General features: G+C 41.5%; 1 long non-coding RNA gene across 2 annotated transcripts; it reads left to right on the top strand.

Moving 5' to 3' along the window:
• Positions 1–59,758: 59,758 nt before the first annotated feature.
• On the top strand, positions 59,759–125,490 carry LOC126470224 (uncharacterized). Of its 2 annotated transcripts, XR_007586154.1 has the most exons (4): positions 59,760–59,818; positions 59,964–60,110; positions 104,977–105,997; positions 125,157–125,490. It is a non-coding gene; the product is annotated as an uncharacterized LOC126470224 (long non-coding RNA). The 2 variants fall into 2 exon arrangements; XR_007586155.1 differs by lacking the exon at positions 59,964–60,110 and having other exon boundaries at positions 59,759–59,818.
• Positions 125,491–140,859: the final 15,369 nt, after the last annotated feature.

The following is a 140,859-nucleotide window of genomic DNA, read 5'->3' as shown; positions in this document are numbered from 1 at the left end:
TTACTTATTTTGAATGTGATGTACCGCTGGAGACGTTATAATTATAATAAACTAGTGCATATTATGAACTATGGCTTCCTTTGAATAAAATATGGAGTAGTAAAATTTACGATGGATTAGTAACAATGTAGCATTTTGCCCCCTTTAACGTTCTAGGGTTAAAGGTGTGTTTTCCAAGGTGCGGCTGTTGCTTACCACTGAGGCTCAAGTACACAGCGACGCCGCAGCCGCCGCGGTTTTCCAAAGCGCGCCAACAGGATGAAGAGAAGCAGGGCCGAACTGCATGTTACTCTGAACTACTTACATAATTTACTATACGAACTGGATGCCGTGGTGATGTTACTGTAACCACTCAACAGGAGGAAGAAGACGATAAATAGTATTTTTGCGGTACATGACGGTGAAGGTTGTTATAACATTTTGATCAACATTCACCTTCTCAATGACGACACAAAAGTCGGACTTTATTTTAGATTAAATGCAAGTCAGTTTCCGGTTCAAGAAGCAATCAGTGCAGCTGAAGAACTCTCAGTGATTCTAATTTCACAAATTTTCGGCTAAAATTATTTAAAACAAAATTTTTATCCTTGACACATTTGCACTGGTGCAACAACTTATAACCCTTTTACACATCATGGAACGTTAATGGATTCCTTATTTCTTATTATGAGCAAATGTTTTCGAATGGAATTTGAAACCCCTCTTGCGACATGTTGCCGTATTTCTCCTTTAAGATGAAGACAGTGGAACGTTTGGAAGTCACCTGTATATTTATACTCCTACAATTATTAAGGTAACAGTTTCTGCGTAGTACTGAATCACTGTGATGAAAGCCCTTATTTATTCCTATTCTGTCGACAGGTTTACAGCAAATGAGACAATTAATTTAATATAAGCAATATCGACTATTTCCTAAGATGTCCAGCTTTTTTTAAGTAAGTTACAAAAAGTAGTAAAAATCACACAACGCGTTCATTTTATAGAAAAAGGACATATATCATGCTTGTAATATCAAAAGTCTCAAATAATATCAGGCAGTTCTGACATACTCTTAAACTTCTCATTTTCGAGTTGTATAACCATCATTAAACTCCTGTTTTCCTCTTTTTTCACTCAAATGGTGAGGTGGGATGTTCTAATAGCCATACCAATGATCAGTGTAAATAATTTACATCACGTACCTTCGCAGTCGCCTGTAGGTAATTTATTTCGAATTCTGCGGATGCTTTCTTCCTTTCAGTCGGTGTTTTTTTTTCCCCTAGGAGTTGGTACATCTTGTCCTCAGCACTCAACTTCTTCCTCTTACTGTGGGCGTTGGTTGAGCTGTTCAGTATCCCCCTACGATACTACAGTCTGATCTCTCGTGACCTACAGAGAAGAGAAGCTCCCCTTAAAGTCATGCAGATTTTTACGAAATGATAACTTGGCGCAAATGGAAACGTCTTATTGAATGATAATTAATAGGGGTGACCCAATCAAGCATGAAAATATGAGTAGAAAGGATGAAGAGCGATTCCAGAAGATTAACGAACAGGTTAGGAATGTAAAAAAAAGCAATGAAGAGAGAGACAGAAATAATAACGAGCGGAGTGAAATGCATGATAAGAGGGATAGAAAGAATGACGAGAGGGGTAAAAAATTGATTAGTCGTTTCGTTGTCTGTATAAGAAAGTTGATGAACAATACCGCAAGACTGACGAACATGTTCACGAAGATTGACGATAGATTTGAGTGCTAGTAGACGAGAACAAGGGAATGGCCAAAAAATTAGATTAGCGGTCACAGAGTTAAGGAGAAACGTTGATGCCGGTGTCATCAGCACGCAACGGAGTGAATTAGCACAGCAAACGGAAGCCGATAGTGAAGCTCAAGAAAACGAGAACAAAGTAACAGATAGTCGCGTTACAGCTACAGAAAGCAGTAATAAAGTTCGGAACTTTGAGGTGTCGAAAGTAAACTTAAAGATCAAAGTTTTATCTACGACCGTGGAGCCTATTACAGTACGCAGTGACACTGTTTCATATCATACGGTTCCCGTCAATTTAAGAGAGAGTCAGGAACTTAAGAAATTGTTTGCATTTAAGGAGTGCAGGTGGGTATTAATCGCAACAACGAAGCGTTAGTGTCTCAGCTGCAGTGAGAGAAGGAAAGTAACGCGAGCGGAGATAGGAACGCGAGAGAAAGAATATCCGATACTAGCGAAGAAGAAAGGAGGAGACAGGATTTTACTGGCAGACTATGCCCCATTAGGGAGAAACTATTATGACCTACCGACAACGATCATCCGGTTACAGTGCATTCGACTAACATGAGAACTGCAGATACTTTTTGTCAGTACATACGTATTCACTCTCCGCAGACCCGACAAACGACCCGAAGAATTTGGGTGGATAATTTCCAGAACCTGTTACTCATATCGTGGTCACATTCATTAAAAATCAACTTCATGTGCAGACATCTTCCTGAAGAAGCTATGGAGCAGGTTAGACTAGCTGCGGCAGATTACAAGTGCTGTGACGAGATCATACGAACATTCTTGCCGGAATATTGGTCGAAGGCGATTCAGGAGAGAGTTAAATGGAGCCTACTCATGAGGGAGACGTGAAGCACTATATGATGTAGATTTAATTCACGGAGACAGTGTGGACGACACAAGTAATAGGATTGTTGAGTAAACTACTGGAGGTGAACACCCAAAGTCAAGGTTGAGCATAAGTATAATGATGATTTTTGTTGATGTATGCTGTTGATGTTATTTTACACCATGTGATATGTTCGATGCAGAAGAGAGTATTAGAGTATGTCAGTAGCGAAGGTGGACTGAGCCTATGATGATGATGATGATGATGATGATGATGAAGTGATTTAAAGATTCATTTAAGGAAGCGAATTAGGGAGATTATATGATGACGAATCGAAGGTGAAGGTAAATGATCACAGTGGCAAACTAATGTGATGTGGGTTAGTGACTAACCATGTTTGTTGGCAGAAAAGTATATGCGAGATGAGGGAACCTCAGCGGACAGCACTTAAGGAAAAAATGAATTGTGTAGTCAAAGTTTTATGCACGACAATCGGAGGTTTGTTAAATAATCAGTAAACCCACGGAAGAACAAAAGTATGCTCCAGGAGTGGAAAACATTAAGTAATGAGAAACACATCAAGTTAAATCGAGGGTAAAGTATGTTGTACGTTACGTGAAATAAGATATTACAAGGAGATTTTTGGTGAACTGATGTAGAACTGGGTTTTGTGCTAACGACACTGTGTTCCTGTGTGTCTTTGTGTCTTTATGTCATGTTCCACATGGAGGAGTAGACAGTAATAAGCAAATACGCTGGTAGATATGAGTGACGCATGCAGAAGAGAAATGTATTAAAATATTAACAGTAAGGCTAGAAAGGACTGATACTATTTTTCAGACTGGTAGCATGCACTGTTTTTTCGTAGAGAAGTACATAGAGTAGGGCCCACAATAGTTTTGTATCTATATAACCTGTTGCGTTGACCCAAACGTAAACTCCGGCAGTTGCGTTGCAAGAAGACATGGAAGTTTTACTGTCGTGGTGTTGACAATTAAGAGGGAATCTGCAATGAAACAATTATGTTTAATGTTCTTGTGATGGACCGAATTTTTGTTGCTGTTATGCTGTGTTCACACGGTGCCTGTCACTGGACAATTTATTTGTATTGCTGCCCATGAAACTAGCTTATCTAATGCATAAGACTGATTATTATTACAAGCGATCTTTGGGTAAACGTTTAGTAGGAATTACTATGTGAGAGAACACTGCCCAAAGACAATGTTAGGTCCTTCAGAGTTTCATGCAATCTACCTACCTGAACAATACAAAGAAACTAGTCGGTGGTTTACCAAGAACGTACTGAACAGTGTCAATATGGTTTCTGCTCCACAGTATCCATCGCCCCATACTACTTGTGAGACTCATTCTGACCCAGTGAACTGTGACAGATGTTCTCGCGCGAACTCAGGAAAGTGCGAAAGGTTGTCTCTGCAGTGCCAGTTAGAGGACTTTGAGTAGGGATTGGTAACATATTTTTATTGTTTTTTTCAGGTTTCATTAATACGAACTTTGATAAAGACTTTTCACCTCTGTGAAAATTATAAAATGTTTGCACACTAATCAAATTACAAAATTATACAATGTTTTCAGCACTTGGATTTTATATTTGTACGTAATGAACCGAAATCTGTTTGAGAACTTACAGCTGTATAATGCTGAACCCGATATTTCATTTTGTAAAATGTTATGTTTGCTTTATCTGTATTTCATGTTGTCACTGCTACATGTTATTGGTGACTTACATAATTTATATTGTGTGATTTTTAAGAGCAGTTGAGGCTCACATGATATTTTTCTCTTGTTATTGAATTTCTGTGTTTGTATTTGTGTTATTTTGTATTTTAAGGATGAGTATCAATGTGACTGAATAATTATTGACTTAGTAATGTGTGAGCATATTTCCCCATCAAGATCGAAAGTTTTGGACTGAATGTAGTTATATAATGAGGCCATCAGAGGAATGAATGAAAACTGCATTGATAATATTTGACCATCGAAACATTTAGGGCAACCAGTATGAGTGGAAAATTGTATGCTGGTTTTCCTCATTTTTATGTGGGTATCCGTATAAAGTTGGAAAAAGTATAGAATAGTGACAGTTGTATTATTAATATTATTATTACGTTCGCCTACCTCTTCATTACATGGTGGGTTCGATAAAATGCCTTACCGACCTTGCAGAAATGCCAGGTTCTTTTAGTGCTACCGTTGATGAGGGTATGTCTTTCCTCTTTCCTAGCACCACTGACTTTGGTCTGCCTAGCTCGCATTTTCTAAAGTTGTCTCCTAGATGTTGTCCAGATTGGTTTCTTCTCCATATAGGGACAAGTTTCTACGTGTAAACACCAAATTGTGTTGAATTGAAGTGGCGATGTGGGAAAAAATCCAGTGCTACGAAACAAAGTTATCAAAATATAGGATGCCACTTGATTTTTATTCCATAACGTTTAGCGGTAATGAAGAAACGGAAGCAAGAGCCTAATATGTTCGTTCATTAAATAAACTGCGTGGAAGATATGTTCGGAGCGCCGCATCAAGATACAATCTAATGATTCACAGTATTACAAGATGTTTAAAAATTCGCACGATCGTTCCGCAAGGCACTGTTTAACACGACAAATTATTGTCGCTAACACGTTACACTGTACCATCCAAAGTGCAAGTTGCATTTGTTTACACCTGATATAAGACTTCTAGTGAGTTGTTACACACAAACGTTTTCCAAGGCATTGTTAATTGCGAGGAATAATTATCGACACCATATTCCATTTGACCAGCTTAATGCATGTTGCAGCGCTCGTACCCAGTACAAAACTCGTAGTGAGTTACAGTAATCGTTTGGCGCCTACATAGTGTGTCCTGCTGATTGGTCCACCGTCTTTCACCAATAGCAACTGAGTTAAAACATTGTTCTCATATACGTTTGCACTTTAGTTAATGACCTATGAAATTATTATTAATCTTCTATCAGTGCAACTAATGTTGACGGTATGGCTGGAGGAGCATAGTAACGATCAAATAATAAATATTAACAACATTGTACCGCTTCACGCCACGCTCAGTATGTGATTCCCGACTCTCTGTACGGTAATCCAGCATGATAAAATCACCACTAGCAGCCTCAACCCCGAACTCAGGGACAATCTGCCGATCAACTCAGTGCACGGTAGTCTCTCCCCACCTTGGTGCTACTGAATATACTTGTCTGACTGATAACAAGTTACATGAGTAGCTAGTTCCATTACTTTAGGATGAGGTACATCAACAATTTTATTTTTCATAAACTTTCTTTATCTCATTATTTAGTGACACTTGATCCAAATCTTCGTTATGCGACATCCACATCGTGCTGTGCAGTGCTATAGGCGACCTTGTAGCACCAGCTGGTATATTATAAGTTTAGTGACCCAAGATACATTAAACACTTCTCAGAACCGCTGTTAGCCGCTAGGCTGAGTATAACAGTCCATTCTTAAACATAAGATAAACACAAGACACACAAGGTGTGAACCACATCACATTTATACAAACACAACACTAAAAAATGAACTTAACGTTTTTACTTTTGACTGTTTACTTTACTTATTGTAACCTTTTTCTGTATTAACTCCTGAAAGAATCAGTCTTCCAGCGTAGTAACAAAACAAGTAATGGTCTATTTACAAAAATGCTTGAGACCTATGGCATTCTCGACGCCTTTTGACACGTTTGTTACATGAGTAGCTAGTTCCATTACTTTAGGATGAGGTACATCAACAATTTTATTTTTCATAAACTTTCTTTATCTCATTATTTATATTTGAAGGTTGTGTCCTTACCTTGATCAACATAACATCTTCTTCCACAGGGGTTTTGGCCTTGTTCGCTTTGTTATACTTTTATTGTGTCTTTTCCGCTTTTTCTTCTAACCTGTTTGGTGATAACTGCCTGATCTCCTGCGATGACATTCGTATCTTTGGGGGAAATGTAATGTTTGATGGTCTTTCATCAACCATGGCTTCCTGTTCTCTCCTCATATCTTTTAAAACTTTCTTCACATATATTTCAAATGGAAACAGTTTTAACACCAGTATACTGACAGCTTTCCCTATGTTATCTCTAAAGTCAATTTTATCCATGCCAACTGGTAAATGACATAACAATCTACCACAACATTTTCCTTTCTGAGTTGGTATCTAATTTCAAACTTTTACTCTTGTAGCCGGCCGAAGTGGCCGAGCGGTTCTAGGTGTTACAGTCTGGAACCGCGCCACCGCTACGGTCGCAGGTTCGAATCCTGCCTCGGGCATGGATGTGTGTGATGTCCTTAGGTTAGTTAGGTTTAAGTAGTTCTAAGTTCTAGGGGACTGATGACCTGAGAAGTTAAGTCCCATAGTGCTCAGAGCCATTTGAACCATTTTTGGACCCTTGCATCGAAACAGCCCCCCTTGTGGTAATAATATGTCACAAAAATTTAATGTCTTTTTGTCCAAATTCCAATTTCTTTATTGTTAACTGATGCAATTATGAGAAAAGTACTCAACACTTGATCCAAATCTTCGTTATGCTCTTCCCATCTATTTTCCAGAATCTGCACATCATCCACAAGACACAATCACCTTCAATAGTAATTCCTCTCCCAGTGCACCATCTAACATTCTGATAAATGCTGATACAGAAGTGTTTCGCCCAAAGGCTACCGCATTAAAAATGTAACACGACCCATGTAAACAAAAGCTGTATATTCTCTACATTCTTTAGCCAATGGCATCTGCAGAAACTGTCAGATCAATGTCAATGGCATCTGCCAGAAACTGTCAGATCAATGCTAGTCATAATCTGAATATTACAACTTTTGAACCACCTCCTCTAATATTTCTGGTCTATACATTTGTGGTTTATTGCTTTCGCATCCAGGGTTATTCTTACGGCTCCATCTCTTTTAAGACTAATACTAATAGACTACAATACTGACTTTGTGATCTTTGAATGATGTTCCAACCCAGCTAATGTTTAGTTTCTTTGTCTGTCGCATCCCTTTTTGCTATGAGGATAATATATGGTCTCAGTTTAAATGGACTATGCTCTTTCATTTCTGATAAGAAGACATGATGGCTTCTTAGACCAGGTCCGTATGAAAATACTTTTACGCGTTTCCTCAATAACCACCTTAGTGACTCTCTTTCATCAAAACATTTTTTCCCCTTGTCTTACTTTATCAGTCAGCTCTTCCGCACTAAACATGGTACAAGTCGTTGCCTCACCATCTTCTCCATTTTTACCACCTACATCTTTTATTATTCAATTTCCAACTTCCTCAGAGCAATCATAAACTTTTTATCCTTTAGTACTTTAACATGAACCTCACTCTGTTGATCCCTGAGGATCACACATCTGGTAAATCTTCCTCTCTACCAACACTTATCTTAACAACTCCTGATGCAAAGTCTACCACAGCACCAGTTCCAGTTAACCAGTTCATCCCCAATTATCCACACAAGCCCGGAAAGAGTATGGCATTTGCATTAAACCTCCTATCTTTAATCTCAGTTAGTAACATCGCTTGTGTCTTTATTAATTTACTTTTAGCGCCAATCACTCCTATAATTCTCACCTTTTGTACTGACAGTTCTGGAATATCATTTCCCTCCTTGAACTTCAAATACAGCTCCTTATTTATTGCCCAAACGTCACTCACTAAATCTAGAAAAGCTAATACTTCTGTACCATATAATTGTACCTTTAATGTGGGTTGATAATTTTCATTGATCTCCTTCTGTTCTTCAAATGTTAAATATTCCTTAATGGCATCTCTCTCCTCATATCCCAAATAATTAACATTGACTGGCCTCTGTTCAAAATCAGTTTTCGAGTGTACCTTATCACAACTGCTAACTACTTTTTCTGCCTCAGTCTGTCCATTTCCCTCCAATAACCTGAATCTTCTGGTGTCCTCTTTTCTATGTCATCTCTCGCCTCTCTTTGATACTTTCCACTATTATTGTGGAAATTTCCACTGTTTCATCCACCTCTACGTCTGGCAGGTGGTCCCCTATAACTTTCCCTATGATCGCCTCTTTGTCTACTATCTTGATTATTCCGACTCCACCCATTAACTTTCCATCTTTCTCCATGCTGGTTTATGTCAGACAATGGATGAAGGTTTCCAGCAGAATGCAATATACTGTCAACACTATCTTTTGGAATTGCTAAAATTGTTCTTGCACACCTACAGGTAATTTGACCAGTGCAATAGAAATTAAATCTTTGTTCATCAGAGAATCATTTAAATATAAGTTTCTGTCCCAATAATTTTGAAAGAATTCCTTATAACTTTGACACCCACTGTCGACAGAATTTCTTCCCATAAAAACAACGCTGCATACACTATTTTGCACAGCGTTTCACCAATATTGTTTAAGAAAAGCAGTTATAAATTCATCATATGTTCTACAAGAAGAACCCAGTCTCATCCCCTATAACTATGCTTTGCCTTCCAACCTAATAATGACACATCCAATTTTCTTTCTGTCGTCCGATGCCTTAGGTAATGCATTCTCAAATTGCATTACAAATGCTACAGGATGGGTTAAACCCCTCGTTGAAAACAGACGGAACTTGCATATCTGCAAAAAACTGCATCAACGGCATCACAGCTTCCTATTCCAATCCGATTTTTTTCCTGCAAATATCAAGCCTCTAACCTTTTCTAACGCTATTTTCAACTTGAGCACTACATTGACTTAATGCCTGCTTATTAACGTCAATATTTTCAGTTACAGATTATTCAATTTTTTTATATTTTAAGTAACTTCACCTGCTCTATTACGACACTGAGATTTGACGTTCTTATTTCATGGGCGCTGCATCTATTTCTTTATTGATTTGGGTAATATCAGCATTAAAATGTGTTATGCTTTTGTGACAATACTGATCAGATTATCTTGATCATCATATTCCTTGATTTTATTTTCATTGAAGCAAATCCTTTCTGATAATTTCTCCTCTGTTTTTCTCCAACGAACTGTTCAGCTAATCAATACTGGTGTTTGCCTTTTGATTTTCTGTGGTAAACATTTCCTTCATGTCTTTCATGCTTTAGATTAGGCAATTCAACAATAATTTCCTTTTTTAATTCCTCAGAAGATTTGGTCAGCTGATCACCCGTATCATCAATTTTCTTTGATAGATCCTTTCTAATTTGTCCTAACTCTTTGTTAGTTTGGTCAATTTTCCTGTCCAAAATTTTAGTGAGCCATCAACTTTAGTAATTCTATTAGTCAATCTAGTACACTACTGGCCATTAAAATTGCTACACCAAGAAGAAATGCAGATGATAAACGGGTATCCATTGGACCAATATATTATACTAGAACTGACATGTGATTACATTTTCAATCAATTTGGGTGCATAGATCCTGAGAAATCAGTATACAGAACAACCACCTCTGGCCGTAATAACGGCCTTGATACTCCTGGGCATTGAGTCAAACAGAGCTGGGATGGCGTGTACAGGTACAGCTGCCCAAGCAGCTTCAACACGATACCACAGTTCATCAAGAGTAGTGACTGGCGTATTGTGACGAGCCAGGTGCTCGGCCACCATTGACAAGACGTTTTCAGTTGGTGAGAGATCTGGAGAATGTGCTGGCGAGGGCAGCAGTTGAACATTTTCTGTATCCAAAAAGGCCCGTACAGGACCTGCAACATGCGGTCGTGCAGTATCCTGCTGAAATGTAGGGTTTCGCAGGGATGGAATGAAGGGTAAAGCCACGGGTCGTAACACATCTGAAATGTAACGTCCACTGTTCAAAGTGTCGTCAATGCGAACAAGAGGTGACCGAGAGGTGTAACCAATGACACCCCATGCCATCACGCCGGGTGATACGCCAGTATGGCGATGACGAATACACGCTTCCAATGTGCGTTCAACGCGATGTCGCCAAACACGGATGCGACCATCATGATGCTGTAGACAGAACTTGGATTCATCCGAAAAAATGATGTTTTGCCATTCGTGGACCCAGGTTCGTCGTTGAGTACACCATATGATGCGACGTCAAGGGTAACCGCAGCCATGGTCTCCGAGCTGATAGTCCATGCTGCTGCAAACGTCGTCGAACTGTTCGTGCAGATGGTTGTTGTCTTGCAATCGTCCCTATCTGTTGACTCAGGGATCGAGACGTGGCTGCACGATCCGTTGCAGCCATGCGGATAAGATGCCTGTCATCTCGACTGCTAGTGATACGAGGCCGTTGGGATCCAGCACCGCGTTCCGTATTACCCTCCTGAACCCACCGATTCCATATTCTGCTAACAGTCATTGGATCTCGACCAACGCTAGCAGCACTGTCGCGATACGGTAAACCGCAATCGCGATAGGCTACAATACGACCTTTGTCAAAGTCGGAAACGTGATGGTACGCATTTCTCCTCCTTACACGAGGCATCACAACAACGTTTCACCAGGCAACGCCGGTCAACTGTTGTATGTGTATGAGAAATCGGTTGGAAACTTTCCTCATGTCAGCACGTTGTAGGTGTCGCCACCGGCGTCATCCTTGTGTGAATGCTCTGAAAAGCTAATCATTTGCATATCACAGCATCTTCTTCCTGTCGGTTAAATTTCGCGTCTGTAGCACGTCGACTTCGTGGTGTAGCAATTTTAATTGCCAGTAGTGTAATAGTCCTATGATCTGCTTTTAACATCTGTCTTAGTGTACACATAATATTCTGAAGACTACACTATTCTAGTGCTCCAACTCTAACGTCATCATCATTGCTTGATAATTCCGTTGCTTCAACCTAACTTGCACTATCATCAGTTTCTTGTTTCCCATTTACTCCAACATTGTCATGCTATGCTACATCATGAGATTTACTCAGTGGTAGTAAATTCTACATCTTCATCTACATGGATACTCTGCAAATCACATTTAAGTGCCTGGCAGAGGGTTGATCGAACCACCATCACAGTTATCTATTATTCCAATCTCGTATAGCGCTCGGAAACAATGGACACCTATATCATTCCGTACGAAATCTGATTTCTCTTATTTTATCGTTGTGATCATCTCTCCCTGTGCAGGTCGGTGTCAACAAAATATTGTCGCATTCGGAGGAGAAAGTTGGTGATTGGAATTTCATGAGAAGATTCCGTCGCAACGAAAAACGCCTTTCTTTTAATGATTTCCAGCCCAAATCCTGTATCATTTCTGTGACACTCTCTCCCATATTTCGCGATAACACAAAACGTGCTTCCTTTCGTTGAAATTTTCCGATGCACTCCGTCAGTCCTACCTGGTAAGGATCCCACTCCGCGCAGCAGTATTCTAAAAGAGGACGGACAAGCGTAGTGTAGGTAGTATCCTTAGTAGGTTTGTTACATTTTCTAAGTGTCCTGCCAACAATACGCAGCCTTTGGTTAGCCTTCCGCACAACACTTTCTATGTGTTCTTTACAATTTAAGTTGTTCGTAATTGTAATACCTAGGTATTTAGGTGAATTTGCGGCTTTTAGATTAGACTGAATTATCGTGTAACCGAAGTTTAATGAGTTCCTTTTAGCACTCATGTGGATGACCCCACACTTTTCGTTATTCAGGGTCAACTGCCACTTTTCGCACGATTCAGATATTTTTTCTAAATCGTTTTGCAGTTTGTTTTGATCTTCTGATGACTTTATTAGTCGATAAACGACAGCATCATCTGCAAACAACCGAAGACGGCTGCTCAGATTGTCTCCCAAATCGTTTATATAGATAAAGGACAGCAAAGGACGTATAACACTACTTTGGGGAACGCCAGAAATCACTTCTGTTTTACACGACGACTTTCCGTCAATTACTACGAACTGTGACCTCTCTGACAGGAAATCGCAAATCCAGTCACATAACTGAGACGATAGTCCATAACCAAGCAAGTTCAATACGAGACGCTTGTGTGGTACAGTGTCAAAAGCCTTCCGGGAATCCAGAAATGTGGAATCGATCTGAAATCCCTTGTCAACAGCACTCAACACTTCATGTGAATAAAGAGCTAGTTGTGTTTCACAGGCACGATGTTTTGTAAACCCATATTGACTGTGTGTCAATAGACAGTTTTCTTCGAGGTAATTCATAATGTTCGAACACAATATATGTTCCAAAATCCTGCTACATATCGACGTTCACGATATGGGCATGTAATTTAGTGGATTACTCCTACTACCTTTCTTGAATATTGGTGTGACCTGTGCAACTTTCCAGAATTTGGGTACGGATCTTTCGTCGAGCGAACGGTTGTATATGATTGTTAAGTATGGAGCCAATGGATCAGCTTACTCCGAAAGGGGGCCGGCCGGTGTGACCGTGCGGTTAGAGACGCTCCAGTCTGGAACCGCGTGACCGCTACGGTCGCAGGTTCGAATCCTGCCTCGGGCATGGATGTGTGTGATGTCCTTAGGTTAGTTAGGTTTAAGTAGTTCTAAGTTCTAGGGGACTGATGACCACAGATGTTAAGTCGCATAGTGCTCAGAGCCATTTGAACCATTTTATTACTCCGAAAGGAACCTAATTGGTATACAGTCTGGACCAGAAGACTTGCTTTTATTAAGTGATTTAAGTTGCTTCACTACTCCGAGGATATTTACTTCTACGTTACGCATGTTGGCAGCTGTTCTTGATTCGAATTCTGGAATATTTACTTCGTCTTCTTTTGTGAAGGAATTTCGGAAGACTGTGTTTAGTAACTCTGCTTTGGCAGCACTGTCTTCGATAGTATCTCCATTGCTAGCGCAGAGAAGGCATTGATTGTTTCCTGCCGCTAACATATTTCACATATGACCAGAATCTCTTTGGATTTTCTGCCAGGTTTCGAGACAACGTTTCATTGTGGAAACTGTTATAGGCATCTCGCATTGAAGTCCGCGCTAAATTTCGAGCTTCTGTAAAAGATCGCCAATCTTGGGGATTTTGCGTCTGTTTAAATATATATGTACATTCATTTTTATCTATTTATCTGTTACTCTGAATTCAATTAATTCTCATGAGCCTATGAAACTTAAGTCATGTCAAAAATGACCGATATGTAGTGCCTGTACCCTAACCATGTTGGAGTAATAGAAGAAAAAGTGAATATCTACTGAATAACGGCACCTTTCACCATGTGTTCGTGTTCGTTTAGTAAGAGCGACAATGTTAGAGGAAGAAAAAAAAAAAAAAAAAAAAAAAACCTCCAGCGGTAGACGCTACAAGTAAGGCGTTGTTTACCATGGAGAGATTTACTGTCAAAATTGTACGAACAGTCAGGGAACATATTACTTTCTTGCACACACAACTCGTAAAATGACCAAGACGAAGAAAGTAGATATATTACAGCTCAAATGATATGTTTACCGGCTGCCATTCTTCCCATGTACCATTTGCGAATGGAACAGGGATGAGGGAAATGATAGTGCTATCAGAGGTAACCTCTTTCACACGACGTAACGTCGCTTGCGAAATATAGATGAACATGTAAGCGACATTTCGTGAAGTAAATGTCCTCCTCACACCCATAGAGAGCGGTAGTGTTCTTATAACGTCGCAAGTAATCAAAAAGTTAGACACCTTTAGTGCAAGAGGCTTGCGACTTCTTCCGACCATTTCATTAGAAAGAGCGAGAGGACAGAAAATGGCGGCGCAAAAAGCACTCGCCACACTAAGCCCATAATGTGGCCGCGGCGGGCGCAGGCACGGCCGCTCGTCTCCTGCTCGATCAACGTCTGCTGGTAAATAATACGCTCGGCTGCATTTCCTCTTAAGGACGGGGCCACTGTGAAAATACTTCACTTCGCCATTCTTTCCTTCTGTTATTGTTTACCGTTGAAGTAAGCTGCTGAAAAAAAAATTAGTGCCATCTTCGTGGCTTCCATAGCTGGTCAGAAACCTATTACTCAGTAGACTTTCGAGTACAGGAAATCACTAAGTGCAGCCACATGTGTTTCCAGTCGTGAACAGGGCAATTCGAATTGTATATATTGATTAATTAGTGAACATACTTCTATGTGACGTTCAAGCTTAGACTGTACATGCATTGCCACTTTGCGCAAGAAATGTTGTCAGCAGGTGAAGTGCCCTCCGAACTGGTGAACACCACATTACATTCGCACATTCAACTGCAGTGTGAGAGACAAAATTTTGCATATCTACCTTGTTGTGACCACTTGCAGATGCAACACTAGGGTTACTTTCACACTGGGGACTTTGTTGCGGCGTTTCAGCTGCGCAATTCAGTCGCTGCAATGGGCAACTATCGCTCATTCGAACCGCGCGGTTGAATCGACTGGGGCGCGATTGAAACGCGCGGCAGAAACTCTGTGACAAGAGTCGTTCATGCACCTGTGCGAGCCAGTTACGAAATGGGTTTCGACGAGAAAGTGTTGCTCTTCGCTTTGTTATTGAAAAGAAAATACGCGCTAATGAGCAGGGGCACTACATTAGTAGTGTGTGGTGTAAGTTGAGAATTAGGTTCTGATGGGAGGCGTGCTAGCAGTCTGTGCAGGGGCGGTGCCTACTCTATATGGATGGAGTAGTGGTCAGCGCATCTGTCTAGTAAACAGGAGACGCGGGTTCTAATCCCTGTCCGGAACAAATTTTGAGCTTGCCCCATTGATATAAAGTAATACCCATTGTCAAATAATGTCTTTAATTCCTCTGTGTATTGAAAATATAGCCGTTAACGAAAGTACTGCATTCGCTATATGTTAACTGTTCGAGAAAAAAATGGCACAATTTATAAAAAAATTCAGAAAGAAGCTCTGCTAAGTTCTTTAACTACTTCAGAATGTCTGAGATTTCTTTTGATGAGGTATGGTAGAAATGGTAGAAATGGCTCTGAGCACTATGGGACTTAACGTCTGAGGTCATCAGTCCCCTAGAACTTAGAACTACTTAAACCTAACTAACCTAAAGACATCGCACACATCCATGCCCAAGGCAGGATTCGAACCTGCGACCGTAGCAGTCGCGCGGTTCCGGACTGAAGCGCCTAGAACCGCTTGGCCACCGCGGCCGGCGATGAGGTATGTGCTGTGGGCTAATCGAACAAAGGAAAGTAAGCCAGTGTGGAATAGTATATCACCAGAAGATAGTATATCACCAGAAGAAAGACTAATGGTTACGTTAAGGTAAATAAAATGCTTATTTTTAATATACATTTATTTTGAAGGTAGGCTTACGAGTAATTTGTTCAGACGTATAGTATTGAAATACAATAAAACATCTCTTTGCCGGCCGGTGTTGCCGAGCAGTTCTAGGCGCTTCAGTCTGGAACCGTGCAGCCGCTACGATCGCAGGTTCTTATCCTGCCTCGGTCATGGATGTGTGTGAATGCGCTTAGCTTAGTTAGGTTTAAGTAGTTCTAAGTTCTAGGTGACTGGTGACCTCAGTTGTTAAGTCCCGTAGTGCTCAGAGCCATTTGAACCATTTTGAACAACTCTCTAATATTTACGTTACCCAGAGGCAAATCAGATCAATAAGATGAGTGTGACATCGCAATTTGATGCACTAGGGCTTGGATTGTATGCAAGATCAGTTATGGATGGATTTGAATATTCAGGTATTGGTACTTGTGAAGTGAACTGAAAACTAATTTTCTAGTGAACCGCAAGATCTCCTGCAAACTCTCCTAAACTGACATTATTTCAGATTTGGAGTCCATTTTCAAATGCTGTGGCACAGATTTCGAATCATCTAATAATGAGGCTAGAAAATGCTTGTCAGGGTCATCTGCTTTAAGATTCGATGGATATATTTCATGATATTCGTTGCAAGTACCTGAAACAATTTCTCCTCCTTTGTCATCCTTTGTCTCTTATGAGAATTGAAGGCAGCTCCATCCTGAACATTAGAATCATTTGCCTCATCAGTATGAGCAACAGTTTCTTGCAACGCTGCTGCTTTAGTGACAGTTACATGTGATAAGAAATTTAGGACATCAAAATATATATATATTTTTCAATTGTGTAGGAGAATCGCTTTTTGAGGGTTTCCTCTTGTCAAGTTAAATTTGTCAAAGCCGAGACCTTTCTCTGACTCAGGCGAGCCCCTTCCATTCTGCTTTGTGGGAGATGAAGAACTGTCTCTTGAAGACAACTTGCAGTGTCGGAACAGCAGAAAAATTTTGGCAGAGAAAATAACTGTTTATAATTACAGGTTGTCGGAAACGGGTCATTACATAGAGTTTATTTTTGGCATCCTATCCAGGATATGGCGAATATCTGATAGCTGTTTAAATATGGAGAAGGACCTCCGTGTAATAATAACTGAAACATATTGCCTTCTGCACAACTTCGTTCGTAAAAGAAACTTTAGAAGTAATTGGTTTATTCTCGAAGTCAGGAACCAATTTTTTACAAATATCCTCCCAAGCATTACGTTTTCCGATCTTATTGCTTTAATATTTATTTCGTGAATCTCAAATCACAGGACGACGTTCTACTTCAATGATGAAAAGTTCCATGTCGAAAGTCACCTCTCCAGCAGAAAAGAGCGCGAACTTCTTCAAAATGACACAGAAAACGTAGTGATTCAACAGTCGCAAAGCGTTAACAAATGACAAATGCAGCACAACCACCACGTGTGAAAGGGTCAAACGCGACTGAAACGCTGTGACAAATGGGGGGAATCGGCGGCAATCAAATCGCCAGTGTGTAAGGCCTAATGGGAACTGCGTGTTAAATGAAGAACGCGACTGTGCAGCCACCTTGGCGTAGCCACCTTGGTTCCTCGAAGATAGTGGGTAAGGCTATAGCTGGAATGGAACTGGGATCATTGGTATCAAGTTATCTTCACTTACGAGCCTGGGTTTCTTCTGACTCCTGATTATCGTCATAGAAGAGTGTCAGGGCGTCCAGGTGCCAATACACGTCTCAGGAAGCGGTGTCATGGTTCATACGTGAGGTTGGGCAGTGACTTTTTGGGCCAATATCATGCACAGATGTTGGTAGCCGCTAACTGCTAATTTGAAGGCTGTATACCATCGGAACAAGATCCTTCAGCCCGCCGTAAACGTTGTGATGATGGGTTCATCTATAAAGACGAAAATGCACAATCACCCTACAGAAAAGTCGTGGACACCTTCCTCCATGACGCAGGAATCGACAGAGTCTGTCGATCAGCCAACATGAATCCAGTTGAGCCTGCTCGGCACCAACTGAAGCTTGCAGTGCATCGTTGCAGGAACACTCCTCACGTTCTGGATAAGGCAGCCTTCGGACAGTGGTAAAGGCTTGAACAGCAACGTCTAGACCACAGAATAACGCAATAAACTAAACGGAGGACAAAGCACGCACTGTGTACTCTAACAAAGGAAATAGCTCAGATCGAAAGGATAATTCAAAATAGAAATTTTTTCATAATTTGGAGATGTGTCCGTTCTACTACTCACGAAATTAATTTATCTGTAAAGCTCTGCATCTGTGTGCAATTTATGCTTGAAGGATAACGTATCTAAAGGCCACAGATGTACAAGTCGCTAAGAAACAATACTGTAACAGAAAATTTGACCAGCAGATACAGAAGCGTTATTAAAGAAGTTTTTTGTGACAAAATCCTAAACATTTGCTTCAAACAATGTATGTTAACACAAGGAATACTTGCAGAGTCATATTTCCCGAAACATTTGTCATCGAAGAGCAGATGTGGAGTTTCAGTAAAGCGACTGAAACAGCGAGGAATGGAGCAGCTCGTAGCAAAGACCTCGATAATATGATCGCTCTGGCTTTTGATACTGGACTACTGCAGTGTGGTTATACTGAAAATGATGTTCCTTTCTGTGATTCCCAAATGCAAACACACCATTTAAGCAAAAACTTTATTAAAACAGATTGGACACAGTTTTGGGATACTAGAATACTACCTGTTAACTCCCAAAGAATTCGCAAAAAATTAGGAGAACCTACATCTCTCTCCTTGAAAATGGTAGCCCTCACATAGTCGTAGGAATCGAATGTTGGCTGAAACCCAAAGAAGAAAGCAGAGCGATTCTCTAAAACATGTTCGAATGTACATCGCTAACACAGATTAGACTTTCTAGATAGTAGGTAGCATACATTCGGTAGCATGAAATGTTTTGTAACAGAAGTGGGTGACTAGCTTGTATCGAGGAGCAAAATTACGCATACACATACGTTAGCATATTGTCAAGTAACATTGAACGCATTATGAGAGGACTGCGTTAAGAGCTAGTCCGAAAGCTCACACGCAAGAGAAATATACAGCAAGCCAAACAATGTGAAGCGCCCAGAAGATATGGTCAGAAATCATTATAACTTTGTTCAAGTACACATTACTGATAGGCACTGCAAGTTGTAGGTTTTAAGATTTCCTGGTGGTGGTAGATCAAAATAATGCATCCTTATTTGGACATACACTGAAGCGCCAAAGAAACTGGTATAAGCATGCGTATTCAAATATAGAGATATGTAAATAGGCAGAATACGGCGCTGCGGTCGGCAAAGCCTATATAGGACAACAAGTATCTGGCGTAGTCGTTAGATCAGCTACGGCTGCTACAATGGTAGGTTATCAAGATTTAAGAGAGTTTGAACGTGGTGTTATAGTCTGTGCACGAACGTTGGGATACAGCATCTCCGAGGTAGCGATGAGGTGACGATTTTCCCGTGCGACCATTTCACGAGTGTAGCGTGAATATCAGGAACCCGGAAAAACTTCAAATTTCCGACACCGCTGCGGCCGGAAAAAGATTATGCAAGAACGGCACCAACGACGACTAAAGAGAATCGTTCAACGTGACAGAAGTACAACCCTTCCGCAAATTCGTGCAGATTTCAATGATGGGCCATCAACAAGTGTTAGCGTGCGAGCCATTCAACGAAACATGATCGATATGGGCTTTCTGAGCTGAAGGCCCGCTCGTGTAACCTTGATGAGTGCACGACACAAAGCTTTACGCCTAGCCTGGGCCCATCAACACCGTCATTGGACTGTTTATGACTGGAAACATGTTGCCTGGTCAGACGAGTCTCCATTCAAATTGTATTGAACGGATGGACGTGTGTGGAGACAACCTCATGAATCCATGGACTATGCATGTCAGCAGGGGACTGTTCAAGCTGGTGGAGGCTCTGTAATGGTGCGGGGTGCGACAATGCGACACCCCACACGTCCAGAATTGCTACAGAGTCGCTACAGGAACACGGTTCTGCGTTTAAACACTTCCACTGGCCACCAAACTCCCCAGCCATGAACGTTATTGAGCACATGTGGGATGCCTGGCAGCGTGCTGTTCAGAAGAGGTCTCCACCCCCTCGTGCTGTTACGGATTTATGGACAGCCCTTCAGGATTGATGATGTCAGTTCCCTCCAGCACTACTTCACACATTAGTCGAGTCCCCGCCACGTCGTGTTGCGGCACTTCTGCGTGCTTGCGGGTGCCCTACACGATATTAGGCAGTTGTCTTAGTTTCTTTTGTTCTTCAGTGTATAAAAATTGCCCTGTGTATCGGATATACTTAAATAACTACAAACAAAACAACGATAGACGATTGAAATTTCTCATGTTGAAAAATGAGAAGGAGCGATCTGTTTTACTTGGTAAAAAACTTTCTATATTATTTGTTTTTGAAAACCACTGTCGACAGGTTTTTATATCCCCTTGTACTCTTCAAAAACTATTGTACAAAACGTGTTCATTGCGAGTTGGAGAGCCTTTTGCCAAGTTGTCATATTAGTGGACAAATTGTAGCACATTATGCAAAGGTTTGTCAGAAATAAAAGGTTTAAAATAATAAAAGGTGCTTGTGCAGATGGACATGTCCGCTTATGTAGCGCTCACTGATGTTTGTTAAGTCTTAACAAATACAGTATATAGTAAAATGTATAATACACATCTGTTTACTTTAGCCTGACATGTTCCACTTATTGCTGAACCATCTTAGACTGCGTATATGGTATAACTCTCAAACGTGACATATCTCTACATATTTTGTTACATTTTATCCACTAATATGACGGCTCGGTATGAAATTCCAACTCCCAATGCACACGTTTTGTATAAATAGCTTTTGAAGGACAGATGGTGACAGCAAAGCCTGTAGAAAACTGTTGTCGAGAATAAATAAATATGTATGCGATCTTGGCTACAGAAATTTTTTTTAGCAAATGATAAAGGATTTCCATTACCTGTTAAATTAAACAAGGACCTCAGTTGACTCAGTTTATTACACGTACATGCAAAATAAATGGTTTAACTATCATTGACAACAATAAGCTAATGTTTTGGCAAACAGGGACTAGCGATTTAGAATGTGATCCCAATGAAAGCGTATCCGATGAAAACAAATATATTTCCGTAAATCGTACTGTGATTGCAGAAGGTTAGTGTATAAAGGTAGAAAGCGCTGCAGATGGGCATGCGTTTGCACCTCTGGCCAGAGTCGAAAGCACGTTGAAACTCTAACTGCAAGCAAGTCTTCGAAGTGAAGACTGAAATTACTGAACATCGTTCAAAATGACTCGACTTTCCCTACAGTTCGCCTCGCGCTCTCAGATGATTCTCATCATGCTCATAATCTGCAAGTGGTGGCTGAAGCGGGGGCAAAATCAGTCATTAGGACTGTGCCAACAATTTGCAAGTAAGTTCAGCTTCGCCGGATGCGCGACTCTTGTTGCCGAAGTGAAGTCTGCTCGAGGTGCTGCCTGGCTGAAGAGTAACTTCCTGCCGTCTTTCTACAAGGAAGACTCAGCTCTCTGCGTTTTTCTGGAGTCAGTTAATTTTGATTGGCTGAATGACAGTAGCTGCGAGTGCCGACCAGTGAGAAGTTGTCTTACAGGCTGCTGGTCTCCCTTCTGTAATCTCATTTCAGCGAATAATCGTTTACGGAAATCGTCATAGATGGCGCTCCAAACTGTGTCTTAGTCTCTTCCTCTCTCTGTCTACGTTCACGTGTTGGGCATTAAGGGGGACCTGTGTAAGCACAATTGTGTTTCTTACTCCCATTTCTAAAATGTTTAGGTTAGCCAATGGTAGCTGTGGTTTCATTTCGTTAAACATTGTGGTTTTTGTGGTGTCTCACAATCTTCAAAATCATCATAAACTTGCTGTTCCCATTCTAGTCTCCAAACGTTATCTTAATGTCCTGTATATTTTGAAGAATACTGATGGCCCTTAGAACTTTTGACAATAGGAGTTCATCCAAGACTCTACCACAACAGGACTCGTTCCCAGACGACACAGCTGGCTAGAAGCAGTCTCCACAGCACTCACACAGCCTAGAGATGCGATCTGCGTAGTGATTTTTACTGCATCCAGCGCCAAGTCGGCTTACTTCAAAGCATTGTCCAAATTACAGCCTGGCTGGTTCCTAGCACGTGTTAGACTATGCCTTCTGCGAATTCCGTTTCCCTACCGGACTGTGACCCATGGCGAATTTCCTCGTCTATAGGCAAATATGAGATGGGTTCATAAAGTTATTTTATTCAGAGCTATATGCACTTCAATATAGCAAATTGTAAACTACATAGTTAAGTACTGGCATTCACTAGTAGTGGTTGATATTTCGTTTATCGATGAGGATTAATTTATTCCGATTTGATTTGTCTTTTTATTTTAGGTTATGCATCGGTTACAGGATTGTTTGGAACACATGGTTGCGTAACAGTACGTAAATGGTTAGAGCTGCAGTTGTCTGTGACAGAGTTACAATCAGAGTGGATACTGTTGTTCGTGTTTAGTGTTCTAACCAGGCATGGTAGTGTACATAAGGGACATGAGCAGCAACAAATATTGAGTGATTGAAGAGCATGGAGATCCTGCATATGCTTGTGAGGCAGGGTTATCAGCTCCTGTCAAATTTAAAAGGAATTTCATTGTGGACATATATTCGGCCGGTTGTTCGAATCTTACAGTGTCCAGATTTCCGATGTATTCGGATGTGACAGTGGCCCAATACTGGTCTGCATGGGAAGGCGAGGACAGGCAGACTCGCCATCAAGGTTCCGATCGACCACACCTAACAGCCACAAGAAAGAGTGACCGTACGTTGCACCAACTGCATCGTAAAATCTTCACATGTTTGCTTGCCATCCGAGAACTAGAAATCGTCTTCCTACAAAATTCTGTGACACACCGCACCATTGGTCGGAGGCTAGCAGCCGCCCTTCTTGGGAATTACTGCCTCATGCGTACGCTGCCATTAACACCACAACATAAAGCATACATTTGGAGTGGTGTTGTGAGTGGGAAGCATGGACTGCTGGCGAATCATGTTTAGCGATGAATCGCTTTTCGGCACTACCCTAGATGATCATCTTTGGCGAGTGTGGCCGCGAACTGGGAACGGATCCTATTCTTCCAATGTTTTGGAGAGGCATAGTGGTATTAGTCCTGGCTTCATGGTATAGGTCGGCCGTAGGTATGACTTCAGATGACGCATAGTAGTGACTGAGGCGACTCTGACAGCACGACGGTACGTCACGGTCATCCTGAATCCTCCTGTGTTATCACTCATGCAATACTATCGTGGTACCATTTTTCAGCAGGACAATGGTTGTTCACGCATGGTACGTTTCAGTATGAGCTGACTGCGTGATACTGAGGTACTTCCATATTCAATAAGACTCCCAGATGTGTCCTGGATAGAACATGCGTGCGACCAGCTCCGATGTCAACTCGGTCCCAGTGCATGTACCGAGAATATCAAAGACCAGTTACAGCAGTTGTGCGCCGGCTTGCCTCAGGAGAGGATACAAAAGCCTTATGACACCTATACCAACAGAATCAATGGATGCTTCCATGCCAGAGGGGATTCAACGTCACACTGATAAGTGGGTTTGTATTGCCAAAATCTTTGTAAATTTGACTCGATTTTGTGATCACTGAAATAACATCACATATCTTCTCAATCCGTGAAGTTTCATTTCCATTCCTCCCCCTCTTCTGAGTGCTTCACTTGCTTTATCAAGCAGTGTATATTAGTTCCTTTTCTTGCTGACAAGCTCTATGTTATGGAGAATGTCACCAAAGGCACGTACATTAGTAGCTATGATGCTGTTTCAGCAACGCTGGCTACCAGTGGTAATAAGTTCAACGGTCATGCAGGAGAATCGTACAAATGAGCCGTCGTTTGACCATTGTACAGGGTCCCATACGGACGACATAGCAATAAGCATCCCTAGCGTAGAGAAATAACTGAAATAGTTGAAAACAATTAAGACGCCAGTTCCGGATGGAATTGAAATTTGGCTTTACAAAGAGTACTCTACGGCACTGTCCCCTTACTGGGCTTACATTTGTCGCGCATCTTCCTCCCAGCGCAAAGTCCCAAGCTACTGGAAATAAGTGCAAGTAACTCCTGTATATAAGAAAGGAAAAAGACGGACTCGCAAATTCGCAAACTAATATCCTTAACGCCGGTCTGTGCAGAATTACTGAACATATTCTCAGTTCGAATATAATGAATTTGCTAGAGACTGAAAAGCTTCTGTCCACGAATCGGTACCGTTCTAGACAGCATTGCTCCTGCGCAATTCAGCTTGCTCATTTCACATATGATACACTTCGAACTATGGATGAAGGGCAAGAGGCAGATTCCACATTCCCAGATTTCCGAAAAGCGGTTGACATGGCGCCCCAGCGCAGACTGTTAACGAATCTAGGCGCATATGGAATAGGTTCCCAGATTTGTGAGTGGTTCGAAGACTTTTTAAGTAATAGAAACCATTAAGTTGTTCTCGACGGCGAGTGTTCGTCAGAGACAAAGGAATCATCAGGAGTGCCACAATATGCATAAATGATGTGACAGTGGTCGGGGTAGCAATCTGCTGCTGTTTGCTGCAGATACCGTGGTGTGCGGGAAGGAGTTGTCGTTGAGTGGAAGGATACAAGATGACTCAAACAAAATTTCTGATTGGAGTGATCAATGGCAGCAAGCTCTAAATGTAGAAAAATGTAAGTTAATGCAGATGGGAAGGAAAAACAGACCCATAACATTCGGATACAGGATTAATGGTGTCCTACTTGACACGGCTACGTCATTTAAACATCTGGGCGAAACGTTGCAAAGTGATATGAAATGGGACGAGCGTGTGATGGTTGTGGTAGGGAAGGCGAATGGTCGACTTTGCTTTATTAGGAGAATTTGAGGAAAGTATGGTTGTTCACCTGTAATGGAGACCGCATATAGTACGCTAGTGAGACCTATTCTTGAGTCGGATTGAAGCAAGATATTGAAATAGTTCAGAGGCAGGCAGCTAGATTTGTTACCGGTAGGTTCGAACAACACGCAAGTATTGCGGAAATGTTTTGGAATCTCAAATGGGAATACCTGGAGGGAAGAGGATGTTCTTTCTGTGGAAGAATATCGATACAATTTAGAGAGGTGATATTTTAGGCTGCCTGCAGAACGATTTTACTGCCGCCAGCATTCATTGCGCGTAAGGACCACGAAGAAGAGATACGAGACACTAGGACTCATGAGGAGGCATATGGACATTACTGATTCATTCCAAATCTAGTTCTATTTGCGAGTGGAACAGGGAAGTAAATGACTAATAGTGGTACAGGGTACCCGCCGCCGGTTACTCTATGGTGGCTTGGGGAATATGTATGTCGATGTACGAGTATGTACATAGATGTAGATCTAGAAAGCTATGAGAGAATTTTGGTACTGTAAAACTGATAGGACGTTACTAATATCCAACTTAAATGACCAAGTGCAAATCGGACTAGCGTAGAAGAGTTGTGGTTATAGATGAAACATGTCATAAAACTCGTTCTAGATAAATACATAGCAAATACGATAATTAAAGACAAGAAAGATCAGTCCTAGTTCTCACTAAAAAAAAGAAGAAAATGTTCAAATGTGTGTTAATTCCGAAGGGACCAAAGTACTGAGGTCATCGGTCCCTAGATTTACACACTACTTAAACCTACTTAAACTAACGTATACTAAGAACAACACACACACCTATGCCCGAGGGAGGACTCGAACCACTGGCGGGAGGGGCCGCGCAATCCGTGACATGGCGCCTCAAACCGTGAGGCCACTCCGCGAGGCAGTTCTCACTCGCCTGAACATAGGGAAACTGACAAGGAAAATCTAATAGATGTTGGAATATACGTGAGACTGGTTGCTTGTGAATCCTATATTTTCCATTGTGTGAGTCTGGCGAAACATTTAGAAGCAAACCCTAGGAGTTTTGATCCTATCTAAAGCAGTAGAACGGATAAAATCCTTCTATCCAGTCTCTCATACGTTAGAGAGCTGTTGAAACTTGAGGTAACAGACAGACTAAAATACTGAATTCGTCATTAAATTTGTATCCATGTACTTTTGTCGTTATATCATTTAATCACAGCGCTAACTCACAAATGGGTGATACTGAAATAATCAATCCCGGTAATGGAAACAATAAAGATCATTCAAAGAGGACAACATATCAGGCTTTGACGGTATTCTTATTACATTTTGGATTATATTTGCTGAGGAATTAATCCCCTTTTTTTTTTTTATAAAAGTTCGAGTTTCTGATACAGAGCGCAGCTCACTCCCATGTATAAAGAGACCAAGAAAACGGATAAACAGAATTACAAATCAATGCCACACTTGGTAGCCGTGCGGTTTAGGGCGCCCTGTTACGGTTCGCGCGGCTCCCCGTCAGAGGTTCGAGTCCTCCATCGGGCATTGGTGTGTGTGTTGTCCTTAGCGTAAGTGAGTTTAAGTTGGATTAAGTAGTGTGTAAGCCTAGGGATCGATGATTTTAGCAGTTTGGCCCAATATGAATTACTACAAATTTTCAAATTTCCAAATTTACAAATCAATATCACTAAAGCCCGTATTCTGTAGGATCGCAGTGGATTTCCTAAGTTCGAATATAATAACGTTTACAGAGGTAATTAGCTGAGGCTGAATCGCGTGAAACACGTCTGGTTTTCTCACACATAACATTTAGGAAATAATACTGCACGTGAATAGATAGATTCCGTCTTCCTAAATTTCCGATAGGCCTTTAACACATGCACTGCAGTGTCGACGGATAACCAATATGCGATCGCAAGGAGTATCTTCACAATCATGCGACTGTATCGAAGTACTATTTTCATACAAAATCCACTAAGTTGTACTGGACGGTGAACGTTCAACAAACATGAACCATCGTCGAGGTTGCCTCAAGGAAGTGTAATACAGATTCATTCCAAATTGTTTTGCTCCTCCTACATCTTCGTCGGCTGCGGCGACCACCTGTACCATTAGGTCACACCATCTTCTAATCACAAGCCATAAATTTTTGGACTTTTTGGATGCATGGCGCTTTACTGCATGGCGCTTTACAGATTCCATATACTTCATAAACGGCATTTGCTTCGGTGAAACTGGAAATAAGCAGCTGATTGAATACAGGGTAAACGATACAAGTCTAAAATGAGCCTTGAAGTACCATACAATTTTCACTACAGTTTATGAAGCTGAATGTAGTATGATATACCGGTACATATTCAGAAAATTAAAGAGATGGGTGTTTTATAAAATTCCGACGTATCATTTTATGCTGTCGTTTTACACAAACACGTCCCTCATTCTGCAACATTCGCATTATGTAGGTTATTTCTCATCACTTTTCATTAACCACCAGTTCCTTCACATCGCATGATTGTCTTTAGTATTTCAGTGTTATTCGTTATATGTGAAAACAGATATTAGGCTTAATAATGCCATTTTTATGGAAACGAGTCTTTGGAATTTTCTGTCGAAGGTGTCTTGGGGCCTTTATGTAGTTGATGAAAGACATTTTTATTCGTATTTATAACGACAAGGCTGCTTGGTTTTTATATTTTTTAATTTACCGGACCGGTATCGAGCACATGCTCATTATGAGCGATCTTACGTGTTACTTTTAACACTTCATAGAATTTTTTCGGATGTTCTGTTAATTTTATATACCCTCTAGCACACTCATATATTTATAAATGAGGTATATCGTTCTGTTAAATAATAGTGACTCGTTTTGGCTTCTTGAGAAAAAGAGTATTTGAAAGCACGATTTGCCTCATTTATAATAATATGAGTGTGAGCTTGAAAGCATATAAAACTAATACAACATATGAAAAAAATTCCGTGAAAGCTTAAAAGTAAAAAATAAGATCGCTGATGAAGAGCATATGCTCGATACAAGCCCAGCAAATTAAGAAATATAAAAACCAAGCAGCCTTGTGTTATATATACGAATAAAAATGTCTTCATCAAGGAGAAAGCAGCTACTCTGGGAACAATCACTACTTTCCTCTTACACTGTTAAGCTGCTATTTTGGTACTTCATAATTCACTTTTCTGTAACTGTAGAAGGAATTCTATCAGCCGTATATATATTGGAAAATTAAGAACAAGTTTAATATGAAAGTTAGTGTTAGTGGGAATTTTCATTCCCAAGTAAAAATATGATAAAGTGCATGGAAGGAGTAGTTATGGAGGAACTCTTTAACATTGTAGAAATGACATCATGTAACAAAATAAGCTGCTGTTCAATTTATTCTATACTGTGCTACCGTTGCAGTCAAAGACCATAATCCACCACAGATCTTTGTTAACAGCAACAGCTACGTATATACATAAAAGACGCAATTTAAAATATAATACATATAAATAATTGTTAGTCATAGAGAGAAGATACGTGAAGTGCCAACTGACACTGTCGCTGTTAACACAAATGTGTGCTGGATAATCGTCAGTTCGCAAAATAAAGAATAAATTAAACAGTGTCTTATGGTGTTGCATGATGTCATTTCTACAATTTATTTAAGTTGTGAAAAAAAAACTTCTTACGTTAATTTTGAAAATGTGTGGGTTTAAAATTTCCTTTCTGATATCTGGTAGCAGCTAGTTAAAGAATTTTGCACCAGAATGTGAAACTCCATTCTGAAACCGAGGTAGCGACAAACAGTCACCAGGAAATTTACTTCTAGAATTACGGTTGTGAATTTCACAGTTTATCCTAAATCCACTCTTATTACTAGCCACAAACACCAATACGGTGTACATCTATAGACGTGACGCAGGAAGCCTGGACACAGTCTATTCGTACGTAAAGCACACCAGCGGCGGGATACTGAACGATAGCAGTAATGGTATTGTTACCGGTGGCAGTGCCAGGAAAGTGGAGTTACTAAACAAGGTTTTACGAAATTCCTTCACCAAAGAAGACCAAGTAAATTTTCCAGAGTGTGAATCAAGAACAGCTGCCAATAAGAGTAACTTAGAAGTAGGTATCCTTAGTGGAGCGAAACAGCCTAAAACGCTTAACAAAGGCAAGTCCTCCGGTCCTGACTGCATACTAATTAGGTTCCTTTCACTCGACGAAAGGTGAAAAGATGCGGAGATCACATCAATACAATAAGGCTTCTGACACCGAAAGTCACAAGCTGTTTCTAACAGAATTACTTGCCTACGGAGTATAGTTCAGTTGTGAGATTGGATTCATGATTTCCTTTCAGAAAGGTCACAGTTCATAGTAACTGAAGGAAAACCATCGGGTAAAACAGAAGTGATATTGGACGTTCCCCTAGGAAGTGTTATAGGCCGTCTGCCGTTCATAATCTATATAAACGATTTAATAGACGATCTGAGCAGCCATCTTACATTGTTTGCAGATGCTGCTGCCATTTGTCCTCTCATAAAGTCATCAGTTATCAAAACCAATTGCAAAATGATCTAGACAAGGTGCCTATATGGTGCTAAAAATGACAATTGATTCTAAATAATGAAAAGTGTGAAGCCATCTACAGTAAAAAAAAAAAAAAATCCGCTAAATTTTGATTTCACTACAAATAGTTACAGATTTCAGTTACGAATAACTTAAACTGGAACGACCACATACATAATGTTGTGGGGTAAGATAACCAAAGACTGCATTTTATTGACAGAACACTCAGAACATGCAACAGATCTACTAAAGAAATTGCTTACATCACGCTTTTCCGTCGTCTTCTGGAGTAATGTTGTGTGGCGTCGGATCTGCATCAGACGGGATTGACGAAGGACATCGAAAAAGAGCAAAGAAGGGCAGCTAGTTTTGTGTTACAGCGAAATAGGGCAGAGAGTGTCACGGATATGATACACTAGTTGGCGTGGCAGTTATTAAAACAAACGACTTTTTCGTTGTGGCAGGATCTTTTCACTAAATTTCAATCACCAACTTTCTCCTCCGAATGCGAAAATATTTTGTTGCCGCTGAGCTGAACAGAAGCTGCACCAGAGCTCTCACGGAAAGTTTTAAGTGTTCGTTTTTTCCATGCGGTGTCCGAGAGTAGAACGGTAGAGAAGTAGTTTGAAGGTGATTCGATGGACCTTCTTCAAGGCACTTAATTGTAAATTACAGAGTAGTCGAGTGGATCTAGGTGTAGATGTAGGTGAGAGACAATCCCAAGGTCCCTGAAGAGATCTCTGCATGACGCTCTGTGTAGAACGTAAAGTACATTGTGTAGAATAAAGTCCCCTTTTGACCTTAGCTGCATTGTCACAGAAGATGATGCCGTAGGGCTGGGCTGTGTGAAAGTGTGATAGAAATTTTGTCTGCAGTTCAACACAACGATATTTCTGAGCACGAAACAGATAAAACTGAGCTTTTTGGTGAACTCATCTACGTACTGGCCTGACCTTCCATTTCATTCACTGAGTATTGTTTACTGTGTGCCCACTAATTTCTTCTTGTGATTTTTATTAGTTTGAAATAGCATAAACTGCTTTAAAAAATTAAGATTTGAGCTACTAGCTTGCAAGCTACTTCCATTGTTCTTCTGACTATGTCTAGTTGGGTTGGGTTGTTTGGGGGAGGAGACCAGACAGCGAGGTCATCGGTCTCATTGGATTAGGGAAGGACGGGGAAGGAAGTCGGCCGTGCCCTTTCAAAGGAACCATCGCGGCATTTGCCTGGAGCGATTTAGGGAAATCACGGAAAACCTAAATCAGGATAGCCGGACGAGGGATTGAACCGTCGTCCTCCCGAATGAGAGTCCAGTGTGCTAGCCACTGCGCCACCTCGCTCGCTGACTATGTCAAGTAATTAGTTACTTAATTGAATGTTACATAGATGTATGTACACATGATTAGCGTTAACATTAATGAACGTATTATTTTTTAGTCCTACTTACGAAACTGCAATTAAAACAAGTTTTTTTACAGGTTACCAGTTTTTAAATGGAAATCCGTCCGTAGAATAGAAGGAGTTGTCCAGGGGAAATAATTTTAAGTTATATTTAATACTTGTTTTGCTGCCTACTTTTACAGCAGAAAATTATTCCATAAGACATCACTGAGTGGAAACACTCAAAATATGTCAGGACGTTGAGTCGCTTGTTTCCAATACTACCAATTATGTGATGAGCGAAAGTAGCTCAACTTAGGTGTTTAAGAAGCTCAGTAAAATGCTTCTTACAGTTCGAGTTTTCATAGATATGTACACCCAAAAATTTGGAGAATTCTACCCTATTTACTGACTGGTCTTCATGTGCTACATCAATTGTTGGTACGACTCTATTTGTTGTTCAGAACCAAATACAGTGTGTTTTCTCAAAATTTAGGAAGAGTGCGTTTTCATAGAACCTTTAATAATTCTCTGAAAAACATTTTTAACATTCTCTTCTGTGGCTTTCTCTCTAATGGAATTTCTTACAGCACTGACACTAGTAAGGTCTGCAAAAAGTACCAGTTCTGCTTCTTGAATGCTAAGTGTAAGGTAGTGGATCTGTTTGGGCGCTTCAGTAGTATACTTGTGTTATCAGCAAACGTAACAGAGCTGGAAGAGTACTACAGCTGTTTAATATTCTGTGCTGTCAGTTTAAATAATCCTCCAGCAGTCCATTTAATTTTAAGAAGTTCCGATTTAGAAGTTACTTGTGTGTTCATTTATGCGTACTATGTCACACGGTGACAAAAAAATTTCCAACCGTTGATAGAACTTATAACTGCGCGTTTCAGAAAGACGATTATTTATGTAACTTATTTCATGTTCGTGAATTGAAGAATCTATTTCCGTCATCGCTATCGCCTTGAAAAATGCTCCGCACTCGTTCCGTGCATCTTAAGCTAACAGTTATCGGATACATAAAATAGATATTGCAGCAAGACGTGAAAGGAGCTGGTATGTGGGATTATTACTTACCAAGAAGAGAGAGTGAACAGATCTGTCGACATGACTCAGTTCCTCGTGATGTAGCCATGCAGATAAAGAACAGCGCCTGACCTGGTGAGCACCGTACGATGATAAACACTGTGTGTCACTCGGGCTTATTCACATTTAGTGAGCTGTCGAATATAACTACTTTCGTAGGCATGGCAAAGAAAATGAGGCTTTTTAAGTAAATTCATTACCTGATTTTTAACAGTTTCAATACGCAGATTGTTAGTTGTTTATTCGTTCACATATCATTTAAGGCAGGGATATTACGAGGGCGTGCTGAAAAGTAACGCCTTCTGAATGAGACAAACGTTATTAACGTTCTACATATTTATTCTTCGTGTCTACATATTTCCAGCCCTCTACTGCTAGAAGGCTCCGAATTGTAGCTTTAGCATGGCGGTGTGTAACGTAACTATGTCGGTGCGAAAGAAACAGCGTGCTGTTACCGAGTTTCGAATTCGAAGAGTTCGTCCACACGTGAAGCACCGGTTCGTTGAGCGTGAAATGCCAGGCCACACACCAGCGCTGCGAAATTTGTTACAATACGACGCCTTGGGTTCACTGTCATCGATCATCCTCCGTATAGCCCCGACTTGGCACCATCCGATTTTCTTCTGTTTCCATAACTTAACGTACACTTTCGAGGACTTCACATTGATAGTGATGAAGCGGAAAAAGCAAAGGTGAGGTTGTGGCTGCGTCAAAAAAAATCAAACATTCCATAGTGACGGTGTCAACAAACTGGTATCTCGTTTGGAGAAATGTGTTTGCCGCCACGGGAACTATGTTCAAATGGTTCATATGGCTCTAAGGACTATGGGACTTAACATCTGAGGTCATCAGACCCCTAGACCTAGAACTACTTACACCTAACTAACCTAAGGACATCACACACATCCATGCCCGAGGCAGGATTCGAACCTGCGACCGTAGCAGCAGCGCCTAGAATCGCTCGGTCACCACTATGTTGACAAACAGATATGTAGACATGAAGAATAAAGATGCAGAATGTTAATAATGTCTGTTTTATTTAAAAAGATCTGTGATTTTTCACATAGAAAATTCGGAGGCATTACTTTTCAGCACGCCCTCGTTGATACGCCATGTTATTAAAACAGCACATGATACGTTGAATGGCAGCGCACCTATGATGTGGTTAAGTGCACTATTATGCCCATAAATAAGCGAAAGAGATCACAAGGATAGTAGTAAACTTCTGGATCCTGTGACACAGTTTAAATACTCTAGAGTACATTACGAAGCGAAATTTGGAGCCCTTATCAAGTGGGCTTGATGGGTGTCATCGAAGGAATTGAGAGATAAATGCATTGCTTGAATCGTCAGAAATTATTATAGTTCATTCGAAAGCGTAACGGGGATGCTCAGGAAAGGAAGGCGATGTCGTTCTAAAGAAACATTATACAGAGAATTTAGAGAACGGGTATATGAAGTAGACTGTGTTACGCTTCACTACCTCCATCGTACGTCTCATGCAGGGATCACGGGAATAAGGTAATGGTGATTAATGCGCGTACGGAGGCATAAAGTCTGTCATATTTCCGTCGATCCCTTCGCGAATGTACAGGATTGGCTAAAACTGTCAGAACATCACTTCCTCCATGCACTATATTGCTAGTTGCAAAATATGTACATAATACACAGGGTGTATCTCCTAAGAGCCATCAAGCTCAGCTTCTCTGACGTTTCGACACATATTTGCAATTTCGTTTTTGCGAGGTATAGATGGAGTTGGTATATACATATACTGCTCGTCAGATGTTTCACGCGATGCACTGTGTCAACGAAAAGTGTCTGTTTCCCGTTGCAAACGAAATGACATTTAAAGATGAATTTTACGTAGTCAATCAATATAACGGCCCCAAATGAATATAGTGTGTCATTGGTTTTATCGACACATATGAACAGGATCAGTAACAATTACTAGCAATACAGCTGCGAGTGAGTAGCGCTGCTGCAGGGTGCAGGCAGTCAGTGCGGGCAAGCGTAGTGCTGTTGCTGCTGGAGTACGGGTTTTTCTTCGGGTTTTGCTGTTACTGTTAATACGTATCGATGAAACGAATATCATACGAGACTAATTTGGGAGCACACTATTGAAAGGGCGCGTAAATTCCCCTTTAAAAGTTTTTATTTATTTACTTAAATTTTTTCATTACAGGAAAAAACTGACTCTTTCCGTTGGTGTACTGTCTCTCATGAAATGTGTGATAAACAGTATTTGTTTGGGTCAACTCCAGCTACGCGTTGCAAAAAGAAAATTTCAGATATCTGATGAAACACCAGAGAAAATGCACCTGACGACTCTTAGGAGAGACACTGCTACATTTATTATTATTATTACTATTATTTACTATTATTGGGGAGAAGAGAAATTTGTAGCACAACTTGACTAAAGGAAGGGATCGGTTGGTAGGACATGTTCTGAGGCATCAAGGGAGCACCAATTTAGTATTAGAGGGCAGCGTGGAGGGTAAAAATCGTAGAGGGAGGCCAAGAGATGAATCCACTAAGCAGATTCAGAAGGATGTAGGTTGCAGTAGGTACTGGGAGATGAAGAAGCTTGCACAGGAAAGAGCAGCATGGAGAGCTGCATCAAACCAGTTTCTGGACTGAAGACCACAACAACAACACTATCATTATTGTTATTGTTAATAATATTATTATTATTGTCGGGACCCTGTAGGCTCACTCAAAGGTCGTCATACTAAAGATCGTGCGTTCACCCCCGGACCCGGGCGACAATTTGTTTTAACTGTTTACGAGTGAAACTGTTATATGGGAGAACGATTTCTTGGCATGTAAAAGAACTTTTAGGAGTTTGAAGCAATGTTCCCGTGGCAGTCTGTTTTCGCTTCGTTAGTTGAAAGTAGCAAATCTATACAGTACATTTATACAAATAGGCGTGGTGTGCTGTCGGACATGTGCGACAGAACAGACACCACTCGTGCTGAAGCAGCTAGTGCATTTGTACTTTCACAGAATAAACGTAAACATTCGGAGCAGTAGAATAAAGAAACAATTGCATCATACGTTCGGAAGTATTAATAGTCCCATACAACACTTTCACACATAATACAGTAAAGAAAATATTGTCATCACTGGGATACCAACCCAGGACCCTCGAGACGACGATCTAACGCTCTATCAACTTCCCCACGAAAGCTATCCGTATTTGGCACTCACAGTTACGCTTTTCCTGTGTTGCGTAATTCTGGTATTACTTTTAATTAACGTTTGCGACCGTTCTGCTGGACGACGGAGCATAGTGCGAACCAAATCGGGGTTTTGGTTGACACTATATTGACATACAACGTTTGGTACCGATCTCAGTGTCCGACATCTGGAGGTTTGGGTGTCAGTCCACTTTGTCGCTGGTTCCTTTGAGATTTCATTCTCCGACCTAACATTCCACCTGTATCTTATCTCTGTATAAGAGTATGTTTCTGTCTTCCATATCTGCTGGGCCGATTTGTGCCTTTTCTAGGTCAAGTTTTACTTGTGTGATCCATGATATTGTTGACTTGATACCTTGTGTGTATTTCAGATTTATGTTGGTGAGTCTTGGTGGTGGTAACCTGCTGATGTGCTGTAGAACTTTAACCTCCTTTTTATGACATCTGTTGCTTGGTTCGACATTTTCTCTGTGGTTGTCGTAGAGCATAATCTGAATCCTTATTCTTTCAGCTTTGGACCGAGAATTTTTCTCCTTTCTGTTGTTTCAGTATGATTTCCATGTGGCTTTTCACATGGAGTGTTAGAGTCTCACTAGCATACAGTATTTCATGTTTAATTTTTGTGTTGTAGTATCTGATATTTGTTTGAATGGACATGCATTTGTTGTATATATATATATATATATATATATATATATATATATATATATAGTGTTTTACAGTAAGCTTTCTTCATTTTTTGTATTCGAATTTCAGTGAGATCTTTTCTGCTTCTATAGATTCGAGGATTTCACCTAGACAGCCTGTTTGAAATAAGTAACACTGTTTCCCCTTTTGAGCAGAAAAATTCAGGCTACTGGAAAGAGATATGCAGGCCAACTTTTTCTGCATATTCCTTTAGCATTTATATTTGTTTGGTTGTTGTTGCTTCGTTATCCGAGAGTATGGGCACGTCGTCTGCGAAAGCTAGGTTTGAGATTTCTATCTTGTCCCGGGATCGTCCTGATATTGTTGGTTTCCTGTGTTCTTGAATTTGCAGTTCTTTTTCCCGTTCCCTCATTACTTTTTTCAGGACGAGGTTGAACAATATTGGGGTTAATCCGTCGCCTTAGTGTACTACAGTTTTGATCATGAAGAGATTTGAAATTTCACCCCTGCATTTAACTTTCGATGTTGTGCCAGACAATGTCTGTTTGATTAGTCGTAGAGTTTTTGGGTCGAGTCCCTATTCTTCTAAGACGCTGAACAAAGATTGTCGTTCGACAGAAATCTATGAAAGTGCTAATGATTGAAGTACTCCAGATAGCCTTGTGTTAGAACAGTTTTCAGATTGAAGGTCTGTTCTGTACATGAACGACCAGGGTGGAAGCCTGCATGGTATTTAATTCCAACTCTTCTTGTGTCCTCTGAAGTAAGCACGCTGAGAAAATTATGTAGGTGACTTGTAGTAGGGAGATTCCTCAGCAGTTGTTCACATTCGCCCTGTCCCCTTTCGTGTGCAGCAGGTGGAAAAGTGCACATTTCCAGTTGTCACGAAGTTTTTCTGTGTGCCATATGGTTCTGATTGTTTGTGTAAGTTCATGTAAAAACCTTGGGCCGAGGTTCTTTAGTAGTTCTGCAATGATGCAGTCTTCGCCGGATGTCCTGCTGTTTTTTTAAATTTAAGTTGATCTCTTCATATGTTGGTGGGACTTATTGTGGATGAGCGGAGGTGCAGTCCTGCGTTTGGAATCTTATTTCAGGTTCAGGGCAGCTACGGAGACCAGAGAAATAATGTACCAGTTCCTGACACTAGGCTTGATTAGTTAACGCGAGTTTTCCATCTTCTCACCTGAAGCACAAGTTTTGAGGTATGTACCCGCAGACCTACATTGCGAAAAAGTCACGTAGAATTTCCTGTTGCGTTCAATTGCTCCTTCATGTACTTTCTCTTGGTTTGCCTAATGAGTTTTGCAGCATGTTGTCTGGAGTCTTTAAAACGATATATGTTTTCTGGGGGGGTTTTTACTCTTGTATTACTGGAAAACTTGTTTGCGTCTTTCAAGCGCATTTTCAAATTCTGAGTCCAACCACGGGGTTTAGTGTTTTTTTTTCCCGTGATATCAGACCTTTTGCTTTATGTGTGACATTTCTATTGGGTTCTTCCCGTGTGTTTGCTTGTTGTCTTTCCTATTGCTGCATTACGTTGGATCTGTGAGCTTTTTCGTGTCAAACTCTTCTATGTGTGTTCTTTTCTGATGGATTTTCTTCCGTATAAATTTGATTTTGATTCGAGTTAGGTAGTGGCCTGAATCAACATTGGCACCTCCGCGAACTTGAATGTCATGGCTATCTTTCTGGACTGGGTAGAATGATGCTGCATGGTCTATTTGGAATTCTCCCGCCTGTTGTATAGGTGAACTCCATGTTTTCTACTTTCACGGGTATTTACTGAGGGATGTTGACATTATCTTCAGGTTGTTCTGCTGGCATAGTTTTTGTTTCTATATTTGTCCATGGGAATTTTTCCCACAGTTTTCTGGCGACGTTTTTCTGTGCCGATTTATGCGTTGGAATCATCTAGCAAAATTTTGATCTTGGCCATCACTATGTCTAATACTGCCCAGAATTTTTCTGTTAATTTGGGTCTTTCTTGTTATACGCATTCACGGGGGCGTGTACCTTGGTCATGGTATATTTCTTGTTTGCGCACTGTAGGAGCATTGTAAGCATTGTCGTGTGTTAGTTCCTGGAACATCCATTTGCATCTGCACCTCTGGGTGGACAGACGCCGACCGGGAAACCGCCCACTCTGGATACCATCGCGCCTGGATTTGCTTTGTTATTCTTTGACCCGTCCCGGGTATTTTACCATACCTGATGAGCGTTCTCCTATCCACCATCTGGGGAGGCGCCCGGTATGGTAATAGAATACTCGTAGACGAAAATGTGTCTAATTCTTGTTTGTTTAATGTTGAGAAGAATTTAGACTTCTGGAAAGATATTTGCTGGCCCACTTTTTCTACAGTTATACACTGAGCAACCAGAACATTAGGACCACCTACCTAATAGCCGGTATTCCCACCTTTGGCACGGGTAACAACTGCGACGCGCCATGGCATGGAAGCAGTGAAGCCTTAATAGGTCGCTGGAGGGGGTTGGCACCACATCTGCACACAAAAGTCACTTAATTACCGTAAATCCCAGGGAGTGGGGCGATGAACTCTGACATCACGTTCGATTACATCCTACATGTGTTCGATCGGCTTCAGATCTGGCGGGTTGGATGGCCAGCACATAAATTAGAACTCGCCACTGTGTTCCTCGAACAACTTCATCACACTTCTAGCCTTGTGACATGGCGTATTTATTGGTTGAAAAGTGCCACTGCCACTGGAAACATGATCGTCGTGAAGATGTGTACCAGAATATGATATTCCTGGTGGACGTCATGGTGCCTTGTACGAGTTCCACTGGACATATGGATGCCCAGGTGAATGCTGACCAGAGCGTGATGGAGACGCCTCCAGATTATGTCCGTCCCCCAGCACAGGCGTCATGGAACTGTTCCTCTGGAAGAGGATGGATTCGCGCCCTTCCATCGGCATGATGAAGAAGGTATCGAGATTCATTAGACCATTCAACACTCTGCCACTGCTCCAACGTCCAGTGTCGATGGCCACATGCCCATTTCAGTCATAGTTTCCGATGTCGTGGTGTTAACATTGGTACACGCATGGGTCATCGGCTACGGAGGCCCACCATTATGTGTGTTCGGTGGACTTTGTGTCCAGACGCACGTGTACACTGCCCAGCATTAAAATCTGATGTTAGTTCCGCCACAGTTCGCCGCTTGTCCTGTTTTACCAGTCTGTCCGGTCTATGACGTCAGACATGTGTAGTGAGGGGTGGCCGCCCAATCCCACGGCGCCTGGACGTGCTGTCACCTTGGTTTCGCCACGTGTTGAAGACACTCATCACAGCACACCTCGAACCTCCAACAAGACGAGCAATTTCCGAAATGCTCGTGCCGAGCCTCTTGGCCATCACAATCTGCCCTCAGTCAAACTCAGATAAATCGCGCACCTCCCCAATTCCACACGGACAACATGCTCACTGATACTACATGCACCGTGTGTTTGTCTGACTAGCAGTCATTTCCTCGCCAGGCGGCTCTGCTATCGCCGGGACGCGATTATATCGATAGTAGGTCGGTGGCCATAACGTTCTGGCTGATCATTGTAAGAATTGTAGACGGAATGACTTAATCTGTATTCAAAGTCAAACAGATATACAATGGGACACTTCGGTATTAATACTAGCAATAACGTTTATCTTCATTTGATAGAACCTCATCAAGTCCAGCTGACACATCCTCCAGCTAATTATTAGCTGCACCACCAAGCACACCGGATAGTCACTCCTGTCTACTCTACGTCAAAACCTGGAACTGCCCGTAAAAACCTAGTGTCCACTGCAGGGGAAAGTAACGGATAGTTCATGCACACTATGCTCCCTTGACATTGACTCTATCGCTTTTCTAGAGATTGCAGGTTTCTTTTACAAAGATCGAGGAAACCTCAGAAAATTATGAACGTGCTGGAACTTGCCTTTTTAAATTGAGGAAGGCCCACATCCACCGGCCCGCTTCTGCGAGTTCAACGCAATTCCCGAAAATTTTTGACACTGTGTCCGACCAGAGCTACAGCTCCAAAAAATAGTCCATCCCTGCAATATGCGACACGAAATTTTCTGCTGTATCAGCGTTACATTTTTTTAAGTTCAAAGGTAAACCACAGACTTAACTGTATAACCCACCCTAGAAATAATGAAAATCACTGGTTAAGTCGCGTTTGCAGTGCGTGTGATTACAGCTATAGGTGATTTAAAAAGGAAGCAATTAGTTCGTTTTAAATGCACTGATGAAAATAGGAAGTACTACACCACGAAGACTTTGATCGAACGCTACCAAACCCATACCGTAGTAGTTCCATGCCTGTGGCATACATTTACTAAAATTTCATTCTTATGCGAGCATTTTTTAGTAAAAAAGAATAAAACGTTGCTACAGATGAATGGTGTGAGTACGACGATGTTTTCTGGGTGTGTCTAACGACACTGGAACTTCTCAGGTGGCGATTGCAACACAGTATACCTAGAGGAAGTGTATGTGCAGCTTATCGGTATCTTTCGGACTTTGAGAAAGGCTGAATCGTTGGCATGAGGAACACAGGAGCACCGTGTCTACAGATCTCACAGACAGTTAGCTGTAGTACAATGACTGCAGAACTGCTGGTCACGAAATGGGCTCAGGACCACAATGTGGCAAGGAGAGTAGGCACTAGAGATCTGAAATGAGCTCCGTATACTCGCCAGCAAGTCATGCGACGCCATCTCCGAACTCGCCGTCTGCGTGTGCCCGGAGACTAGACTCGTTAGTCTCCGCCGCAGCCCACTCGTCACCTGAAGCTGTTGTCGCGTACAAGTGGACTCGACTCGCTCGGAAAGGAGAGCGAGTACACGAATTCGCAAATATAACTGCGGACTCACAGTATGCCGCTATATACTCAACCGTTTTGAAGGAAATTCCCGCCATTAAATTGTAAATTACCATTGATTTATTCCACACAATCATAAATTCGGCCTTATAGGCATTCTCAAGTGCAAGTTGAAATGTCACAAAGTGTCCGACCTGCCTTAATTGCAGAAGCAAGTTATATACCAATATAACGACTGATCGGTTAGCCGTGAGTATGGTTCTATTTGTACATATGTTTACATAGACAAAACTTTTTCGAAGAGTGCTGTAAATTTATTTTAAAGTTTAATATCTATTTAGAGACTGTCTCACAATTACGCTGACATATACACACTTTCGAGGCTTTACCCTGTGTGCAACGACGGTACCAGAATACATGACACAAAGTGCGAGCTCGAAATAATGATTAATTATTAACATAAATTATGGAAATGAATGATAAGCTACACAACTCGCTGTTAGCCCAAAAATGAAAGTTACCATGACCAAATGAAAACAGACGTAGCGCACTTTTTTGTCATGGGGATATAAGGGATATAACAGTGACGTTGCCCTGCGCCCAGATTTCGTTTAATGCAGCACATATGTTTTTTCATGATGGGGGTAGAATAAACAAGAATGCAATCATTTTGTTTTCGCTGGATGAAATATGTATGTTTTCCGTCGGAAGCGTGGACTATCGTGTGAAATTCGTTCCAGATATCACTCCTCCTCTATTAGAACACATTTGCAATTGTGTACTTTGCAATAATTAATTTTCGTCTTACACCCTCCACAGCCTCACAGAACAGTTTCGTTAAAGGTCATCTGATCCCGACAGTCGGTCATTTCGCATTGTCAGTTGTGCTTCAGCAGCAATATCGTGTACTCATCTTCCGTACTAACAGCAAGTCCTTACACCCCTGCATGCTTCATTAAGAGAGAACGAGTCGATGAGTATGAAGCAACCGCAGCGCCACAGTTCTCTGATGCGAGATGGTCGGGAAGTAAAGCGGGAACGAAGGAAGCTTGTCAGCACTGATGAAACAACGGCGCCTTGATTTGTGAGGTAAGCTACCCGAACATTAGACAGGTACTCGCCCCGTTTCTGTTCTCTAGTAGGCACGGGTGCTGCCTCAAGGACTGCACCATGAGAAGATTTTCGGATTGTTTGACTGGCTCTAACGAATAGACTGATGATAACAGCTGAAATCCGGATAGAAGCTAGAGGCAGAATGTCACCATGAACCGTCCGGCACAGATTACTGGAACATGGGTTCAGAACTCGACTTGTCATGCGTCGTTTACCGCTGACACCACAATACACAACAGAGACTTGCAAGACGTAGAACCGGATTCAAGTGGAGCACTGAGTGGCATTTTATGGTGTTCAGCGATGAATCTCGATTCTGTTTGTGGCGCCGGACGAATGCAAACATGTCTGTAGCTGACCTGGTGGAAACTCATAGGAAGAAAGGACTCTCAAGACCCAACGCTTTCCAATTTCTGAATTCATGGTGTGGGAAGCTATTGGAAATAACAACAGGATTGATTTGGTTGTTGATGAAGGAGGCTGAATGATCACCAGTGTGTGTGGCAAGAATGGTAATCCCTCTTGTCAGATGCTTCATAACAAGGGCAACAAATTCCATAGTTCACACCGCAAACCATTGTTGAGTATACAGCTCTTTGACTGGACTGCTCGGTTCCCTGATTTTTCACTCATGGACCATGTCTGGGACGCGATGGGAGGATGTATACTTTCATACAAGCCTCCAGCTCGCAGACTTCGTGAAATGACACAGCATGTGTTTCAGGCTTGGCCAGAAATTCCTCAAGATGGCATTAGGAAGTTGTTCGTCTCCAAGGCACAACGAATGGGACAGTGTTATGGTGCCTTTGGAGGTCACACCTCATACTAACGTTGATGAGGGAGATCAGTTGCGAATGGAATGGAAGTATGATCATTTAATACTCATTATGAGATGAACATTTCCGCAAAGTTTGGTAAGCGTCTCACTGGTGCTTCATGATGTAACACTTTCCATTTTCTGAATGTATTTCCATTCTATCACGAAATGAAGAATTTTCAGAATACTGACTTCTGGTATAAGACCATTGCAACACAAGCACTATATACCGGGGGATCAAAAAGTCAGTATAAATTTGAAAACTTAATAAACCACGGAATAATGTAGATAGAGAGGTAAAAATTGACACAAAGTATTGCCAGACTCGTGAAAGATCTCTTTGGTGATGATCGTGTGCTCAGCCGCTACTTTCGTCATGCTTGGCCTCCCAGGTCCCCAGACCTCAGTATGTGCGATTATTGGCTTTGGGGTTTCCTGAAGTCGCTAGTGTATCGTGATCGACCGACATCTCTAGGGATGCTGAAAGACAACATCCGACGCCAATGCCTCACCATAACTCCGGACATGCTGTACAGTGCTGTTCACAACATTATTCCTCGACTACAGCTATTGTTGAGGAATGATGGTGGTCATATTGAGCATTTCCTATAAAGACCATCATGTCTTACTTTGTTATGCTAATTATTGCTATTCTGATCAGATGAAGCGCCATCTGTCGGACATTTTTTGAACGTTTGTATTTTTTTTCGTTCTAATAAAACCCCATATCATTCCAAGCATGTGTGTCAGTTTGTACCTCTCTGCATTATTCCGTGATTTATTCAGTTTCCAAATTTATACTGACTTTTTGATCACCTGGTACTTAGTAACGTATTCAATGTTTTTTTAAGTTATGTATTTCATTGTTGGACCACTGCTTTGTTTGTGCCTTAATAATCACCTCATTCACTTTCGATAGAATGTGATTAATCATGTGGGTGTAATGCAGTTTATGCGGTGTGAATGCTTAAGATGTTAAGTACTGTATGCTTTTGACAATGTTTCGCGTTATATTTTTGGTAATGTCATTTTGCAATAGTTTTGGTTCCTTTGTTTTTTGAAATGCGTGATAGCAGCTGTCTATATTTTGCAGTTTTGGTTAATGCTGTGATGATGGTTATTAACAAAAACCAGTAGTGACAAAGGATAAATACACAGCTGCGTGTCATGCATTTCATAAAATGCTTAACAGCTGTTGTCAGTCGTCCTAAAAAATTAGTTTTGGTTCAATCTTCTGTTAGCCTACTGCTGAAGATGGACGTAAAGCCCGATACTAGTACAGCAAAACGATAAATAAATTCTCATTATACGAGCTTCACTTGATGTTATTATAAAAAAATCACTTATATACTACCTATAAAAGCTGCTGAACATCAGTAATTTTAAGCATCCTGTATTCCTTTCAGAATTAAATTTTCTTACAGAGTTGTCATTACCTGCCAAATGAACCTAGTAACATGCTCAGTAATGTAGCTTCCAGCAGTAAGATAAGCTCATGATCAACTACAGACTATGATTTCTGTGCCGGTCCTCACTCAAGCTGACCAGTTTTCAACGCTCAGAAAATGCCGCGCATGGACAAAAGAGCTCACAACTACGTGAGACATTACGAAGGGGATATGGGGCGTAATCGAAATATTATTCAGAATAACACATTGGCCCACCTACGCCCAGAACTGTTACCCACCCACTTCTCTAGGCGCCTGTCAGGGGGCAACGCGAGGCTTGTGCGTAAATAGGGTGCTTCTTTATATAAGAGGACTAAAGTAAGAGAGGTTTGAACATAAAAAATATATTCGACGGAGAAAACTTTTATTGACAGTTTTAGTTTACTACAAATCTATTACATTTTTCCACATTCTCTGTTCACTTCTGAGCACTCTTCGTAACGCAGCACTAACTTCTTCAACTCCTATCCTCAGACTTTCTCCGCCTGATAACTAAACAAGCTGACAGCGGAGATCTTAATTCCTCATCATTTTTAGACCATTGTGCAACAAGCTGTTGTTTCAAGTGCAAGATCAGGTAATTAGTCATTGGGTGTGAGGTCGGGACTGTACGGCGGGTGATCGAGTTCTTTCAATGGAAATGCTGAATTTTATCCATGGTGTGTGCACGTACATTATCGTGGTGAAGGACTATCCCGCCGATAGTTCCTAGCGCCTTCGAATTTGGAACGTTTCTGGCGAGCGGTTAGATGTAAACGTCAGCTGCAATTGATGATCCACACTTAATGAAACCAACAAAAAGAACGCGCTTTTCTGTCCCAGAAAACGGAACCCATGACTTTTCGGCTCAAATAACGAGATTTCTAGAAATTCTTGGTTCTGTCGAATATGAATGACGCCTCTTCATTGACTCTTCTTTTGATTCTGCTTTGGTGCAGGATAGCCACATCTCGCCACCAGTAACAATGTGGGAAAGAAAATTATCTCTGTTTTTTGACATCGGCACAAAGCTCTCACTAGCCTGACATTCTTCGCTCTTTGTGCAGGCCGGTTCGGAATCTTGGTATCAGCCTTGCACACAGTTTACGATATCCGAACTTTTCTGTGACTTTAATGTAAATGGTGCTACATCCAACATCAGGAAACTCATTAGCCAGAGCACAAATCCTCACTCGTTGCTCATAGCGTAGATTTTGTTTCACTTGTAGCATCGTTTCATCGCTCTGGATACTGGGCCTGTCACTCCGTCCGTCATAATGCACATTTGTTATCCGTTCTTCTCCTCCCTCAAACATGAGACTAGTTCGTCCGTTACGGCCTCTTCATCCATCCATCTGCTCTTGTGTCTATCAACGGTTCTTCTCCCTCTAAGGATGTACTGTAGCAGTTTTATTAGAGTATGTTCATCGGCCATTCTTTCTATATGTTATTTCGATTCTTTTTTGTATTCAGTAATTTTTTCATTTAAGTTGTTAGTTCCTACATACGAGAGCGTGCTGTAAAGTAAAGCCTCCGAGTTTTTATGCGAAAACTATTGGAACTTTTTAACTGAAACAAATGTTATTAATATTCTACACCTTTATTCTTCATGTCTACATATTTGGGTCTCTCTGCCGCTAGAGGGCTACGATTTGTAGCGTGTAACATGGCGGTGCGTAATGTAACTATGTCGGCGCCTGAGAAACAGCGTGCTGTAATCGAATATCGAATTCTAAGACTTCATCCACACATGGAGAACTCTCTCCTCCAGCATGACAATGCTAGATCACACACGACCGCAGCGATATCTGCAACAGTCCGACGCTTTGGGTTCACTGTCATCTATCATCCTCCACATAGTCCCGACTTGGCCTCTTCCGATTTTCATCTCTCTCCAGAACTTAAAGAAACCTTCGTGGTCCTCACTTTGTACTGAAGAAACGGGGCAAGCAGAGGTGTTACGGCTCCGCCAACAAAGTCAAACATTCAAAAACGACGGTGTCCGAAAGAACAGACACCATATCCATATAAGTATTTAGTTCTGGCAATACCGGCCATGACCTCCTTCTGTGCGGATGCACACATATTCCCCGAACTCTTACGCGAATTGGTAAGAATGTCTTCCACGACTAATGAGTGTGTTGGCTGGGACACTACGAATGTATTTATTTATTTATTTATTTACATGTCAAGTTCCGTAGGACCAAATTGAGGAGCAAATCTCCAAGGTCATGGAACGTGTCAGTACATGAACTTACAACATAAAAGTAATAACAGATAAATATAAATGTTCATGAACCTGACAGAGAATCAGTCCATAAGTTTAAGCAAACGTTATCAGCAATACAATGAGAATCAGCTTAATTTTTTAAGGAACTCCTCGACAGAATAGAAGGAGTGACCCATGAGGAAACTCTTCAGTTTCGATTTGAAAGCGCGTGGATTACTGCTAAGATTTTTGAATTCGAGTGGCAGCTTATTGAAAATGGATGCACCAGTATACTGCACACCTATTTGCACCAGACCTAAGGAAGTCCGATCCAAATGGAGGTTTGATTTCTGCCGAGTATTAACCGAGTGAAAGCTGCTTATTGTCGGAAATAAACTAATATTGGTAACAAGAAACGACAATAAGGAATATACATATTGAGAGGCCAATGTCAAAATACCCAGACTCGTGAACAGAGGTCGACAAGAGGTTCGTGAACTCACACCACTTATTGCCCGAACCGCCCGTTTCTGAGCCAAAAATATCCTTCTAGAATGGGAAGAGTTACCCCAAAACATAATACCATACTACATAAGTGAATGAAAATAAGCAAAGTAGACTAATATACGTGTCGAAGTATCACTCACTTTCGATACCGTTCGAATAGTGAAAATGGCAGTATTAAGTCTTTGAACAAGATCCTGAACGTGGGCTTTCCACGACAGCTTACTATCTATCTGAACACCTAGGAATTTGAACTGTTCAGTTTCACTAATCATATGCCCCTTCTGTGAGATTAAAACGTCAGGTTTTGTTGAATTGTGTGTTAGAAACTGTAAAAACTGAGTCTTACTGTGATTTAACGTTAGTTTATTTTCTACAAGCCATGAACTAAGGTCATGTACTGCACTACTTGAAACCGAATCAATGTTGCACACAACATCCTTTACTACCAAGCTAGTGTCATCAGCAAACAGAAATATTTTAGATTTACCAATAATACTAGAGGGCATATCATTTACATAAATAAGGAACAGGAGCGCCCCCACACTGATCCCTGTGGCACGCCCCACTTGACAGTACCCCACTCAGATCCCACATCACAGCCGTTATCAACATTGTGAATAATGACCTTTTGCTGCCTGTTGCTAAAGTAAGAGGTGAACCAATTGTGAGCTACTTCCCTTATTCCGTAATGGTCCAACTTCTGGAGCAATATTGTGAGATCAACACAGTCAAATGCCTTTGTTAAATAAAAAAATACGCCAAGCGTTCGAAACTTTTTGTTTAGCCCATCCAGTACTTCACAGAGAAAAGAGAATATAGCATTTTCAGTTGTCAAACGACTTCTAAAGCCGAACTGTACATTTGATAGCAAATCGTGTGATATAAAATGATCAATTAACCTAACATACACAGCCTTTTCGATAACTTTTGCAAACACTGATGGCATAGAAATAGGTCTAAAATTATCTACATTATCCCTTTCTCCCTTTTTATAAAGCGGCTTTACTACTGAGTACTTTGATCGCTCAGGAAACTGACCATTCCTAAAGGAAAAATTACAAATATGGCTAAATACAGGGCTAACATGTGCAGCACAGTGCTTTAATATTCTACTAGACACTCCATCATAACCATGAGAGTCCTTAGTCTTCACTGATTTAATTGTTGACTCAATCTCCCTCTTGTCTGTATCACAGAGGAATATTTCAGACGTCAATCTCGGAAAGGCATTTGCTAAGAAATTTATATGATTTCCTGTAGAAACTAAATTTTTATTTAATTCACCAGCAATGCTCAGAAAATGGTTGTTAAATACTGTACATATATCTGATTTATCAGTAACAGAAATATTATTACTGCGAACTGACTTTATATCATGAACCTTGTGCTGCTGACCAGACACTTCCTTCACAACTGACCATATGAGTTTCAAAAATGGCTCTGAGCACTATGGGACTTAACATCTATGATCATCAGTCCCCTAGAACTTAGAACTACTTAAACCTAACTAACCTAAGGACAGCACACAACACCCAGCCATCACGAGGCAGAGAAAATCCCTGACCCCGCCGGGAATCGAACCCGGTAACCCGGGCGTGGGAAGCGAGAACGCTACCGCACGACCACGAGATGCGGGCGACCATATGAGTTTAATTTTATCCTGTGAATTAGCTATTCTGTTTGCATACCACATACTTTTTGCCTTGCTAATAAAATTTTTAAGCACCTTACAATACTGTTTGTAATGGGATACTGTAGCTTGATTGTGACTACTTCTAACATTTTGATATAATTCCCGCTTTGTTCTACATGATATCCTTTTCCCACTAGTTAGCCAACCGGGCTGTCCATTACTGCTAGTACCCCGTTTAGTATGTTCTAATGGAAAGCAACTCTCAAAGAGCATGAGAAATGTGTTAAGGAAAGCATTGTATTTATCATCTATATTATCGGCACTATAAACACCTTGCCTCTCTTGTACCTTGACAAGTTTTGAAAAACTCTCTATGGCTGTTGGAGTAACTTTCCTACGTAGTTTGTAATTAAATACGACATTGGTTTGAGTACAAAAACCTTTTAGTGTTAAAATTTGTGCATCATGGTCTGAAAGGCCATTCACCCTTTTACTAACAGAATGCCCATCTAGTAATGAAGAATGAATAAAAATATTATCTATGACTGTGCTACTGTTCCCCTGCACCCTAGTTGGAAAAAACACAGTTTGCATCAGATCATATGAATTTATGAGATCAACATCCTTTTTCTTGCACAATCATGTACAAAATTAATATTGAAGTCACCACATATAACTACTTTCTGGTACTTCCTACAAAGTGAATCAAGAACCCTCTCTAGCTTAAGCAAAAATGCTCTGAAGTCGGAGTTAGGGGACCTATAAACAACAGCAATTCGAAGATTAGTTTGCCGGCCGCGGTGGTCTCGCGGTTCTAGGCGCTCAGTCCGGAACCGCGCGACTGCTACGGTCGCAGGTTCGAATCCTGCCTCGGGCATGGATGTGTGTGATGTCCTTAGGTTAGTTAGGTTTAAGTAGTTCTAAGTTCTAGGGGACTGATGACCACAGATGTTAAGTCCCATAGTGCTCAGAGCCATTTGAATTTTAGAAGATTAGTTTCACTAAATTCAACTAATGCTGCACAACTTTCAAATATCTGTTCAGTGCAGTGTCGTGATACGTCTATGGACTCAAATGAAATACTGTTTTTTTTTTTTTTTTTTTTTTACGTACAGAGCCGCCCCCCCCCCCCCCCCCCCTGCAAGGAACTCCTTGAGAAACAGTCAGCTAATCTGTAGCCTGGTAAAGGAAGCCTCTAAATTATCAAATTATTTAAGTGGTGCTCTGATATACCAATAATTTCAGAGTTAACATCTATTATCAGTTCACTAACTTTATCTCTAATACCTCTTATATTTTGATGAAATATGCCAATTCCTTCTCTACTTGGAAACATTACATCCTCTGGAGGTGAGCCCTTAGTTAGAGGCACTTCCTTTAAGCTGGTATACGTATCAGCTGACTTCAGTCTAAAAAAGGTGCAGCTCTAACACCAACTACTACAGGAATTTTTCCATGAGTGATACCACTACCACCACCACCACCCACTACACTGTCACCTATAAGCTTAGCCAGTCTCCCCTTCCCATACCTACTGAGGTGCAGGCCATGCCTAGTGAAACCCCATCTACTGATAGACCCAACTGGCACCACTGAGATGTGATCCATACCCTCCGCCATCAGTGCCCTCCACAGCCCAACATTAACGCGCCTAACAGCCACATTAAGGTGAGGCCGATCATGACGCTGAAACAGTTGCACGAAATGCACATTAGTGCCGCCAGTTTGAGTAGCTATCTTAACCAAGTCACCACGTACATCATATTCCCCGTCCTTATCGAGACTGTTCCCTGCTCCACCCACTATCACTACCTGATCCTCTTTCGTAAAATTCTTACATAACTCCCCTATGCTTTCAGTCACATGAGCCAACCCTGCACTAGGTTTCACAATGCTGGTGACCAGGTACTCACTCCTCAACACTTCCTGTGCAACTGCTGGCCCACACCTCTACCGTGGGAACTACCTAGCAGCAGAACCTTCTTTCTGCTAGACTTTGCAACTAACCTAGGCCTCCTAATTGCTGAGGACTGCTGCAAGTTACCTACATCTACGGCTACACGAGGCTCCTCTCCACTCAACTCTGACAGTTGGTCGTATCTATTGCATGTATGCAAAGTAAAACTGTCTGAATACCTCCTCTTCCTAGCTACCTTCTTGCCATCTGCCAGTTCCCATTCCCCACCATCCTTCACCCTCCTCAACCTATCTAGTTCCTCCTTTGCGCATTGTAACTGCACCTGAAGGGCACAGATCTTACGCTCCTGCTCCTCTATTAACATGTTTCTACTACAGATTCTACATTCCCAGGAGAGGATCTCCTTAAAATGACCACTGGCTTTCCCACTGCATTCCCCCCAATGAAAATACTTTGAACAAATCCCACACCGTAATCCAATACTCACAAACCTACGACAGAGCCCACACTTTTCACTCATGGTAAAATTTTACAGTTACTGAAAAAAACTACACGTCTACGTTACCAAGGTTCAGTTACACCAGTAGAACTATTTAAGAACTAAAAATAATGGTCTCGAAATTCTCTGCCTACTAAGAAAGCAACTACTTGTATCAATACTACTACAACACAGCCGATACCAATACCAGCAAAACTTCACAAAATTATTAGCTAAAACTAAAAAATTAAAACGACCACTGTAACACTAAGTGAAGTTAAAACACTAAATGAAAATTTTACTGAAATATTTCACTAGAAAGAATAATAAACGTCAGTTGAAAACTAAAGCACGAAATTTACTAAACGACTACAACACACTGAAAACTCTATAAAACACAGCGAGCGAACGATTACAAAAGTTTATTAAGTCGTTATTTCGCCACAAACGGCACGCAACACCGCTGAAATCTATTAAATTTAATAACTGTATTACAGAGCACAAATAAGTTTGTCAGTGCTTAGCTTATAACCGCTACAGCTGCAGTGCACGCCGCAAAATGTAAACACACTACTTAGACGAACGACGAAAGCAGACTCACAAATAATAGACCACTCGAGTCAATAACACAGGAAAAAAGACTGAGATTAATGAAAAGCCACTAATAAGTTACTTTTACGGCAAATATTAAAACAAATAAACTTTAAAATAAGTAAATGAGGTCTAAAATTTATAAAATATTAACGCGCTATTTCAACAGTAGTGCAGCACACGTGACGTGACACCCCTTAGTGTCTGGACATATAAGGTGAGAATGTGGGTCTCGCGGGACCCCTTACAGCGCACCCATACACTCCAGCAGATTTCCCTTGCCGCCCGCTCAGTTTTCCACTTAAACACCTACGCCACATACTCCCACAACTAGGCCTACTTTACCTTCACCTGCCTAGACACCCTCGTTTAAGCCCCTCTCTCCCCATCCAGCAACCTTCCCACCCCCAACCTCATGGCGTGTCAACAGTATCGTCTCCTCTACCTCAACATTCGCTCCCTCCCTGCAAGCAAATACCTCTCCGTGCATACCCTCTCCCAGCACCAGGTTGACTCCTTCGTCCTTAATGAAACCTTCCTCCAACCCCACCATGTTGTCCGCATCTCCCCTTATCTCCTTCACCGCACTGACAATCCCCTTCCCTTAGCCCGAGGCGGGGTCGCTATAGGCCACCTCAGGCATCTTCCTGTCCGGCCACAACCCCTCCTCAATGACCCAACCGAACACCTTCTCCTCAGCCTATTCTTTCCGTCCCTCACCGTCACCTGTGTCACTATCTATATCCGCCCTGCAGCTCCTCTCCCCTTTCACTTCATTTCCCATGTTGACCATACCTTCTCCACCTATGTGATCGCTGCTGACCTCAACATCCACAGCCGTGATCCTGCCACACTTCGGTGGTGGCATCAGTTCCTTGCCACCCTCCATAGTGACCTTGTTCCTCTCCCACAGCACACCTATCCTGAAAGTAACTCCACCCCCAATGTTATCCTTGCTTCCCCCAATCTCCTTGGTCGCATTGCCGTTGATGTCCTCGATCCCGTCGGTAGTGACCATCTCCCTGTCCTTCTCACCATCTCCTCTACCCGTCCCGCCGCTGCAGCCACCCGCCCAGCTGCCCCTCCAAAGTCTGTCCATGACTACCACCATGCCAATTGGGATGCCTACCGGGAATCCATTACCTTACAGGTCGAAAGCCACCCCTCACCTTTCACCACCCTGATGACATCACCCATGCCTCTTCCTTCCTTCAGAAGACCATCACTGACGCTGTGGAGGCTCATGTCCCTACCAAACTCATCCACCCTCACCGCCCTACGCTTCGTCCACAGGCCATCCTTCTTCTGCGTGAATCCCACAGGCTCTACCGCTCCTTCCTCCGCTCTCGCTACCGGGATACTCTCACCCACCACCAGCAATTACAGCGACATATCCGGAACCTCCTTACAGCGAAGAAACGCTGGGACTGGCGCCAGGCATGCACACACAACTCCACCCTCCCTGTCAACTCCTCCAAGTACTGGTCAGCCTTCCACCGAATTGCTGGTAGCCATCCCACCCCGCATTACCCCATCCTCCATGACGATCGACCCTTTCCTGACAACCTCAGTAAGGCTAACCATTTGGCTTCCCATCTATCCGAGGTCTTCTCCATTCCTGATGATCCCCATTTTGATTGCTCCCTCTTCCCTCCATCCTTGCCCACACTGACACCTCTGTCCCCCCACTCGCCCCTAGTTTCTAGTACTTGGATTAGTTACCCCCCTCAGACATCAACACTCCCATCACCACGCAAGACATCACACTCGTCCTCCGCTCCAAACGCAACACCGCCCCCGGTCATGATGGCGTCACCTACCGTCACCTCAAGGAATCCCCTCCATCCTTCCTGTCTGTCCTTGCTACCCTGTACAATGTCCTCCTCTCCACTGGATTTTACCCTGACCTGTGGAAGACTTCCCATGTCCTGCTGTTCCATAAACCTAACAAACCCTCCTCTGCTACCTCTTCCTATCGTCCAATCTGCCTCACCTCCATGTTCAGTAAGGTCTTTGAGGCCATCCTCTCTCGCCGTATTCACCGCCACCTTAACCAGCACTGCCTCCTTCCTCTTACCCAATGTGGCTTCCGGCCTTCCTTCTCTGCTGACGACCAGCTCCTTAACCTTACCAATCTTCTTTCCCTCCAACTTAACTCCCGTCGCTCCGCTATCTTTGTTTCCCTTGATCTCCAGAACACCTATGACTGTGTTTGGCATCCCGGGCTCCTCTTCAAACTCCAGACCTATGCTCTCCCCATCAACTTCATCCGTCTCGTTGCTTCCTTCCTCTCCCATCGTCCCTCCTATGTGACTATCCACAATTCCAACTCCCGTACTTTCTACCCCTCTGCTGGAGTGCCCCAAGGTTCTGTCCTTTCCCCTCTCCTCTATCTCCTGTACACGGCTGCTATGCCCAAACCTACCCCTCCTGTTCATCTTCTCCAGTTCGCTGATGACACTGCCTTCCTAGCCCTTTATCCTACCCTTCAACGGTCCCAACATACCCTCCAAACCCACCTTGACCAATTCACCGCTTGGTGCAACCAGTGGTTCCTCTGTGTTAATCCCTCCAAGACCCAGGTGATCATCATAGGCCGCACCACCTGCTCCTTCCGCCTCCATGATTTCTCCCTCACCATTTATGGCCATCCTATCCACCTCACTCCTAACCTCAAATACCTTGGCCTCACACTCGACCGCCACCTCACCTGGACTCCCCATCTCCTTACCATCCAAAACAAAGCTCACAACCGCCTCCGCCTCCTGAAACTCAAACGTGGGGTTTGAATCCTTCCACCATCCTTCACACCTACAAATCCATGATCTGCCCCATCCTTTGTTATGCCAGCATCGCTTGGATTTCCGCCCCTCCCCGGTTCTATAAAGCACTCCAAATCCTCGAACGCCATGCACTCCACCTCGCCTAACCGCATCCGCCTTCCGTCCCCCACGCGCATCCTCTACGACCTCATCCCCTTCCCCCACCTTCCCCTTTTCCTTGAACACATCCACATACTATATATTGTCTGCCGCCTTGATCCCCCTCACCCCCTGGTGTCTCCCTTCCTCTCCATCCCCAACCAGTTGCCATGCCTTTACCGTTGTGTCCCTCCCTCTCTCCATCTCCACACCCTCCATCTCCTTTCCCAACACAACTTCCACTGTCTACCCCTCCCGGACGATGAGCTTCGCCCTGACATCTACCCTTCCTACCAACTCTAACCCCATCTTCCTGCCTCCTCCTCAGGGCTCCCTCTCCTTCCCCTCCCTCCTTCTGAGCGGCTTTCCCCTCCTACTCCCCCTCCATCTCTTGTGCCTCCTTTCAGTGTCTCTGCGCTCCCTCCTGCCCTGTCTTCCCATTTCCTCTCCCACCCCACGTGGCTCCTGCCTCTTCGTGAACCCGCGGTTGCCCCTCCTCTCGTCATCCCGCTGCTTCCCCAGCTGCCCCATGCTCTCCCCTCCTTTTCCATCCGCTCTGACCTTTCCCTCGGCAGGTCCCACCTGGTAGTTTTATTCTTCTTCATGTGTGCTCCAAGTGGGTTTTAAGTGTGTTGTTTCGGAGTGTTTTTAATACTGTGGCCAACTTCTAACCTGTGCATGCGCATTCAGTGTCTCCTCAGTGTTTTAAGAATCGCCAACTGAGTTTTTTAACTGTCCCCCATGAACGTCTACATGTCAATGTATTTTTACCTCCATTTTCTCCCCATACTCTGTTTTATGTTCCCCTTTTTCATCCCCTTATGGATGTATCATTTTATTCTTGTTTTAGTTGTCATGTCACTTGGCTGAAGAGTGGCGGATTGTGCCGCTGACAGCCCTCCCCTGCCCATATGAGGCAGGGAAATGAAATCACAATAAAGAAAAAAAAAAGTCTCGCGGGAGGCATGCGCGAGATAGTCCCTGCAGTCGCGCTATGCTCTGTGCCCTTGGTGGCTCAGATGGATAGAGCGTCTGCCATGTAAGCAGGAGATCCCGGCCGGGGCACATGTTTTCACCTGTCCCCGTTGATGTATATCAACGCCCGTTAGCAGCCGAAGGTATTAATATAATTCTAATTTCGTTCTAGACGGTTGCAGATCATCAATGGTGTCTGTTCTTTCGGACATGTCCGAAATAACAGACACCATATCCGTATAAGTGTATAACTCCTGTCTCGTTGTGAGAAATGAGTTCGTCGCCAGGGTGACTATGTCGAGAAATAAATATGCAGACATGAAGAATAGAGATATAGAATGTTAATAACGTTTGTATTATTTAAAAAGCTTTGTGATTTTTCACATAGAAAATTCGGAGGCATTACTTTTCATCACGTCCTCGCACTTCCGGATGGTCTCAATTTTTTATTCTCTCTGTTCTTGCTACTACCTGGAGTGCTCTCAAAGATCTAGTCTATGTGTTCTAGAGTTCATAGTCTAATTTTCAATCCCCCTTAGTCCACAGGAAACTGACATAAATAAAATAAAATTGAATTGTGTCATTTTGTACTTTTCTTCTAAGCGTTATTTTAATGGTGCCACACATCATTTTGAAATTGTACAGGCACTTATAAAGTCTCAACAAAACTGAATATCCTTTGTTCTACATCGGCATCTACATACATACTCCGCAAGCCACCGTACGACGTGTGGCGGATGGTATCCTGTACCACTACTAGACACTTCCCTTATAGCTCCTCTCACAAACAGAGCGACGGAAAGACGACTGTATATGTCTCCTTATGAGACTTAATTTCTCATGTCTTATTTTTGTGGTCTTCAGGTGAAATGTGCCTTGGCAGCAGTAGAATCTTTCTGCAGTCAACTTCAAACGCCAGATGCCTAAATTTGCTCAATAGTGTTCCTCGAAAAGAACGTTGCGTTCCCTCCAGGAATTTCCATGTGAGATAACGAACCATCTCCGCAGTATTTGTGTGTTGTTCGAATTTACCGGCAACAAATCTAGCAGCCTACTCCGAACTGCTTCGATGACCAAACACTCGAGCATATGTCGTACTAGCGTCCTAAATGTGCGGTCTCCTTCACGAATGAAGCGCACTTTCCCAAAATCCTTCCAATAAACAGAAGTCGACCATCTGCCTACCCTACCACAATCCTCCCATGCTCGTTCATATCGCTTTGCAAATTGGTTCAAATGGTTCAAATGGCTCTGAGCACTGTGGGACTCAACTGCTGAGGTCATTAGTCCCCTAGAACTTAGAACTAGTTAAACCTAACTAACCTAAGGACATCACAAACATCCATGCCAGAGGCAGGATTCGAACCTGCGACCGTAGCGGTCTTGCGGTTCCAGACTGCAGCGCCTTTAACCGCACGGCCACTTCGGCCGTCCGGTTCAAATGGCTCTGAGCACTATGGGACATCTGAGGTCATCAGTCCACTAGAACTCAGAACTACTTAAACCTAACTAACCTAAGGAGATCACACACACATCCATGCCTAAGGCAGGATTCGAACCTGCGGCCGTAGCAGTCGCGCGCTTCCGGACTGAAGCACCTAGAACCGCTCTTCCACAGTGGCCGGCTATCGCTTTGCAACGTCACGCCCAGATATTAAACGACGTGACTGCATCAACCAGAACACCACCAACGCTTTATTGTAATATTACGGGTTTTGTTTTCCTACTCATCTGCCTTAATTTGCATGTTCCTGCATTAGAAATTTTGTCTACGTCTTCTTGTATCCTCTTACAGTCACTCATGGACAACAACATTCCGTACACCACAGCACTATCAGTAAACAACTGCAGACTACTGCACACCCTGTCCTGTAGATCATTTGTGTAAATAGAAAATAACCATCGTATCAGACTTCACTGGGGCACTCCCAACGATACACTTGTCTCTGATGAACACTCGCCCTCGAGGACAACGTACTGCGTTCTACCACTTAAGAGATCCTCAAGTTACTCAAATATCTGGGAACTTATTCCATGTATTCGTTCCTTCGTTAACAATCTACAGTGAGGCCTATGTCAAATGAGTTCCGGAAAAAATTAGAAATATGGGATCACTTGCCCTTCAGCCATTGTTCGCAGGATATGATATGAGAAAAGTGCTAAGTTTAGCACGAGCGACGCTTTTTTAAATCACGCTGATTGGTGGACAGAAAGTTTTCGATCTCAAGGAAATTTATCGTATTTCAACTGAGAATACTTTCAAGAACTCTGCAGCAGACCGATGTCAAGCATATTGGTCTGTTATTTTGCGGGTCCGATTCTTTACGCTTCTTATACATGTCATATCCAGGAGTCACCTGCGCTTATTTACGATCACTTTGGACTTTGCACAAGGCGGGCGATTCGCGATAAATGCAAGCTAAGTAAGAGGCGAATGCTGTAGAGTACTTTTTGTAAAACCGAACTGGAAATCCATCCGAACCGGGCGACTTGTTTGTTTTCAACTCTTTCAGTTGTTCGTCTACGCCAGCGATGCTTATTGTTATGTCGTCCATACGGGGTCTGTGTGATGGTCAAACGACCGTACGTTTGTACGATTCTCTTGCGTGAATGGTTAATTAAAAGCGAAATTTAAAAGTTCGGCTTTCCGTTTGCTACCTTCTACTGCCACACCAGACTGGTCAACGAGTGACTGGACAGCAGTCTTAGACCCGCTTAGCGATTCTGCATACGACCAGAATTTGTTCGCGTTCTCGGCCGGATATTTTGCTAAGGTTTGATGACGGTGGAAGTTGTATGCTTCGCGTACAGATCTTTTTACAGACGCACGAATCTCTACTAAAATTTTCTGGCTGTAACCTTTCTATGAATGACTCTAAAACTATCACATCGGATAGATACGAAATATTATCGGAGTTATCAACCGATACCAGGCAGCGACTTTCATTAAAATGCCTTCCCCTGTACGGGAATTACATAATGTGTGTACGAGTGCAGGTTGTGACGCAGGAAAGACGACATGTGGATCTTTGGCTCTGACCGAGAGTCGTACACGGATAGCCGAAGCGGTTGAAGCGACCGTTAGGGTACGGGGGGAAATCCGGGATCGAGTCCCGGTCTGGCATAAGTTTTCGTTATCGTCGTTCCCTTATAGAGCTCATGGTTGTTCGTATAAGCAACTGCGAATACATTTCACGTATGTCACGCCGGAATTGGGTGTCCGCTAATAACATCCAACAGTTAACTTGATTGCACCTAGACCTGTTATATGCGACCAGATAACTTCACTGCCACACTCAATTTCGAACTCCATAGAGACACTGTTTTATCAGCTGCAAGGGACACTCCCGCTCCTAATCAGTCTTTCCGACATATTTTGACTCGCTAAATATCTCAGAGTTTTATACCTTGAGTTTCAGCCAACTCGCGGTTACAAGAATAATTTGAGCGCGAGAACTTACCTGAAGGGCACTAAATTCGGGAACTTCGTTGCGAATGCTTCTACAATTTACAGTTGTAATGTGTTTACTCAGAACGCGACCTGATTCCGCGTGGTGAATGTTCATCATAGTACCTCTAACTACCGCCAAGTCCATTAAAAAAAAAAAACCATGTGCACTCCACAAGTACTCTGCCACTCTCCTTTGTGCAGTGCACTCCTAACCTATCAGTGGGAGCCCTAAAGTTCTTTCAGTCAGTACTGTAAGCCCAGCTAGCCAAAAAGTCTGATAAATTTGAGCAGATGTAGATCTTTCTCCACACAAAAATCGAAATAATCACGCATTTCGCATCTGAAGGGAGCACCGGTTTTCGAAACGAATGTTGTTTGCTTGTACCCACCATCAAACAACTACTGAATCAAACCAATGACTTCTATGGCTTCATTAACAATCAACAGAAGGCACTGCATTCGTGCAAGTTTCTTCCAAGCTGCCAACATCTAAATAAACGCCAACGTCCTTTAGTTTTCAAATATGCCAATAAAATTACTGAAAAATACCAGCGAGTACATGCTACAGTTGGTAGTTCTGTCGACGGGATCTCAACACTTATGTGCACATTTTTCATAGCAATAGCGTCTATGGGTTAAGACTCAGAAAGGAAATATGGCAGCGAACTTCCTTACGGAACCATCCTATAACTGAGGCGTTCTCAAGTACCACATCTTAACCGAAATATACTGAGATCTAGGTACAGGGCATCAAATGTTTTAAATAGCTTTTTTATTCATTCCAAAACTCTTGTATATGAACTAAATTTCAGTCAAATACAAACAAAATATTGTTGTTTCAGACTATATAACGTAATACTCTAATATGTAACAATTACTGACTGATTTGGATTTCAGTTAAGTTGTTCCAGAGAAGCCTCAGCTGATGATACAGGTAGAAACACAGCAAAGAAAAAGCACAACGTCTGGGCTGGGATAAGTACCCAGTTTCTACGGAATAAAAGTTCTGTTCGTTGCACGACGACACTTTGCTCCGCGATAGCAAGATTAGCTATACGCCGAATGGATTTCAAGCAGATAACTTGTCCGTCGCACGCACCTCAGTGCTTTGCTCGGCTGCTGCGAGGCGTGTTGGGACTTGTGGGCGATAGCTCAGCGCCAGCCATGAGTCGCATTCACGTGAGGTTGCGCAACCGCGTCGCCGACGGAAACAAGTGGCCTTCGGAGAGGCTGAATCACTGTATCCACACGTCGCTGACTTCACAGTACAGTTGTGGGTCAGAGCTGCTACAATATAAGTGATAGCCTTTTTCCCAAACTTATAGTCTATTGCAACGAGTCTCTATGATCACTACTTTAACGTTAACAGGTCCTAATTTAACGTAGAAATGTTGGTAAGTTCCATGCTAAAAATAGGTAAATAAATATAAAAGTTGGTACTCAGTAGCATGAATACGTTAATATAGGTCAGTTTTGATAAAATAATATCGACTGAAGCGGCGTAATACGAGTATTTATTTTCCATTTTTTCCGAACTAGTGGTGGGCTTTACGCCTATCTCCGAGTGATATCCAGGAGAAATTTGAACTGCCAAATAAGTGACAAGTGGCGCCTGACCATCTTTCCAAGTTTCTTGTAATCGACATCTACATCTATACTCCACAATACAGCTTTCAGTGTGTGACGGTAGGTGCTTCACGTGTCAATATGATTGTCCTACCCTTCTGATCAAATCACGAATTGTGCTTAGGAAGAATGACTATCAGAAAAACTCTGTATGAGATCGAATTTTTCTAATTTTCTCGTAATGGTCCGAGACATGTACACAGAAGAGAAATATGCTGGCTGACTCTTCTTGAAAATGTAACAGCTTACCTTTGCTTGATGCATAGAGCCTTTCTTGTAGCAGCTGTCACGGTAATTTGATGTGCATCTCCATTGCGCTCTAGCGCTTACTAAGTGCATCCGTCACGATACGTGTAGCTCTTATTGGGATTTAACCGTATCCTTTATTACTTCTAGCGAGCAATACTCAAGATTCGGTCGACTGAGCGTTTTGTAATTTACTTCGGTTGTGAGTGAACTGCGACTTCTTAGAAGTAATCCGATTAGTGTCTTTTAGCGTCTTTGAAATCTACTCGTTTGATGTGGCTTTTGACTTTGATGTGCTTTTGGACGATTATAGTTGGACATGTTAGAGTTGATCACCGACAGAGTAATCGAAGAGTAATGAGATTCATTCTTATTTATGCGCAACTCGTCAAATTTATTTATGTTGAATATCAGCCGACAGCCCTTATACTTAATCTCAATCATCTACAACTCTTTATGTGTTTTCTACAATTTTCTGACGTTGTTATTTTGTTACACATATCAACTGCGAACAGATTCATGGAGCTCCTGACGTTACACACGATGTATCCAAAAGGTATGGCAAAACTTTCTGGAACCATTCCTTATACGTAGAGGAAGGCAATATATTATATGGACATGGAACTGGAAACGCTTTATTTCCATGCAAGAGCTCAGTTTCTACAACTCTTCAATACATTAATCGTGGGGAACACACAGAGAAAGAACAGTATGAAACACTTTCGTAAAAGACGTGTTCGAAATGCCCTGTGTTAACAAAGATTCATGTATCAACCCGTCGTCACACTGAATCCCTGATGCGATGAGTGAGTCTAGGTCCGGAGAGCTTTGACGCCAAGGAGTCGGTCCACCTCTGCCTGTCACGGAATCTGCCATTTAGAAGCGTACCAACATTAACACTGAAATGGGGAGGAGCGCCATCGTGCAAGAAATACATGATTTGTCGCACTTGTAAAGGCATATGTTCTAGCGAAGTAAGCAAAATATTCTCTAAGAAACGATGGTAAGGTTCCCCGTTGAGCATTCACCAACAATACCGGTCCAAATGTTAACAGAAAATATTTGTTGGGCAGTGACTGTACAATTTCGGGAGGATTCTCGGCAGTCTATACGTGCTGATTATGAAAATTCACTATCTGATCATGTTGAAACGAAGCATCATCCGTGAATAGAACATTTGTACTAAAGTGAGGGCTGACACATTGTCGAATGTACCATTCACAGAAGTGTACCCATACAAGAAAATCAGTTGGTGATAGTTCCTGCACAAGCTGTACATGGTACGGATACAGCAGGTTCTCATGTAGCACTCCCCAGACAGTCGTGTTGTCAACAGTACTTGCCACAGCTGATTCTTACACTGCACGAAGAAGTTCCTCCTCCAGCTGATGTTGTCCTCATCCTCCTAGACCTCTCCCAGCCGCGAGTAGTAGGCCTAAACGCCTTACACTGCCTAAGACATAATTTTGAACATTTCATGTAGGAAAACGTTTCACGTATTGCTGGTACGTTCTGCTTCTCTTTGTACCCATGATTATTAAATCTGTTTCTATTTTAGTTGGTTGATGGTTATAGGCTATTAAGTGATCAACAAATGTGCTAAAGTAGCTGTCACTTTTTAGAGCTCTGAGGTGTTCTGAATATGTTGCTTTAAAGTTTATGCATGTATACTGACTGACAGGGGATGTATATAAGTTCATGCATGCCTGATCTGTCGAATTTATCTGTAAGTGTTTCCTATGTGCTGAGTTCTTTATATGTTGCGTTGTCTGTTCCGTATCCTAATGAAAGTCCCTGTTTCTGTAAAATGTTGCCTATACTGTGAACTATTTTGTTATTATAGCTTTTGTGTGTGTGTGTGTGTGTGTGTGTGTGTTGTTCATTCTCTTTCCATTTGCATATATTTTGCCGGCCGCGGTGGCCGAGCGGTTCTAGGCGCTACAGTCTGGCACCGCGCGATCGCTATGGTCGCAGGTTCGAATCCTGCCACGGGCATTGATGTGTGTGATGTCCTTAGGTTAGTTAGGTTTAAGTAGTTCTAATTTCTGGGGGACTGATGACCTTAGAAGTTAAGTCCCATAGTGCTCAGAGCAATTTGAACCATTTGAACATATATTTTGGTTTAGTTTCTCTATCATATGGGTATCATAACAATTCTACATCGTTCTTTCTTTTATTGAATTTAACTCCTGTGTGTAGTTCTGTTATCGGTATTCTGTTTAGTCTGTGGAACGTCCATCTGAAACTTGCTGTTTTGTGTGTCAGTGGGTCATTTTTTTTTTTTGCTTTGTTTCTCCTGCTTTGCTTGCATTACCTCTTGTGTGTATGCCTCTACACTTTCTGTAATTTCCATGAAATGAGCCGATATTTTAATTTTATTATCCAATTATAGACGTGTTTTGGAAGTTCAATGTGGAGCAGCTGTGTTTTAGTACATGGTTCCCTAATTTCTTGTTTTAATTACATCATCTTCACCTTCCTTTTTACTTTTCTTGCAGCAAATAACATACTGTTACGGAGATTTTTATGTGATCTGGAATTACATTGTGAGCGAGACAGTTTTTATTGCGCTATGTGTTGATGATTGTGTTCTGACGTTCTACTGAGATGTTCCTGTATTTATTGTTGAGCGGGCTTTGAAATGCCTGGCTAGGCGATGAATTATCATGATTTGGTTATGAAGCTCTTGTACTAACTGTGTTTGCAGACCAAATTATTGGGTTTTAGGTCCGCCTGTTATGCAAACAATTGTTTCTTATGTAAGTCAAAACTCATTTCAGGAAGTTTAAACGCAGCCAAAACCTCTCAGACAAACAGAAGCTAAACGATGTCAAAGTTAGCGTAAGGAGGGCTATGCGTGAAGCGTTCAGTGAATTCGAAAGTAAAATTCTATGTACCGACTTGACAGAAAATCCTAGGAAGTTCTGGTCTTACGCTAAATCAGTAAGTGGCTCGAAACAGCATATCCAGACACTCCGGGATGATGATGGCATTGAAACAGAGGATGACACGCGTAAAGCTGAAATACTAAACACCTTTTTCCAAAGCTGTTTCACAGAGGAAGACCGCACTGCAGTTCCTTCTCTAAATCCTCGCACAAACGAAAAAATGGCTGACATCGAAATAAGTGTCCAAGGAATAGAAAAGCAACTGGAATCACTCAACAGAGGAAAGTCCACTGGACCTGACGGGATACCAATTCGATTCTACACAGAGTACGCGAAAGAACTTGCCGCTCTTCTAACAGCCGTGTACCGCAAGTCTCTAGAGGAACGGAAGGTTCCAAATGATTGGAAAAGAGCACAGGTAGTCCCAGTCTTCAGGAAGGGTCGTCGAGCAGATGCGCAAAACTATAAACCTATATCTCTGACGTCGATCTGTTGTAGAATTTTAGAACATGTTTTTTGCTCGAGTATCATGTCGTTTTTGGAAACCCAGAATCTGCTATGTAGGAATCAACATGGGTTCCGGAAACAGCGATCGTGTGAGACCCAACTCGCTTTATTTGTTCATGAGACCCAGAAAATATTAGATACAGGCTCCCAGGTAGATGCCATATTTCTTGACTTCCGGAAGGCATTCGATACAGTTCCGCACTGTCGCCTGATACACAAAGTAAGAGCTTACGGAATATCAGACCAGCTGTGTGGCTGGATTGAAGAGTTTTTAGCAAACAGGACACAGCATGTTGTTATCAATGGAGAGACGTCTACAGACGTTAAAGTAACCTCTGGCGTGCCACAGGGGAGCGTTATGGGACCATTGCTTTTCACAATATATATAAATGACCTAGTAGATAGTGTCGGAAGTTCCATGCGGCTTTTCGCGGATGATGCTGTAGTATACAGAGAAGTTGCAGCATTAGAAAATTGTAGCGAAATGCAGGAAGATCTGCAGCGGATAGGCACTTGGTGCAGGGAGTGGCAACTGACCCTTAACATAGACAAATGTAATGTATTGCGAATACATAGAAAGAAGGATCCTTTATTGTATGATTATATGATAGCGGAACAAACACTGGTAGCAGTTACTTCTGTAAAATATCTGGGAGTATGCGTGCGGAACGATTTGAAGTGGAACGATCATATAAAATTAATTGTTGGTAAGGCGGGGACCAGGTTGAGATTCATTGGGAGAGTGCTTAGAAAATGTAGTCCATCAACAAAGGAGGTGGCTTACAAAACACTCGTTCGACCTATACTTGAGTATTGCTCATCTGTGTGGGATCCGTACCAGATCGGGTTGACGTAGGAGATAGAGAAGATCCAAAGAAGAGCGGCGCGTTTCGTCACAGGGTTATTTGGTAACCGTGATAGCGTTACGGAGATGTTTAACAAACTCAAGTGGCAGACTCTGCGAGAGAGGCGCTCTGCATCGCGGTGTAGCTTGCTCGCCAGGTTTCGAGAGAGTGCGTTTCTGGATGAGGTATCGAATATATTGCTTCCCCCTACTTATACCTCCCGAGGAGATCACGAATGTAAAATTAGAGAAATTAGAGCGCGCACGGAGGCTTTCAGACAGTCATTCTTCCCGCGAACCATACGCGACTGTAACGGGAAAGGGAGGTAATGACAGTGGCACGTAAAGTGCCCTCCGCCACACACCGTTGGGTGGCTTGCAGAGTATAAATGTAGATGTAGATGTAGATGTTATCAAACCAGCTAATCGATAAAAGTAATATTGTTATGCGAAAATATTTAGAGACTATATTTTGCGATTAATTACAATTAAACACATGGTTTTGCGCAATTTCACTTGTAAGTAACACTTTTTCAATTTAAAAAACACATTGCTAATATTGCTGCTGAGGGCTGTTTATTCAGTCCCTGATGATGTTTACATGTTCTCATCCGCTGAAGGTCTTCCTTCTCTGATTCTGGTAGGAAGCGAATCGTATTGCTTAACTATATTTCAAATTTGCTAACAAAATTTTCCTCTGTGTGCCCTTTACTTGGCACCTTTTCCCAGCAGCCCTTTTCATTTACACTTTCAACTATCATAATTCGAATTTCACGTTTTCCATCTCTGCCTGAAGGCCACAAATCTTTGCCTCCTGTGTCTTGATTTTCCGCTCATTCTGGCATAATCTACAAATCCATGGAAGAGTCTCACTGGTCACCCCATTTTCTTCTCTGCTGCAAGCGCCACAATGAAACCATAATCTATAATTGTCGTAGAATATTCCCGATTTAACTAATCTTCTGCTACATCCAAACTAATCACACATGACTCACCGATTTTATAGAGCCTTAACACTAGGTTCAATGAAAACAAAACTACAGATGTAATGAAAAATAAGTTTAAGTTATTATTTTCTTATATTTTCGCGCGTAAAATTTTTCAGCACATATAGCCACGGTTTCTCAGAATGAAGTCAAATGTATGCACATGATAGCCCGTGCAATCATTGTAGACTACAAAATACAGCTGAAAGTTGTAAATGTGTATGATAGCGCCATCTCCAATGAATTAATCAGCTTTGTAGCAAATTAACGGGCACATCTATTTCGACTGAAAAGCTATGGGACCACTATTACGCGAGCGCAACGAAGTGTACTCCTAAGACGCTTCGGAGCTTTTAGAACTACACCGGATGAAGCCATGTCTGTGATTTTTGAAGTTTGAGGAGTCGACGTAACTGTGCTGCGTCGTACAGGCTACGAGAAGAACACCTAAACAGGGCATGTGAAATTACAGGTTCCAAATTCATGGACGGAGCAGCTTAAAGTCGCGAGTTAGACGAGCTTACAAAAACTAGAAGAGGTTATGGTATAAGAGGGAAATAACACAACTGAAACTCTTTAAACCGCATCAGGGCGTGGTACATCTCATTAGTGGTTACGTAATCTACCAGCAATATCTGTGTAAAACTGGAATATGACAGTCAGCGATATGTGACTGTTGAATGGTCGCAACTTTTGAGTCAGTGTTACTAGTTTGCTCACTAACGGTCAACGTTTAAGAGCAAGTTCTCCCAGTAGATTTCAACACGTTTTAAGAGCCCAAGGGCTATAGTCATCAGCGGCGTAACAGTTCGCAGGGGAATGGAAATAGAGCTCTGCAACTTCCTTACTTGATCTCTTGCCAGCAATTTATGTTAGTTTATTATTAAATGCTATTATTACGAATTTGGTTGTTTCTACATTGATGTTATGGGCAGGGTGCAGAATTTAGTGGTAGAATTAGAATAATGGCAACCTGCACGGACTTAAGAAGATTCGAGCTGTGTCTCTTAACAACAATAGGGTACCGAGTTGATCAGATATGAAGTAGCTACTTAGGCTAGGATGCACGAAAGGGGTTAGCTAGAGTCGAAGTCCTTTCAACACAGTCAGGAAATTCTGAACGTATGTAGAAGAGAAATAAAATGGTAGGGCATACATAGGGTGTAGTTTCTTATCTGTAAATGGTGGTGGGTTTATTCCAGCTTCTTTTCATTTCATTTTACTTTGCCCATTATGTTATGTTAAGTGTTGTGGGTTGGCAGGAGAGCCAACACCGGTTTACTAGAGGAAGCCGAAAGGCACGCGTTTTAGCTCACGCAGGCTGGCGTGAGGTCTGGAACAGGTCAAGGAAATTAGAATTTAGAAAAACGGACGTAGCTGGTGGAATACTTAACTTTAATCCATTAATGATGAGCGTCGCTTTTGACTGTACATGATTCAGTATCAAAAGTAACTGGTAATGGCGCCTTGCTAGGTCGTAGCAAATGACGTAACTGAAGGCTATGCTAACTATCGTCTCGGCAAATGAGAGCGTATTTTGTCAGTGAACCATCGCTAGCAAAGTCGGTTGTACAACTGGGGCGAGTGCTAGGAAGTCTCTCTAGACCTGCTGTGTGGCGGCGCTCGGTCTGCAATCACTGATAGTGGCGACACGCGGGTCCGACGTACACTAACGGACCGCGGCCGATTTAAAGGCTACCACCTAGCAAGTGTGGTGTCTGGCGGTGACACCACATTAAGCATTTTGTTTTACTGCAGTCAATCTTAAATGTAGTTTCAACAATAAAGGATTGTAATGAAGTGCCACTGCAATAGAGATTCAAGAGGACACGTCTCATTAAATAGCAGTAAATAAATTAAAAAATGAAAATCCGTAATTGGCTTAAGGGGAGACTCCAACCAAAATTTTACTTTTCTTCTACTTTGGCGATGTCAACCAAATTTTAAAATCGTGTCTATTGCGCAAAGAAGTAGCAACACTCAAGTTTTGAAGGCCAGACCTTCATTGGTTTTTGAGTTTTGAATTTATAATACGATATTAGTGGTTTCCTTAAAAATCAACGTTTGTTACTCAGATCTCAATTTTCGCATTCCAGATTTTTTACGTACACTCACAAGACATAGTTCAACAGTTTTACCCATTCACTTTATGAGAAATATTATTAATTTACCTTCGGTATTTTTAAAAAATTTCAGACTTAAGTTCATTTTCAATTATCGGTACATAAATGTGATAATATAATAGACAAACTACATTTTCGATCAAATTAATGCACATGTACGCAAATACCTTAAGTCTACTTCCTGCAAAATTTTCTTAGAGATTGGTTAATATTCAGGGTACAAAAGATGGTTTTGAACTTAGAAAAAAAAACTTATGGGAAAATTGATTTTAAAATTTTATTAAAAAGTGAATGGTGGAACCAGATACATACCCATTAAACTTCACCAATACCATGCATTTTCCCACTCTGTTCCTGTCAGGCTTCTTATTCTTGCAATATCAACACTAGGATAGCCTATTTTTAGAATTTTGCCTTCTGCGGGAAGTATCATGTGGACTGCTCCGTTGATCTCTAGATTAGCAGATCTTCTTCTGGGAGGATGATAAAGGAGTGATGGAACTCCTGCTCTTTTCACCTTTCAAACTGAACTGAACTGAAGCAGCATCCACAAGACCCAAAAATATCTTCTTTTTAGACACAAAAAATTCTTTGGGCCACTTGGACCAAATGCCCCTTTCTAAACTTTCATATGCATGTTATGTTTTGCCATCAGTGCGTCTTGCCAGTACTGAATCAGATGGAAGTCTCTGATACCTACGTTCTTGACCACAACATCTGTACTAAGAGGAGTATGAACACAATCTCTGTGAGGCATTTGTACTTCATCTAGTAAATGTAATTCCAAAATTTCCGCCCGCATCTCGTGGTCGTGCGGTAGCGTTCTCGCTTCCCGCGCCCGGGTTCCCGGGTTCGATTTCCGGCGGGGTCAGGGATTTTCTCTGCCTCGTGATGGCTGGGTGTCGTGTGATGTCCTTAGGTTAGTTAGGTTTAATTAGTTCTAAGTTCTAGGCGACTGATGACCATAGATGTTAAGTCCCATAGTGCTCAGAGCCATTTTTTTGAACCAAAATTTCCAAATAGTTTTCGCATCTAAGACTAAACACTACAAAGATATGAAGTACCTGTTAAATTTTTTTTAAAAAATATTGACGTTTTGGCGTGGAGTCTCCCCTTAAGAAAATGCCAGGATAGTTCCTATGGAATGGACATGGCCAAATTCCTCCCTATCCTTCTTCCATTTACGGATTGTGCTCCATCTCTATTTACGACGTCGTCGAAGGGATGCTAACCCCTTATATTTGTTTCAAGCAGAATCCTTGAAGAGTGGAATAATCAGCTTTGAAGTAAGTGTATAGCCACATGCACTGATGAGCCAATGCCGTCTGGTATCACTGCGAGCGCGTGACGCAGTAAGGAAAGCACGTAAGCCAAGGGTGGCCAAGATTTCGGTAGGTGAGCTGTGCCCAAGCCCGAGCGCCGAGACCCATCAAATCAGAAATAGTTGTTTCACTCCTTGGGATCTCTAATTGCGGGCAGTGTGGAGTCAAGTTCACTTCAAATATGATATATGCAATCCATTGCAGATGTTCTGGTGTTCGTTCCTAGAGTGCTTTATCCTTCATAAATCCAATGATACAGACCTCTAAATCGAAAAATTGTTCTGGGCATGCGCCTTGCCTAACCAACGTACTTAGCAATAATATGCACTACTGGCCATTAAAATTGCTACACCAAGAAGAAATGAAGATGATCAACGGGTATTCATTGGACAAATATATTATACTAGAACTGACATGTGATTACATTTTCACGCAATTTGGCTGCATAGATCCTGAGAAATCAGTACCCAGAACAACCACCTTTGGCCCTAATAAAGGCCTTGATACGCCTGGGCATTGTGTCAAACAGAGCTTAGATGGCGTGTATAGGAACAGCTGCCCATGCAGCTTCAACACGATACCACAGTTCATCAAGAGTAGTGACTGGCGTATTGTGACGAGCCAGGTGCTCGGCCACCATTGACAAGACGTTTTCAGTTGGTGAGAGATCTGGAGAATGCGCTGGCCAGGGCAGCAGTCTAACATTTTCTGTATCCAAAAAGGCCCGTACAGGACCTGCAACATGCGGCCGTGCATTATCCTGCTGAAATGTAGGGTTTCGCAGGGATCGAATGAAGGGTAGAGCCACAGGTCGTAACACATCTGAAATGTAACGTCCACTGTTCAAAGTGCCGTCAATGCGAACAAGAGGTGACCGATACGTGTAACCAATGGCACCCGATACCATCACGCCGGGTGATACGCCAGTATGGCGATGGCGAATACACGCTTCCAATGTTTCGCTAACCGCGATGTCGCCAAACACGGATGCGACCATCATGATGCTGTAAACAGAACCTGAATTCATCCGAAAAAATGACGTTTTGCCATTCGTGCATCCAGGTTCGTCGTTGAGTACACCATCGCAGGCGCTCCTGTCTGTGATGCAGCGCCAAGTGTAACCGCAGCCATGGTCTCCGAGCTGAAAGTCCATGATGCTGAAAACGTCGTCGAACTGTTCGTGCAGATGGTTGTTGTCTTGCAAACGTCCCCATCTGTTGACTCTGGGATCGAGACGTGGCTGCACGATCCGTTACAGCCATGCGGATAAGATGCCTGTCATCTCGACTGCTAGTGATACGAGGCCGCTGGGATCCAGCACGGCGTTCCGTATTACCCTCCTGAACCCACCGATTCCATATTCTGCTAACAGTCATTGGCTCTCGACCAACGCGAGCAGCAGTGTCGCGATACGATAAATCGCAATCGCGATAGGCTACAAACCGACCTTTATCAGAGTCGGAAACGTGATGGTACGTATATCTCCTCCTTACACGAGGCATGACAACGTTTCACCAGGCAACGCCGGTAAACTGCTGTTTGTGTATGAGAAATCGGTTGGAAACCTTCCTCATGTCAGCACGTTGTAGGTGTCGCCACCGGCGCCAACCTTGTGTGAATGCTCTGAAAAGCTAATCATTTGCATATCATAGCATCTTCTTCCTGTCGGTTAAATTTCGCGTCTGTCGCACGTCATCTTCGTGATGTAGCAATTTTAATGGCCAGTAGTGTATGAAGGATCCATATTCTTCGTTCGATTCCATCGAAAACTGTTGAAAATGACAGCGGAACAATGCATGGGACTTCATAAATTTTACTGTTCACGCCTCTGATTTCTTCACGTGCTGCACGCCTGAAAATTTATAACTAAGTGCTTCTTGATGTACTGAACAATGAATTCCGTCAGTCGATTGTTGTAATTTTTTGCTTTTTCACTATCGATTAAATTTTTAAGTTCCTTCTGCATGGTACTGCAATATCATTTCATAGCAGTTTTGAAGTACTCATGACTTATGAGGCTGTATGACAGATATTGAGAATTCTCATTCCTCTCTTCTGTTATTTCCATTCATTTTTAAAGGCTTGTGGCGATAGATCGCTAGACTGCCTCTTTTGTGCAAACACCCACTGAACCTGTGTCCTTCATACCACGGACAAATAGCGAAGGGCAAACGGTGCTGACAACACAATTCTGCCGAATTGAAGAGATTTGTGCCGACCGAAAAATGCCACGCCGCAGTACTAAATGAAGTTGAATATAAATTGGAGGTCGATGGGGAGAAAGAAAAGGAATGGGAAGGGATTACTGCTGTCAGCTTCATTGGGACATTACGCGGAATCAGCGGCGACAGTGAAAATATGTGTCGATATTGCGGACCAGAATTCGAACCTGGGAGATCCTGCTGACTAAGCAGGTGCGTTACCACTGCATCACGTAGGACACAGTGTTCATCACAACTGGACCATCTCGGAACGCCTCACGGCCGACCCAAATTCCCACTGAGTGCCACCTATCCGCAGTCCCTGTCCGTTTCCTTCATGCTTATTGGTTCAAATGGCTCTGAGCACTATGCGACTTAACTTCTGAGGTCATCAGTCGCCTAGAACTTAGAACTAATTAAACCTAAGTAACCTAACGACAGCACACACATCCATGCCCGAGGCAGGATTCGAACCTGTGACCGTAGCGGTCGCTCGGTTACAGACTGTAGCGCCCAGAACCGCATGGCCACTCCGGCCGGCTCCCATGCATGTTACTCTGAGATTCCCACAGGAGGTCGGATGTACTTGTGCATCCGCGCTAAAGAAGGTACATCCATTGTCCGTCTAGGTGAATCAATTATATGAATGCTTGGTGTCTGTTCTTCGGACACCTCCGAAAGAGTAGATACCACGCATTCATACAGAGTGGTCCATTGATAGTGACCGGGCCAAATATATCACCAAATTAGCATCAAACGAAAAAACTACAAAGAACGAAACTCGTCTAGCTTGAAGGGGGAAACCAGATGGCGCTATGGTTGGCCTGCTAGATGGCGCTGCCATAGGTTAAACGGATATCAACTGCGATTTTTTAAATAGGAACCCCCATTTTATTTACATATTCGTGTAGTACGTAAAGAAATATGAATGTTTTAGTTGGACCACTTTTTTCGCTTTGTGATAGATGGCCCTGTAATTGTCACAAACGTATAAGTACGTGGTATCACGTAACATTCCGCCATTGCGGACGGTATTTGCTTCGTGATACATTACCCGTGTTAAAACGGACCGTTTACTGATTGCGGAAGAGGTCGATATCGTGTTGATGTATGGCTACTGTGATCAGAATGCCAAACGGGCGTGTGCTATGTATGCTGCTTGGTATCCCGGACGACATCATCCAAGTGTCCGGACCGTTCGCCGGATAGTTACGTTATTTAAGGAAGCAGGAAGTGTTCAGCCACATGTGAAACGTCAACCACGATCTGCAACAAATGATGATGCCCAAGTAGGTGTTTTAGCTACTGGCCCGGCTAATCCGCACATGCCGGCCGAAGTGGCCGTGCGGTTAAAGGCGCTGCAGTCTGGAACCGCAAGACCGCTACGGTCGCAGGTTCGAATCCTGCCTCGGGCATGGGTGTTTATGATGTCCTTAGGTTAGTTAGGTTTAACTAGTTCTAAGTTCTAGAGGACTAATGACCTCAGCAGTTGAGTCCCATAGTGCTCAGAGCCATAATCCGCACATCAGTAGTAGACAAATTGCGCGAGACTCGGGAATCTCATAAACGTCGGTGTGGAGAATGCTACATCAACATAGATTGCACCCATACCATATTTCTACGCACCAGGAATTGCATGGCGACGGCTTTGAACGTCGTGTACAGTTCTGCCACTGGGCACAAGAGAAATTACGGGACGATGACAGATTTTTTGCACGCGTTCTATTTAGCGACGAGGCGTCATACAACGACAGCGGTAACGTAAACCGGCATAATATGCACTACTGACCAACGGAAAATCCACGATGGCTGTGACAAGTGGAACATCAGCAACCTTGGCGGGTTACTGTATGGTGCGGCATTGTGGGAGGAAGGATAATTGGTCCCCATTTTATAGATTGCAATCTAAATGGTGCAATGTATGCTGATTTCCTACGCAACGTTTTACCGATGTTACTACAAGATGTTTCACTGCATGACAGAATGGCGATGTACTTCCAACATGATGGATGTCCGGCACATAGCTCGCGTGCGGTTGAAGCGGTATTGAATAGCATATTTCATGACAGATGGATTGGTCGTCGAAGCACCATACCATGGCCCGCACGTTCACCGGATCTAACGTCCTCGGATTTCTTTCTGTGGGGAAAGCTGAAGTATATTTGCTATCGTGATCCACCGACTACGCCTGTCAACATGCGTCAGCGCATTGTCAATGCATGTGCGAACAGTACGGAAGACGAACTGCTCGCTGTTGAGAGGAATGTCGTTACACGTATTGCCAATTGCAGTGAGGTTGGCGGACATCATTTTGAGTATTTATTGCATTAATGTGGTATTTACAGGTAATCACGCTGTAACAGCATGCGTTCTCAGAAGAAGATCACACAGGTACATGTATCACATTGGAACAACCGAAATAAAATGTTCAAACGTACCTACGTTCTGTATTTTAATTTAAAAAACCTACCTGTTACCAACTGTTCGTTAAAATTGTGAGCCATATGTTTGTGACTATTACAGTGCCATCTATCACAAAGCGAAAAAAGTGATCCAACTATAACATTCATATTTATTTACCTACTACTCGAACATGTTATAAAAAATGGAGGTTTCTATTTTAAAAAGCTCAGCTGATATCCGTTTGACCTATGGCAGCGCCATCTAGCGGGCCAACCATAGCGCCATCTGGTTTGCCCCTTCAATCTAGACAAGTTTCGTTCTTTGTAGTTTTTTCGTTTGATGCTTATTTCGTGAGATATTTGGCCCGGTCACGATCAATGGACCACCCTGTATGGCTAAATGAAATGTCGCGCTGTACCGAGTACTTCCGGGAAGCCACAAGCAAAGCAGAGAAAGCCTACCCGTGACCCGCACGTGGCCTGTACATATTGCCCGCGTGAAGTCTGGCGGGTCCTGAATTGTAAGCCGTGACCCACGAGAAATACGAGCCTCGCTACGAACTTGTGGCGTCAAACTAGTCGGCTTCTCCGCCGCACTTAGTGAACGCTCGGCTCCGTCCAAGGCCTACGGAAAAACAATAAGTAATTTAAAAGGTACCCACTAAAGGCCTTAACTTTGTCGTGTGCTGTCGAGAACTTGTATACATTTGAACGGGCAGTCAAGAATTATTAAACTTGTCTGAAACAGTTACTCGCTCCCCGCCGGAGACGGCTGCTGGCACTCGTAAGACCTGCGTCACGTGCTGTGACGTACGCGCTACGGCTTGTCTTTCACGTGGGCCGTAGACAATTGGTAAATCATTCTTACGACGATACGGGCCACAAATGGGAAAATCCACTGATATTGACAAAGGACAAATTGTTACGGCCAGGCGCCTGTAGAAGAGATTTTCGGTAACGGCGAATCTGGTCAACTGTTCGAATGCTACTGTCTTGGGCGTGGGTGGAAAGTGGTTGAAAGGATGTGAAACCATGAGTAGGCGACGAGGTATTGGATGTCCAAGTCATATCAGAGAGCGTGATGTCGGAGGCTTGCACGCTCTGTAGAGCAAGATGGGCGGGGAGAAGTGACGACAGCGTACAGTGCTGGTGTAGACGCAATTGCTGCGGAGCACACTACTCATCGCACATTGTTGAAGATGTGGCTTCACAGCAGACGACACAGACGTGTTCCCGTCTTGACCTAAGGACATTGGCAATTATGACAACAGCTGGCGCAGCGTTGTCGAGATTAGACCGTAGATGAATGGAAACGTGTCGTCTTAAGTCGCTGCAGTCATGGACTGTGTGGCTGGTCCCGGCGGAGGTTCGAGTCCTCCTCGGGCATGGGTGTGTGTGTTTGTCCTTAGGATAATTTAGGTTAAGTAGTGTGTAAGTTTAGGGACTGATGACCTTAGCAGGTAAGCCCCATAAGATTTCCACACAAAAAAAGACGTGTCGTCTGGTTGGATTAGTAACGACTCTTGTTACACCAGGTCGATGGTCGTGACGTGACACGCAGTTGGGGCGAAGAATTGCTCGAAATATGCTCCACGCTACAGGTCCGCGAAGCCAGTGTTATGTAACGGGGACATTCACCTGAGCTTCCATGGGACCTGTGGTAATAATCGAAGACATCATAACAGCTGTGAACTACGTGAAAATTATTGCAGACCACCTGCATCCTTTCATACTTGATGTCTCCCGCGATGACGATGCCATCTTCCACCGCGGTGACTGTCCGTGTCATAAGGTCAGGATCGAGCTGAAGTGGTTTGGGGAGAATGACTGTGAACTCACGTCGATATCCTGGCCACCAGATTCGCCTGAAATAAATCCCATGGAACACATTTGGAACGCTATCGGCCGCCAGCTGCGCGCCCACAAACCTCGGCCTGTAATTTACGGAAATTGCGTGACGTATGCCACAAATCTCTGAAAACCTACCAAGCTCGGGTCTTATAGCTGTTATACAGAATCGCTGCTCTATTGCATTTAAAAGCTGGACTAAAAAGTTACTAAACAAGTGCTCGTAATGTTCTGGCTGATCCCTAAAGATTGCGAACAAAAAACTGCAAGGCTATACTGAGGCGAGCACAAAGAAATTTCCTCCAAAAACTCTGGAGCTTTGTGGACTATCTCGTCCGAAGCTCTTTTTCTGATTTTTGGATTATGGATTATTTACAGTCCGTGGCTGCGTCGTACTGGCTACGGAGCAAGAATATAGTTGGAAAGATTCAAGGCACGCCAAGAAAAATGATTACCACGAGGTTCCTTGAGACTTGAGAGTCATTCGAAAAACTAACATTAAAGTGTTGGCAATTTTCTGCACATTCATATATCCCTCGGTCGTCCTGAAGGCCACTACGCTTCCAGGTAGCGCGCCTGTTGAATTCTTTCTGTAGTCTGCAGATATTCACTGAATTTCAGTGTGATAATTGCCCGCTGTGATTTTTTTCATTTACGATCAGTCGTCAGTTTTAGAGAGACTTTTTTTGCGCTTTACGCTTTCACACCTGGTTTATGGAAAATGAAGGACGAAGATTAGAGCAACAAGAAGAAGAAAAATCAGTGCTACGAGGAGCTGCTTGTAAACACTTTTCTTTGGCGTTAAAGGGAAACGATGAATTCGATATCTTTGGTATGAGTATTTCTGCAAAATTTCGTTAAATATCGAGGACGAATTATGCACTGTACATAATTGTGAATAAACTGACTTCCCGGATATATTATGTATCGGATAATCACAATTTCTTTTTTGACACTATCATCAAAGATCCTGAACAAAATAAAATTTTACGTGGCTAAGAAACAAATGTGACTGTTAAATATTAGTGAGTATGTGAATAGCTTTGAGTTAAAAAAATAATTATATTGCTGGAACTATACGATTAATATAAATATTATAACAATGTACCTCTTGTTCTGCACCTCTAATTACCTACGTATAAGTGTTGAGTAGATTTCTCTAAATGGCTCAGATGTAACTATCCAAGAGCTTGAGATGAAATATCATAACATTATTGGAGGTCTTCGTAACTACTTCCTGTCTAAATTTGGAATGCAGCACTCAGTGTTTCATGAGCACTTCAGGTTCTTCTGGACTTCATATCTTATTTACATGTAAAAGGTCTCTTTCCATAAGCTGCACACATGTGCTTTCATACCCATATGCATGTAATTTTGTATGCCGTCTCTATCATTTAAATACAACTCAGTCGACAGACTTACGTGACTGTAGGACTTCTGTTCTAAATACCATAAATGTCTAACATCTGTATTTCCTTCTCTATAGTCAATACGGTGCCATGGATACAACAAAACAAGTAATTCGCCTCTAAGAAGAGATGGGAACAATAATCGCACTGCGCGCTATAATTGTACACTGCGAATGGATGAGCGATTCAAGGGAAACTAACAATATAGTATAATAACGAATGACAAGCATTGAGAACCTTCGTCATGCCTTAACAAGGATTGACGAGCCGCGTTGCAAGCCTTGTTCCTTAGCATGCTGCGCTTTCAGCATGCCGTGCGAGCCACTCCACAATTCCTTATTAACGAATCACTACGACATTAATCATTAAAATGCACTGTCGTATCTAAATAAGGGTATAAATACTGGAACGTTTGAAGTATATAGCTGTGACGTCATTAAATCTCGTATTATAGAAATAAAAGTAATTCCTGCGTTGTCATAACTGAGAGGCGTGGTGCAACAATTAACTGACTAAATACTACGCCTCGTCTTTCAGGTGCTCGGGACGTGTCGAGTTCAATGTTGGAAGATGTGAACTAGCAGAAGGTTGAAGATAGACTTCAAATATTCCGTGGAATCCTAGTTATCAAATTTCGATAACCAGTATTAAATTAGGAATATAGAAAAATATTACACCTTCCTACCTGTCGCTACCGTAGGAACCGTGTCGAGAACATTAATTACAACGTACACAGAGGCTTTTAAGCAATTATGTTTTCAACGCTCCATACGTGAATAGAGCGGGAAGAAACGCTAATATGTGGCGTAAATGGGAAGTACCCTCTGCCGAGCACTTCCCAGTCGTTTACACGGTATGAATGCAGATGTAAATGACGGTGTAGTATCAGATCGTGAGAGCTTAACTAAGTCGCACTTACGAGGGTAACGGGCATACACTGATATCAGAGATGTGTGCTAGAGTTAACGTGCAAATGATGGTTCGTACAATGCAGTGAGAGACAAAATGGTTCAAATGGTTCTGAGCACTATGCGACTTAACTTCTGAGGTCATCAGTCGCCTAGAACTTAGAACTAATTAAACCTAACTAACCTAAGGACATCACACACATCCATGCCCGAGGCAGGATTCGAACCTGCGACCGTAGCGGTCAGTGAGAGACATCTCGCCAACAAGACTACCATGGGTTCTGGCTGAGAACCTGGACTAACGGAAGAGCTGAGCAACTAATTGTAAGAGAAAAATTCAATAGTTGTTTCCAAGGCTCCGACAGGAATATACAATGAAGCGCCAAAGACACCGGTATAGGCATGCGTAGTCAAATATAGACACGCCCGGGTTCCCGGGTTCGATTCCCGGCGGGGTCAGGGATTTTCTCTGCCTCGTGATGGCTGGGTGTTGTGTGCTGTCCTTAGATTAGTTAGGTTTAAGTAGTTCTAAGTTCTAGGGGACTGATGACCATAGATGTTAAGTCCCATAGTGCTCAGAGCCGTAGTCAAATATAGAGATACGTAAACAGGAAGATTACGGCGCTGCGGTCGGCAACGCCTATATAAGACAACTAGCGTCTGGCACAGTTGTTAGATTGGTTACTGCTGCTACAATGGCAGGTTATCAAGATTTAAGTGAGTTTGAGCGTGGTGTTTTAATCGGCGCACGAGACATGGGACACAGCATCTCCGAGGTAGCGATGAAGTGGGGATTTTCCCATACGACCATTTCGCCAGTTTGCCCTGAAAATCAGAAATCCGGTAAAACATCAAATCTATCACTGCGGCCGGAAAAGATCCTTAAAGAACGGGACCAACGACGCTTGAAGACAATCGTTCATAGTTACAGAAGTGCAAACCATTCCGAAATTGCTGCAGATTTAAATGCTGGGTCATCAACAAGTGTCAGCGTGCGAACTATTCAACGAAACATCATCGATATGGGCTTTCGGGGCCAAAGGACCACTCGTGTGCCCTTGATGACTGCACTACACAAAACTTTACGCCTCGTCTGGGCCCGTCAATACCAACATTGAAAGTTGATGACTGGAAACATGTTGCCTGGTCGGACGAGTCTCGTTTCAAATTGTATCGAGCGGATGGACGTGTACGGGAATGGAGATAGCCTTATGAATCCATGGACCCTGCATGTCAGCAGGGGACTGTTCAAGCTGGTGGGCGCTCTGCAGTGGTGTGGGGTGCATGCTGTTGGAGTGATATGGGACCCCTGATACGTCTAGATACGAATCTGACAGGTGAAACGTACGTAAGCGTCCTCACTCATCACCTGCATCCATTCATGTCCATTGTGCATTCCGACGGACTTGGGCAATTCCAGCAGGAGAATGTGACACCTCATACGTCTAGAATTGCTACACTCTTCTGAGTTCAAACACTTCCGCTGGCGACCAAACTCCCTAGATATGAACGTTATTGAGCATATGTGGGATGCCTTTCAATGTGCTGTTCAGAAGAGATCTCCAACCCCTCGTACTCTTATGGATTTATGGACAGCCCTGCAGGATTCATGGTGTCAGTTCCCTCCAGCACTACTTCAGACATTAGTCGAGTCCATGCCACGTCGTGTTGGGGCACTTTTGCTTGCTCACGGGGCCCTACACGCTATTAGGCAGGTGTACGAGTGTCTCTGGCTCTTCGTTGTGTAAACACAGTTTGTGCCAGCCTCGTTGAGGCTTGCCACCAGGCGGGAATCCTATACCGAAAATATTTCGACGATAACAAGTATGTAGGCAAGTACGAAGAGTCTTCACGAATCCGTGACATTTATTCAGAGGCAGCCGCTTGTCCTTTCTTTATCTGAGCGGGTGCTATATAAAGGCTGCTATCACTCGGTTTGACCTTCAGTCGCTTTTTTATTTATGTGGGAGTCAACCTACTTATGTGCCTTGTGGAAGCAGAAACAGGAGTCACTGCTTTAGGGAAGATTCCCATGTTATTCATCTTTATCTATACTGTTACTCCGTAATTTACAGTGGAGCAATAGAAGGTACAAGATACCAGTTTCAAAATGGTTCCCTACCGTTGGACTATCGAATAATGTGTGGGGAAAATGAATGTCTAAATCTTTCGGTGCGCACTCTGATTTTGTTTTGATGGCAATTCCTATGTAAGAAGGACAATTTTTTTATATTCGGGTAAAATGTTGATTGAAATTTCGTGTTAAGGTTTCGCTGTGACGGAAGACGAATTTGTTTTAATGATTGTCATCTCAATGCACCGTATATACCCGTAAAAATCTTTCTCTCGAGTGTCATCTCAATGCACCGTATATACCCGTACAAATCTTTCTCTCGGTCGTTTTTCGATTTCTTCAGTCGTTCCTATCTCGTAAGGATCCCATACTGGAAGAAGATGGACAAGCGTAATGTAAGCAGTTCGTTTAATGGATCTGTTAAACATTTAAGTGCTCCGTCAATAAAATGCAATAACTGATTCGCTTTCTCTTCAATATTAGGCCTACTACGTCGTTTGTGCTGCTTTGCAATAGATGGCAGTAGCGGCAAGTGGTGGTGCATGTGGTAGGTCTTAAGTCAGACAAAAGGTAAGGCATTTCTAAACATAACGTCATCAAAATATTCATTGTGTTTCCATCATAAAGTTATTCTCGATTGAATGTGTTACCTTTCGATTGCGGAAAGTTTTAATTTTGTACTTTAACGTGAAGAAATCTGGGACTCAGGCTCATAAAATGCTGGGTGAGACCTATGGTGAGGTTCCTATTAGTGGAAGAATGTGCACAAATGGATTCAAAGCTCCAAGAACGGTGATCTTTGACGTCGAAGACCGGCCTGGCGGTGGAAGAGAGAAGGTTTCCGAAGTAACTGAAACCGAAAGAAACAATCGCGAGAGATCGTTATCGAAAGCAATTGATGCCTCTGAGCCGATCACTGAAAGACAGACGGCCACAATACAGCGATAGACATGAAAAGGTGATTTTTCAGCATGACAGTGCTCGACTCCATGTCACTAAACCCGTCAAAACATATTTGGAGACGTTGAAGTGGGAAGTCCTACCACACCTGCCGGATTCTCCAGACGTTTCTCCCTCTGACTACCACGTTTTCCGATCAGTGGCACACGGCCTGACTGACCCAGCACCGCCGGACATACGAATAAGTGCAAAATTGAATCGATTCGTTGATCTCCTTAAAAGCCGCGGGATCCGTATAGTCTACTGCACTAACAGACGAGCCGCGCAGGATTAGCCGAGCGGCCTGAGGCGCTGCAGTCATGGGCTGTGCGGCTGGTCCCGGCGGAGGTTCGAGTCCTCCCGCGGGCATGGGTGTGTGTGTTTGTCCTTAGGATAATTTAGGTTAAGTAGTGTGTAAGCTTAGGGACTGATGACCTTAGCAGTTAAGTCCCATAAGATTTCACACACTGACAGACGAGAGAAGGTAGTGGTCAGTGATGGCCAATAATTTGAATCGTAAGGATTTTGTAAGTTTTCACTTTTTTTAGAGTACTACTTATACACTACCACTTTCATAACATTTATTTACAGTACAGTCTATATGAATCCACTTTTCACTTGAATAAACCAGTGGTTCCTTTTAAAATCGATGCTTTCGCATAGATATAATGTAATATGCCTTTTGAAACTATGTTGTCTCTTTAGAACCCGATAAATCGTTTATTCTGGCACCTTTTAAAAACAAATTTGAGGGACATAACGATTATCTTAGCGTTTCCTTTCTAGACCTGTAGTCTAGTTCTGTGCGACAACACCAGTGAAGTTTTCACACAGTTAGTATCTCTGTATCTTATAAAGACTATGTATGTACGGTGAACATCTCCTCCTAAATCAATGGGACCATTTCAGCTAAACTTGGTACACATATCACTTGATATCTAGAAAGAAGCACCCTCTCAAAGGGGTGGGGGTGAAAAAAATCGTAATTAACTGCGTGTAAATACCCTGACAATATTCATTCAGTGTTTGCGAATGAGAGCACTTAGCGACATGCAACAAATTTAACACGTAATTCAAAACCTTTATGAAACATTTTCTCACTGATATCCCCCACAAAACGATGAAAGGAAAAACGTTTATCAGCTAACTACATTTTCGTTGTTCTTGACGTTTTTTATTGCTTCTTTACTATTTACTACTATCGTTGTACGACATATTAGTTAGGGAGATATGACGCCATGCCCTCTGAGATAAGTAAAAAACTAGGTTTCCATAAAACGGATCGCTAATTACCCATTAAATACTAATCCAAGGTTTGATATTGGGAGCGCTGAGGGACTTCGAACAGACTTCAAACACAATCACAAATCTTTTATAAACTTTTTCTCGCTTGGATGCCAGACATCAAATAGTTACATTAATTCATTTGCAAAGTAATCAGAAGTTTGCAGCTGTTTTATACAGGGGAGTTCGATTCTTCAAAGAATCGGGGTTTACCGGTTGCTTACTACCTGAAAACAAGCACGGTGAAGTTAAGAGCCAGTTGCATTCCGTAGGGGTAGGGATGAAACAGGGGTTACACTGAAGCGTAACTCAGAAACGCCTGGAGAAATTTCAAGCAAATTTTTTTGGATACGTGACACATTATTTGTATAAAAATAGTGTTGAAGTAAGATTTCCCACTACCACTAGTGCTGGAGGTGTGAGTGAGGAGGTGTGGCGTAAAAATGTTCGAAAAATACCTGTTGGTATTTATTTGCTGTATTTAATTGACTAGGAATACTTTTATAGTATGAACTGAAATTTGTCTCTTATTTCTGCCGTTCTTTGTGTCAAACAGGTCGCGAGAATGAGCGCTGCCGGTAGCCAATGAGTTTGTCAATGGACCTAAGAGAATGGACCTAAGAGAATGCCAAACGGTTGAATACCAAATATAAATTTAACATACTATCTGGGGTAGTGTCGTGTAAAACAGGAGAGAATTAGACAATATGTTTAAAGTCTTCTCCCAAGCCTGTGGATAGATTTCAACCAAACTTGGTGCACATGTTACTTACTACCTGCGAAGAGGTACTGTGCGGGAAAAAACCACGAACCTCCCATTGGAGTGTGGGTGGGGTGGGAGCAATAACGGCGTGATGGATAGAGAAGAGGAAGGATGAGGTGGACAGAGAGAGGGGAAGCAGGAGCGGACTAATAGAAGACAACAGTACATAAATAAATACATACCCGGACAACACTGGATTTCTCGACTAAGTGATGTATAGTGTTCACAGTAACACATTCATTCATATTGTAAACTGGATATTTATGGAGTGCCTTTTGCTTCTTCTACGGTGTGTATACTTGCGCTTTTTCCTTCAGCACTGTCCCACATCTCTCCAGGCTAGTTCTTGCGACGCGATAAGCAGGAAATCCAGATGGATGTGTTGCGGACGTTGTAGAGCAGAGTAGTCGAGCAGCGCACTCCCCGGGAGTTGAAAACAACCCCAGTAACTATTACAGTTTTTAGGTTAGAAGGCCTCGGGAAAGTACGGGGTGGGCTGCAATCTCAAAGGGTGCATGGCAAATACAGGATGTGCTTGGATCAAGGAACAGTCGGAATTGTGGTTGTAAATTGTTGTAGTTGTGCTGGGAAAGTCCCTGAGCTTCACGCGCTAATAGAAAGCACAGAAGCTGAAATCGTTATAGGTACAGAAAGCTGGCTAAAGCCTGAAATAAGTTCTGCAGAAATTTTTACGAAGTCTCAGACGGTGTTCAGGAAAGATAGATTAGGCAGAATTGGTGGTGGAGTGTTTGTGTCTGTCAGTAGTGGTTTATCTTATAGTGAAGTCGAAGTAGATACCCCGTGCGAATTGGTATGGGTGGAGGTTATACTTAACAGCTGAACTAAGTTAATAATTGGCTCCTTCTACCGACCCCCAGACTCCGATGATATAGTTGCTGAACAGTTCAGAGAAAATTTGAGTCTCGTAACAAATAAATACCCCACTCATACAGTTATAGTTGGTGAGGACTTCAACCTTCCCTCGATATGTTGGCAAAAATACTTGTTCAAAACCTGTGGTAGGCAGAAAATATCTTCCGAGATTGTCCTGAATGCTTTCTTCGAAAATTATTTCGAGCAGTTAGTCTACGAACCCACGCGAATTGTAAATGATTGCGAAAACACACTTAACCTCTTAACCACAAACAATCCAGAGCTAATAGCATCGTGACAGGGATTAGTGATCACAAGGTCGTTGTAGCTAGGCTCAATACCGTTTCTTCCAAATCCACCAGATACAAACGCAAAATAATTTTATTTAATTAAGCGGATAAAGTGTCACTAGAAGCCTTCCTAAGAGACAATCTCCATTCCTTCCGAACTGACTATGCAAATGTAGACAAGATGTGGCTCAAATTCAAAGATATAGTAGCAACAGCAATTGAGAGATTCATACCTCATAAATTGGTAAGAGATGGAACTGATCCCCATGGTACACAAAACAGGTGCGAACGCTGTTGCAGAGGCAACGGAAAAAGCATGCGACGTTCAGAAGAACGCGAAATCCCGAAGATTGGCTAAAATTCACAGCCGCGCGAAATTTGGCACGGACTTCAATGCGAGATGCCTTTCATAGGATCCACAACGAAACATTGTCTCGAAATTTGGTACAAAATCCGAAGAAATTCTGGTCGTATGTAAAGTACACAAGCGGCAAGACGCAGTCAATACCTTCGCTGCGCAGTGCCGATGGTACTGTTACCGACGACTGTGCCGCTAAAGCGGAGTTATTGAACGCAGTTTTCCGAAATTCCTTCACCAGGGAAGACGAATACAATATTCCAGAATCTGAAACACGAACAGCTGCTAGCATGAGTTTCTTAGAAGTAGATACCTTAGGGGTTGCGAAGCAACTCAAATCGCTTGATACGCGCAAGTCTTCAGGTCCAGATTGTATACCGATTAGGTTCCTTTCAGATTACACTGATACAATAGCGCCCTACTTAGCAATCATATACAACCGCTCGCTCACCGATAGATCTGTAACCACAGATTGGAAAATTGCGCAGGTCGCACCAGTGTTTAAGAAGGGTAGTAGGAATAATCCATCGAACTACAGACCTATATCATTGACGTCGGTTTGCAGTATGGTTTTGGAGCATATATTGTATTCAAACATTATGAATCACCTCGAAGGGAACGATCTATTGATACGTAATCAACATGGTTTCAGAAAACATCATTCTTGTGCAACGCAGCTAGCTTTTTATTCGCACGAAGTAATGGCCGCTATCGACAGGGGATCTCAAGTTGATTCCGTATTTCTAGATTTCCGGAAAGCTTTTGACACCGTTCCTCACAAGCGACTTCTAATCAGGCTGCGGGCCTATGGGGTATCGTCTCAGTTGTGCAACTGGATTCGTGATTTCCTGTCAGGAAGGTCGCAGTTCGTAGTAATAGACTGCAAATCATCGAGTAAAATTGAAGTGATATCAGGTTTTCCCCAAGGAAGCGTTCTGGGACCTTTGCTGTTCCTGATCTATATAAATGACTTGGGTGACAATCTGAGCAGTTCTCTTAGGTGGTTCGCAGATGATGCTGTAATTTACCGTCTAGTAAGGTCATCCGAAGACCAGTATCAGTTGCAAAGCGATTTAGAAAAGATTGCTGTATGGTGTGGCAGGTGGCAGTTGACGCTAAATAACGAAAAGTGTGAGGTGATCCATATGAGTTCCAAAAGAAATACGTTGGAATTCGATTACTCGATAAATAGTACAATTCTCAAGGTTGTCAATTCAGCGAAGTACCTAGGTGTTAAAATTACGAACAACTTAAGTTGGAAAGACCACATAGATAATATTGTGGGGAAGGCGAGCCAAAGGTTGCGTTTCATTGGCAGGACACTTAGAAGATGCAACAAGTCCACTAACTAGAGAGACAGCTTACACTACGCTCGTTCGTCCTCTGTTAGAATATTGGTGCGCGGTGTGGGATCCTTACCAGGTGGGATTGACGGATGACATCGAAAGGGTGCAAAAAAGGGCAGCTCGTTTTGTATTATCACGTAATAGGGGAGAGAGTGTGGCAGATATGATACGCGAGTTGGGATGGAAGTCATTAAATCAAAGACGTTTTTCGTCGTGGGGAGATCTATTTACGAAATTTCAGTCACCAATTTTCTCTTCCGAATGCGAAAATATTTTGTTGAGCCAAACCTACATAGGTAGGAATGATCATCAAAATAAAATAAGAGAAATCAGAGCTCGAACAGAAAGGTTTAGGTGTTCGTTTTTCCCGCGCGCTATTCGGGCGTGGAATGGTAGAGAGATAGTATGATTTTGGTTCGATGAGCCCTCTTCCAAGCACTTAAATGTGAATTGCAGAGTAATCATGTAGATGTAGATGTAGATAGGCGTCTTGAGTACAGTTTCTGATTAATAATAGTGCAGTTTTAGAGTAAATCCACCCTAGAGTTCTCTTTTCGTTTTGGAAATCAGCGACTAATGCTACACGAGACTGAAAAACTATAGCTACATGATAGTAAACTGATAGACCTGCAATATGACTTCATTACCAATGTACGTTATGTTAGTTCAATTGCTCAAATGTTGGTGAAATCTTATGGGACCTAACTGCTAAGGTCATCAGTTCCTAAGCTTACACACTATTTAACCTAAATTATCCTAAGGACAAACCCACATTCCCATGCCCGAGGGAGGACTCGAACCTCCGCCGGGACCAGCCGCACAGTCCATGACTACAGCGCCCTAGACCGCTCGGCTCATCCCGCGCGGCGTTATGTTAGTCAACGACAATGCAATTTGTACCTGAATAAAACTTGCACATGCCTGTGACTAAGAATGGTGAGAGTTTTTAATATGCGTTATGAAAATTATCAGAGCAGAATAAAAAATCTGTAGAAACCCATTAGTTCCGATAGTGGGTGTCCCAAGACAAATGGTAAATATTTAGGAGTATGACAGGAATGATCATCTGAAATAAAAAAAACCTTCTTATGGACATTTCCCCTACTCCGAATGGTTTCCAAAAAAGATCACATTTAATGTATATTGTTATTTATTTTCTGTATTTTTCAATACACTGTCAGGTTTATACCTGTACACACGTGCAACGGTTAGTAAACGTTACAACAGTCATTTTACAAAGTATGAACTGAGAAATAGGTATTTTTAACTAATGCACCTCAAGGCATTATCGTACACTTCACATTACAGCTGTTGTACAGTACATAATAAACGTTCGTGCATAGGTCGGTGAATACATGTTCAGAAGAAAAATGGGGAACTGGAAGAATACCTGTTTCATGAAATATCCTTAAAAGCCTGGTAAACACTCTAAGATCAACACTGTAACGTGTCGGAAAGCGCCGACGGCATTCTCCGACAGCAGTTGGAGCACTACCATCGCAGAAACTGTAAACATACACCACATCTGCATATTCATAATTAGTGTAGATGTGTGGCATTTTAGCGAGCGCGCGTGCAAACACAGATAACTGATGCTTCTCTCTGATACACACCCAGCCCCTTGCATTATTTCACTCACAACACACCATGGACAACTGTGTGTTCAACGGGGAAGTTTAATGGCAGAAAGACATCCCGAGCAAAGAGGCTAAAAGCAACGAGGTAGGTTCGACTAGAATAAACCGTGAAAGACACTGGATGGGTAAGACACATACGTGCGCGCCACTATACCGGAAATAAATATACTTTAAATGTAATATGTTTCGGAAACCATTCAGAATAGAGCACATGTCCTTATGAAATCTTCTGCTTCAAATGCAAGTTGCTGTCATATCCCTGAATACAGACCATTCCTCCTAGGACACATTGTATCGTGATTCAAGGTTTTCGGTGTTTGTATACATATGATGAACAGCTGTGGACACACGACAAAGTGAGGACCTCACTTACATTCAAAATGTCAGGAACAGGAACCAGACAGATATGAGTGAAATTGCCAGTCGGCCTACTTGATAACAGCCCACTAGATGTATCAGAGAACGAATTAAAGAGACAGAACCCAGCAAGAACCAATTTGTAAACAAGATAGAAATCTCTACAGAGGTTACTAATATAAAATGACAGAGCAGAATGCTTAGCCATAAAACACAGTCAGTAGTGTTAACAGAGTGTAAATAGTACCCAGGAAAAGTCTTCCAATTATGTAACACATACTGACTTCTAAATCAGTAAATCCTCTATCGACAATAGGACAGAAGACAAAAGGGAAGATAAAAAGAGTACTGTGATGAGATACGAGACATGGGAACGGAAGAACAGTGTGGCACCAGAAACAGAAAGTGAAGAAAACTTGAAGGAAGCAGCCAAGATAAGTTGTATATATCATAAGAAAACAATCAAAGGAGGAAATAAGAGTTAGAGCAAAAAATAATACGAAACAAGACATTATTTTTTTTAAAAAAAGCATGAAAAACTTGTTGGGAAAAAGAATAGCGAAAGCAGGTCAGTAAGCGAAACATGTGATGAGAAAGAATATGTAGACGTGATCATAATATTATACAAGAACAACACTGCACAGAGGAAAAGAAAGTGAAGGCCTTCCTCTTTGGTGGACAGGGGACGGTGTCAGGGATGAATTAAATCTTATGTTAGAAACTGTAAGATGAAAGATTATAAAATTGCTTCTTTAAACGTAACGTGTACAGTCACAAGTAAAAATACAAACTTTGAAAGACTACCGTTATGCCACAGGGTTGCCTATACTTTTTTTACGAGAAGTACAAAATAATGACAAACCGAATACATGACTGTGACACAGTACACAGGGTCCTCAGAAACAGTTTAAAAAGCTTTAAATGATGTTGTAGGTTAGGTTATCCTGAAAAAAATTCGATACATTGCGCCGTTTCTGAGTTAATTAGCGTTTAAGTTAATAAATCAGGTCGTTACTCGCGCAAATTGAAGCGGTCCTCCAGAGACAGTCTCGTCAAACGTGATCTTCGTTTGGTTCCCTAAAACCAAACAAGAGAACGATACAAAAATTCGACATGGGACCATAGTAAGAATCGAACCCGAGCCAAAGGCTGAGTGGTCTCGTGTGCGATCATCTAAGTGATGAGAACGACTAACATTAATTGCATGAGGCGGGCCGCTTGAATTTGTGCACGCAACGGCCTTATCGGCTAACTTCAGCACTAATTAACTCGGAAAAGGCACAACGTATCGCTTTTTTTCTTAACAATTGTTTCTCAGCACAATGTTCCCCGCAACACCCTTTCCCACCACCCTACACAATTTAGGTGGCGCAGGTGGCACATCGATTTATTTAGAGACTTGATAAATTATACGTCCGCAGTTTTCAAAAACTCCTGGGGCACAGCAGCACCACTGCGGGATCAGTCACTAGTGAATATTTTCGTACTGTTCAAAACAGAAAAAAGAATGACGGTGAACTTTTTCTTTTAGAAGACGCTGCTGTTTTGTCCTTCCAAGCATTCTTATAGAGGGAGATTTTGGTTGTATGATTCATAAAGAGTACCAGTAGCCCAACAAAAATTATTTTAGTAACGAGACGAAAACATTAAGAGGTGGGACATGCATATGGATCTCAATAGTCACCAACACAAGTTTGTTCACCTACACTACTGACGACAACAAGGTAGCGTGGATACACATGGTCCAGTCACATTAATGTACTATTGGCTATGTTCGTTCTCAGCGTGCAATAACCACTCACAGGTGGCAGATGGCAGCACTAGTAATGGAGGGTATAGAAAGCGTGTCGGGTGGACCCAGGAAACAATGCATTCGTTATCGTATTGTGTAAACGGATCAATTTAACTGACATCCGAAAGGGCATGATCATTAGTTTTCGGGCAAACGGTGGAAAAAATTCCTAAACAGCTAAGTTTGTAAACATTCGCGTGCCACCGTGATTAAAGCATAGCGTGCAAGACAAAATCGCAGTGTCCAAAACCGTTGCCGAAGTAACAGCGGTACTCCACAGGACATAAAGGACAGGGGAGAACGAGGAATGTGGAGATGTGTGCAGGCGAATAGACGTGAAACGTATGAGCAACTGACTGCTCCGATGGACCAAGCGGCTACCAACAGTGTCTCCTCAGCGGTCGTTCAGCGATCATTGCTGACTGTAGGCCTCCGCTGCAAATCCCTTGTTCATGCACCCATGCTGACTGCTGTTCATCGACGTCCACTGAGTGGCGACTGGCGGTTTTTTCTGATGAATTACGTTTCATGTTCCATCGGACAGACGGCCGTTGGCATATACGGCGTGAAGCATCTGAAAGCAAACATCCTGCATGCTTTATGGTCTGGGGAATATTTTCCTGTTGTTCCCTGGGCGATCTCGTCATTGTGGAAGGCACAATGGATCAGGTAGCGTCTGTACTCGGGGACCATGGTCATCTCCATACGCAATTTGCTCCTCCTGGGCATGATGGCATCTACAAGCAGGACGATGCAACGTGCCCAACGAATCGTAGAGTACGTGCGTGGTTCGAAGAGCAACAGAATGAATTTGCACTACTCTCCTAGCCACTAGTTGGCATGGCTACAAATCCTTGTCGGTGCCTTCCAGAGGCTCATTGACTCTCTTCCTGTAGGTCCCCGCTGCAAAAGGTGTTTATTCAGGCTTTTGATAGGTGGCCACAATGATGTGACGGGACAGTGTATATACATGTAACTAACATCACTGACATCGATTTACAGTAAGATTTTGGATCATAACTGTGTTCCAACATTATGAAAAACCTAGAAAGAAATGGATCCAGAAAAGATCTTTCAGGATAAGCGGTATTTGGCTCTTTAGCCACAGGAGGTAATGTATGCTATGGACATGGGATCTCAAGTTGATTCCATATTTGAAGATTTTCGGAAATCTGTTGACATCGTTCAAATGGTTCAAATGGCTCTGAGCACTATGGGACTCAACATCTTAGGTCATAAGTCCCCTAGAACTTAGTACTACTTAAACCTAACTAACCTAAGGACATCACACACACACCCATGCCCGAGGCAGGATTCGAACCTGCGACCGTAGCAGTCCCGCGGTTCCGGACCGCAGCGCCAGAACCGCACGGCCACCGCGGCCGGCTGACATCGTTCCTCATAAGGAGCTTACCATCAAACTGCTGGCCTTAGGAGTATCGACCTAGCTATTCGACTAGTTCGTCGAAATCAAAGTGGTCCGTCTAGAACGGGTGGTCAGGGTGGCGCCATGACAAGACGTGCTGCTCAGGCACCGTCAGATTGAGGGAGCACTCATGAGAGGAGCAGAATGCACGTTCAGTGTTGGCGTTAGTGCGGATAAGTAGATGTGCCGTCTGTCTATCGCCTTCATGCTTATCATCCCCCATGCGAAGCATGAAGAAATGGGGGGAGGGGGGATTTCAGCTCCAGAACGTGGGCGAAATGACGGCCCAACATTCAGAGTCTGCTGGGGCCAACGTCGAGACACCTTTGATCCGTTAGCGTAAAGATCTGATCATCCTGTGACCACCCCTTCCGTACTGCATACAAAACTGTCTGGATGATCAGGTCACGAAACGACGCCATGGCTACCTCACACGCGGACAGCGAGAATTCGTCCAAGGTTTATCGTAGATGTTGGTCCAGTACAATCAAAAAGTTTCCTGGCAATCAAATTCTGGGCTGGGGTCAAGAAGGAGGTGGGACTGGGCGTCTACGTTGGCATGTTGAGCAATGGGGTGAAAGTGAATTTAATAGTGGTACCCACTTAAAAACGACGCCCAGTCTTTACCGAGAGATTTTTAACGAGGCCCGAACAACGAAATAAAGAGTTTTTGGTCTGTCAACAGGTAGAATTTGCTGCCATACAAAAATACAACAAAATTTTATGACCCCATAAATGATCAAAAAGGCCTTCTCAATCAATTTGTGAATATATAAGCTGCGCTACAGTCAACGATTTGGCGGTGAAGACAATTGGCCGTTCCGATCCATCTGACAAACTTACAGCAATATTGCTGCAATTCCATACTGGGACATGTCAGTTGCGAATGTCAGTGGCAAGGCCATTATCACAGCGCCGCCTAGAGACTGTCCTTAAGGGAAGCTACCGGTGAAATTTCAGCTCGAAAGTAAAAAAACTACATGGGCTCAAAATTTGTTTCATAACATATCTTGACATGATGAATTAAGTGGGTAAATCCAATTTTCTAATCAAAAAAATTATTTTTCTTTTGGATGTTAGAATTCTGAAAAAACCATTATTTTTTTCAAATCCATGGGTGGAGTTGTTGGTTATCATAGAACGTATTCATAAAAAAAGGTTGAATCAAAAATGTTTAAAATTGACAGAGGAGTAGCATTTTTTCATCGTGGGCCATTTTTGATTTTTTTAAAAGAATCTGAAGTATTATGACCTTTTTAACGCTATACACGAAAAGTGTTAATGTTCGGCCGAGTATTAAAGAAGAATAAATAAAGAATGAGTTGATACATTTAAAATTATGTTCTACATGGTGGTCCATTGATCGTGACCGGGCCAAATATCTCAAGAAATAAGCGTCAAGCGAAAAAACTACGAAGAACGAAACTTGTCTATTTGAAGGGGGAAACCAGATGGCGCTATGGTTGGCTGGCTAGATCGCGCTGCCATAGGTCAAACGGATATCAACTGCGTTTTTTTTAAAATGGGAACCCACATTTTTTTATTACATATTCGTGTAGTACGTAAAGAAATATGAATGTTTTAGTTGGACCACTTTCTTCGCTTTGTGATAGATGGTGCTGTAATAGTCACAAACATATGGCTCACAATTTTAGACGAACAGTTGGTAACAGGTAGGTTTTTCAAATTAAAATACAGAACGTAGGTACGTTTGAACATTTTATTTCGGTTGTTCCAATGTGATACATGTCCGTTTGTGCACTTATCATTTCTGAGAACGCATGCTGTTACAGCGTGATTACCTGTAAATACCACATTAATGCAATAAATGCTCAAAATGATGTCCGTCAACCTCAGTGCATCTGGCAATACGTGTAACGACCTGTCATGAAATATGCTATTCAGTACCGCTTCAACCGCACGCGAGCTATGTGCCGGAAATCTATCATGTTGGAAGTACATCGCTATTCTGTCACGCAGTGAAACATCTTGTAGTAACATCGGTAGAACATTACGTAGGAAATGAGCATACATTGCACCATTTAAATTGCCATCGATAAAATGGGGGCCAGTTATCCTTCCTCCCATAATGCCGAACCATACATTAACCCGTCAAGGTCGCTGGCATTCCACTTGTCGCACCCATCGTGGATTTTCCGTTGCCCAATAGTCCATATTATGCCGGTTTACGTTACCGCTGTTGGTGAATAACGCTCGTCGCTAAATAGAACGCGTGCAAAAAATCTATCATCGTCCCGTAATTTCTCTTGTGCACAATTGCAGAACTGTACACGACGTTCAAAGTCGTCACCATGAAATTCCTGCTCCATAGAAATATGGTACGGGTGCAATCGTTGTTGATGGAGCATTCTCAACACCGACGTTTTTGAGATTCCCGATATCACAATAGCCATACATCAACACAATATCGATCTTTTCCGCAAGTGGTAAAAGGTCCATTTTAACACGGGTAATGTATGGCGAAGCAAATACCGTCCGCACTGGCGGAATGTTACGTGATGCCACGTACTTAAGCGTTTGTGACTATTACAGCGCCATCTATCACAAAGTGAAAAGTGTATTTCAACTAAAACATTCATATTTCTTTGCGTACTACACTAATATGTAATAAAAAATGGGGGTTCCTATTTAAAAAAACGCAGTTGATATCCGGTTGACCTATGGCAGCGCCATCTAGCGGATGAAGCATAGCTCCATCTGGTTTTCCTCTTCAAGCTAGACGAGTTTCGTTCTTTGTAGTTTTTTCGTTTGACGCTTATTTCGTGAGATATTTGTCCCAGTCACTATAAAAGGACCAACCTGTATATTTTCAGTTTACATATTACATCACATGTGCACCAACTTATTCATATTTTTTAGAAGTAAAATTAATTTTTAGTAACTCAAACGGAATAATTTTAGGTACATCAGTCGCAATAGGTTTTTCATTGCCTTCAACAATTTCGTTATTGCACCGTAATAAACTTCCAATTCTAACCTTTATGTCCATATATAATTTAACATCACTCTCAATGATAATGCTATTTCAAATTTCTTCTGCTTTAATGTGAATACCTGGCTTTTATGTGTGAATAAATTTTTCTAAATTTTTAAAGCTATATTGTCCAACAGGAATTTCTATCGTTTTCCCACCACTATATAATTTATTATTTTTCTGTGTGATATTTGGCGTTAGAAATGTTGTATAAGAACCAACTAGTAAAACTTGATTACAGCTACCTCTTGTAGATACAGTCAATTTTTTTTTTTTTTAGTACAAAAGACTCACCATTCAGTTGAAATAGGTGACTCATTTATATTAATAAAGATTATATAATGAAATAAATAAAACTGATTGGGAACCAAAACTAACAATTCTAGAGAAGATATCGGAGAATAAGCATGACAGGCTCTTGCCTAGCTCTATTCAATGTGCAGTAATAGGACCAAATGGATGTGGGAAAACGACATTAATGATTGGTAATTATACACTGAAGAGCCAAAAAAACCTGGTGCACCTGCCTAATATCATGTAGGGCCGTCACGAGCACGCAGAAGTGCTGCAAACAAGTTGTGGCATGGACTCGACCCAACATCTGTAGTAGTGCTGGAGGAAACTGAAACCATGAATCCTGCAGGGATGTCCATAAATCCGTAAGAGTACGAGGGGGTCGAGAACTCTTCTGAACAGCACATTGAAAGGCACCCCACATATGCTCTATAGTGTTCATGTCTGGGGAGTCCAGTGGCCAGCAAAAGTGTTTGAACTCAGAAGAGTATTCCTGGAGCTACCCTGTAGCAATTCTGGACGTGTGGGGTATCGCATTGTCCTGCTGGAATTGCCCAAGTCCGTCGGAATGCACAATGGATATGAATGGATGCAGATGATCAGACATGATGCTTATGTACCTGTCACCTGTCAGTGTTGTATCTACATGTATCAGGTGTCCCATATCACTCCAACTGCACACGTCCCACACGATTACGGAGCCTCCACCAGGTTGAGCAGTCCCCTGCGGACAAGCAGGGTTCATAGATTCATGAGGTTGTTTCAATACCGTACACGTCCATCCTCTCGATACAATTTGAAACGAGACTCGTCCGACCGGGAAACATGTTTACAGTCATGAACAGTCCTATGTCGGTGTTGACGGGCCGAGGCGGGGCGTAAAGCTTAGTGTTGTGCAGTCATCAGGGGTTACGAGTGGACCTTCATCCCTCAAAGCCCATATCGATGACGTTTCGTTGAATGGGTCGCACATTAACACCTGTTGATGGCCCAGCATTTATCTGCAGTAATTTTCGGAAGTATTGGATTTGTATCACGTTGAACGATTGTCTTCAGTAGTCGTTTTTCCCGTTCTTGCAGGATCTTTCTCCAGCTGCAGCGATGTCGGAGATCTGACGTTTTACCGGAGTCCTGATATTCACGGTACACTCGTGAATTAGTTGTATGGGAAAATACCCACTTCGTCGCTACCTCAGAGATGCTGTGTCCTATCGCTCGTGTGCCGACTATAACATCAAGTTCTAACTCACTTAAATCTTGGTAACCTGCCATTGTAGCAGCAGTAGCCCATGTAATAATTGCGCCAGACCCTTGTTGTCTTATATAGGCGTTACCAACAGCAGCACCATATTTTGCCTGTTTACGGATCTCAGAATTTGAATACTCATGCCTATACTAGTTTCTTTGGCACTTCACTGTACTTTAACTCCAGGATGGCTAAGTTGGAATAAAATAAATCATACGTATTTTTATTCTAAAGGGTTCGAGTAGCAAAAATACAAGGAATTTATAAAAATGCGTAAAAAACTGGAAAAGAAAAATTATGAGAAAATTACTACATTTATTGAAAATAATGATGAAATTATACCATTGGGCGAATTCAACTGTAGTATTCGATGATTTTATTCTCGAAAATCGGGATGTCGTAAGAGAATAGTGTACTAGAGTACATCACAAAGGACTAGATTGCCTTTATATACACTCCTGGAAATGGAAAAAAAAAACACATTGACACCGGTGTGTCAGACCCACCATACTTGCTCCGGACACTGCGAGAGGGCTGTACAAGCAATGATCACACGCACGGCACAGCGGACACACCAGGAACCGCGGTGTTGGCCGTCGAATGGCGCTAGCTGCGCAGCATTTGTGCACCGCCGCCGTCAGTGTCAGCCAGTTTGCCGTGGCATACGGAGCTCCATCGCAGTCTTTAACACTGGTAGCATGCCGCGACAGCGTGGACGTGAACCGTATGTGCAGTTGACGGACTTTGAGCGAGGGCGTATAGTGGGCATGCGGGAGGCCGGGTGGACGTACCGCCGAATTGCTCAACACGTGGGGCGTGAGGTCTCCACAGTACATCGATGTTGTCGCCAGTGGTCGGCGGAAGGTGCACGTGCCCGTCGACCTGGGACCGGACCGCAGCGACGCACGGATGCACGCCAAGACCGTAGGATCCTACGCAGTGCCGTAGGGGACCGCACCGCCACTTCCCAGCAAATTAGGGACACTGTTGCTCCTGGGGTATCGGCGAGGACCATTCGCAATCGTCTCCATGAAGCTGGGCTACGGTTCCGCACACCGTTAGGCCGTCTTCCGCTCACGCCCCAACATCGTGCAGCCCGCCTCCAGTGGTGTCGCGACAGGCGTGAATGGAGGGACGAATGGAGACGTGTCGTCTTCAGCGATGAGAGTCGCTTCTGCCTTGGTGCCAATGATGGTCGTATGCGTGTTTGGCGCCGTGCAGGTGAGCGCCACAATCAGGACTGCATACGACTGAGGCACACAGGGCCAACACCCGGCATCATGGTGTGGGGAGCGATCTCCTACACTGGCCGTACACCACTGGTGATCGTCGAGGGACACTGAATAGTGCACGGTACATCCAAACCGTCATCGAACCCATCGTTCTACCATTCCTAGACCGGCAAGGGAACTTGCTGTTCCAACAGGACAATGCACGTCCGCATGTATCCCGTGCCACCCAACGTGCTCTAGAAGGTGTAAGTCAACTACTCTGGCCAGCAAGATCTCCGGATCTGTCCCCCATTGAGCATGTTTGGGACTGGATGAAGCGTCGTCTCACGCGGTCTGCACGTCCAGCACGAACGCTGGTCCAACTGAGGCGCCAGGTGGAAATGGCATGGCAAGCCATCCAACATCTCTACGATCGTCTCCATGGGAGAATAGCAGCCTGCATTGCCGCGAAAGGTGGATATACACTGTACTAGTGCCGACATTGTGCGTGCTCTGTTGCCTGTGTCTATGTGCCTGTGGTTCTGTCAGTGTGATCATGTGATGTATCTGACCCCAGGAATGTGTCAACAAAGTTTCCCCTTCCTGGGACAATGAATTCACGGTGTTCTTATTTCAATTTCCAGGAATGTAGTAGAAACATACTCGATACCGAAACAATTAGTAACAGGATAAATATTTTTTAAAAATATTTTTATACAAGACGACACAAACTGAAGTCATATTTATCATTATTACGTCGGTGGGGCTTTTAAAAAGAAATGTAGTAAATGCTGGATGCAGATAAATTTGGTTTTATTACAATACATACGATACGAAAAAGAAAAACAAGGGATTTATGGTTTAGGTGGTGATGTTCTGGAAGCTGTTGAAGAAAACATAGAAATCGAAAAGCAAATGGTTCCTTATAAATATTTTGAAGAATTTAATGATATACCAGCAATTAAGCACTATGATAGTGACAAAAGAGATTATTAATTAAGGGGAATTGGACACAAGTGGGCCGACTTGGAACAGGAGATGCACCACAGAACATTTTCATTTCCACTGTTTATACATTTGCAAATAAATTCATAAAACTTTGTCAGCAAGACCAGGAAGGATTCAGGATTCACACTCTTAGCAGTGGAAGTGCGAGAAATAAATTCTAGAGTTTCTGACACCTGTTAGTATTGTTTGTATCATATGCAAAATTCATCGAAAACTCTCTCTTACTTATGAAGAAAAGTGTACCTATATCAACAAATGCAGCCAATAGTACGTGAAAAAATGATGAAATTTCACATGTAAAAAAATTTTACTTCGTTGTTTTCGAACTTCCAAAGTGTACCTATAGCAACAAATACAGCCAAAAGTAAATGAAAAATGATACAATTTTACATGTAAAAAAATTATTTTGTGATGTTTTTGAACTACCACTGTTATGAGTGTGAATCCTATATCCTTCTGGTCATGTTGACCAAGCTTTATGAATTCATTTGTAAAAGTGTACACAGTGGAAATTAAAATGTCCTGTGGTGCTTCTCCTACCCCAAGTCAGCCCATTTGATGTCCTACCCCCCTTAAGCAAATCAGAAACACAAGAGTTATTGAAGAACTACATAGAAGAGATTAAAAATAGAGAGAAGCAGCCCACCAAAAAAATAAACATAAGTGAAGGAATACTAGAATACGTGTATCAACAGTAGTGGAGATCAAGTTTGTGGATTAAAACCCATTGGTGCATTTAAATTTGTTAGTAAATTACCAGTAAAATTTGATGGAGATAAATTAACAGTTTGTGATAGGACATATAAAATATAGATGGTCTAATGAATCTGTTAACTAAAAACACATTGCTATATGTGATATAGGTAAAAAAAATTGATATTTTAGACCATTCAGGAGAATTATATACTGAAAAGAAACCAAATAAAATAAAATCAAGTAAAGATATTAAGTATAATGAATTGATAAAAGAAATTGGTGATGACTAATTCCAAAAATTAAGACAATTACTATCATATAGATATTCTTCAGAGGTAGATGAGAATCTGGGAGAAGGCTTAATGAAAAATATATCGCAAAACCAATTGAATATATTTGGATGAATGGTGTTAGAGATGTAATCACTAGATTAACTGTTTTCATGGACAAGAATTAGCTATAAATAAAAAATTTCTTAATGAAAATGAGGGAATAACACAAATGTTAACAAATAAATTTAGCGAGTTTATTATCAACAATCCAAAAGGAATTCCATATTTGATTAGATTTTTGAGTAACTTATCAGACTCATTTTGGAAAAATCCAAAATATGTGGAAGGATTACTTAATACTTCAATGAAAATTTACTATTCGAAATGCATCTAACTTGGTTATAATTATTGTGGTTTCTGGTACGAAATTAGAAGACAGATTAGTCAGAGAAGGTCAAGAAATAAATCCTTCACATGAAGCTTGCAAAAAACATGATATTGCATATAGGGACAATAAAGCCTTAAAGAAAAGACATGGAGCAGATAAACGGCTTCAGTTAGCTTCAAGGGAGAAAGAGGATTTATTCTTCTGATGCATCAACTGGAGCAAAATTAGTTGTTACAGCAGTTAGAGGAATAATTTCTCAAAAGAGAAAATTAGGAATGGCTGTTGGACTTCATGATAATGGTTGATGAATATAAAAATATCAATCCTTATAAAATATTTTATCATATAAATCAATAACTTCAGTATTGTTTATACTTTGTTACCTAGTGGCAAGACTAAATCAAAAGCAATTAAAAAGAAACTAAACACTGCTCAATTACATAATATTGACAATTTTTTTACTGATTCAAAAAAAGGAAGAGATATAGAAGACAGGTGAAAATTTACTTATAAAATTAGGTATACTTGCTGTGAAAAAAATAGAAGGTTCTGGACTAACACAACATGAAGGATGATTCCTTCCATTACTTTTGGCGGCAGTGCCGTATTTAGCTACTGTTGGTTCATTTACAGGTGGAGAAGCTGGTATTTCAAAGATAGAAATAGACAAGAAAAAAAGTGATAAGAGCTATATGAACAAAAAAGGCAAACTTTAGCAGTGGAGAAGGAATCTTCAGCATGCACTGGAGTGAAGAAAAAATTTGCAAGAAATAATCATAAACTATAGTAAACCTTTATCAGATTTAGATATAGAAAAACCTTGCTAAACACCTAAAAATCAAACACTTACGCAGTATATTTTTGACTGGTGAATCACCCAGCAAACAAAAAATTTTGAATCTGGAATATTAAATTTAGACATTTCTGATAATGTAGGTCATCATTGGATATGTTAATGTAAGAATAATCATAAAAAAATTGTGTTTGATTCGTTTGGAGAATATATTCCTACAGAACTAGTTAAATATCTTGGCTCAATTCAGCCGTAACATAATGGGCTGCGAATAAAAAATTTTAATGTAGTAATTTTTGGCCATTTGTGTACATGCTTTAACACTGATGTCAGATTGTTATAAGTTTAATGAATTTTTGAATGCAGTAAATTTATATTTTTCGAAATAAAGCATGGCCTAAATGCTTCAAAATCAAATTGCAAGAATTACAAAAGATAAAATGGGCTTTAGAATCATTCAACCCAAAGACAGAAAACACAATTAAACAATTTCAGAAAGAAATAAGTAGAATTTTTTCAAATGACTGAAGTTTATACCACTTTTAAAGGAAGAAATATTTGGTGAAATAATGTAAAATGTAATAAATAATCTGTATTAATGGACAATTACACCTGTAGAAAATTTACTGGGACATCACACTGAAAATGGAAGACAGAGGATTGAAGGTCTCCGCACAGTACACAAGACTAGAAAGATCTATAGACCCATCTACAATAACATAGAAGGAAAATGGAAAGAAGAAAGGAAGAAGATCTGTACCAGAGGTTTGGAAAGCCACACATTGGACGAATGTTGGGACATAGGCGACTACAACAGTTTGGCCACATATTATGAGCAGACGGATCCCTTCCTGAGAGAGTCCTCCACTCTCAAACCATAGTAAAACGCTCCAGAGGATACCCAAGAAAGCGATAGGAGGATTGAGTGACAATGATCTGTCAAGAAGAGGAACCGGCATCATGGAGGACGATGCTACAGACCGAAAATGATGGAGTGCTGTCTGCAGCAAATACCTCCTCTCTTGTGATTGACAGACATTCTTTTTATTGGAGTTTTTGTGTTTGTAATTTTTACCCAGTTGTTCTTCTGCTGTTAATGCAATAAATGATGATTACTAACTGTAATTGATGTCGTTGCAAAAACAGCTTGGACTATTCTAGTTAAAGATAAGACAGGAAGAAATTTAGCTGACGCTTTTTTGAGACAGAACTCCAAAAAATTTACAAACAGACAACTTTTCAAGAACTAATGTAAAAATACAGCATGAATCACCATCCTACTTTTACTGAATTGAAAGCATCTGTTGTAGAAAGATTTAATAGAATATTGAAAGAAGAAATGTGGAAGAGATTCACTTTTCTGGGAAATTATAATTGGGTAGATAAGGTCTCAAAATTAGCTGATGAATACAATAATACGAAGCATTCAATAATACAAATGAAGCCAATAAAACTTAATGACAAGAACTGTAAGCCAACTTCTTTGTATATAATGATAAGCATAAATATAAACTTGGAGAATTTGTAACAACTTGTAAACTTAAAGTAATTTTAGAAAAATGTTATACAGCTCATTCGGCAGCAAAAGTTTTGAAATTGAAAAGGTTATACATTCTAATCCAGTCAGATATAAATTGAAGGCTTTAAATGGAGAAGAAATAAAACGAAATATATATGTGTATATTCCCGATTTTAAACAAACGCATTCTAACATAATTTTTTGTGATTTTGACCTTTCATTTTTCCTAAGACTTTTTTGTTTACTTGTGGTATCCATAAATATTATCTGTTGGATAATCACTTATATCAAATTCGCCCATCATCGATTTCATATCGCTATTTAGAAATTGTTTGATTGTTTTATGATTAAAATTGTTTGCACTGTTATTATTTATAAATAAAATGTGTTCCCCTTTATTTAATTTTGAATAAAATTTGACTTTATTTGCTCTACAATGATTACAAAAATCTGGTAAATTGGTCCTTTTTGTTTTGTATTTATAAAGAAAACATTTTCTTATAACTTTTAGAATAAAAATTTATTTAAATTTTAAATAAAAATTGATTTTAGGTTTTTTAAAAATGGAACTTGTGACAAAATTGAAATAAAAATTATTACATATGAAAATATAAACACTTAATTTAATATTTTTATGTTTACAGTTTTTAATTTTTCATATTTTTAATTTCGTTTGTTTTCTTAACTTTAATTTCTATTTTTATTTATAACTTTTTAATTTGTTAATTTTGCTGTTTGTGTTTCTTAATTTTAAACACTGTTATTCCTGTGTTGTAACTGGGTAGCTGTTTGGTTGGAAAAACAGTAAATCTAAAAATAGCAGTTATTTATGCCAGGGTAAAAATTTTAAATTGCCTTTTTTTCTGCTCTAGAAACCTGAGATGGTAACTGAGATGATAATTTTATTAGCTCTTGTTTTGTGTGCTATAACTCCCAGCCGATAACTGTGATGATGATATCATTAGCCTTTCTTTCCTGCACTAGAACTCTCAAATGATAACTACTATTTATTTATCAACCTTGATTTGTGATGTACATATAGATTAGGCATGTACATATACATGATTATCGAAGTAGTGCAGATTATGCACATTTGTAGATATATTCATACAAAATTAATGTTTCAGTTAAATATCTGCACTGACCATATCCTTATAGTGAGAGAAAACCGACTACAGTTTAACTTTTTTGAAAAAAACACCAAAATAGCCACAGTAAAAAGATGCTATTGCTCCATCAATTTTAAACTTTTTTCCTCAAACTTTTTTGTGAATACATTCCATGATAACCAACAACTCGATATATGGGTTTGAAAAAATAATAATTTTTTTAAATTAAAAAATCTGATAGTATGAATAAATTTTCGCTTAGCAAATTGGATCTACCCACTTAATTCAGCATAGCAAGGTATGCTACAAAACAAATTTTCAGCCCCCTGTAATTTTTTTAAAATTACTTTGAAATTTCATTAGTACATCCCCTTAAGGCGATGACAAGCCTGTAGACAGGCAGCTTACCACAGGAATTTGACAACCTTCTTGTGCAGCTGATTCAGAGTTTGTGCAATCTGCACTATTTTAGGAATAAACATGGCATAGTACACACTGGAGTCAAAAGCGAGTGCAAGTGTTTAAGATTAGCAGGAGCTGGCCTGTTAGTGCTCATGTTTACATGAACATATGTGGGCATGCCACCCTTGTGGCAACAAACGTGGCCTCTGTATTTGATGCTGGGGCAAAGTAACTGCACTTTTCCATCTGACAGCGTAAGTCACTTTCCTGGAACTATTTGAAAAGGGATTCAAGGTAACTGCATTGTTTTGGTATAAAACATTTCATCCAAATAATTAGCACATTTCAGAATACCTTTACTCGGTTTTTCCTAATAATTTTGTAATGCAGGGGTGCACCAGTAATCCCAAAGGGTAAACAATTGTACCTGCATTAACCGAATAGTGTATTTAAGGCTAGCACCTGACACAATGCATCACCAAGCGACAGTTGTAGATCCTTTGGGTGGGGCATGCGATAGATATCTTAGTTGTATTGGGCGTCTATAGCGGACTTAAAGTTGCCACAAACACGCAAGAACAAAATAGGTTTTTTAAGGAGGACCATAGGCGTCAGCTTTTGGCTGGTTGAAACTGGGTAAATGATTCTTTGGCTCTCAAGCCATGCCAGTTCTGCTGAAACAGCTTCTCTGACTTCAAAGGCAGTGAGTAATTTTGGCTCTGTTGAAGCCTTCTTAGAGTTGTGAGCAGTAAAATTACGTGCAAACCCGACCGTCAGTTCAAAAATCTCCTTGTACAAATTGCAATGAGCATCAAAGTAAAAAAGTAGGCTCCATTTCAAACACTAAATTGACTGTGTCCGCTACTTTGAAACCAAAACTGGTAAAGACGGGAAAGCTGAAAATGTTAGCAGCAGTAGGGGACCACACAGTTAAGATGATTCGTACATGTTGAACAATTCTCTGAGGAGAGGAATGGTCTTGCGGCAGTAAGACACGATCTGGTCCCAGGCCCTTCGTAGCGAAGGAGAGCCGAGCACCCAATACATGTCCTCACTGATTAATGCCACGGCAGCGCACGTGTTCACCTGGAATTTCACTCACCGACCGGAATACAAAAGGTCCAACGTAAGCTTCTGTGACAGAAGGGGAGCCACCTGCTGTCCCTGTATAGTGACTGGGCACTAGAGATCAGAAACGGAGTGAGTGCTTATCTGATGTTGACTGATGTTCAAGGTTGCATACTCTAGAAATCAAGACGCCACTATTATAAGTGCTATAAGTGCTCCCTTCGGTCTCTCTGTAGTTCGAGAGTATGACAAGTCTGTGACGGGTGAAACTACTGTTGCTTCCTACTCGTGTACTCCTTTTCTCTTGCTGAAGCCTCCTTCTGTAAGGCTAGTAGTGGCTTCCAATGAAAGTTGAGGGCAAGTTCACACTATTGTAAAGCGCCAGTTACAGAGCGAAATGACCGATTGTGGGAATCAGATGGGCTCTAAAGATGCTGCGTTTTATGAAAATGTGGAGGATGTCAGACGAAACTGAAGTGGTGCAGTGTTAATAATTCCAAATGTGCTCCATTAGTCCACACTTCAGATGATAAACATACGTCAACTTCGTCCAGTGCAAGCAAAATGGTGGTATTCTTATGTATTCCACCTCCAGCATAATAAAACATACGTACTACATGAAACAAAAACCGGGCACAAAGTAAGTCACTATTACGTCACTGTGACCAAAAAGTGCGCTGTTTCGCTATTATTTTGGTCATGCCACCTCGTGTCTATGAGTCAGCAGCGAGTTCTGTAACATGACATTTCTATAGCTTTTTCGAAGACTGCTGCAAATTTATTTCTACAATTAATCACCATTTAGGGAAAGCACTCCATTGTGATGTCATGTTTCTTTGTAGTGTCGTCACAGATTCGATAACTTTGCAAATGTGTGTGTATATCATGTCAACATAATAGGTAGACATTCTCTGATTAAAGATATATAAGCCTTATATATAAATATAGTCCAGAAATTAAGTATTTGTTTTTCAGAAATACATACTTTATGAGCAGGTTGTATATGGTAGATGACTGGTATTCCATTTAACATTTACTTTGTTGCCTGATATCATGCATTAATCTCATGCTAACAATTAAACATGTGTTTCATTATTTACAGGATGAATGTACATGATGTTTGCTGTAGAAGATAAATTGGCTATTGTGACATGTGGACTACAGAGGTCGTCATACGGCAACATTCTTAAGAGATTTCACTGCGAATTCCATCATGATGTTCCCACTGATAAAACAATCCACACATTATAAAAAAGTTCAGGTGCTCTGGACTGCTGACAAGGAACCCAGATAAGGATGTCTCTCAGCCTCCAATGAAAGCGTAGAAGCTAGCAGGACATCCACTGAAAGGAGTCCAAAATCGGTGCGGTGTCTGTCAGTGGAAGTGAACATTCCATGTTCGACGGTACATAAGGTGTTGCGGATTATCCTAAAGAAGAAATAATACCACCTGCAGGTTGTCCACCATCTGCATGAAGAGATTTTGCAGAGTGTGTAGCCATGGGCATCGAAGAGCGAAACATCTGAATCACATCTTATTCAGTGATGAAGCGATCTTCCACATTTGTGAAAATGTTAATAGGTATAACTGCGTTATCTCGGCTAACACACCACCAATGGGACATGATGAAGTCATGTGAGAGTCTTCCAAGGTTAATTTTTGGATGGACATCACATGTACAAGGTTTATGGACCATTTTTTCTTGCTGAAATAGCCATAAATGAAGCCATGCACCGAGACATATTCACAAAAAACAGTTTATCCAGAATGGGCATCAGGATACTGTTTACTTTCAGCAAGATAGGGCACTATATCATTATGGCTTAGATGTTTGCATGTACCTGAATTCACAGTTCGCTGGGAGATGGGTTGGACATGCAGGCCCCTTACTGTGTGTTGCACATTTCCCTGACCACACGCACATGGACTTTCTGTGTGGGGATGTATCGAAATATGTGTGTTTACCCAACACATTACCTCATTGCAGGAGCTCAGGAACCACATTACACAACCTGCTGGTGCCATAATACTTCAGAATGTGCTTCATGTCACTGATGAAACATGGGAAATGTGTAATAATATTAAAAGTAATCACTAATGAACCGATACCATAGCAAACATTGTAAGTACCATCACTATTTCTACAAAATAGATGATTAATTTCTGGACACCTCCATATATATATATATATATATATATATATATATATATATATATATATATAGGGTGTATTTGTATAAGTGCAGATATTTTGATGTGTGGTTCCTTTCTATGTACACACATCAGCCTGTTGACTGTTTTATCTGTGCGTTGAACAGTCTTTCCACAAACATGTCAGAAACTTTATGACCTGATGTTTTCTGCATGGTCATACTGCACCTGCAAATGCACCTGTCGGTACAGACTGAATGTTCTGCGTCCATGCCTCCACACTTCAGCATCTAACCAGCTGCCCAGGGGAAAATATACATTAATGGGATGCTCTTGCGACATGTACTTGGAGGCACCAACCAACAGAAACACACGCATCTTGTAATGGCTGTAACTATTAGTCAGCAAATGATGTATACACTTGACATAATGTTGTTCAGTAGACTGTTCTCAGTCATAAGTAGACCAATCACATCTGTATTTACAGGGTGATTTTTTCCGTCACGTACAAAATCTAGGGATTGATCGATGAGAGGATACTGAACAAAAGATGTCAAATGAACTTACGGCCAGAAATGCATGGTTCCAATGGTAGAGACTGTTTATTCAATCATACATTGTTACAGACACTGTGGTCTAATATGCACTGTACCATGCACCCATAGTTACAGTATGTGCTGTAAATGGTTTCCATGTGCCTCAGTACATGTATGTACAAAAAAGGCAGCATGAGTACGCTGCTCCAGTGTCTCCACATCTGGAATGGGCTCTAATACATGATACTTTTGAGATGGCTCCATAACCAGAAACTGGACAGGTTGAGATCCAGAGTAACAAGCTGCCCATGCAACTGAACTACCTCGTCTGATCCATCAACCAGGGAAGAAACGATTCAGATACATATGGATTTTAATTGTAAAGTGGGCTGGAGCACCGTCATGTAGCAGCCACATAACCCTTTGAATCATCAATGGCGCTTCTTCCAGCAAGTGAAGCAAAGTCAACTGCAAAAAACGCCGATATTTCAGGCCTGTTAAGCGATGTGGAAGAATGATTGGTTCAAAAACATGGTCGCCAGTTATCCTGGCCCACGCATTCTGGCTGCACCAATACTAATGATTCGTTGTCACCATGCCATGGGTGTTCTGCATACTACCCCACAGATGACTGTTATGAACATTGAAGGTACCACTCCACATAAAGGTGGCCTCATTTGAAAATAGGATGAATGATACAAATCGCAGAACTGTGGCTGCGTGGTGAAGCAACCAGTGACAAAACTGCTCCAGATGTGGAAAGTCTGTTGAAGTAAGTGATAAGGGTAGTAACAATTGCCATGAAGAATGTTCCACACGGTCGTCTGGCTTACCCTGTACTGGCAGGCCAGCTGCCTGATACTGACACAGCGGTCGCTTTCCACAGTGTTAATCATATTTTCTTCCAAGCTCAGTGTCTGAACATTTCAGGCACTTCCTTCATAACTTCCTGCTTCCTGAAACGACCCTGTCTCAGGCAAACAGCGGAACACTTTTGCAAACACTAACTGCTGTGGTTGTTGTCGGCAGGTATAGATCTCCTCATACAACCTTGCCGTCTGTTGCCCATTGCCATTTGCCTTTCCGTAAGTAAACACTGTGTCGGCAAGCTCTCGATTCGAATATGGAACCATTGTGTACAACGCTGTGTCGCATCCACTAAAAGGCGAGTCAGCAAGAGAAGTGGATCGGACACAACATTACCAGTTACTATGGCGGAGAGGGCGCTAGGGCATTATGTATGAGGAACTGTACTACCCTATAAAAAGAAACCATGCATACTATAACCGTGGCTGCATGGTACAGCGCATATTAGACTGCAGTCTCTGCAACAAAGTATGATTGAATAAATGGTCTCCAGCATGAAAATCATGCATTTCCGGACATAAGTTAATTAGACATTTTTGTTCTGTACCCTCTCATAGATCACTCGCTACATTTTGTACATGGTGGAAAAATCACCCTATATACAAATATATACATATGTACATACATTCATACATTCATACATGTGCAGTACATAAAAGGTATAAGTGCAGATATTTCCACTGGCGACTCAGGACGGTGTACTAAACCTAACTACGTCAGTATTTATGTAATTTTCAGACTAATAATTAAAGCTATCACAAGTCATATATTTTAGGTTGGGTAGTGTCTCCGAGTAAATATGGAAAGAGCAACCCATTAGTGCTTATTTTCCCATGGGCAGCAGGTCAGCTGTTGAAGTGTGGATGTGTGGACACAAAACGGTTAGTCTATGCTGGCAGTGTGCAGTTACAAGCATGCAGAAAACATTAGGTCAGACTGTTTCATGCAGTGAAAGAACAACCAAAACATTGTGTTAACATATTAAAGTACCGTATATAAAAATAATTCTCTCTCTCTCTCTCTCTCTCTCTCTCTCTCTCTCTCTCTCTATATATATATATATATATATATATATATATATATATATACAGAACAATACGCACTGACGACTGGTTAGTCGTTTTATTCATATATAATAATCACGAGGCCGCATGACTTCGTATGTAGCTACAATGTAGCTAGTCCATGGTTATACTTGCGAACTCGTATACTCGCTCTCCTTTTGACGCAGAATCCTTCTGATGACAACAGTACAACATGTCTCTCCATGCTAGGTCACTTTATGAACTATGTTTACCTTTTACACCGGATTTTACTCGCGTATTTTACTTGTACAGGTTGGGTAATTTTCAACCTCTGTGTCTCGGAAACGGATACAGACATCAAGAAAATTTTAAGGGTGTTCGATGTCGGGACCTTAGGAATATTTCGTAAAAATTGCTGTGTGTAGCTGTCTTGGAATCTGATTCTTGGTTTTGGTAACCAAAAATCATGTTTCTGAGGGGTTTATCGATAACGGAAAAAGATTTTTGAAAAGGGAAGATGGCGTTTCTAGATAAATGCCTAGAGGGGAAACGGCAGAGACCTTTGAGTCGAGCGTAGGATCACATGGAGACGATTAGTTCGGAGATGACGTCATAGAACTCGCTGGCGAGTTTCAAGCGTGTATACGGAGCTCCTTTCTGATCTCTACAGAGCACACGGCCGGCGGGCTGCTTGTTGACACACCGCTGCTAGGTGGCCGTGCTTGCCACATGCCCAACACTCTGCTCCTTGGTGTGAGCAACTGCTTCTGGAATGCCGGCTGCCACAGTAAGGACGGGACTGGAGTTTCTTCGACTTGCGTGAAGCATGTTTCAATGTTGCAAGAGCGAGGAGGGAGGCCGTTTCTGACCCTGCCAGTTAACTTTACGCAAAAGGTCACTCAACGGTGAGAGGGACGAGAGGAGGGTGGGAAGCAGAATAATCGATAATACTTAAGGCTCTTACGAGAGGCCGGCGATCCGGACGCTCGTGAACTCGGGTGAGAGTTTGAGGCAGAAAAGGAAGATGCTGAGATGGAATTATTAGTTGACTGTTGATCGCGACGGCGACGAATTACTGTCGATACTCAAACTTTATTTCTGGAAGGACGCAGAGCTTCAGAAACGTACAGTAATGTTAAACGCTTCAGCAAAATTTGGGTCTCACGCGGTTTAAGCATTTGCTGAGACCTCCGTATCAGGGGAGAGGGGCTCAGTCACATCCCAAATCAATGATTCCAAACTTCACAGTTCTGACATGCGAAACTGCACTTGTATGTGAGGCCCTGCAAGTCAGCTACCCATGCTCCATGACACTGTCCGCGTTGTGTATGAAACTGATTTAATTGTAGCCTAGCCGCTCGTGATGCCAGTAGTATTCCGTTAACAGAGCACCGAGATGATTGAAAGATAAACTACTTGGTTCCGATAGTGGTTGCAATTTCTGCACCACCTCGTATAAAGACTACTAGAAGACAAGAGCAACGCACTTTGTTAGTACCAGAAATGCTATAAACGAACCAGTAGAGTTCAAAACGATGTAGGTAGACTTCGTAGCTCTCAGAAGATTGATAGGAGGCAGTGAGCGGCGGAGGGGGGTGTTGCGTGACCACCGACTGACTTCGTTACAGCTGCTGAGATACGAGCTGGAGGACAGGCATATGCTGTTGTTGTTGCTGCTGATGTTGCAGTGACAGCTGTGGCTGCCAAAGTTTCAGAAGCTTGGGATCCGTAACATGCGAACATGTCAGTAGAAACTTCCTGGCAGATTAAAACTGTGTGCCCGACCGAGACTCGAACTCGGGACCTTTGCCTTTCGCGGGCAAGTGCTTTACCAATTGAGCCACCGAAGCACGACTCACGCCCCCTCCTCACAGCTTTACTTCTGCCAGTATCTCGTCTCCTACCTTCGAAACTTTACAGAAGAATCATTCAGTTTGTCTTAAAGCCCGCCATTGCTGAGAGTATAGCCGGTTCTTTTAGGCGATCGACGCGTCTCCCAGATTTCCCGTACCGGTACTTTCCCGTTTAGTGCCAGACAGGTCAGGCACTAAACGTGCTCCCCAGTGAAATCGATACATTCACAAGCAGGATAGCAAGAAAAGACTGATTTATAGAGTAGGCACTTGATTTAGCTCAACATTTCAAATACTCTATGTTCCCACTAAAAAACACGTCTTTCGTGGAATGAAACTTGTTCGACACAATAAATCAACTAATATTTTATCATTTGTCTACAATTTTATTGCGTCCAACTATAAACTTCAAAACTAGTACTAATCTGTGCAGAAACTGCCCATTTAACTTTTCTTTCAACTCAGCAAATAGCTGGATCACACGTTTAGCAAATGTTTACTCACTTTCACAATAAAATGTCATTTATCCTCCGAATTATATATACATAAATCTATTCATAAACATTCGAAAATAAAATACATTATGCAATTAGCGCAACGAAATACACCCCGAAAACTTTTCTAACATTTTGCAAACCACATTTTCTACCCACACAAACAATCAAAATTTTAAAACTGAATGATTTCTTCTTACGCCCTCTGATAGTCTATAATTATTTACAGTTAAATATTAATGCAAATCTGAATATATTTGCGATCTCAGAAAAGTGACACGCATCCAATGAAACAACAATATTTCAATCTTCTCAAAACTCTAAAAGCTAATATTTCAAAATAAATAAACATCTACGCAGAAAATATTGTGCGAACAATAATTACAAACAAACTACATACATCACACGAAAAACCCATCCAAAATACTGCAATGATACTTAAATAACACCTAGCAATTTTTCACCAAATCTTACGTACAGTACGCCGGCTGGAGTGGTCGTGCGGTTCTAGGCGCTGCAATCTGGAACCGAGCGGCCGCTACGGACGCAGGTTCGAATCCTGCCTCGGGCATGGATGTGTGTGATATCCTTAGGTTAGTTAGGTTTAACTAGTTCTAAGTTCTAGGCGACTGATGACCTCAGAAGTTAAGTCGCATAGAACTCAGAACCATTTTTTGAACCTTACGTACAGTACAAATTATTTTCCTCATTTACATAACTAATTACTGTCTGCCGACCTCCACGCGCCAGGAGTTGTGCGGCCAGTGTTAGCTCACTCCTTGCATTACGTCGTACCTCCACACTTTATGACTTACACCTTAAATTTACCAAATCATCCCCTACACAAAACACAAACACCAAATTGAAATCCACCTCTGCCTCTCTTCTAATCACAAAATTTGCCACCACACATACATTCATTCCATTATGCACATCCCATTCACAAAATAAATTTTTCAGCCCCATATCATCATTATCAAAAATCTCTACACATTTTACAACACTTATGCGCCCTGTTTATGGTTGCGATGCTTATTTTTATCCCCCATTTTATTCTTACTTCTTATAACCTCCAACTACAAAATTTGTGGCTTCTTTGCCAATTTTCGACACCCATCGAATTTTTAAAATAGCATTTCCCTTTTAACGCTGGTTCATTGCGCCACCTCCGGACCTGAGATGCTGAGATCTCTGATTTCTCGATCACGTATCCTAGCCTTGCATTTCGTGCGGCTCCTGCGCCTCTGATCTTCGTTTTCAGTTTTGATATCCATTGTGAGCATTTCCATTGCCTCTTTGAAAAATACTGTTACGGTGATAATTATTGTGGATACTACCCGTAATTATTGTGGATATTATACCTTTCCCTGTTACTGTTCCCATTATTTAGCTTGAATTTCAACGCCTTTTGAAGCTTCGTAATGAAATCTAAAATTTCATCAATGGACTTTGTTGGCCTGTGGGCAGAATACCATTGTAAAAATTCTTTTGGACATCTCAATCACCATCAACACTCATAGCAGATGATTTATATGCGTCAACATCGTCAGTTCCCCCACACGACAATTCTGCATCAAGGCACTTCCGTGTTCGAAACTTAGTCCGTCCAGTAACTCATTCTGAAGTCGCGTTTGCTTCGCTTCACCCCAGAATTTGTCAAGGAACCAACCCTCAAACACCTCATAAATGGTTCAAATGGCTGTGAGCACTATGGGACTTCACATATGAGGTCATCAGTCCCCTAGACTTAGAACTACTTAAACCTAACTAACCTAAGGACATCACACACATCCATGCCCGAGGCAGGATTCGAACCTGCGACCGTAGCAGTCACGCGGTTCCAGACCGAAGCGCCTAGAACCGCTCGGCCACCGCGGACGGCAAACACCTCATAGGTAGCAAAAGAAGTACTCATTAAATTTGGCCATGATCGTGCATTTCCCTCAAGATGCCTTAATTAATTTTATTTTTTGCCTCTTCCGACATTCCTCTCACAAAACTATCTCTACACGCAGCAAGAAAATAAGCTGGATGGTATATTCCATCAAATGCAAAAGACTGTCGTTCCTGAATTAATCCACAGAACACGTATCACAGTAGAAGCTTGATTTGCAATGGTAGCTTGATTTGCTGCTAAGAAATTTAATTCTCCCTAAACTGCTGTTCATGCTGCACAGTTTCTTTAGTCAATAACGCTTCAAAATGTTCTCTATTCTTAAGCACCTACTTTTCACATTCTACTACTCTCACAGACAAATTATACAAATTGTTGATAGACTTCGTGGTCCCTTCCTCAAGTGCATTTTGCCTCAGCAAACAATTCTTAATATCGTCACCCAGTCCGTAATGTATCTTTTCCAACTTATCCCCGAAACATTTTTCCACTGTGTCGACTCTGGTTTTAACCATAATCTTCCAATATAACTTCTAATTTTGAATCAATCTTCCCTTCTATACTGCATTTAATTTTCTTCACCTCAGCTTTTACACCTTCTGACACATTTGTCTCTACTGAAATTATCTCTGTATTCATTGAACCTATCGCTATACCCAATACCCCCATTTTAGAGTTCAAGTTTGTCAGAATTTTCCTCAACCACGCCACTGAATCACTCACAACTACGCAGCGCGGAGTGGTTGAGCGGGTCGCCGGCACGGTAGCTCAGCGTGTTCTGCCAGAGGGTTACGTGCCCTCTGTAATAAAAAAACTGAGTTAATCGATCAACAACGAACTTCAATGGCTGTCTTACGACGTCCGCCCCGAGCAGATGCAACGAACAAAAGAAAAAGCCGGCACGGTAGCTCAACGTGTTCGGTCAGACGGTTAGCTGCCCTCTGTAACAAAAAGACTCAGTTAATAGATCAAGAACGAACTTAAACGGGTGTCTTACGACGTCCGCCCCAAGCAGATGCAACCAACGAAAGCGAACAATGCGGGCACGGTGGCTCAGCGTGTTCGGTCAGAGAGTTAGGTGCCCTCTGTAATAAAGAAACTGAGTTAATAGATCAACAACGAACTGAAACAGGTGTCTTGCGACGTCCGCCCCTAGCAGATACAACGAACAAAAACGGACAAAATGAGATGAATAAAAAAAAAACGAAAAAGGAAAGCGGTTTGAGGCGCCATTTCGCGGATTCTGAGGTCCCTTCCGTCGGAGGTTCGAGTCCTCCCTCGGGCATGGGTGTGTGTGTTGTTCTTAGCATAAGTTAGTTTAAGTTGTGTGTAAGTCCAAGGAGTGATGACCTCAGCAGTTTGGTCCCTTAGAAATTCACACACATTTGAACAACTGGCAACATCATCTCTTTTCTTTGATTTCAGACTATCTGCCACACTAATATCGTCCTTATCGACATCACCACTTTCAGATTTTGGACTAAGTGGCCCACTAAGATTATCTGAACTACACACGCTGGGTTACTGCTTAATCGTTGGAAGCTCCATCGCTGACGATTAAGCTGCAGGATCTCACGATTTGACACTATCAGTACAAATGTTTAACTTATTGATCACCCTGGCTGCTCTTGCTGCACTGCTACTGCCCTAGGTGTCGATTCTGATGGACTTGAAGCAAAATCTTATGCTCGGAGCCCCTAAGCAAACTGCCTATGATGCAATAAATTTGGGACCTAGATCACAGAATACTGTGAAGTGTTTGAATTATAACTGCAATTCTAAAGGGATGAGACTTACATCCCAGACCAGAAAACCCCAATTGTGACTGTACCTAACTGTTACTGCTGATGAGCAGTTGCTCTTCCAAACAGCACAGTATAGGAACAAACCAGTTGCATCTTTACCTGCAGTTGCTCGTATCTTAGGTACTGTGTTTATGCACGGCTCTGTTTAAAAGGAATAGCTCGATGTAATCAACAGGTCGAGCCGTGTATATCTGCTTTCATTCCTCGTTGCAAATTCGCTGCAAACAGTGAGCTGTAGCTGTGAGCCTGTAGTCTTTGTGCAGTAGAAACTCTACTTCAAAATCGACCATTGAGCACTGTGTTGCCTACATGCAGGGGCAAACACATGATATCATGCTCCTTCCTACTCCTATGCAACACCTCCACTTGTTAAGCCATGTGCCTCTTATACCCTTCCCCTTCCCCCTCCAGTCCCCTCAATCCCTTTTCGATACAAGTACATGGGAATAGTCAAGCAAAAAGCAAGTAACACAGCCATTCAGAGAGCTTCTATGCTAATTGAACTGCAGTAAACACACATTTTCATCTCTTCCATTCACATTTCAGTATTGCAATGTCGTATCAGTTCGTTAAATTACAGTTCTCAACTTCTCCCTAAGCCACACTTCATTTTTATTTAATTTCTTGCAAATAGATCAACCAGACAGCTTCCTACAACAAGGATAGGTGAGACATAACATCATTCTCGTCCAGCGCTGTTGGCAATTTCATAATGTCTGCATAGCATCATAAATATTCACGTCATCTCCAACGCTAGTTCTTTTTCTGTACTCCAAGGGTCAAAAAGATAAAACACTATACTACGACCAGTTTGAGATGTTATTATTGTCATATTTTGCTAGATATTTTGTTCTCAATATAGATATTGCGAGGAGTATGTGCCTAAACATTTGTGTGTTGTGCTTGTGAACGTTGCAAGCCAATGTTACCGTAATGCTCTAGGTGGTTTTATTTCGTATTTTTGCGTTTTTTGAGAAAAACTACTGAATTACGCTCATCTCCACAACTAAATCAATAACATATTTTCTTTGTTAATAGAGTTGCGATATTTGAAAGTAGGTCTTAGGTATTTGATAGAAAACGTAAAACAGCTTGTGTATTTACTATGTACTACTGTTTGGTACTATTAAGTGACTATGCTTACGGAAACACATTGAATGTTGAAGACAGCGTTGTCTGCAATATGGAGATAGGATCTGCTCTTGCAAACAGTGTTCAAGGAACAGTGGATACGAAAATGGAACTTTAATCACCTAATGCAAGGCCAGTCACGGCGTGCTAAGCCGCACGCGAGCCAGATATGCGGGCTCAGGCTTGGTCTGTCTCGGTTTAGCTCGGTCCTTGTCAGAAATACCCGGTATAGCGCGACATGTCATTTAATATAGTGGTGTGGAATATTTCGGTTGGCACGACTCCCTTCTGTTCAGCAGAATCGTGGTGCTAGCGCTGTTTACCCTTCGCTGTTTGTTCGTGGTATTGTAGCGTCTCAAGTTGTTCCGAGCGAACGTTTGTTTTAGGACAGTTTGCTGCATGTAACTTCGGGGGCTGAAATCTAGCGGCCAAACCGAGAGACACACGAGCATCTGTCACTGCCTGCCATGGCAAAGCTATTCAAAGTCTCTCACTGGAAGCATACATTCACCACCTATAAGAACCTAAATAGATGGTATTAAATATTATTCAATCATTTTCAAAATCGTTACACTTCCTTCTGATATTCAGGAGAAGATTGTATAAAAATTTCAAAATTGTAACTATTATAGCTTTGGAGATAAAAAAATTACTAAAAAGTAAAAAAAAAAAGAAAGACACTTAGGGAACTAAATTCAGTTAGGAAATATTATAGTTTATCTTTGGTATAATTGGAAAACATAAACCGAGCTCTCAGTGTGCAGAATTAATTAATTGAGATTTTCATATTAAAATTTAATTATTTTTCGTTTTCGTAATATAAAAATCAGACAAAGTTATTATTTGTGTCTAATATGGTTGTGGGAGTAAATGTGAGTAAATGAGAGTGTGTATGTGGGACATTCGTTTAAGTTCAATGCTGCGTTATATACCGTCTTAAGTAACCTGCAAGAACTACACAAGCCTGTCGTGGGAGAAAGATCCTAGGGGATTTACTCACTTTCCTGATGACGTATGTCTAGGTGTGATTGCTTTTGTAACAGAGCAGCCAGAAAGTAAGTTGGAGTAAAATCTGCATCTAAAGAAAATCTCCAGAATTATTGTCTTTCCGTTTTCGTTTATTAAACATTACTTTAATATTTGCATGTCAGATTGATGCAAATGCGTCTGTGTTTAAGGATTGGTGCAGGCCAGTTTTGGCGCGAGTATGATCATGAGCGAGCATTCTGACTGGCAGTGTGTATGGTCAGCCAATCAGAATTGAGACGTTTCCCGCTTGTTACCTGATAGTTATACTGGGAGTGAGGCTGGAAGAAGGAAGTCGCTCGTTAGGTTTGAACGTCATGTTACTAGTGCCATTCAAAATAATGAGCTAAGTCGATAGCAGTTGCTGTTGAGAACTGCATGGCGAATTTTCAGAGATTGTGACTAAATCTGTTGGACAGATATTCGCGTGTGAAATATTGGTCTTCATAGTATCCGTGTGGCATGTTTTAGTATTCAACCACTGAGCATTTTTGGCGAGCAGTTTCTTTTTTAGAAATCCACAAGAAGTACCGAATGTAAGAACTCATATTAGTGGTGAAATTAATGACTGTGATTTAATTCTGGTTGGGTTTGGACGGATGTCTACTGCCGTGCATGTGAAATGTGTGTATGAATTGTGAACTGGAAGAAAATAGCCAATAGTTTAAATGTGGACTGAATAGTACCTTTTTTGGCTATCAAGGACAAAACAAACATTTTTGAGTGGAAATTTTGGACATTATCTTCCAGAAGCCAATTCATTTTCTTAGTGTCCGATGAAATTGAATGACAGTTTTTCTACAAAACTTTCTTTCTTAACTAGAGTTGCGCGGCGTCAGTAATTGTAGATATATGATGGTGTTTTTTATCAACGCTGCTTTTACATCATCTTGTAAGAAGTATCTACGTTGCCGAGTGAAAGGATATCGAGCAGACGCCGTTCTGAAGTAGGCACAGTGAGAACGATGTAATGGAAAAAAAAAAAACCCTCGCTCCGCCGCAATTGGCGCTTTATCGGCCGGGAAAAACAATAGTAAAGTTCGGATGTGTAGGAACTTTATAAAAAGCAGCAGTGTTTAAATGGACTCGTAAAGTATTCACATGCGAGTTATAAATGGTTCAAATGCCTCTGAGCACTATGGGACTCAACTTCTCAGGTCATCAGAAACTATTGTGGGACAATAGACACGTGTACTGATGAATTGTAGTTGGAGCGCATCAGCAAAGAACTCGAGTGCAAAGTTATTAGTGAAGTGTACCATGCAGCGAGAGCAATTGACGGTGCGCTGTAGCAGACGATGTGCCGATAACTGACGACCGACAGGCGCCGCGCTACTGCAGTAAACAAAGCAGACGGACGGGGCGCTTGGGGCCATGGTGGACGCGGTAGCCCTTAACTGGACTACAGTTTGCTGAGCCTGCTGTGCGGACCCGCCGTTCCATCTTGCTGTGGTGGAGACGTCTGAAGACAAAAGTTAAGTAGTGATTTACTTAATTGTGTGTGTGCTGAAAAACTGTCTGAAATGGCTGAAAATAATCAGCAATAGTAAAGGAGAGACTGGGGGGTAGATTTGGGGAATGTAAAAGATGAGAATGATTCCATGACTGAGAATTTCAGTTTTGATGTTTCATAAGCAAATGTTAGTAATAGTTTGCCAGATTCGCTGTATGTTAATTGTGGGACTGATAGTGAACAAAACATGATGGGAGACGAAGTTGAAAATATACTTGTTACTGTTAAAGCCATAGATCAAGAACCAATGTTAGCTGCTTGTGAACCAAAGAACAATATGTCAGAAATGATGGTAAATATTTTAAAGTATATGAATCAGATGAATACTAGTAGGAGTAAAATGGGGTCAGATATTGAAACATCATTAAGTTCTGAAATAAATGAATTGCATTCTGAAGTTGAATAGGGATATAATAATTTGTCAGTTGAAATGGAATCTAAAACGGAAGATAAAATTTTGAATTTGAGAGATTCGTGGAAAAATGACCTGACTTATAATATTAAAAGAGAAATGAGTCAGATGGGTTCCGAAATTAAAGCTTCAATAAGTTCTGACATTGATACTAAAATGAATGAACTAGGTTTGGATATAAATGAGTTACACAGTGAGGTTGTAGAAATGGAAAAGAAAATTTCGAATCTGAGGGAATTGTGGAAAAATAACCTAACTCTGTTTTGCAATAATATTAAGAGTGATATTAATCAGGTCAGGCAAAAATGTAATGTTGCAATTATAACAGTGGAAAGTGAACAAACTTTCCAGATTAAGCAGGTTGCTGAGGGTAGCGAACAATTCAAAGAACACGTAAATTCCGAAGTGAATAAAATTCATGAACATGTCAGAGTGTAGAAAATTACTGTGAGGTTAACATGCTGCCTTAGCAAGTAAAATTAAAGAGAGAGACAGGTGTACAAAGTTTGGAGCACAAGTGGCTAATAAAATCACTAACCTAGAAACTAGCATTAGACAGTTAGGTACCAGTGTTTATGAACAGTTGTGTGAACATGACGTTAGACAAACGAAAGTAGAATGGTATGTCAACAGCAGTAGTGGTAGTATTCTATATAACAGTGTAATAGACTCATCTGAAATAGCATATGTAACTCATCGACAATTTTCGAAATTTGATTCAAACGAGAATGTGCACCCGAAAGAATTTTGGAGCGACTTTGATGATGTGTTACCAAAAGTATGGAATGAAAAGCAAAAAACAGGTTTTATTACATCTAATTTAATGGGGGAAGCTAGAATTTGGGGTAATTTAGCTTCCGATAAGTATGATAAGTTGGCGTACTTCAAACAGGTACTTTTTGAAAAATGTTGGGGCAAGAGGAAACAGATGGATGTTTTGAATAAATTTTGGTCAGGGGAAAGATCCCAAGAAAGATATTATTAAAAGTTTTACACAAAAATGGTTAACTACTTTATCATATCTAAGTTCAAAAGTAGAAACTGAGCAAATAATTATGGGGATAGAAAATAAGCTGCCATTGTACTGGAGAAACAAAATAATTTCAGCTCCTACAGACACCTTGATAGATTTATTCACTATCTGGAAAGGGTAGAGAGTATTTTAAAGGAAGAAGAAAATGTCAGGAGAGAATATAGGCCTCCTGTCAGACAGAATGGTAATAGAGGTGAAGTTAATGTAAACAGAATCAGGGTCCAAAGAGATAGTGGATACAGAGGTAGATTTTGAGGACGAGGAGGTACTAGTGGGAATAGGTTCAATGAACGGGTTCAGTATTACGACTGCCGTCAGCTGTCAGCTGATGACGTAACAGAGAGGCGGTGCCCGCCCGATGACTGGCATTTTAGACATAGTAACAACACCCGGCAGGAAAACTGTTCGCGTTCTACCATGAAGCTTGCGCTCACAAACACTAAAATTACAAAAACATTACAGGTTAAACCCGCTAGCGACACCTTTTGTAAGGAAGGCGCCTACAAAACTATATATTGGTAATAATAATTTAGCCACTAAGAGCGCAGAGGAGAGTGACACGGAGAAACTAAAGGTATATCCAGTAAATATTGTAGCATTATATAATAGAGACAGTGCAAATAAAGATCATAAGGACCATAATGTTAAGGAACAAGTAAATTTAAGTGAAGATTCAGATCAGGAAATAGGGGTGAATCAGCATTGCGAAACAGATGAGAGGCTACCAATGAATTGTGGAATTAATGCGGGAGTAAGGGTCGAGGAAGTTTTGAGTAAATTAATTGAAGTAATTTCAGAAAGTGATAATGGAGAATCAGAAGAAGGGGAAGAAGAAAGTGGTGTGGAAATTTCTGACAATACCTTGGAAGGGGTTACAGAATCAGAGGAAAATTATGTTGAGAAGTTGGAGGAGTATTTTACGCTGTCAATAGTGGACAGACTTGTGGAAGCTACCACCACTAATAACAAGCAAAAGGAGGACCCAATAAATGTAAGTATGATTTCCACAAGGGAAGTAGGATTCGACAGACGAGAAGTGGCCTGAGAATGTAATCAGGAGAGAGTATGTGGGACAACCGATTATTGAAGTAATGATGTTTCAAGAAAAAGTTCCTTGTCTAATTGATACCTATCTCAGAATTTCGTAAATGCTCCCCAAATAATAAAGAAGTAGTTAACATGCCAGTGAGTGCTCTAAACATTATTGTAGCTACTGGAAAAACTAAGAAAGTGGTTAAAGAAGAAGTCCTATTACCCATAACTGTAGGTGGGGTAGCCATAAAACAGAATTTTCTAGTTATAAATGGACTCATTGTGGAAATGTTGGTGGGTGCCGACTTCTTGCATAAATATGAAGGATGGGTAAATTTTGGGTCCAATGATGTAATTATAAGAATAAGTGGAAAATCTGTAGTTATTGCAGTCACTGTAAAAAGAGTGTAAACGAAGAACAAAGTGACATTCCAATACGATACTGTAGGGCGGCTACATTGATCGAAGGCTATAATGAATGTGCTGAAAGAAAAGACGTGGGTCCTTCTGAGCTAGAGAGTGTCAGAATTAGGATCGAAGAGAAATTAGAGGAACTTAGAGAATTAACTGAAATGCAAAAGGACAACTAAGACAACTTTTGCATAAACATTGTGAGGTATTTTCAGATCAGCCTGGATTAGTTCGAAATTACGAATGCTACTTAACCGTGAAAGAAGATGCACATGTTTTCAAAAAACCATTTGCCGTTCCAGAAGTGCATAAGGAAGGCGTTCGAGACTTAATACAGAAAACGCTCGATTGGGGGATAATTGTAAAGGCTGTTAGTGTGTACAATAACCCATTGGTTTAGTACCTAAGGAGGACGGCTCAATTAGGATGGTTTTAGACGCTAGGGCGTTGAATAAGATTGTTTTACCAGAGAACATTGAAGAACTATTACAGAAGTTTAAAGGGGCTAAATTTTTTACTTCTATGGATGTTACGTGTCGATACTGGAATCTACCTCTGGCTAAGGAATCCAGGAAGTATACAGCGTTCCTGTTTGAAGGTCGATGTTACCAGTATAAGGTTGTGCCTTTTGGGTTGAATGGCTCTGAGCGCTATGGGACTTAACATCTATGGTCATCAGTCCCCTAGAACTTAGAACTACTTAAACCTAACTAACCTAAGGACAGCACACAACACCCAGTCATCACGAGGCAGAGAAAATCCCTGATCCCGCCGGGAATCGAACCCGGGAACCCGGGCGTGGGAAGCGAGAACGCTACCGCACGACCACGAGCTGCGGACGTTTCGGTTGAATAACAGTGTTTGTGCATTTATCAGGGCAATGACTCAGGTTTTAGGTGACCAGTTATTGAGGCGAATTACTGTTTACGTGGACGATGTGTTGATTTCGACTACCGCTTGGGAAGAGCACTGTTTGTTGTTAGACAGTGTATTAAATGCTATTAAAACAGGGGGGATGAAATTGATGTTAGATAAGACAGAATTTGTCAAAAAAGAGATTAAATTCCTGGGACATTACTATGGGAAAGACTTGTGCCCCATCCAAGTAAGATAAATGTTATTAGGGACTATGCAGCACCGACCACACGTTAGGAACTAAAAGGAATGTTTGGTTTGTCTGGATCTTGTCGCAAATTTGTGGCAGGGCAATTATTTAATGATCCTTGTTTAAGGGAATTGTTGAAAAAAAAAGTTCCCTATACGTGGACCCCGGAATACTAAACCGCTTTTGGAAAACTTAAGGAAGCACTAGTGAACAGCCAGATTTTGAATCATCCTTACTTTTCAAAACCTTTTTGTTTAGGACCAGATGCGTGTGGTTATGGTCTAGGGGTAGAATTGTTCCAGATTGAGATGATTGGAGAAGAACGGGCCCAAAAAACGATCGCATTTGCAAGTCGATCGTTACAACAAGCGGAGAAAAATTACAGCATCTCTGAACTGGAAGCTTTATCGACTATTTTCGGTTTGCAAAAGTTTGAGCAATACTTATTTTGTCAGATAATGGTCCACAGTTTGAATCTAAGCGTTTTGAAGAACATTTAGAGCACATCTAAATTTCGGCCTGTTTTCCACAGGGAAACATGTGTGGAACAATCATGAAAGAACTTTACCGTCTCTGTAGGACATACTGTCATAAGAAGCATTCAGCCTGGGCTAATTATTTTAGGTACTTTGAGGAAATAATTAATAATTTAAAACACGAAGCCACAGGTTTTGCTCCAGTAGAATTAATGGAAGGGACTAGACCTAACAACACCCTGTTTGATTTAGTAGAACTCCCTAAAATCACAGAATTATCTACGGAAGAAAAGAAGAAGGTAACTCGTGCCAGTATTAGAAAAACGGCGTTGGAAAGAAAAAGGAGACGTGATGCAAGAGCTAGTCCCACGAGCTTCCAGATTGGTGAACTGGTGCTAGTAACGACTATGGACAAATCTAAGAAACTTACTGCTGAAACTAAGAAATTTATTTACAGACGAGTATGTAGGACCCTTTAGAGTTATAGAGAAACCGCATGCTAATACCTATAGACTGGAGTATGTGGAGTCACATAAGCTTTTTGGATTAAGAAACGTTATTGATTTAAAGAGATACATTCAGAAAGAAGACTAAAACCGTAATACTACACGGATTACTACCCTTTCTCCGTCCTGTCTTCTTCCTCCAGGACCGTGTGTCTTGCACGTTGCGGTTAGCGCCCGCAGAGTGCCCAGTTGATCGGTTTATTCCTTCAATTTTCGCCTACCTCTCTCTTTAATTTATGCGTCCTTGCTTTCCACCTTTGGGAGTGGCAAAGGCACACTTTTCTATATATCCATTGCAATTCCTTATATTGCCACTCAGCACCAACAGGTTACGGACATGTTGAGTGATGTGAACATTGTAGCAACAATGTTTCCCATTTTTTTCACATTCTTGCGCAGGCCCTTGTGTGGACCCATGACAATACCCTCTAGTTACCGACTTGTTGAAAGTAAAAGAGACGACTGAGTCAACAATGCTCCTCCCTCTTATCCTTGTATTGCCAGTCAGCACTACCAACGGATTGCAGACCTGTTGAGCGATGTGAACACTGAGGCAACAATGCTCCTCCCTCCTATCCTTGGCGCAGGTGATCAGCAGAGCGGTTTTTCAACCAAATAGCACAAAATTACATTGACACATTAATTCTAATAATGGACTAAAATACTGACCAAACCTAACATAAAGATAAATGATTTGAAAGCCACAGATAGATGGACTAAAGTGTATTTAATATTGCCAATAATGTATGTTTTCTTGAATATAGTGAATGAGATGTGTTGGAGAGCCATGTAAGTCGGCACGAGTCGGACTTAATGTTTTTCTATAAGGACCTGCTTTGTGTGTACTGTATATATATATTACGTAATTTGATCATGAGATGATGAAGAACCACAGTAACTGACTGGTGTTAGAGGTATTTTGAGAGCTACAGAAGTTGGCTGGAGTTAGCTTCAGCCATGTGTAACGAAGAGCCACCGTATTTGGCTAATGGTTTCAGTATTTTACTATAACGACTTTTTGTATTTTTCTTGAATATTGTGTATGAGAAGTACAGAGCCACAGAGGTGGCATGAGTTATGTTCATTTTTCCTATTCAAGGATTCTTGTCAGTATTTGTCAATAATTTATATACTTTATAAAAGGTGTGTCTAAGGTCTATTGCTGGAAGCTACGGTAGCTGGATTTTCAGTCTGTTACCACAATATGGTAAATTTTGTATATAGGATAAATGTGAGGACTTTGCTAAAGCCAGAGAGGATGGCGAGGATATTTTTCAGAGATTTTTATGAGGACTTTTCTATAGAAGAGATGTTCTTTGTAAATCGTATTATGTAAGATGTGAGTAATATTACAGTGATTTTATAAAATTGTTTTTTCTTTTCGTAAGATGTATATAGAAGGAGCTGCAGGAATGCAGGAGGTGGACTGAATGATTTTCAGTGCTCAATAATTTTGTATTTCTTTATGTAATGTGTAATGATGTTTTTCAGAGCCGCAGATGGTGGCGGAGATAACTTCGCAGCATATTTTATGATGTTGTATTTTGTTCTTTGTGTACAATAGCTTATTTGTGTGAAGGCAAGCAGTAAAACTGGTTTTCTGAATGAGAGTTAAGAAATAGTGTTTTTTGGGAGTCAGCAGAATTTGTAACAGTAACTTGCTTAATGATTAAAACATATTTTGGAAAAAGATTTCAGTAGTAGTGCCAATATTGGGTACTGTTGATTTTTTGAGGGACAGTTAATTCACTTTTTACTGAGATGATTAATACTGAATTTAACTACTGTATATAAGATGTTAAGTTTTGATGAACTATGAATTTGTCTGAGGAAAAAGCTTTGTGTAAATGGGAGACGTAAATTTAAAAAGAACAGTAAAGTTTTCGAAAATATTTTATCGAGTTCTTTGCCTTTGAATTTGAGAGCAGCAGTTGCTGACATAAAGTATATATGTGTGTTAGGTTAGGATATTGATATTGAGCATGGATACTTAGATGTACTGTTTTTGCAGGTACGGAAAAACTCTACAGAACCCGATACAAGACAGAGAGAGAACTCCAATCTGTAACTAAGAGCTGGAATTATGTAGCCCAGTGACGAGCCGTGAAGTGACCCACATGTAAGTGTTGATTAGAAGTTATCCGAACCCATTGTATTAATCGGAGACAGTTATCAGAACCCCAACGTGTTGTCAGAGAAATGTTTGGTAAAAAGATGACCCCCATATCGAAATGAATGTATATTCTCTGATGGTTAAGGAAAGGACACCCTACGCAGTGCCTAAATTGTATTTTAGTAAATTTTTGAATGTTGTTAAAGCGACTTCATAAAACTACTATTTTTGCTTAGAGTCAAAGTGAAAGATTAAGAACTTTGTTCAGAGAAGATTGTAATTTCAAGAAAAGATCAATGTAAACATTTTGCTAATTTAATTTTGAGAAAAATCTGATTTTGGAGAAAGATGGAGATTTTCTGTAAATTAATTTGATTGTATGCTATTCAGTCCTAGCCTTTGATATTCGATGCATGTGTATACAATACTGTCATGTAGTTTAGATAGTTGGTAAATTGAGGAAAACAAAGTTTGATTAACAGTGTCGTAGTACTTAAAGATTCATTTTTTGGACGCAGTAAGAACCATGAAACGTAATTAAAAGAAATTTTAGGTTCTTATGGGATATGTAGCGTCTCAAGTTGTTCCGAGCGAACTTTTGTTTTAGGATAGCTTGCTGCATGTAACTTCAGGGGCTGACACCTAGCTCCCTAACCGAGACACACACCTGCCTGCCTTGGCAAAACTATTCAAGGTCTCTTACTCTTACTGGACGTGTACATTCACCACTTATAAGAACCTAAATAAATGATATTAAATATTATTCAATAATTTTCAAAATCGGTGCACTACCTTTAGTTATTCAGGAGAAGATTGTATAAAAATTTCAGCATTGTACCTATCATAGTTTCAGAGATAAAAATATTGCTAAAAAGTAAAAAAAACCGACACTCAGGGAACTAAATTCAGTTAGGAAATATGATAGTTTATCTTTTGATATAATTGGAAAACATAAACCGAACTCTCTGTGTGCAGAATTAATTAATTGAGATTTTCATATTAAAACTTCAATAATTTTTCGTTTTCATAATATAAAAATCAAAGTTATTATTAGTGTCTAATATGGTTGTGGGAGTGAATGTGAATAAATGAGGGTGTGTATGTGGGACATTCGTTTAATTTCAACGTGACATTATATACCGTCTTAAGTAACCTGCAAGAGTTACACAAGCCTGTCGTGGGAAAAAGATCCTAGGGTATTTACCCACTTTGCTGATGAGGTATGTCTAGGTGTGATTGCTATTGTAACAGAGCAGACAGAAAGTCAGCTGGAGTAAAATCTGCATCTAAAGAAAATTTCCAGAATTATTTTCTTTTCGTTTTCGTTTATTAAACATTACTTTAATATTTGCAGGTCAGATTGACGCAAATGCGTCTGTGTGTAAGGATTGGTGCAGGCCAGTTTTGGCGCGAGTATGATCATGAGTGAGCATTCTGATTGGCAGCGAGTATGGTCAGCCAATCAGAATTGAGACGTTTCCCGCTTGTTACCTGATAGTTATACTGGGAGTGAGGGTGGAAGAAGAAAAATCGCTTACTAGCTTTGAAGGTCAAGTTACTAGTGCCAGTCAAAATAATGTGTTTGAGTTATTGGTGAGCTAAGTCGATAGCAGTTGCTGTTGAGGATTGCTTGGCAAATTTTCAGAGATTTTGACTAAATATGATGGACGGATATTCGCCTGTGAAATATTGGCCTACACAGTATCTGCGTGGCATGTTTCAGTATTCAACTACAGAGCATTTCTGACGAGCTGTTCCTTTTTAAGAAATTCACAAGATGGAGCGAATGTAATAACTCATATTAGTGGTGAAATTAATGACTGTGAAAACGTTTTGTTATTCGGGTTGGGTTTGGACAGATTTCTGCATGTGAAATTTGTTTTTTATCAACGCTGTTTTTACATCATCTTATAAGTATCTACGTTGCCTAGTGAAGGGACATCGAGTGGACGCCGTTCTGCGGTAGGTGAATTTTAATATACAACCTTGTCATTGACAATGACGTAACGAGCAAAAAAAAAAAAAAATACTCTGCCCCGTTGCAGTATGAAGGGCGTTCACAGTGGCTGTTTACACAAAATAAGGAGTCTAGTGAGCTGTCGTCACATGCCATTATCCCTGATGTTGCTAAACTTTGAGACACCTTTTTTCACTAAGCGGGGTATTTTGACTAACCCTATACAGTTTTGTGATGTGATGTAATATTTGTTTTTAGGTGCCAGCCCGCGTGGCCGAGAGGTTCTAGAGGCTTCAGTCCAGAACCACGCGGCTGCTACAGTCGCAGGTTCGAATCCTGCCTCGGGCATGGATGTGTGTGATGTCCTTAGGTTAGTTAGATTAAGTAGTTCTAAGTTCTAGGGGACTGATGACCTCAGAAGTTAAGTCCCATAGTGCTCAGAGCCATTTTTAGGTTCCATTATTTTCAATGAATATCTTTATTTAGTACTGAAATACAGTTTTCAAATTAGTGTTAGTATTTAAACAGAACATAGATGCAGAGTTCAATAAATTTTCAAATTAGTGTTAGCATTTAAACAGAACATAGATGCAAAGTCCAATAAATTTTATATCATTCACATAAGAAATTCAATATTGGACATACGTAAAATTAAAAATGTGTACATTTTGTCTGTCAGGGCAGTAAACTAGTACATGGCATCAAAATAAGAAATAACATTTTTGAACTATACATTCAGACACATCACAATGAATGTTCACTCTGCAGAAGAGTGTGCACTACTATGAAACTTCTGGTAGATTAAAACTTTGTGCTGGTCTGAGATTCGAACTCGGGAATTCTGCTTTTCGCGGCAAAGCTCTCTGTTAGATTACTCCTCATACAGTCTTGCCCACTAAAGACAAAGTTTTCGAGTTCGTGTCTCGGTCCGGTACACAGTTTTACTCTGCCAGAAAGTTTGACTTAGGTAAATGTTTGCACAACATGCACTTCACAATAACAGGTTCTTCTCTGTATACATTACAAACAGATTTCTTGCACATAACACAACAAAATCTTTTTTCCTGATTTTTGTTCCTTGTGCAATCTTGATACTGAAATGATGTTGGTAACTTGGAACACTGGGATTGGGTCAGCACTGTCGAAATTTCAGTACTACATGCTTACAGTGCATCGTGCACGTCCTTTTGAAGTTCTTTCATATTTGTGGCTCTTTCCTCTATGTTGACTTTTCTGAGTCCAGATGCCAGCTGTATCATGCAAAATTTATGTCGGCTCCGATTATTCTCCTGCCACACAGAAGATCTTCGGATATACAGAATATATGGATTCAGTGTTGCAGTATGTACCATCTCCATGAAAATTCTTGGTGGTCACAGCCTGCTGCCTCTAACATAGCTGTACTCTCTGTTCATTTTTTCTCCATTATCTACGTCACTTTAGGTTTTGTTGTAATGGAGTATGATTTCAGGTCTGTATTCACTTTCATCACCACGCACTTGTCTCTCATGATGCTGAGTGGAGAGTAAGATTACCGAATTGCCCCTTTTTGGAACATAGGGAACTACAACCAAGTTATTTGTGAAACCAAACATTGAAGAATGAACATTTTTATTTCTGTTGGGCAAAACGTTTTTCCTAATTTCGTTCCTAGTGGACCTCTACAAAATTAAAAATTAAATAACGAAGATAAATGATAGAAATGTTTCGTGAAAGCATTTTTGACAAATAAGAAAATAGACATTTCATGACAATCGGGATAGTCTCACAGTCTCACAACCCCACCAGTATATCCTGTGGTGATTTCCCTAAATCGCTCCAGGCAAATGCCGGGATGGTTCCTTTGAAAGGGCACGGCCGACTTCCTTCCCCGTCCTTCCCTAATCCGATGAGACCGATGACCTCGCTGTTTGGTCTCTTCCCCCAAACAATCCAATCCAATCCAGTGTATCCTGTGAGTAACTGTAAAAAAAAGGGTGGAGGGGTTCAGTCAGGAATGCTTTAAAGAAACCGCGATGTTAGAAGAATGCATTGAAAAACTCCGAGAATAGTTTTCTAAATGTTTTGATGACACTGCCAATCTTACATCTGTTTTAGAGCTGTTTTCGCGACCGTTTTCCGTTTCAGCTGAAATCATGTGTATGCGCAGATGTAAATGATTGAGCTGAAGAGTAATTCTCGTTTTAAAAACTAATCCTTTCACGTTAAAACTGTACGGGACTTCTACATTGTTTTCCTCAGGCAGTAGGGTTCCCACGTCTCAATAACAGCTAAGTCCGTTAACTGTTCCGCCGGCTGGGGTGGCCGAGCGGTTCTAGGCGCTACAGTCTGGAACCGCGCGACCGCTACGGTCGCAGGTTCGAATCCTGCCTCGGGCATGGATGTTTGTGATGTTCTTAGGTTCGTTATGTTTAAGTAGTTGTAAGTTCTAGGGGACTGATGACCTCAGAAGTTAAGTCCCATAGTGCTCAGAGCCATTTGAACCATTTTTTTTAAACTGCTCGCGCGCTTCCATGGTTAAAGGATACTGTGCATGGAAAAATGGCGCTATCCAAACCCGGCGCCGAGGCTATCGTGGCGCAGCACGGGTCATGGACAACAATGGTGAACGACGGCTGCAGAGGTGTTTACGGGTGCATAGACGTGCAACTGTTGAGCAACTGACCGCCCAAATGAACTAAGCGGCTAACAACAATGTCTCCTTAATGGCCGTTCAGCGAATGTTGCAGCATATAGACCTCCGCAGCTGGCGTCTGGTTCATGCACCTATGCTGCTGGCTATTAATCGGCGACGGAGGCTGGAATTTGCATGCCAGTACCGCAACTGGATGTCTGAAAGGCGAAAGGTGGCACTTTCAAATAAATCATATTTTGTTCTCCATCGAACAGACGCCAAACACCCCGCAACAATTGTCGGACGGTTCCAGGCCGGAGGACGGAGCGTTATGGCCTGGGGAACGTTTTTATGGCGTTGCCTGGGTGATATAGTCCTTCTGGAAAACACAGTAGAACAACACAAATACCCATATATACGTGGGGACCATGTCTGAACATATATGCAGTGTGTTTCTCCTCGGCACGACGGCGTGTACCAGAAGGGCAATGCAACGTGTCACACTGCTTGCACTGAACATGCGTAGTACGAAGAGCTCCAGGTAGAGTTTCCCGTACTCCACTGGTCACCAAACTTACTTGCCCGCATCTCGTGGTCGTGCGGTAGCGTTCTCGCTTCCCACGCCCGGGTTCCCGAGTTCGATTCCCGGCGGGGTCAGGGATTTTCTCTGCCTCGTGATGGCTGGGTGTTGTGTGCTGTCCTTAGGTTAGTTAAGTTTAAGTAGTTCTAAGTTCTAGGGGACTGATGACCATAGATGTTAAGTCCCATAGTGCTCAGAGCCATTTGAACCAACCAACCAAACTTACAGGATTTAAACCGAATCGAAAATCTATGGGACCACCTCGATCGGTCTGTTCACGCCGTGGATCCTCAACTGAGAAACGCAGCCCGGCTAGTCATGGCACTGGAGTTGGCATGGCTCCATATCCCTGTCGGTACCTTCCAGAACCTAACTCACTCTCTTCCTACACGTCTTGCAACGATACACGCTGCGAAACCCTTTCACATGTGCTCACGTTAATGTGACTCGACAGTGTACGGGTGAGAAAGAACTTTTTTCGATTATGAAACTAAATAAGTCACGATGGAGTGGCAACCTGAGTGCGAAAATCTGTAAAATAGTCTGCATCTGTCTGTACGCTGACAGTTTGTACCAGATAAAAAAATTATGCATTCAGCTCTCCAAAAATTATTAAATAATATTGAAAATTTATTTAGTTTGTGGTCTATGTCGTTCAGAAATGTGAAATGTAAATGTCGCATGCAGTGCGACTGCATTGTCATTTAGATGTGGTGTAGTTTCTCCTCTTCTCCCTCCTCAGTCTCAAACAGCGTGCCGTGGCGGTGGGGCAAATATGCAGCCAAGCCGAGCAAAACACTCTCGTGCCAGGGCACATCTTGTGGCCTGAATTCTGACCTGCCCCTGACTTAATGTATTTAGACGTTTTTTTTTAGTAACGGTTCACTTTCATCACTCACCATTTTAGGGGAGATGATGGTAATACGTAATTTTCTACACTAGAAAGAAGTATAATTGGTGATACTGTCTGGGTGATAAAGCTTTTTATTCTATTTTCATTAGTTTGTTTTAAGACTAGTGTCACTGGGTGTACAGAAATCGAACTTAATTACCTGACGTTTTTTAGAAGTTTTCAAGTAACTATTCACTTCACTAACCACCGTTTTAGATGAGGAGATGGTAATGCATCATCCGCTAAAGTAGAAAAACTCTAATTGTCGTTGTTTTCCGGCTAGTATGGACAGTTATTCCCTTTTTGTTGGCTACGATTTTCGAGGACTAAAAAGGTGAAACATTGCACTATGAGCAGTTTCAGAGGATATTACTGGTTTATTTTTATGTTTTTAATATAACTGCTGACAGCAGGATGAGCCTAAACATATGTATATTGATCCTCTATGAGTCGAAAACCGATACTAGCAAAATATTCTGCTTGGGTTTATTTCGTATTTTAAGGTTTTGTGAGAGGAAAGATTTTACACAACAGCAGTTGTCATAGCTACATCGATAACTGGTCTTTTGTTTGTTTAATGAGATGCTGTATCTCAAAGTTAATCGTAGGTACTAGTGAGTAAAACGTAAAACGCTTTGTTTACTTACTATACACCACAATTTTGTGCTACTAAGCCACTATGTTTCAAGAAAAATGGGCTGAATTTTGATGAGTGTGTGGCCTGCGAGTTGGGACAGCGTCTGCTATTGCATTTTAAGTTCAAGAAACGGTGGATGCAAAAACTGAACTCTCAGTATCTGACTTTTTAGAAGTTTTTCAGTAATAGTTTACTTCAAAGTGGTTCAAATGGCTTTGAGCATTATGGGACTTGACATCTGAGGTCATCAGTCCCCTAGACTTACAACTACTTAAACCTAACTAAACTAAGGACATCACACACCTCCATGCCCGAGGCAGGATTCGAACCTGCCACCGTAGCAGCAGCGCGGTTCCGGACTGAAGCGCCTAGAACCGCTCGGCCACAGCGGCCGGCAATAGTTTACTTCACTAATCATCATTTTTGGAGAGGATATGATAATGCACAACGCTATAAACTAGAAAAATATGACTAGGGTTGTTGCCTGACTAGTATAGCTCTTTTTATTAAATTTTCATTAATCTGGAATTTAGGTCTAGTTGTAGTTATGTTCCACTGGGAGGAATAAAATTAGTGTTTATCTGCGGGGTAAGCAAACTGAAGTAGCAACTGAGGAAGGCTACAAATATTAACGATATTATTACTGCCTGGCAAGCATTTCGGTCACGGAACTTCAACTCAGACAATAAGACCTTCATCCAATTCTACAGCCCAAGAAAGAATTCGCAATTCAACAAACCTTTAATCAGTGTCGTTGGATATCATATTACATTAATGTTGAGGTAAGCAGTGATTCTCAGTCAACACACAAAGCTAAGTTATGAGCAACTAACAGATCTTGGTTAAATAAAGGAAAAAGGCAACAGTGTGCAAGAAAACTGTATGAAACAAGAACAATGCAAATTGCATATGCAGACAGCAACTTACCTGAACAATCCTGCTGTTCTACAGCACATGATGGGTGAACAGAAACAAGTAGCGAAGAAAATATCAGCAGAACAGCAGAAAAAACTGGAAATTAAATTTGCACATAAGAAAACTGTTGGAAGATAACTCTCCCACTCGCCCCCCCTCCCCGCCCCCCTCTTACTATCACTCACATACACAATGTCAAGACTCCAACACACACATTTTACCCAAGACTAACGAATCTCACTAACTTACAACTGACTGAAATGGAAACAATTGTTATAGAAAGATCGTAAATATAAAATTACGAGGAACGAGTTACAAACGCAGAAATTGGAGATATCATAGTAAAAACAATATAATGTAGTACAAGAAGGAAAAAAAGTGGAATAGTGAAATAAATACAGGTCTACACAGACCTAATCGGGGAACTGACAGTAAAATAACCAATTAGCTTCATCAAAAACAAGAAAGCTCTTAGAAACAAGAAAATAATAAAGCACCACTAACAGTTAAGTAAATAAAGAAAGAGCTACAGGAAAGGGGGGCAGTGGCTACAAAAGCAGACAATAGAAACTCAGATGGGACAATGAGTAAATTAAAATGTATGCATAAAACAAAGACCTATTATAAAAAATAATCAGAATTGAAGTCTTATCCAAGAATTAGATTACAAATGAAACATTAAAGATATCATAAACTTACAAAAGCACGGAAAAAGCCAAAGTACAAAAATATCCAGTAGTACCTACACTCGAAAGCCAGACCAAATACATATAAAGAGAACAGCCCCATGAGACAAGCCACCAAATTCAAGAGTGCTTCCTCAGACCACATTGCAAATTCACACATTTGTTGCGATCACGTAATAAGGAAAAACGATAATGTACCAGAATGCTGCTACAATTGCAATTGATGGACGTTTACATTAGCAGTAGGCCTATTTCGTCGTTTTCGCCATTATCAGGCTGCCTGCAAGTAAATATGCGTCGTTAAAAGTTGTAGCATTATAACTAATAACAATTTTGTTTTCCTGCGTGCTATTACTTCCATATTGCATCTTGGCGCTGCCTTACAGCTGTAAAGGGCATTTCCAACTGCTGCCAAACTTTTAAATATTGAACTTAGTTATCTCTATTAATTACTGTTGTTCGCAAATGAAAGCTAGGTCTTTCATCGCTTGTATCTACTGTTGTGGTTTTGATAGCTACGACTGACAGGTAATCCAGCGATGCTGTGTGGTTACAATTTATTTATTCATTTGTCTATGTATTTTAATTCTCTATGGTGTGGTATTATAATCTTTGTCATGTTTTCGTGGTGTGTATATATCTGTGTGTTTATTTTACTACGACTAACCCGAATCGACTTGCGTCTAGAAAATTTTTATGTTTTATGTCCGTTAGTTCGTTTAATATTTCACCAGGGTCTGTCAGTGTTTGTATACAGATTTCGATTTTTTCCAAAATGTTCATTTTAGATCCCTTTGGTGTTATATGTAGAGTATCACTGCGTTTGTTATGTGACAACTTCATGATTTACTGTTTTCAAACGGCTGAAGAACGTGGATTGGTTTGTGAAGCTAATTATTGTGTGTTCTCTGTGCCTAATTTCAAAGTCTCTGCCAGTCTGTCCTACATAGAATTTATCACAGATTTTACAATTTATTTTATATATGCCTGGTAGTGTGTGAAGCGGTGGTTTTGTTTTATCAAGACGGATTAGTGTTTTGAGGTTGTGTCTGGTCTGTACGCAAGTATGTGGTATGTTTTGAACTTTTGTTTTGTGGGTATTTCTTCCGTTAATTTTACGTCGCTCTGGATCTTAGTGGATCTAGATTACGGCGTTTGTCGTGTAGTTTTCTCACTATGCTTGGATCAAAGTTAATTTGTTGAGCTGCGTTGTTAAGGACTGACAATTCTTCTTATTTTTTATTGTCAGATCCATAAAATTTTTGTTTTATTGGTTTCAGGTTCCGTTGTGAATCTGATTTTTGAGTGTAGTTCATTCAGAGTTTTATCTAACTGTTGTATGCTAGTGTTGGATCCGTCTATTAGTAGCAGAGTATCAATCGCAACTGTCAGAACCACAACAGTAGATATAAGCGATGAAAGACATAGCTTACATTTATGAACAACAGCAATAAATAAGATAGTTAAGTTAAATGTTTAAAAATTTGGCTGCATTTGGAAACACCCTTGTGCAGCGATAAGATTATAAGACAGCCACAGCGCCACAATGCAATATGAAAGTAAGTACCAGCACACAGAAGAACAATGTTGTTATTAGTTACAATTTTACACTTCTAATAAAGCGTATTTAGTTGCAGATAGCCTGATGATGGCGATAATACCGAAATAGTCCTATTGCAATGTAAAACGTCTAACAATTACAATTACAGCAGCATCCTGGTAGCAAATCCAGATATCCTAAGAACAACACAGAGAACTCACACAAATAAAGGTAATCACCAAGCAAAACTGTATTAAATTTAACGATTAATTTAACTTATAAAGGAAGCCCTCCCAATAAGATGTCCAGTATCATACATATTAACAAATGTCTTAATGAACCACAATGAAAACAAAGTTTTTGCACAAATAACAGAAACGGAAAGATAAAGCCTTATATTGACACATACAATACGCACAGATTATATCATACGCATCGTCGACGAAACACAAGAATATATAAGAAAATAAGCAAATTCACGAAGAACAAACCAAAATTTGCTGGCTGTAATGGAAAATTGAATGACTAAATGCAAGGAAGCAGGAACTCAAAGTTGAACTATTCAAAATTCATCTGGAGCTAGGAAAACTACGCTTAAATCTCTAAAATATTTACTGCCTTTAATACAATACATTAAATACAGAACTGATAATCAGAATGAAATGGGTGAAACAACAATAAAAACTAAACACACATTGAAACGAAACACAGATATTAAATATGAAAAGAGGAGGGAATCAAACCACTTATTCTAGAAGCGTCTGGTCAACCTTACTGACATAGAACTCACCAGTCAACAAGTTAATCTGCTATTAAAAGGGCCTATATACGAAGTCAACTCATACATTATACACTAGACGGGGGAGAACCTTGTCACAGAAAGTAAATGCATAATGAAACAACAGTAACGCTAACTCCAATGCACGCCTGACGAGAGAGTTAGCTGCAGAAGAAATTAGATATGTAACAATGGAATACAAATTAACATACTGACAATAACAAAAAGCGGCAAAGAAAAACATCCAAAAAATAATGAATAAACTTACAAACAGTGGGGCTCTCATCAGAATGCAGACAAGAGCAAAACCAAAAGTAATAAAAAACAGAAGGGATAAAAAATAACACTGGATAATTTCTAGATGACAACAACGTAGTAAATCCATCCAGTGACCCAACACAAAGATACAAGAAAAATACACAGACACTTTAAAAAAATCCCTTACATATTCAAAAACAGAAAGTGAAATGTCTAAAACAAAAGAATTCTGGACACCCACATTGAACTGACTACCAAAAATCCACAACCAGAATACACCGAGATGCCCAGTTGTAAATTTCAGAAGTGCACGCACGTATCATCTAGCCAGAGAAATACACACATACTTGCAGAAACGTTATGTATCTACTAAGGACAGAGACATATATATCACCGCAGACCTGATACAAAAGATCAGACCCATCAACAGACTCACAACAGCCACACCCACATCATTTGACATCATATCCATGTACACCAAATCTCCACCACAGAAACCATCAACGTCATCAAACAACAATTAGAACAATAGACATTCCAAAATCCCTCATAAAAGAAATAATAGGCTTTCTAAAACTAATCACAGAGCAAAAGTATTTTTCATTTGACAAACTGCTCTACTCACAATAACATGGGCTTCCCGTGGGGGTTCACCTGTAAGTGGACTCATAGTCAACATCTTCTTTAACCGCATTGAGAACAAAACATTTGAAACTATAGTAAGATATGAAGAAAACAGGGTAGTATATTGACATCACTACATAGGTGACGTTAGATGTTCTGTAGATGGAATAGTAAGTTGCATCAAACAAGGCAGTGACATACACATAGTTCATACAAAAGTAAAATTCAGCATAGAATCAGAAACCGAGAAGACGTGTAAGTTCCTTGACCTCACAATACACAGACACAACAACCAACACAATTCTCTATATTCATTAAAATCACCAACACCAACACATCCATACACAATAACTCAAACCACCTGAATGAGAACAAACAAGCCAGTTTTCCAATACATGCTGCATGCACTGAATAATATCCATTCAGTGAAGATAATTACAGAAATGAATCACAGATAAACAAGCAAATTGCTGTGGAGAATGGATACGACACAAACATTATAGGCGATCAGAATCATCTAGTTAAGATAAAAATTAAAGGAACACCTAGCATATAAAAACAAATACATCGTCGCCAACATATAAAGTCAGACACAGCAGAACATAAACACAGAACACAAACACAGAGGATACACACGCAAATGCACAGGAACAAGAAACAACCATATGGACGGACAAGCAGTGGGTCAGTGGAATGCACGCTACACGGCGTCTGGCTCATAGCTGTTCTTCAAGTGACCAATCTGTAACAGTTTGTTGTGTCATTGTGGTGCCAACTGCTGCTCAGATTGCAGCTGCAGATGCAGTACGATGAGCCAGAGCCATACGCCGAACATGATGGTCTTCCTCTCGGTAGTGCCACATGGCCGTCCAGAGCCCAGTCTTCTTGCGACGGTATATTCTCGTGACCACCGTAATGGCGTCATTGTGAGCATGAGAGTTTTCATGACTGACATCAGATCACCGCGTCCAATCTCAAAGGTAACTAACACTCACGACCGTTACAGCATGTATTTAAACCAAACTCGATTTGCATCCCCATAGTGATGTTACTAGCCCCACGACTGTAGCACATATAAACCTCCTGCAGTCCTACCACTACTACAACATCCATATGTCAACGTAAGCAACTACAACAGTCATCACACCCAATGGAAATACAAAGAGAACGATGACAACGGTGAGGCACTTGCAAACTGGGCGAGTGAAAACAATATGTACAGTCGTGCTCAAAAGTATCCGAAAGACCTGAATTGCATTTCGCCTGATTCGGGTACAACCCTCATAACGCAGCCGTATAGCAGGTCCTCTAATCGCTCCTCGGTACAGTCGTGTGACTATTGAAAATGGTTCCAACAAATCACCACTAGAAAACACTGCTCTGTATCGCAATAACTCAAGATGTAAAGTAATACCACGATAATACAAATATTAGGGAACACCTTATCACAGATAAGACTGTCCTTAAGGCTTGTAAGCTCATATTTATTACATAAATGACATACTTGAAATGTTACCATTCTCATTATTACGTCAGATAGGTAATGCACGTATTAAGTTCGTCGTATTCATGACATGATTTCCTCTTCAAAGTAACATACCGAACTTATTATTTAACACAAAATGACATTAAAAATTTAAGTTTTTTCACGAGCTGCTAGTTGAGAATATATACACTCCTGGAAATGGAAAAAAGAACACATTGACACCGGTATGTCAGACCCACCATACTTGCTCCGGACACTGCGAGAGGGCTGTACAAGCAATGATCACACGCACGGCACAGCGGACACACCAGGAACCGCGGTGTTGGCCGTCGAATGGCGCTAGCTGCGCAGCATTTGTGCACCGCCGCCGTCAGTGTCAGCCAGTTTGCCGTGCCATACGGAGCTCCATCGCAGTCTTTAACACTGGTAGCATGCCGCGACAGCGTGGACGTGAACCGTATGTGCAGTTGACGGACTTTGAGCGAGGGCGTATAGTGGGCATGCGGGAGGCCGGGTGGACGTACCGCCGAATTGCTCAACACGTGGGGCGTGAGGTCTCCACAGTACATCGATGTTGTCGCCAGTGGTCGGCGGAAGGTGCACGTGCCCGTCGACCTGGGACCGGACCGCAGCGACGCATGGATGCACGCCAAGACCGTAGGATCCTACGCAGTGCCGTAGGGGACCGCACCGCCACTTCCCAGCAAATTAGGGACACTGTTGCTCCTGGGGTATCGGCGAGGACCATTCGCAACCGTCTCCATGAAGCTGGGCTACGGTCCCGCACACCGTTAGGCCGTCTTCCGCTCACGCCCCAACATCGTGCAGCCCGCCTCCAGTGGTGTCGCGACAGGCGTAAATGGAGGGACGAATGGAGACGTGTCGTCTTCAGCGATGAGAGTCGCTTCTGCCTTGGTGCCAATGATGGTCGTATGCGTGTTTGGCGCCGTGCAGGTGAGCGCCACAATCAGGACTGCATACGACCGAGGCACACAGGGCCAACACCCGGCATCATGGTGTGGGGAGCCATCTCCTACACTGGCCGTACACCACTGGTGATCGTCGAGGGGACACTGAATAGTGCACGGTACATCCAAACCGTCATCGAACCCATCGTTCTACCATTCCTAGACCGGCAAGGGAACTTGCTGTTCCAACAGGACAATGCACGTCCGCATGTATCCCGTGCCACCCAACGTGCTCTAGAAGGTGTAAGTCAACTACCCTGGCCAGCAAGATCTCCGGATCTGTCCCCCATTGAGCATGTTTGGGACTGGATGAAGCGTCGTCTCACGCGGTCTGCACGTCCAGCACGAACGCTGGTCAAACTGAGGCGCCAGGTGGAAATGGCATGGCAAGCCGTTCCACAGGACTACATCCAGCATCTCTACGATCGTCTCCATGGGAGAATAGCAGCCTGCATTGCTGCGAAAGGTGGATATACACTGTACTAGTGCCGACATTGTGCATGCTCTGTTGCCTGTGTCTATGTGCCTGTGGTTCTGTCAGTGTGATCATGTGATGTATCTGACCCCAGGAATGTGTCAATAAAGTTTCCCCTTCCTGGGACAATGAATTCACGGTGTTCTTATTTCAATTTCCAGGAGTGTATGAACTTCAAATGACGCGACAAACCGTCTCGTTCTGCATACGGATTCAAACCGAGGTCATGCAGACTAAGCAAAGATTTCGTGACTGACGGAAACTAACATTCATTCCTGACTAGGCATACAGTGAGTGATACACCTCGATTTCAGACAGTATCAGTTAGGAAATATCAACTTTAAATTACATAACGTAAACATTTTTAACGGACGCGAATTCCTATCCAGCATCTGTTGTCCCTGTTTACGAACTACGATAGATGTTTAGATGATAAATATTGCTTCTTCACAAGTAACTTACTTGAAATGCCGTGAGGTAAGGCTTTGTGTTGGACAGGGATGCGAACCCAGAACCTAATCGGATTTTTATAGAAGCACGATCGACTGTGACATATCGGATATTCTCGGCAGTAGCTAGGTGTTTCAACTGAAATGACGAGACGAAACATTAATTTTTTCCTTCCCAGGACTCCAACCCGGCACCTATCGCTGTTATATTCTAGAAAAAACGAACGTTGAATATGGGTTTGTTACACCAGCAGCGACATGTGAGCATGTTTGAACAATAAATAATATGACGAAGAGTTCAGTGCTGACTGGTAATCAAACCCCACACATATCGTTGTTGACTACACACAAAGAGAGTCAGCTACCGAATTTTTCTCCACCAGAAGCTCGGCATAACATCCTTGAACTTACAGTGATCTCGCAAATAGTCCTGTGTCTCACTGGGAGTAAAAAACGTCAGATATCGGTAGTGTTGACAAATAATGAAAATACATTAAAAATCAAAATTATTATCCACCAGCAGATAGGTGTTCTCATGCTAGAGCGTCAAAGGTTACTGGTGAAAGAGTTTCTACGAGGGCAGTTCAATAAGTAATGCAACACATTTTTTTTCTCGGCCAATTTTGGTTGAAAAAACCGGAAATTTCTTGTGGAATATTTTCAAACATTCCCGCTTCGTCTCGTATAGTTTCATTGACTTCCGACAGGTGGCAGCGCTGTACGGAGCTGTTAAAATGGCGTC

Source organism: Schistocerca serialis, chromosome 3 (assembly GCF_023864345.2).
Source record: "Schistocerca serialis cubense isolate TAMUIC-IGC-003099 chromosome 3, iqSchSeri2.2, whole genome shotgun sequence".
Classification (NCBI taxonomy): Eukaryota; Metazoa; Arthropoda; class Insecta; order Orthoptera; family Acrididae; genus Schistocerca; species Schistocerca serialis.
This window is presented reverse-complemented; position numbering and strand designations above follow the sequence as displayed.